General features: G+C 34.3%; 8 protein-coding genes and 2 long non-coding RNA genes across 12 annotated transcripts in view; 3 read left to right on the top strand and 7 right to left on the bottom strand.

Annotated features, from left to right (window-relative positions):
- The first annotated feature begins 7,476 nt into the window (after window positions 1–7,476).
- Window positions 7,477–8,626, top strand: LOC144560874 (protein GOS9-like). Its single transcript, XM_078310098.1, has 4 exons — window positions 7,477–7,671; window positions 7,912–8,130; window positions 8,481–8,519; window positions 8,612–8,626. Exons 1-4 carry the CDS (start codon window positions 7,477–7,479, stop codon window positions 8,624–8,626), a joined length of 468 nt encoding a protein of 155 aa, XP_078166224.1.
- On the top strand, window positions 8,612–10,589 carry LOC144560715 (uncharacterized). The gene is made up of 3 exons (XM_078309966.1): window positions 8,612–8,661; window positions 8,750–8,878; window positions 9,933–10,589. Exons 1-3 carry the CDS (start codon window positions 8,626–8,628, stop codon window positions 10,410–10,412), a joined length of 645 nt encoding a protein of 214 aa, XP_078166092.1. The 5' UTR covers window positions 8,612–8,625; the 3' UTR covers window positions 10,413–10,589.
- Window positions 10,590–16,143: 5,554 nt separating this feature from the next.
- On the bottom strand, window positions 16,144–17,844 carry LOC144560701 (uncharacterized). 2 transcript variants are annotated; one of them, XM_078309948.1, is made up of 2 exons: window positions 16,797–17,844; window positions 16,144–16,332 (listed from the first exon to the last, which is right to left on the bottom strand). In XM_078309948.1, exons 1-2 carry the CDS (start codon window positions 17,836–17,838, stop codon window positions 16,295–16,297), a joined length of 1,080 nt encoding a protein of 359 aa, XP_078166074.1. In that variant the 5' UTR covers window positions 17,839–17,844; the 3' UTR covers window positions 16,144–16,294. The 2 variants fall into 2 exon arrangements, with proteins under 2 accessions (XP_078166074.1, XP_078166075.1); XM_078309949.1 differs by having other exon boundaries at window positions 16,854–17,844.
- Window positions 17,845–24,194: 6,350 nt separating this feature from the next.
- LOC144560975 (uncharacterized) lies at window positions 24,195–27,044 on the top strand. 2 transcript variants are annotated; one of them, XR_013513528.1, is made up of 7 exons: window positions 24,195–24,402; window positions 25,200–25,233; window positions 25,374–25,441; window positions 25,743–25,893; window positions 26,080–26,233; window positions 26,437–26,534; window positions 26,845–27,044. It is a non-coding gene; the product is annotated as an uncharacterized LOC144560975 (long non-coding RNA). The 2 variants fall into 2 exon arrangements; XR_013513527.1 differs by having other exon boundaries at window positions 25,374–25,893.
- A 10,869-nt stretch (window positions 27,045–37,913) lies between these two features.
- LOC144560872 (E3 ubiquitin-protein ligase WAV3-like) lies at window positions 37,914–39,509 on the bottom strand. The gene is made up of 3 exons (XM_078310095.1): window positions 39,129–39,509; window positions 38,698–39,035; window positions 37,914–38,584 (listed from the first exon to the last, which is right to left on the bottom strand). Exons 1-3 carry the CDS (start codon window positions 39,507–39,509, stop codon window positions 38,053–38,055), a joined length of 1,251 nt encoding a protein of 416 aa, XP_078166221.1. The 3' UTR covers window positions 37,914–38,052.
- Window positions 39,510–40,658: 1,149 nt separating this feature from the next.
- On the bottom strand, window positions 40,659–108,642 carry LOC144561018 (uncharacterized). The gene is made up of 2 exons (XR_013513555.1): window positions 108,610–108,642; window positions 40,659–40,839 (listed from the first exon to the last, which is right to left on the bottom strand). It is a non-coding gene; the product is annotated as an uncharacterized LOC144561018 (long non-coding RNA).
- Window positions 86,122–89,439, bottom strand: LOC144560110 (uncharacterized). The gene is made up of 5 exons (XM_078309263.1): window positions 88,781–89,439; window positions 88,074–88,642; window positions 87,786–87,968; window positions 87,474–87,678; window positions 86,122–87,021 (listed from the first exon to the last, which is right to left on the bottom strand). The coding sequence occupies exons 1-5, from the start codon at window positions 89,328–89,330 to the stop codon at window positions 86,318–86,320; spliced, it is 2,211 nt and encodes a 736-aa protein (XP_078165389.1). The 5' UTR covers window positions 89,331–89,439; the 3' UTR covers window positions 86,122–86,317.
- On the bottom strand, window positions 98,010–102,513 carry LOC144560637 (uncharacterized). Its single transcript, XM_078309873.1, has 5 exons — window positions 101,914–102,513; window positions 99,680–100,251; window positions 99,389–99,571; window positions 99,104–99,308; window positions 98,010–98,699 (listed from the first exon to the last, which is right to left on the bottom strand). Exons 1-5 carry the CDS (start codon window positions 102,455–102,457, stop codon window positions 98,071–98,073), a joined length of 2,133 nt encoding a protein of 710 aa, XP_078165999.1. The 5' UTR covers window positions 102,458–102,513; the 3' UTR covers window positions 98,010–98,070.
- Window positions 105,863–107,828, bottom strand: LOC144560757 (E3 ubiquitin-protein ligase WAV3-like). Its single transcript, XM_078310004.1, has 4 exons — window positions 107,693–107,828; window positions 106,967–107,508; window positions 106,535–106,869; window positions 105,863–106,422 (listed from the first exon to the last, which is right to left on the bottom strand). The coding sequence occupies exons 1-4, from the start codon at window positions 107,730–107,732 to the stop codon at window positions 105,891–105,893; spliced, it is 1,449 nt and encodes a 482-aa protein (XP_078166130.1). The 5' UTR covers window positions 107,733–107,828; the 3' UTR covers window positions 105,863–105,890.
- A 28,696-nt stretch (window positions 108,643–137,338) lies between the features above and the next one.
- LOC144561022 (uncharacterized) overlaps window positions 137,339–144,179 on the bottom strand; it is a 7,177-nt gene continuing 336 nt past the window's right edge. The window contains exons 1-2 of the mRNA XM_078310242.1: window positions 142,924–144,179; window positions 137,339–137,563 (exon numbers count right to left, since the gene is read on the bottom strand). The exon at window positions 142,924–144,179 is cut by the window's right edge and continues 336 nt beyond it. Coding sequence (XP_078166368.1) covers window positions 137,523–137,563; window positions 142,924–144,179 — 1,297 coding nt within the window. The 3' untranslated portion in view covers window positions 137,339–137,522. The remainder of the gene's footprint in view (window positions 137,564–142,923) is intronic.

Here is a 144,179-nt window from a genome sequence, read left to right as displayed (position 1 = left end):
TTTGAATTAATGTAAACACGTTACTATCAGGGCTGGTAAAAATATTGACTTGAGCCAAGCAATATTGATTAGGACCTTTTTATAGATCGACCCACTTTTAATATCAAGTTCTTTATCTTTAAATGTTTAATTGGTACACTACAAATTAAGGATTGATAATTGTTAACATTTTATTTATATATATGTTTAATTATAAATAACTAAAATTTGACACATAAAAAATTTAGAATTGACCGCTTGAATTATGGCTGCACAAAAGTTTCGTAGTTCGTGATTCGATTCGAGTTTGATTCGAAAAAATTCATAAAAAATTCAATTTGAAATAGTTCGAAATTAATTCAAACCAAATTCAAACTGAACCTGGTTCATTCGAAATAGGTTCGCGAACTATTCTAATTCGAAATTCAAAGTAAGGTGAACCGTTGATTTCTGCTGATGACTTAAAAGTTAAAACCTAAGGTCGTCCACCCATAAGTTATAACTCGTAAGTCGTAATCCTCGCTCTCAGTTCTAAAATCCTAGGCGACTTTCACGTCTCGTTTTTGGCGATTACGATCACTCTTCATTGTCATAAAAAAGTTCGTAAAAGATTCAAAATTGATTTTGTAAAAAATTCGATTCAAAATTAATTTAAACCAAGCTTAGTTCGAAATTAATGCAAACCAAACTCAAACTGAAATAAGTTCGATTCGGTTCGATTCGTTTGCAGCCCTAATTGCTAGTGTTGGATTAGAGGAGACTTGGGGAAAAAAATGGGGTGCAACATGGACTCGCGTGTGTAACAGGAAACAAAAAATAAAATGTGCACTCGGCTTTTTTTTTATAATTTCCAACATAATCTAACCAAGCATAAAATTGCATGTTATCCGCCCAAGCCTGAGGTGACTTAGGGTCCCTTTTTTCTTTTTGTAGACAGACCTCGAATTAAAGAGCCCAAATCCCAGTTCCAGTAATCCTTTCCTTATGTTTCTTTGTAATTTCAAGAGCCGAAAGGTCCAAACCGATCAAAGACATTCTCAGCAGATTTCACACGAGATCCGGTCATGTACCAGTGTACCACTCCTTAGTGGCTTTGGGTTTAGTTATAAACCTAGCATGCCATTTGTATTTCTCAGAGAATGTAACAGAGATTTTCCTTTATATATATCCAATCAATTATTCAGCTTATAAACAAAAATTTACATTTTATAGAGCTGATTTGAAATTTAATTTATGCTCAGTTTGAGGGTTTTGGTCGAAACCCAAAAGTATCAACACACATTTACAAAACAACACTACCAAATATTCTAAATCAAGACCAGAGTTCAGGAAGCCACCCAATTTATCATGCTGAGATGTAAAAGTTTAGTTGACAGTGTATGAAAATCTTTATTGTTCTCGTATGTAACTTATAAATCCGTGTTTCTCAAATTTCTACCACTTCGGATTTGCCACAGATCTTAGAGAGTATCAACAAACAAATCCCAATTTCATAAATTTTACACGACAACTATAGGAACCAGTCAAACCAGCAAACACAAAAAATCAGATAAAAAACAATTTAATTATGATAACAGACACAGCCTCCAGAGCTAGGAAGGAATCAAGCAAGCTAGAAGACATTTAATATTTTTTAGTCAGCCATCAATGGCAATTTTTGCCTCCCTCTTTTAACCGCTCCTTTAATTTATTTTTTATTTTTTAATTTCCATTAGCATCAATGCATGATGAATTCGGACTCTCCAAGAAAATAATAGAAGCATCTTAATAAGACACGTGTGTATACCCACCAAATATGAATTTAAATTTAAATTTTTTTATGTTATTATTATATTATTCTTTTAAGAAGAAAGAAATGGATTGACCACCACATTATGAAATTAATATTATATTGATCTCAATGTGAATATAGTTAAGACAAATCAAAATTTCAACCTAATAAAATTGACTTGGACCAAGCAATATTTATCAATGAAATTAGATTTAGAAATAAGAGTCATTTTGACTCGTTGTAACTATATTTTTTTATCAATGAAATTGTTAGTTGTAACTATATGTAGAGAACATGATGTGAACCATATATTTGTTACATGTCAATTTGTTAAAGATGTATATGATTTTGGTTGGGGCATTGTCAAAATTATTTCATAAAATGAGAGACAATAAATGATATATAAATGATATAGTTCAAATTTAATATAATTTAGATACAAAACATAGAGCTGCTTTTCGAGTTATAGAAAGTCATGTGGTCCATTTGGAAACACAAAATGAAATTTGATTCAATAAAAATAAATAAATAATTCAACTAGAAATGAAACTTAGGTACTAATTGCTGCTTTCCTGATTATGCCCAAAGTATGTTCTATTTTCAATTTTAAACTATTATAGACTTAACCTAATTAAATTTAAAGAGTAAAGCTAGGGTGTGACATGCTCACCAAGAAAATTTGGTGAGCATAACTCCAAAAGTATATCGGATCAATGTCAAATGCCGAATCCAAACCGTTGAAATCCATGTACTTCATGAGTGATGCATCTACATGCAAAATTTTAAAAGTTTCGAGTTAATTTGCTACACGGTCAAGTGGTCAAAAAAATGAACATTTTATTATAAGTTATTTTATATATTCAATTTTTATTATTTCTTTGACCACTTGACCGTGTAGCAAATAAACTCGAAACTTTCAAAATTTTGCATGTTTATGCATCTGTTACGTTACGAAATTTTTACAATTAAATTCAAATGAATTAAAAGCAAGAATCAAGTTAATTGTGCTAACATCGGTGCTAATCGCAAATTTTAAACTATTATAGATTTAACCTAATTAAATTTAAAACTATGATTATAAGGTAAGATGTTCCTATCATCGGTGCTAATCGCAAATTTGCTATTGGATATGTAAGATGTTCATATCATCAATACGTACGAATAGGAAATTTTCTATTCGATAGATAAGATGTTAAATAGAGAAGACGAAACAGATGGAACCATATAAGAAAATCTACACAAATTATTCTCTAATTAATTATTGAGATTAAAATAAATAAGATAAGACAAACAAAACGTAATGGTCTCATATAGCAAGTGTATGGGAAAGTCACGGATTAGAAATTCATATAAGGATATTAAAATCAGGAAGACCTTTCTCTCAAAAAAATTTATTATGTAGAGTTGTTCTCGACCAATGAAGATTATTTTATCTTGATGCGGACCAATCATTTCTTAATATGTAAACCGAGAAATTTCTTCAAGGACAGATAAGAATTTTGAATTAATGACATTTACTTGGGCCAAGAATTTTTATAGACTTGGGCCAATCATTTCTTAATATGATAATGAATTCTTTTTTTTATTAATGTAAACACGTTACTGGCAGGGCAGGTAAAAATATTGACTTGAGCCAAGCAATATTGATTAGGACTTTTTTATAGATCGACCCACTTTTAATATAATTTAGATACAAAACATAGAGCTGCTTGCCTAGTTATAGTCAGTGCAGTCCTGTTGTCCAATTGAAAACACAAAATGAAATTTCATTCAATAAAAAAAAATAATAATTCAACTAATAATGAAACTTAGATACTAATTGCTGCCTTGCTGAATATGCCCAAAGTATGTTTTATTTTCACTTTTAAACAATTATAGACTTAACCTAATTAAATTTAAAACTGTGCTTATATGGTAAGATGTTCCTATCATCGGTGCTAATAGCAAATGTGCTATTGGATACGTAAGAGGTTCATATCATCAGTACGTACGAATATGAAATTTTCTATTCGATAGATAAGATGTTAATTAAAGACGACGAAACAGACGGAACCAGATAAGAAAATCTACACAAATTATTCTCTAATTAATTATTGAGATTAAAATAAATAAGATAAGACAAACAAAACGTAATGGTCTCATATAGCAAGTGTATGGGAAAGTCACGGATTAGAAATTCATATAAGGATATTAAAATCAGGACTTTTTTCTAGATCGACCCACTTTTAATATAATTTAGATACAAAACATAGAGATGCTTTCCTAGTTATAGTCAGTGCAGTCCTGTTGTCCATTTGAAATCACAAAATGAAATTTCATTCAATAAAAAAAAATAATAATAATTCAACTAGAAATGAAACTTAGATACTAATTGCTGCTTTCCTGAATATGCCCAAAGTATGTTTTATTTTCAATTTTAAACTATTACAGACTTAACCTAATTAAATTTAAAACTATGATTATAAGGTAAGATGTTCGTATCATCGGTGCTAATAGCAAATTTGCTATTGGATACGTAAGATGTTCATATCATCAGTACGTACGAATAGGAAATTCTCTATTCGATAGATATGATGTTAATTAGAGAAGACGAGACAGATGGAACCAGATAAGAAAATCTACACAAATTATTCTCTAATTAATTATTGAGATTAAAATAAATTAGATAAGACAAACAAAACGTAATGGTCTCATATAGCAAGTGTATGGGAAAGTCACGGATTAGAAATTCATATAAGGATATAAAAATCGGGAAGACCTTTCTCTCAAAAAAAATTATTATGTAGGGTTGTTATGGACCAATGAAGATTATTTTATCTTGATGCGGACCAATCATTTCTTAATATGTAAACCGAGAAATTTCTTCAAGGACAGATAAGAATTTTGAATTAATGACATTTACTTGGGCCAAGAATTTTTATAGACTTGGACCAATCTTTTCTTAATATGATAATGATTCTTTTTTTGAATTAATGTAAACACGTTACTGGCAGGGCATGTAAAAATATTGACTTGAGCCAAGCAATATTGATTAGGACTTTTTTATAGATCGAACCACTTTTAATATAATTTAGATACAAAACATAGAGCTGCTTTCCTAGTTATAGTCAGTGCAGTCCTGTTGTCCATTTGAAAACACAAAATGAAATTTCATTCCATAAAAAAAAAAAATAATAATTCAACTAGAAATGAAACTTAGATACTAATTGCTGCTTTCCTGAATATGCCGAAGTATGTTTTATTTTCAATTTTAAACTATTATAGATTTAACCTAATTAAATTTAAAACTATGATTATAAGGTAAGATGTTCCTATCATCGGTGCTAATAGCAAATTTGCTATTGGATATGTAAGATGTTCATATCATCAGTACGTACGAATAGGAAATTTTTTATTCGATAGATAAGATGTTAATTAGAGAAGACGAAACAGATGGAACCAGATAAGAAAATCTACACAAATTATTCTCTAATTAATTATCGAGATTAAAATAAATAAGATAAGACAAACAAAACGTAATGGTCTCATATAGCAAGTGTATGGGAACTAATTTCTGTCGTTGTGTGTCCTCAGAAATAGTGTTTTTTTACCCTCGCAGATATTGTTCCATTATTGTAGTCAATTCATACTTAATTTCTCCTGTCTTTGTCTTTCTGTTGACACAAATATTTCTTAATTGTTTCACAACTCCTAACTAGGCAATACAAAAAACAGACACGCTGAAGATGTTATCTTGACTAGATCAATTCTATGCTAATTATAACAGAATTTGCTAATCTTCTTAATGGCTAATTAACAACCTATTGCTTATAATATAATATTTGTTAAACAAACATTGTTGTAACGGTGAGATAACTGGGAGAAAACCTTGAGGAAGAACAATCATGTCATCGTCGGTGAAGCTCATCTTGACCTTATCAATTCTTCAATGTTATGCTAATTAAAACTGAATTTGCTAATCTTCTTAATGGTTAATGAGCATGCACATCCCGCATATATATATAGACATCCGTTGGGGTTATTTATTTTTAATATCTTAATTATACCTAACTTTTGCAGATTAATTCATGTTAGTAAAAGTATGAACAAAACTGTTTTACTTTTTGACTAATAGATTATAGACAAAATATATAACTATTTTAACTCACGCTAAATTTTTTATTTTCTTACTGTTTGTGATTTATTAGTTTATACATCTTTTTAATCAAATTAATTAGATGTTCAGAGACTGAACAATGACTTTGGCATTTTTTTTATACATACCAACCGGCCTGAGATAAAAGACATTAATTAATTGTACAACTTGATGATATACAAAACAAAAAACTTGACTCGATTAAATAAGTACTGGACAAGTTCTAATTTATTTTGACATCGAAATAAATTACAGAATCAACAATATGATAAGGTCTGCGGCTTTCTAGTTGTTGCAAAGGAGTCTTTTATTTTTGGAGAATAATTTGGCTTGCTCAGTCAAATCATCCATGTCTCTTGCATATTTCAAGAGTGAACTTTTCATAAACATGTCTATGTTTGATCCGAAGTACTTCACGGGAGAAATACTGAAGATTGCAGTAGTAATTACTCGATTATGAAGATAATTTCAATTGAACACAATTAGTACAACTATTTGAAACTTTTCGTATCAAGATCGGAAAGTTCAATAATAAATAAATGTAAAACATCAAATCGGAAAGTTCAATAATAAAAAGATATCGATATTCATCTTGAGAAGCAGCATAAGGAAACCAGTTTTATGACTTAATTACATAATAAATATATGTAATAATATTTTCTTGAAAATTTTCCTCCCCACCAAAGTATAATAGAAGGACCAAAGAATAGGTATAGGAAATTTATACATATCATATTTTATGTGAACATATATATAAGACATCTTATGAGTCATGTTAGCAACTCATTTTCGAATTCAACTGGAACAATGCAATTCAATATTATAATCTGTCTTTAATAGGACAACAATACTTTTTACAAGCCCAATGCATTAGACGGTGGCTTACTAATTTAGATAAGTTGTTTATGAATAAAAAAATGGCATCGTTTGATACAAAGACCATTGACGTTGGATCATTTTCATTACAACTATGTTGTCAGCCTAAATTTGTGTTAATAATATGATGTCCAACCTATAAAAAGCAAACATAAATCTAAATTTTAGGGGCTTACCTAACGCAAAAATAATTAGTGAAAGTGGAATATCAATTTGGGGTTTCCATTGCTTATGTTTGCAAATATATATTAGGGTGGACTTTGGCAGGTCAACCACTGAAATGCAACATTTTTCTTATTGTTGTCACATACCATAATATGGTCATTGATATAATATCATCCAACATCCTAAAAAATTTAATTAAATTTGCCCATGATATTTTGGATACTTGAAAATTGTAAGATTCAAATGGACAAATATGAAAAGTTGCAACATCTCAAGTATATAAATACTCATCGAGGAACCTCTAGCCCACACACCAAAGCAATCAACAAATGCAGCAATAATTCCATCCTCTCTAGTCTGATCAATTTTTTTTTCCATAAATGGTACCCTCTAACTTTTATTATATAGATGTCAAATGTTAATTTTCTGTAGAAAATTAGTGTTCAGAAATTTATTAGCAAGATTTTCCTATAATTTATTAACATCTTCTGAAATTATATGTGTGGGCGACTTTGTTGATTTAATGAAGGCGTCGACTCAATTTCTCACAATGAAGGTCGGACCATGTGGCGGGGATGGCGGGGAAATGAAAGATATGAATATCAATGGCGTGACTCGCATTCTTAAGGTCAACATTTACTATAATAAACACATTGAAGCTCTTACTATAACTTTTCTACGTGATTGCCTTCTGGAGAGTACGGAGCAGTGGGGCATACCGGAATGGGGAGGAAGTTCGACAGAGGTAACACTTTTTTCTATTCTATTATGATAGATTTCGACTTTGTGAGTGAAGAGTGGAAATTTTTATTTCTTGGTTAAACGATGGCCATATAGATCCATTATGAGAATAACAAACAAAAGAAGGAAAAGTGGAAAGCATAACAGGTTATCCTACTATTACCAGGACCGTTTTAGCAAATGTCGTTAAACTTGCCACCAAAAGAGGAGTTATGATATTTGTTTTTTGTTATTGGTCCTTCAGATTCTTCTTCAGGATTCTGAGTACATTACCTCTGTAAAAGGACATGTTGATATGTCCTACATCAGATCACTTAAATTTGAGACAAACTTGCGAAGTTTTGGACCATATGGAAGAGAAGATCAGGGAACTTTTTTTGAACTTCCTGCAATTACGGGTCAAATTATTGGTTTCCATGGACGGGCTGGAAAATATCTTAGCGCACTTGGAGTTTACGTCCAGGTGTGTAACACTATTATTGTTGATGAAAAAACTCTCCATTTTTTTATTTTCTGAAATGCATCTGTAATTAAGTTATGGACAATTAGATCATCGTAGCATTGTTCCTTTATAAGATGCAGATAAAAAGCTTACTTGCATCAGTCCATGGACTCTATTAAACAAAATATACCTACAAGTTTATAAACCAAACATTCTTCTTGGACCCAAAGATATATATATCATATTATGCTCCCTTTCCCCTCCCTCAAGTTTACTGTCACCTCGGATTATCTAATAGAAAATGTATTCAGTTGACCTCCGAGTATTATTGTCCATTTTGATATTATTCACTCCAATTTACTTCACTGCAGGATAGAGACGCAGGAAGGGTACTTGAAGATTACAAGCAGGTACCTTTTTCTCACCATACTATGGCGAATATATTTCTTATATTGTTTATTGAGAGATTGTCAATATTTGGTTTCCTCCCTTTTGGACACAGAGGCCAAATATTTAATGCAATTGGACATGCAAAAGATGCTTGAATCCAAAGTTCTCTTTGTGTATTATTTTTCATACTTGTTTAAATTTGTACTCAATCTTAATTAACCTTCATAAGTATTGGTTTATGTATTGATAGATTGTGTACCTTCAAATGGAAAATAAGTTACAAAAGACCAATTTCATGCAAACAGAGGCTGCGTATTTGACGCAATTGCAAGCATTAAGCTCTTCAAATGATGAGTTGCAAAAGAAGCTGGAATCCAAGGTACTTATTGGATAACAATTATGCTGTAAAAAGTTTTGAGGCGCACAATTTCAGACAACCGCAGTAGCAGAATTACCAGAACTTACACAATTAGCAATTAAAAAGCGCAATATTAAATGATAGCTCTTTGTTGACTTTCTTATTAATTTCTAGAAGTTGAGATTGATTGTTAATTTTCTAAATGAAAAATGCTTGGTCATTTTCTACTCTAAATGCAAAAATCATTAATCCTATGCAGGGGCAGATCCACGATTTTCGTAAAGTGCAGCAAGAAAATAGCGAATAGGGTTTAAATAGTAAATATGGTTCAAACCATTAGCTAATCGGGTATTAGATAAAACAGAATGCTTTAATTTCTAATTTTCAATGGTTTGACTTCTAATTTCCAATGCGCTAACTTCTAATCCTAATTGTTAATCGAAATTAAGGAAATTTATCATAATTTTAAATATAAATTTAACTTTAATTACAAATAATATTCCAGAAGGGGCCAAAGTTGGTCCGGACGTATCAATTTCTAAAAAAATTCAAAATCCACGGGGGGCAGTTGGCCTAAGCTGGTACTGTAATATTTTTTCTTTTCTTTTAACTGTTCACATATATTTAATAACTTTCAAGATCTTATCTGTAAAAATACTGATTTGTAATATTTTTTTAATAACTTTCAAGATCGAATCTGTAAATTTTCTATAATTTCTTTAAATGTTTAGTAATGATATAAGTTTTATAATATTTTGAACTTAGCTATGTGAACTATTTCCAACCATCATGGACTACTTTGTTCTATTATCTTGATCCTTGATGATGTAATGCAATTGGAACATGTTTCTAGTAATACATTATTTCAATATTTTTAAATATACAGTTTGTAACCATTTCATTCTTAATTTCAGACGCCATTCATATATACCATTTCTTTCTTAATATCAGCTACAACCTATGATTCTTACATCATTCATATATACCATCGGTTCCAGTTCATTTCCCCTCTGCCATGATTCATGTATACTATCGGTGTTTATTTTACGGACCCTTCATTTGTGTTTTCTATCAGTGCAGAGAAATCGACCATTTTGATTGGAAAGCACTCATTCCGGAGATGATAGCTAATATGATACAAGACGCAAAAGAAATGGCTGATAACCACCTGAAAATTGCTCAGGAGAAGCTTGTCGAAGCCCAGAGTGAATTGCAGATGCTGAGGGCCTCCGATGGCCTTCTCCTCATCTCTGCAATCACAAAAGAAGCAACAGCAGCCATTGAGGAGAAGGTGAGGACACAAATCAAGGCTTCCTTTGATGATTTCCAAATCACGAAAGAAAATTTGAAATCGATGAAATCACAAGAAATCAACAAAAACGACCTGGAGGATATTAAGGCTGCCATTAAAATGGTCCGATCCATTGAGGACCACTTGAAATGGTTGAAATCAGAAAAAATCAATGAAGATGATGAGAAAAAAATCCAGGATGCCATCATGTCTGCCAATCACGCTGTGCAGTCCATCGAAAACATCATCAACAATGGCATTTGATTACTTGGTCACCTTTAAATAATTTGCGCTTTTCTTAATTTTAATTACTGTTCTTTACGTTATACCATTGGTGGTGCCATTGGCAAATTGAGTTGTTTAGTGTTTTTTTTTTGTACGTATGATTGTTGTGTAATGCTTTTTTTTTTTGTTTACTTATTAAATTATGAGATTTATTTATGCAAGATCGTTTTATGCATTTGTGCATGCAAATGTTATTAACGTCTAACAGATCAAATTTTGCTGCTCAATTTAAATTTTATATTAAACCTTTAAAATATGATATTTTCTTATTGTATTTATATTACTTATTTATATTTTTTATCAATCAATCCAATCCAACCATTGAATTACAAAGTAGGTTTAATACATAGAAATGGATTCGATCTTGATTTAATCAAAGAAAGTATTTGAAATTAAGAATTGTACGGTGCAGCAAAAAAAATATATTAATAATTAAAAAATAAACGTTGGTACCCCTTCCCCACTCCTTGGTCTATAGGTCGCAAAAAAACAGGAATGCTACCTCTGTTCTCTCCCATTCTAATAACATTTTTTCTCGTTTGGTTTTGTTGGTTATTAAGTGTAGGCAAGCAATATATTATTTAACTAGCTGCTTTATTTATATGAGGAACGCTTAGAAACAGTATGTGAGTGTTGCCAAGTGCTAACCACTAATTCAATTCTTTATTTTCTCAAGTAGAGCGGAGCGTGAAGGATAGATGATCAATGAGCAATTTATTAATTATTGCCTAACTTAAATTTTTGTCATCTGCATTCCTTAATTAATGAGTGCATGATGCCTTATGACAGTGAATTAATGCAATTCATTTTTGTATACAGATCCGTCAAATTCATTTTCCTTATGACAGTGCTTCATTCCTGAATTAATACTTCAAATTTTATGATATCTCAAATCATACAATCTCTATATATCATTCAATTCATTCACTGTTGTGTGGCATGATGCTTTCATTACGTCGAGCATTTATATACTCTTTTCCTTTTGTTTTGCACAAAGGCCAGTAGTCGGTGATATAATTTTGCCACAAAACTTGAACAGGAGATGTAAGTTGATGTGCAGAGATATTGTTTAATACTTGCAAGCACTTGCCTGCTATCTTCCTAACAATGATGAGGGGCTGTGCAGTAACATACCCATTGACACCCAATAGATCTGAATCAATTCCTCCCTGCTGTCTTCCTAAATGTTTTTTATTATTTCTTATTATTTTGAATGTTTTTTATGTAGTACCCGATTAGTTAATAGGTTTGAACCCGATAAGCTATTTTAATCCGATTATTGCCCCTACATGACAAAAATTCTGCGTCCGCCCACGCGGTAGCAAATCCGTGTGTAAATTGCATTGTTAACCCTGTGTAATCGCATTTTCTGTAGTAGTGTAACTAAAAAAATGAAAAATATGAAAAAAATTGAAGAAGGGCGTTATAAATAATTTTTGTTCAATTAATAGAGGATGAAAATTAATTTAGGGGTAAGCTGTAAATTATTTATTGTTTCTATATAAACAATTCTGACAAAAAAATAAAAGACAAGTGATCTCCATTCTAAAGAACAAATCCACATGTCTTCATTTATTGTCTTACACCTCTAAGACTTTGTCCCCCCCTCTCAGCCTGCTAAACTTGGACCTTATCTTAATCTTGCGTGGCATGTCTACATCGTATTACACACAGATTTAATTTTTTGAACGAACATGCATGTTTCATTCAAATGTGTCTAGGCATTAATTGGCCACATGTTCTAGTAATTTCCAAAGTTAACCAACCAAAACTGAAATATAAGGCAGTGTAGACTTTAAGAAATCTTTTTAATAAAATATCATAGAATAATTTTCTAATTTCATGCTTGGTTGGTTAGTTTTATTCCTTGAAATTCGGTAAAACAAAAAATATTATATGAGGGATAAGGGCGGGTAACAAGACTGCTTCTCTATGAAGTAGTTGATTAAGTCATCCCATAAGCTATCGTGAGGACGGCATAAAATAACAAATTACTTTAAAAATAAACTGGTGAAGACCAATAAAAAAAAAACAAATAACAAGCTATGGTCCGCAGCTAATATAAGTTGTTGTGGTCAGTTGGATTAATTTGTATTAGCGCCAGCTTCTTATCCAGGACTGCATGCCAAGTTCTCCATGATCTTAGTTTGCAATAAGCCGTATACCAAATTATGATGCAGAGGGGCAGGGAGCCTTTGCGTTAATGAACAAGGCCACTGGAAAAGCTATCAAGCATGACTTCGGACATAACTATCTTGTATGCACCCACACACATCTTATACTAATTAAAGTCATAAAAACCTTCTCTATTCATTAAGTTTTTTTCATGATATAAACAATGTTAATACTATGTTTTTTAATCCTCCATTAATTAGTTGGTTGTTGTCACAAAAAACAGAACAGAATTTGAAATAACACCACACTCCCCAAACCGCCCTCCCTTATTTTATTTCTTTTCACTGATTATTTCTTACAAGAGATTAGACCATCCTTTATATCCCAACAGGATTGGCCTCCAAGTTTATTTTGTTTTAGTAATATATGCATACAAGGAGAGAATCTAATATTTTAGGAATGTAAATGTACAAGGAAATAAACTAAATATGCAGGCTTGCAATCTTCTCTGTTTAGGCGCATATCTATCTTGACCAAATCTTCTAGCTGGCGCCTTTACAGCTCATCTTTTCACACTCCTCCTCAAGTTGGTTGGTAGATGTCCACCATACCTAACTTGCCCAATGAGCTGTCGAAACTTCGGGTATCAACAGCTTTAGTCAGAACATCTGCTAATTGTTCCTCTGATCTGACATGAGGAAACCAAATGATCTTGTCTTCAAGATTGTGTTTTATGAAATGGCGATCCACCTCAACATGCTTGGTTCGATCGTGTTGCACCGGATTGTGAGATATGTCAATTGTTGCTTTGTTGTCACAAAATAGATCCATCTCCTCCTGTGGCGCATACCCAATTTCGGTCATAAGTTTCCTTAGCCATAATAGCTCGCACAATCCCTTAGACATGCCGCAAAATTCAGCTTCTGCACTGGAAAGAGCTACCACATTCTGTTTCTTGCTTCTCCATGTTACTAGATTGCCTCCAACAAATGTGAAGTAGCCAGCCATCAGTATCAGTATAGCCACATTCTATCACATTCTGTCACATTTCCTGCCCAGTCAGCATCAGTATAGCCACTGATCTTTAGGTGTCCATGTTTCTTGAACTGTATCCCTCTTCTCGGGGAACCCTTTAGATACCTGAGAATTCTATTTACTGCTTCCATATGTACTTCACTTGGTGAATGCATGAACTGACTTACCATACTTACTGCATAAGCAATGTCAGGTCTTGTTTGTGAGAGGTATATCAGCTTTCCCACCAATTTCTGGTATCTTTCCTTGTTGGTTGGAGTCTGGTCCGGATAACTTCCAAGTTTCAGATTTTGAACTGCAGGTGTGTCAGCTGGTTTGCAATCTAGCATTCCAACTTCTGTGAGCAGGTCTAGCACGTACTTTCTCTGGGACAAGACAATGTCCTGTTTGGATCGTGTAACCTCAATTCCTAAAAAATATTTCAACCCTCCGAGATTCTTCATTTCGAATTCTTTTGACAACCTTTCTTCTAGAGTTTGTATTTCCATTACATCGTCTCCTGTTATCACCATATCATCGACATAAATAATGAGTATAGTGACTTTACCTTGATTATGCTTGAGGAACAGGGTGTGGTCGGAGTCACTTTGCTGGTATCCATAGTTTTTCATGGCATTGCTAAATCTCCCAAACCACGCACGTGGAGACTGTTTCAGACCATACAGCGATCTCTTTAGTCGACACACCATTGGTTTATCATTCTTTACTTCATATCCTGGAGGAACATCCATATAAATCTCTTCTTCAAGATCGCCATGTAGAAACGCGTTCTTCACATCAAACTGATGGAGTGGCCAATCCAAGTTTGCTGCAAGTGAAAGTAAAACTCGCACAGTATTGAGTTTAGCAACAGGAGAAAAAGTTTCCTGAAAATCAATACCATAGGTTTGGGTATATCCTTTTGCAACCAGTCTGGCTTTGTATCTTTCTATTACCCCATTTACATCATATTTTAATGAAAAAATCCACTTACAGTCGACAGTTCTCTTTCCTTTTGGAAGTTCAACTAATTCCCACGTACCATTCTTCTCTAGAGCTTCCATTTCTTGCTTCATGGCATTTGTCCATTTTGGATCTTTTATTGCTTCATCTACTCGTTCAGGAACTTGTATGGCTGACAAATTCGCAGCAAATCCTTTTACTTGCCCGGAAAGATGGTCCAGGCTCACATAGTTACTTATTGGATATGAACACTTCCTCCTGTCCCATTCATCAGGTTTGAATCTATCTGGCTCCCTTCCCCTATTGTACCTGTGAGGTAGCTTATAAACAACATTAGTTGTATTTGAGTTCAGATTAGTTACCTCGTGGATATCCTCTGGAGCCGGGCTTTGTGGTTGAGAAGGGAGTTGTATCACATTTTCTTCATCTTCATCTGCAAGAACTTGAAATCTGTTTTCAGTGGCTATGTTAGGCTACTTCCTCCTTGAGTAAACCTTATCTGGGTTGAACCTGCGCTGGGTCTGAAATTCGGTTTGATATGTATTGGGATGAGAACATGGGCTCTGAGAGGAAGAGCCCGATTTGAGGTGGATAGGGCCCGAGTCATCAGGTTGCATACCCGAGCCGTGAGTTTGTTCAGCAGGCTGTTCAACGGGTCCGGCATATGGTTCAGTGGGCTGATTGGATGGACACGGTTTATTTCAATATCGGGGTTAACAGACACATCTCCTGGGTCGGGGTTAATACTGAACGGATTTATAATACCATTTTCCTCACAGTTCTCCTCCTGAAAATGGTGTTTGTTTTTTTGATAGAAGCCTTTCTCTTCAAGAAATGTAACATCCATTGTCACATATACCTTTCCTGTCATCGGGTTGTAACACCTGTAACCATTTTTTTGCAATCCATACCCCAAAAAAACACATTTTTCGGCACACGGATCTAGTTTGGTTCGTTGTGTTTTTAAAATGTGAACATATGCGATGCATCCAAAAATTCTTGGAGGTAAGGTTAAGGTTGAGGGGATTGGAAAGGAGGAAAGGTTTTGTAAAGGAGTTTGAAATTTTAATACCGTGGATGGCATTCTATTAATCAAATAGACTGCTGCCATAACTGCATCGTCCCAGAACTATTTAGGAACATTGTATTCGAGAATGAGAGCTCTTGCAGTTTCAAGTACATGTCGGTTTTTTCGCTCAGCCACTCCATTTTGTTGTGGAGTCCCGACGCAAGACGTCCCATGGATAATCCCCTCATTGTTAAAGAACACCTTTAGAGTCTGATTCACAAACTCTCCCCCATTATCACTTCTGACCATTTTTACTTTCTTACCAAATTGTGTGTATATCATTCTGTAGAAACATTGGAACACATCAATTACTTCATGCTTATTTTTGAGTAAGTAAAGCCAGGTCATGCGAGTGCAGTCGTCAATAAATAACACAAACCACTTATTTTGGGTTGTTGAGGTAATTGGTGCCGGACCCCAAACATCAGAGTGGACCAAGTCAAACGGACTACTACACTTGTTTAGACTTTTCGGGTAAGATACCCTATGGCTCTTTGCCTTGATACAAGTTTCACATTCAAATTTATGATTTTCACAATTCTCAAACAATTCAGGAAAAAGATTTTTCATATAACCAAATGATGGATGACCCAATCGTTTCTGCCAAATTAGCACTTTATTCTTACAATTTGAAAATAAACTAGAAGTACTAAGTGCTCTGCCCTCATTTATGTCTTCCAAGTGATACAACCCTCCTCTCTTAGAACCACACCCAATAATCTCCTTCGTGAGGATATCCTGAAAAAGACAAAATTTTGGGTACATTAGTACAGCGCAGCTACGTTCCTCACAGATTTGTCCGACAGATAACAATTTTGTAGTTAATGAGGGAACTAGGAGGGTGTTTGACAAGGTCATTGAAGGGGATATGTGCACGGTTCCAGCACCCGTTACTGGACTACTTTTACCATTTGCATTTATAATTTTTCATTTTCTAGGTTCTTTGTTATCTGTAATATCACTCTTACAGAAGGTCATGTGATCTGAAGCGCCAGTATCAATTATCCATGCATCTCTGGAGGATCTACTTGTGATAAAGGACGAACCTGTACTGACCAAGTTCTGACCTGGTCCAGATTTTTCGGAATTGGGCCCAGCCTGTATCATGGCAGCGGAAACCAAGTGACTAGCTCCAGTTCTACATTCGGTCCAGTTTTGAGAGTTAATTCCAGCCCATGTATCAGATTTATAGAAAAGATTACCTTCAATTGATGAGGCCTTCTCACGGTTTACTAAAGGAACCAATGAAACTTCGCTACCTGATGCGATGGTGGCTTTGCCTGCATCGTTGCCCTGCTGTTTCTTCTTCTTCGGGTCCTTCCACCAATCGGGATACCCATGTAACTTGAAACAGGTTTCTCTGGTATGCTTGATCCCCCCACAGTGTGTACATCCGCCAGGTGGAGGCCGGGGCTTAGTTTGCCCACTTCTCGCTGGTATCAGGTGTGCCTCGTTTTCCTTTACCACCATAGCCACGGGTGTGTTGTTCTCCACTTTTTCGAGATGATAATTCTGCCTCACATCCTCTTGTCTGATCCTGGCAAAAGCCTCCTCAATGGACGGAAATGGCTCCATACGGAGCACTTCAGCCCGTATACTATCCAGACGATCATCAAGACCGTCGAGAAAGTTATACACCCTTTCTTCCTGCACTAGAGAGTTATGTTTTTCGATATCTTTTGGACATTCCATAGGGTTGGGACGCCTAAAATCAATTTCTTGCCAGAAAAATTGTAGGTTATTGAAATATTCTTCAAGTGGTCTACCCGACTGTTTGAGTCGAGTTACTTTTCTCCTAAGGTTATATACTTGGGTTTTATCTTTTCCATCAAAATAGGCTACAACAACTGCTTTCCAAACATCTCTGGCACAAGGGAAACGAATAAAATTACCTATTAGTGCAGAATCCATAGACCCAATAAGCCAGGCTTTGACAGTTGAATCTTCTGCAAACCATTTTGCATAATTCTCATTAGTTGTAGGAGGAGCCGGTAGAGTGCCGTTGATGTATCCTAATTTCTCCTTGCCTGCAAGATGCATCTCAACTACCTGTGCCCATAAGCCATAATTATGCCCGGTTAGTTTCACCGAGATAGGTGGGGTTCGGTCATCAGTTGTCCCTGAGCGAGATGGTTGCTCCGTCTTGAGAGGCAATGGTTGTGAGAGAATCTGAGCAAGCCGCTCAAGTAAAGTGGTTGCTTCGGTTGAGTCGCTAGACTTTTGTGGTGGGTCAAGGGAAGCCATCGTGAGGCTCTGTAACATTATATAATTTTATGTACGTACGATCTAATTGAAAATTCTATTTTAAAAATATAAATGATTATGTAACGCCACGTAAATCAGAATACTAAATTAAGGTACAACATAAATAGCGTATAAATTTGTTCATCCTTATATGTCAATTTTCTTCTTTCATTTATCCAAATTAAACTTCCGTGACAAGAAACAAATGATTCGATATAGATCTATGAAATTATATAGTCCATATAAATATCATTGCCAAATCATAAAAATAAAATAAATAATAAAATAAAATAAATAATCCAGTTAGATATCGGCCAAGAGTTGCATTATGTTCAAAAGTTATGACTCTAATTAAATATAGATAACTTCCCCAAATTAACCGTCTCCCTGATCCAATTTGAGAACCTTTCGCTATATATATATATATATGATTAATTAAACCCTTGTGCATATCTCGGTATCCCTCTCCGCCAAATCAACCACAGAAAATTAAAAAGGTGAAGGAGGTTAGATGTTTGATTCTTTCTTTCTGTCGTAAATAATTTCGTTGTTCATGTATGCATTATCTTATGGTTCAATTAATTAATTAAACTGATTTATAGTTTGATAATTCTTTACTTTTATCTCTACCGATTTGCTTCTTTTTCTTTATAATTATTATATAAAATTCATACGGCATTGATTTGTTTGATAATAATTTGGAGAGTTATATAAGTTTTAACAATTATTTATTTTTTTGGGAAGTATTATATCATTAGATAAAAGTATCTTTGTTCTTTAATTTGTAACCGGTGGCAATTGTTAATGATTTTAATAGTTATGAGTTCCTAAGGTTTCATGATGTGTCAAATTGTAATTTTTCCGTTGAATGATAATTAATTATATTATATCTTTAGAAGTTGATGGTTTAGATTTTTCTGAAACCACACCGAGTTACATCAAACTTATAAAATTATTTTATTGGATTGTAATTTTTCACCGATAACCCTAGAAATTTATTCACCGATAACCCTAGAACTATTTTATTTATTTACAAAGAACTATAGTCTAAAAACTTATAAATAATATATACTTTTTATCTGGATAAATAAATTCCATTTTATGTATAATCTTAAATCAACTTTGATATATCTACATACGTTCTGGTCATAAACTCCATTATATACACTTTAATGTGTCATGAGAAATAAATTATGTTATATTTATATAGGTACAAACGTTTTGTCAGAACCAATTTTAATATATATGATCTTAGGGTAAAAATTATACGGTTTATACCTAATTGTATAATCGGACATATGTACTCAACTGACGGTTTAGTAACAGATAAATGAAAATAAAAGAAAATGTATAGATATTAATTTGAGAATCGTGTTACATGGTCTAGGTCTGAGTTATGAAGTAAAAAGTGACGAAGAAGCGGTAGCGAACCACACCACAATAGCAGGTACGGGTTTTCTGGACCTTGTCAAATTGTACTTACCGTTTTCTATGCATATTATTTATTTAATTGTTTGGAATTGTGCATCTTGAATCGAACAATCCCTTTGGCTTGTTTAGAATTACAATAGGATTATTTCATATCGATCATAAGACTTGTAAGTAGGGTGTGTTGAGCATGATATCGTGTAGTGTTAAATGACGAACGTAAAAGGTAATAGATATGTTAAAGGAAAGGGGCCAACATGTGTTGAATGCATGTTGGAATGTATACATTGGGTCTAGGTTCGACTAGACCCCTCGTCAACGTGGCGTTGGATGGATTTCCCGTCACGGGTCAAGACCTAGCGTAGGGTGGATTCCTGTCTAGTGAGACAGCCAATATCTAGCGTAGGGTGGATTCCCCGTCTAGTGAGAAGTCTTCCGTTGTTGGATGGATTTCCCAGCGGAGTGGTGGTCTTCCAGTGTTGGATGGATTTCCCACTGGATTGGCAAATAAATGGATTAACAGAAAACTTGAAAAATATTTAAAGAAGTGTACGTGTGTGTGTGTGTTTTAAATATTGCATAACATGTGAGGATATAATATTTATATTCTATTTGTAATAATAAGTAAATTTGACAAATTCCGGGACTGGAACTAAATCCCATATTGAGAGACTGTTCGATCTCTCACCCGTTCCACTTTTATGTGGGTTCCAGGAAATGATGAAGCCGACGAGGAGCACGAATAGGAGGGATGCGGATGAGGGGGTCAACAAGCAGATGGCTCAAGTATTTTTTTTATTTTCTTTTAGTTGAACTTTAAATTCTCTCTGTGAAAGTGGATACATTGACTAACATGGCAATTATCGGTTTGTTTGCCCTGTTTGTCTTGATCTCATGTTGAATTTATGTTATGTGCTTGAATTACTTGTAATATTACAATACTTTGTTGGACTTGTAAATATTACATGAGTATTTATTATTGATAATGTATGTGATGTGCACACGCCTTACGTATAAATACGTGGCGGGTTGTCTCGGGGTGTGACAGGCTCTGATACCATGTCACAAAAAACAGAACATAATTTGAAATAACACCACACTCCCCAAACCGCCCTCCCTTATTTTATTTCTTTTCACTGATTATTTCTTACAAGAGATTAGACCATCCTTTATATCCCAACAGGATTGGCCTCCAAGTTTCTTTTGTTTTAGTAATATATGCATACAAGGAGAGAATCTAATATTTTAGGAATGTAAATGTACAAGGAAATAAACTAAATATGCAGGCTTGCAATCTTCTCTGTTTAGGCGCATATCTATCTTGACCAAATCTTCTAGCTGGCGCCTTTACAGCTCATCTTTTCACAATTGTAATATTTATAGGTTAAGGATGCCCCACTCAACAGAAACTCTATGGATCCCTCACTCATGTGGACATAAAGTAAATACGTGAACAATTGCTTCCGACAAATAAGAATGCAAAATAAGATTTATATGGTCCTTAAAGTTTTGGATGAGGCTACAATGGAAGATATAAGATGTTGATTGCACACAATTAAAGGAGAATACACGAAAAACGAACGGTGTGATTTCGAGTCTCGTTCTAAGTTATCTTTTTCAGTTTGTTGTTCGTGGGTTGTTCAAGGTTTCAAACTTAGGCGCTGCTAAGTTCAATTTTCTATTGTTTGTATTTTTATCCTAGTAATATAGTTATTATATATCCAGATTTCTCATTACTGATTCCAGAGCTTGTAATTCAGTTATGATTGAAATAAATGGTCTGAATTATATTTTTTTTTGTGAAAATTAAACTTTTTCCAATCAATTTAGTCACTAATACTGAATTTTGTGTATGCGACTTTTCACATGAACAATAACTATTTAGACAATTATGCTTGGATGGGTGCTATATGCCAATTTATTTTAGTATACAAATTAAGAAGGGAATCATTGACTTTTTAAAATTTTGGTTTATTATCATGCGGAGCTTATTAGATTGGGGTCGTTCCGAGAAGGCCTACATGAAAACTTGCTGGTGCTGAGCTTTCAACGAATTAAATTGACAGTTTTCAAATGGTCATTTTTAATAATGCGTTGAAAAATATTTCAGGATTTAAGTATGTGTCGGCACATTAAGCTGAATATATAACAAACTATAGAATAAAAAGTTGCAAATTTATATAAGAGACCACATGATAATAAATCTTACAAATGTATGAACTGGCAACACAAAAAAGTAGTAGATCTCGAAACAAATGTAATTGGTTCAATCATTTTACTCCACAAAAGGGTTCAAATACATCACAATATAATAGGATATCATGATAGTTATGAGCAAATACAACATATTTTGACGTAATAATTAAATTATAGTATTTTTTGTCAGTCTTGATGAGATAATAGATATTACTATATCAACTGTCCGCTGGTCATCTCCTTTTTCTTTTTTTTCTTTTTTGTTTGAAAGCCTAGCAGCAGCTGCCAAGGCCAGTCGTCTTTTTTTTTTCCACCTAGTTTTTTAAAGAAGTGCCCCTAATTTCTCAGATCCAAACAATATAAAAGAGATTATATTGTAGTGTTTCATATATTGACCTAGCATTTTTAAAATTTGTCATGAAGTACACCTAATTTTTTTTCTAATCCAAACAGTAGATATACTGCATTATATTGTTACAGATTGATCTAGCTTGCCATGTTAGGTGTTGAAGAAAATGATAATCTTAAGAAAAACCTAACATTACAAGGAAAGAACTTATCACCTACTCGCGGGGGGGGAGGGAGAACCTCTTTTACCATACAACTAGATGTTGTCATATGTGAGGAATGGGTTCAGATCCTACACAAAATTAGCACTATTTCTTTCACTCATGCAATTGATAAAACAGCATGGAAATGGGAACCCTCTGGAATTTCTTTTAGTCAAGTCATTATACAAGTTCCTTAATTTTGGTGGGGTTAGAATTTCTCATACTTTATTGTGGGGGCAGGTGCCCACACACCATAAGATCAAGGTGTTTATGTGGTTAATCACCAAAAATAAAATCTTGACCAAAGTTACTCTTAGTCGAAAGGGCCGGCAGGGAAGTGTCAAATGTATATTTTTCCAAGGGGTAGAGACCACCAATTATTTATGTTTCCAATGTCTTTTCACTCAACAAATATGGTTCTCGATGGGATTAAGTCAACAACATTATAAGAATTGGGTTACTATTAAAGACAGTTACATTCTCTTGCTCTTTAGATAAATACTTACAGATGGGTTTCCTACTTGTGTTTAGTGCAGTTAGCTGGACACTTTCCAAACTACGAAATGAATTGTGTTTTCAACAAACCAATCACAAAACCTTTTGAACTATTATTCTAATGATCATTGCCTTGGTAAATTATTCGACAGGTATAATGTGTTGAAAATTAATTCAGAAATTGGTTCTAGAAAATTTGCAGAAATTAAGTTGGTTAGAGAGTAGTTTTCTGATGTGTAAAACTGCTATGAGTGTTGCAAGTTATTTTTCAGTATAGTTATTATTTTTAGCACATGTTATTAGTGGGTAGTTATTCTTAGTTATCTCTTGTACTTTAAATTCTGTAGAACTATGTAATTTTCTTAAGCGTATGAAATATATTGTGTTTCTATTCTGAAAAATACTGGCACTGCAGCACAGTTTTTATGTTTTCTCTATTTCTGATCTATTCCTCTGTCAAGTAGCAACAAACCTTGCATTCTTTTATTGTTGTTTGTACTCCCATAACCCAACATAATGATCATTACCAGTGTGGATGCTCAGAGAGTGCCTTACCAGCAACATGGAGAGGAGGTGGAATCATCTAGCAGCACTTCTTAGTTGGCTGTTTATTTAAATTAATTATTAGCTAGTTCCATTTGGTTTTGTAATAACTCAGTACTTTGATGATGTGATGTAAGGAAGTGATGATGAACTTCTATAGTTTGTTGAAAGATGATCCAAAATTAGCTTTTCACATTTAGAATTCTGTTGAGAGTTGGACTAAACTTAGCCCTTTATATTTGGAGTGCTATAATTAGTCATGGAGCGTGTAGGAGTTAGTGGGTTCTATAATTAGTTATGTAGGTTCTGTTTGTAGTAGAAGGATAGGTAGTGGGTACTAAATTTATAAGTTCCAGATTTAGATTAATGTTTAGCTATAAATTCAGATGTACTTTGTATCCAAAGTAAGGAAGTAATAGAAGGTAATTTCAGCAGCAAATTTCTTCTCTCTATTGTTGTATCCTTCAGAAATTTCCAACATAGTTTAGGTGTTGAACTCGGATATCAGTAACTGTGGTCAGTACACAGCTATTTGGTTGTATTTTAGACCCTGGTTTCTTAAATGAATTGGGTTAACAGTCTTTTCTCAAAATATATATATATATTCATAAGAAAAAAAGGAACGGAGGGCATGTAATCTTACTGTAACAAATGTTGACTTTCATGTTATTTTATTTTTTTTTTTTTTAAATTTCAGTCTCATGCACCTAATTTCGCGGATCCATAAAAAAATTATTAAAAGGGCAGGTGATCGTGTAAGATAATGAAACAGATAACTGCAAGCCGATCGTTTTTTTTTTTTTTTTTTTTGAAAGCCTAGAGCGGCTACCAATAAATAAATATATAATACTATATTGTTACAGACATTGACCTAGCGTGCCATGTTAGGTGTTGAAGAAAATGATAATCATACACTACAGCAAAATTATTCATCTGGGACCGGATTTTGGAACGAGTTCGATCGTCGGTCGCAGATAATCCCAAAAAAACAAAAAAAAAAAACAGCGGGGACGAATTTGGCCCATAGCCTTCTGAGACCGGCGCCCCAGCCTTTTGGGACCGATTTGGCCCGGTCCCAGAAGTGTCACCTGAAATACACGCCATGAAAATCCCTGAAATTGGCGCGTTTTGTTAGCCAAAAAAAAAGAAAAAGAAAAAAAGAAATCAGCACACACCACTGTGAAATCGACGCGAGCGATCGGGTCTCTCCTGCTGGCGATGATCGGCGATCGAGAAATTAGGAGAATTGAGAAGGGGATCTGGAGATCGAGATCGAGATCGAGAAGGGGCCTTCCTCCCCTCAGCGTCTCTCCGCTTCCTTTGGATCTCTGCGTCTCCATCTTCTGACTCAGTAAGTCTCCGCTTCCTTTTTATTTATCTGTTGATGCTTGTACGATACCCTCCAGTGGTATACTGGTGCTGCATACCAGTATTGATTTTTCAAACATTTCTCTAATTTCACCATCCAAATACTCCCCCAGATGATTTTGATATACAAATTAATTAATAAAAGCCACTGGAACCACCGGCCTTAAATTTGGGAGTGAAAACTGGAAATTTGTCTGGGATAAATGTGACTAATAATTGCCCCACCTGGTCACCAAAACCCCACACATTCTGTTCTACACTTGTGCCAGTACCTTACAATTCAATTCAATGCAATGCATCCCAATCTGTAAAGCATGATGATACCAGTGGTTTGGTATCTAGCCTTTTATATTCAATTTCCATTCGATTTCAATGGAAATTGGTGAGGAATGACCTCACTTTCATCTAAAAAAAAAACTGTTTATTTGCAATGTTAGGTAGTGGTCTCTTGTACGTGATTTGTATGTGAAAATTGTAGTTATGTTACTCTGCAAGTATCAGTTCCTGCTCTTGTTGCTCCAAAACCTTGTATTGCATTTCTGCCTTCCAATACAAACCTTTGCAAATAAGCATCTGATAAGTTTATGATGTGGTATAAGCCGTTTTTTTTTTCTTCTTCTTTTTGATGATGACAGATACCTATTGAAATCAAAGAGTTAAAAGGGATTAGATACCAGACATAGCATCTTTTCTGGTACAGGAATGTACCAGCATTCATCATTTCAAGTAATCTCTCTGAACTACTATTGATGTTTGAATTTTGAAACTTGATTGTTGTAGGAGGATGCAGAAGCGCAGGCACCTTTTTCTGGCAGTAAGTTCTATATCTTAATTCTACGACGCACTATCAGAAATCACTTTTAACAAAAGGAGATTTAAAAATCTCTACCTTTTTTTTTTTCCTTTGTGCTTATTTTCTCTCTCCCTTAGCCTATCTATCTAAATATATTGCAGGTGCTCCCATTGCAGTGACAACTTCACCCAAAAAAATCAGTATAGAACCTTTTCCTTACAAATATCATGTATAGAACCTTTTGCTTTTAACGAGTTCAATTATGGTAATATTATTTTATTTTTATTTTTTTGCAAATATCGAGTGTCAAATTCAACTATTCTACTAATGCTTTGTGTTATTACTGTGGATAAAGTTCATGACAGTACTAGACCTTAAATAGTTTGATTTAACTGTAGTTCAAGCCAATAACCGAACTAAATATCAAAGAAGCCCAAAAGAAAACTCTGACCTGTGCCCTTGCTCAGTACCAGAGAGATCCATTATTGATTTTGAATGTTTATTAATTGTTAATTCTATCAATCCTTCAGGGCATTCGTGATATGTGCTCTGACGATTCTGACAAGTTCTCTGGCTATACTTATATATTGGTTGAAGCAATCGACAGCTAGTCCAAAAGATCCTACACAGGATGAGAAACATGCAAGGTACAAGTACAGTGTCACCACCTCAAATTTCTTGGTTAGTAAATTTATATTTTTCTTATGGAACTTTCAAATTTGGATTTCATATCTGCATTTCAGTTCAATGATTAGGAGTTCTTACCATGAACGGCACTTTGGCTTGGCGCTAGGCATTATATCTGTTACCATACTTGAATTACTGCTATATATGTACTGATGCCTCTCTCTTGCTCTCTCTTTCTAGGTAGAGAATGAAATGTGCCATGTCACTAGCAGTTCTTACCAGAATATGGAAAACTGAAGGTGTTTCCGAAGATAACAAGTTAAGTACGACATTTGACGAAGCAAAGCTGTATCCAATTCTTGCACTTCTTTATATGGAGAAAAATTTATTACAGGTAGTGTTTACTGATGCCCGCTTCTGGTCCTGTACTGGTAGTATACTGGTGCAATTTTAACTGTTTCAAATTTTTTTTGTTGATCTGGTCTTAACCTTTCAATATACTTCAATTTCAGAACTGAAAGTTTATTCTTGATTACTATTTTTGTTTCAATTAAAAAAATCAGTGGGTATTTGATAATATATTTTGTTGCTTGTCAGTACTACATATTTTATGTGGAGGCTCCTGGGTACCAGATTCTGAAGAACCTTAACATCATAAGTACTGGCATCTTATAACGTATAATTCTCAAGAGAAAGTAAGCAACCACATTCTGACTTGGCTTAGTTTATATTCTGATTTTCTTATATCTAAAAGTTTCTAATCTGTCCAGTATAACCTGCCTAAATTTAAAGAGAAATATTTGGAAGCCATTGTCTTGAACAGACCAGCAATCAGGCTCTATCGATAGGGGTGTTATTTGGGTCAGTTCGGTTAAAACCAAATTAAAATAGTCAAATCTAAATTTTATTCGGTTTCAAAAATCTAACTAAACTAATCAAATATATTTTTGGGTATGTTTGAATCCAATAAGGGCATCCATAAAAAAATTAGTTATATTTTCACAGGGAGGTTCTACCTTGCACCCCGATACTCATGATTTTTGCAGGGATGATCTCGGAGATGACTTGTAGATATTTGATGTTTTAGAATATTATGTCGTACTTTTGATATTTTGTTTTTATGTCGTACTTGAGATATTTCATATTTGATGTTTATGTAGTACTTTAGATGTTTTATGTCGTACTTGAGATATTACATATTTGATGTTTATGTAGTATTTTAGATGTTTTATATCATACTTGAGATATTTCATATTTGATGTTATGTAGTACTTTATATATTTCATGTTTATGTTGTTTTGTGAATTGTTTGTGAATTACTTGATATTTGATGTTAAATTCTTGGTACGTACCAATTAAAACAAAAAAATATATGAGTTTTCGTCACTAGGACACGTTTCGTACCAATTAAGGCGAGAGAAAAATATATAAATATAATGGGTTTAATATTATATTTGTTTGTTACAGTTCTTACCAATTGGAAATAAAAAAAATAATACGCTTCTGCGACCCATATGGGAACCTTCTGTGACCACTCAGTGGTCTCTGATAAGCCCTTAGCCACGTCAGCATGTCACATCAGGGACGGATTTGGTTGGTCGCTGAAGGGGTCATCTGCGACCGGCGCCATACCCTTCAGAGACCGGTGACGTCAGCAGGGCAAGCATCAGTGACGGAGCAACTGCGACCGGGTCATCTGCAACCCATTTCAGTCATCTGGGACCGGCTCAGACCTTCTGGGACCGGCGCTTCACCCATCTGCGACCCATTTGGCCGGTCGCAGAAGGGTATTTCTGCTGTAGTGATAAGAAAAAAATTAATGGAGGGCATGTAATCTTACTGTAACAAATGTTGACGTTTCATGTTATTTAAAAAAACAAAAAAAATTCAGTCATGTATAGTTCACGCACCTAATTTCGCGGATACATTAAAGTCAATATAATGCAATAGTTCACGCACCTAATTTCACGCATGTGATCGTGTAAGATAATGCAATAAAAGTTTTCATAAAAAAAATTAACTGGTTTTGTCTGCTAACTGAAGTGCAATATAATTATTATCTTAAATTGACGCCCTTTTATTTTCTTAATGGTCACTATATGGATATCACAACAAGAATTTGGTTTAAATCCGTGGATAATAAATGCATATCACAACAAGGTAATTTCGTGGATATATTTATTACTGACATGATTATTCCCGTGAATACCGATGATAATATTCCATTATATCCACGCCTTTACTACAATTTTCTTATAGTGATATGTAGATTATTGAAAAGTAAAAAATTTAGTCTAGAACTACATTTTCATATGGAGATGATGTTGTACATTTTAGTTCGTAGGTTGATCATTTTATTTTCAATATAGTTAACATTTATATTTCCTTGTGGGGATGAGGAACATTGTAGATTTTTCTACCAAATAGGAACAAATTGAAATTATGTATTGCAATCTTCTCTTTTATATATAAAACAAACTTTTTGTTGTTTTTTTTTTCTGGGACTACTCTAGTAATTATCTTCATACATATGGTAATTATCGTTGGAATTCAAATATTTTTTAATGTTTATACTGTTATGTATGTGGGCCTGATTCTAGGAGTATGTGGGTCTGAGGTTACGAAGCACCGGAGAAAATTATTTTTGGAGAAGTCAATTGTCTGTGAATCCTTTGAACCAACGGCCCAGATTAGTCTAGTTACCCATGAAGATGTACGGCCCAGATTAGTCTCAATTTAGGGCTTTATCAGTGGATGTGTTTTTATATATATATATTAAATCTCTCTGTAATTTATTGTAACTGACTTTTGAAATTAGTGGAATTTGTTTTGGTGAGCGGCCGTGGGTTTTCTTCCCCTAGAGGGTGTCCCACGTAAAATCTGTGTGTTCTAATTTTGATTCTTTCTTAATTTCTTTCTTTTTGTGTTGTGTGATTGCTCTCTGGTACTCATCCTCTCAACAACTGGTATCAGAGCCAGGTTCTTTCTTGAGTGGGAGAAATGGCGGAAGAGGGGAAGTTACGAATTGAGAAGTTCGATGGCTCAAATTTCGGGTTCTGGAAGATGCAAGTTGAAGACTACCTATATCAGAAGGATCTTTATTTGCCTCTCAACGGCAAGGCTAGCAAACCAAATGATATGGATGACAAGACTTGGGACATACTGGATCGAAAGGCTCTGGGTGCGATCAGGCTTTCGTTGTCTCAGTCGGTAGCCTTTAACATCTCCAAGGAAAAGACCACACAAGATGTGATGAAAGCCCTAACGCGGATGTATGAGAAACCATCGGCGTCAAACAAGGTATTCTTGATGAAACGGTTGTTTAATATGAAGAAATCTGAAAATAAATCAATGCAAGAGCACTTTAGTGATTTCAATACCATCACGAGTCAGTTAGAATCCGTGGGTATTAACTTTGATAATGAAGTGTTGGCCCTTGTTATCCTGTCGAGTTTACCCGATAGTTGGGATAGTTTGGTTATGGCAGTTAGTAACTCTTTAGGGTCTAATCTTCTCAAGTTTGAGGATGTAGTAGGGGTTCTTCTTGATGAAGATACACGGAGAAAGAACAACTCGTCTGGTGATATTTCTGGTACAGCCCTGAATATTGAGGAACGGGGCAGATCCTCAAAGAGGGGTAACGGAAAAGGAAATGGACGGTCACAGTCTCGAAAAAGTCAGTCAAGGGGTACTCAGTTAACTTGCTGGAATTGCAAGAAGAAAGGTCATCTCAAGCGTGATTGCAGAGCACCGAAGAAAAGGGTGGATGAGAACGACAAAAGCAGTAGCTCGATGAATGTCTCTAATGAATCAGGTTCAGAAAATGAAGCATTGATTATGTGCTATGACAGCAAAGATGACTGTTTATGGATACTGGATTCTGGTGCATCGTTTCATGCTACTTCAAATAGGGAGTATTTCCTTAATTATGAGAAGGGGAATTTCGAAAAGGTGTATCTTGGTGATGATGAATCCTGTGACATAATTGGTAGAGGAGATGTGCAGATAAGCATGCCAGATAGGAAACAGTTGAGGTTGCAGCGTGTAAGACATGTGCCGAAACTTGCTAGAAATCTAATTTCTGTAAGCCAACTTGCTGATGATGTAGGGTTTGAAACAAAATTTACTAAAACATCCTGGAAGCTCATAAAAGGTGCTATGATAGTAGCACATGGGCAGAGAGATGGTAGTCTCTACAAGGTTCTTAATGAAAACTCCATAAACGTGGCCTCCTCCAAAGTCAGTGCAGAGGTATGGCATCAGCGTCTCGGGCATATGAGTGAAAAAGGAATGAAGGTAATGGTGTCAAAAGGGAAGTTAGACGGATTGTCACATGTAGATCTGTCTCTTTGTGAAGGCTGTGTGTTTGGAAAACAGAAGGTTGTTAGCTTTTCCAGAAGTGCCAGAACTCCTAAAGCTGGAAAGCTAGAACGGGTACACACGGATGTCTGGGGACCTTCGCAGGTATCTTCTCTTAATGGTTCTCAATATTATGTTACTTTCATTGATGATTCAACTAGAAAGCTCTGGGTTTACTTTATGAAAAACAAAACAAATCTGACGTGTTTGAAATTTTCAAAAAGTGGACAGGTCTAGTTGAGAATGAGACAGGTCTGAAGCTGAAATGCTTAAGATTAGATAATGGAGGCGAGTATTTCAGCAAGGAGTTTGATGAGTATTGTACCGTGAATGGCATTAGAAGAGAAAAAACAGTACCAAGGACACCACAGCAGAATGGCGTAGCTGAGCGCATGAACGGAACCATCACAGAAAACGCTAGAAGCATGTTGCTGAATGCTGGTTTACCTAAACATTTCTGGGCCGAAGCTGTGAATACTGCTACATATCTGATCAACAGAGGACCATCTACTGCGATGGATTGCAAATTGCCTGAGGAGGTTTGGACAGGAAAGGAGGTAAAACTTTCACATTTACGAATATTCGGTTGTATTTCCTATGTCCATGTCAGTGCTGAAAATAGATCAAAGTTAGATGCAAAATCCAAAATATGCACTCTGTTAGGATATGGAGGTGATAGCTTTGGTTATAGACTATGGGATCATGAGAGTAAAAAGATCATAAGGAGTAAAGATGTCATATTTAATGAGGATGTTTTGTATAAGGATAAGATCAAAGAGAAGAAGGAACCAGAAAAATCAGAATATTTTGAGCTTGATGATATTTCTTCAAATGGTCTCGGTCAGCGTGTTGTAGAACAGGTTGATGAACAGGTTGATGAACATGTTGATGAACATATTTCTGCTCTGCGGGGTGGTCTATATCGCATGCGGTAGTGACAGAAGGCCGTAGGCGAGGCCGTGTGCGGCAGTGACAGAAGGCCGTATATGGGTAAACATGAGTGCCATGAATATTGTATTGAGTTAATTAGAAGAAATTCATCCAAAACCCTAGAGGCTCCCTAAACTTGGTTTACAGCAATTAGCATCTCCACCTATATCCTTGCCAGAGTAAACTGTAAAATCAAACTACACCTATTATTTATTTATTTTAGTTAGTATTAACGCAACCCAAATAAACCCGAAGAACCTAGACTAGTATTATTGTTGTTATATTACTAAGATCTATCCCTGTGGATCAACACCCGACACTACTACACAGTAGGATTATGCGCTTGTAATCCGACAAAGTAGCATTAGGGTAACTAAGTATATATTTATATACACTAAAAGTTAGTAGTCTCATTTTGAGTCATCAGGACCGAAACTCGAAAGATAGAAGAATCCGTTCGAAGTCTAGGCACAATAATTTGACGTGTAACTATTGTAAGAAGAAGGGACACATTAAGGACGATTGTTTTAACCTTAAAAATAAACAAAAGGCGGATACTAAAGGTACTTTTCCGGAGGAGGCCAATGTGGCCGAGTGTGACACGGTTGATACTCTTTGTGTGGTAGATACAAATGTTTATGACAAGCATTGTTGGGTGATGGATACGGGTGCTTCGCAACACATGACTCCGAATAGATATTGATTTGAGACTTATGAGCCTACAGATGGTAAGGTTCTCATGGGGAACAATAACATGTGTAAGGTTGTCGGAATTGGTTCGGTGACGATTAAGTTCCATGATGGAAAGATCCGAGGCTTGATGGGTGTGAGACATATATCCGATTTGTCGAAGAATTTGATTTCTGTAGGGTCTTTTGAGGAAAAGGGGTCCAAGTTCCAAAGTGAAAGTGGAGTCCTTAGAGTTTATAAAGGGGTTCCCATAATAATGAAGGCGAAAACAATTGGAACTCTTTATTTCCTTCAAGGTTCCACGGTCACGAGCTTGGCTGCCATTGCGCGTTCAGGTACTATCTCGGATGCGGATGTCACAAAGTTGTGGCATATGGGATTGGGGCATATGAGCGAGCGAGGAATGACCATTTTGAGCAGGAGAGGCTTGTTGTGTGGCCAATGCACGGACAACTTGGAGCTTTGTGAGCATTGTGTATTTGGCAAGCATAAGAGGTTGAGATTCTCCACGGCCATTCATTCGACCAAGGAAACATTAGACTACATCCATTCAGATCTTTGGGGACTTTTTCGCGGGCCATCTAAAGATAAAGGTTCTCATTACATGCTTACTTTCATTGATATTTATTTCTTGAGAGAGAAAAGTGATGTGTTTCACGCCTTCAAAGAATGGAAGTCACTTTTGGAAAATCAAGGGGGAATGAAAGTCAAGAGGTTGAGAACCGATAATGGGTTAGAGTTTTGCAACCATGAGTTTGATAACTTCTGTAAGGCCAAAGGGATTGTTCGGCATAAGACGGTGGTTAACACTCCCTAACAAAATGGTGTTGTGGAAAGAATGAATAGGACATTACTTGAGAGGTCTAGGAGCATACTTTCAAATGCGGGCTTGGGTAAGGAGTTTTGGGAGGAAGCCATTAACACATCTTGCTATTTGGTGAATCGATCTCCTACCACTTTAATTGAGTTGAAGACTCCTGAAGAAGTGTGGTCGGGTAAGCCTGCCGATTATTCAAATTTGAGGGTGTTTGGTTGTCCCACTTATGCACATGTGAATAAAGGAAAGTTGGAGCCTGGATCAAAGAAGTGTGTTTTTGTTGGGTATCCCGAAAATGTGAAGGGCTATAAATTGTGGTGTCCGGAATCATCCAAGTTCCTTATCTCGAGAGATGTCATTTTCAATGAGTCGGCAATGTTGAAGACAAATGATGTTGCACCCGAGCTGACTATTAAGGGTAATGAGAAGCTTGAGAAGAAGGTAGAGTTTGAGAAGCCGGTCCAAGAAGGTAATAATGTGATCTCACATGATGATGCCAATTTGGAGGAAGGCCAAGAAAAGGCACAACCATATGCATTGGCAAGGGACCGGGCTAGAAGAGAAATTCGACCACCTACAAGGTATGGATACTTCGACTTTTCTTATTGTTTACCAATTGCAGAGGATGTGGAGTATTGTGAGCCATCTTCCTACAAGGAAGCCATTTCTTCTAAGGATGTGGCCAATTGGGTTGCCGCTATGAATGAAGAGTTACAATCCTTGCAACAAAATGAGACTTGGTCTCTTATGAAGCCTCCTAGTGGTAAGAGGATTGTGGGTTACAAATGGGTGTTTAAGAGGAAGATTGATTGCTCAAATCCTCCGGATTTTTGATACAAGGCAAGGCTTGTGGCTAAAGGGTATAGTTAAGTCCAAGGTGTGGACTTCAATGATGTGTTCTCTCCCGTAGTAAAGCAAATGGAGTTTTGCTCTCTTTGGTAGCAATGAAGGATTTGGAGTTGGAGCAAATGGATGTGAAAACCAACATCTTGCATGATAATTTGGAGGAGCAAATTTATATGAGTCCACCGGAGGGTTTCTAGGTTGCAAAAAAGAAGAACCGTGTGTCTTTTGAAGAAGTGCCTTTATCGCCTTAAGCAATCACCACGGCAATGGTACAAGAACTTTGACTCATTCATTGTGAGTATTAATTTCCATCGTTCCAACTATGATAGTTGTGTATTTCCAGAAGTTAGATGGTGAGGATTTCATTTACTTGTTGCTCTATGTGGATGATATGTTGATTGCATCCTCAAACTTGAAAAAAGTTAGGAGATTGAAAGAGTAACTAAGTTCGGCATTTGAGATGAAATATTTGGGGGCCGCCAAAAAGATTCTCGGGATGGAGATGACAAGGGATAGGTCCAAAAGAAAGTTATTTCTTTCACAAAATAATTTTGCCGAGAAAGTGCTACGCCGTTTTGTCATGGAGAAAGCAAAGGTTGTTTCAACACCTCTTGCGGCGCATTTCAAGCTTTCGGCTGCTTTAAGCCCAAAATCCGATGTTGAGAAGAAATATATGAAAAAGGTTCCATATTCGAGTGCAGTTGGGAGTGTTATATACTTGATGGTGTGTACTCAACCCAACATTGGTCAAGCCATTAGTGTGATAAGTACATATCTCTCTTGTCCGGGGAAAGGGCACTGGGAAGCAGTGAAGTGGATCTTTCGCTATTTGAGAGGTACTATTGATGCTCGTTTGGAGTTTGGTAATGGCAAGGTACTAACGGGTTTTGTGGATGCGAATTTTGCGGGTGATTTAGACAAGAGGCATTCTTTGACGGGTTATGTTTTTACCCTTGGAGATTGTGCAATTAGTTGGAAGTCTACACTTCAAGCAACCGTTGCACTCTCAAGTACCAAGCCTGAATACATGGCAATTACCGAGGCTATTAAGGAGGCTATTTGGCTCAAGGCATTTGTTGGTGAGATGTCTTTTTTGAAGGGTCCTATTACGGTGTATCATGAGAAGACGAAGCACATTGATATTCGATACCATTTTGTTCGAGATGTGATCTCGGAAGGCAAGGTTGCCGTGAAGAAGATCTCACAAAGCCTCTTCCAATTGCAAAGTTCAAGCTTTGTTCAAGTTTGGTGTCAGTTTGTTTCTAGCTAGTTTGAGCTAGTTTTGTTTCTAGCATGTTGCTAGTGTATCTTTATGTTTACCTTTGTTTAGGTTATGTTTACTTTATGCATTTGCTTTATGTTTTAGTTTGTTTTAGATGCAATTTGGTTCAAGGTAGAGATTGTTATGTTTTGACCCAAATTGCTATTCCGGCCCATTGGGCTTTATATCTTTAATATGTAGACTCTTTGCATGAGAGAGAATTAAGTCTAATACAATTCACTTTGAGTTGTCTCTTCCTCTCTTCCTCTCTTCCTCTTCTCAAACCCTACAAAAGTAACACTTTGTTTACTAATTTTTTTTGGCTAAATGGTCCCTAGCCAGTGAAATAATTTTGCGACATGACAATTGAAAAGGCCTGGACATAGCATAGACATGTATAAGTGTCATACCGGCATGTACACGTATTGTTTCATTGGATGTGGATAATGCTTCAAGAATGTTAAGAGAACAAAAGATGCACATTTGGTACTGTTCAAACATGTACACTTATTGTACATGGACTGAGATGATGTATAATACTTTTCATGTAAAGAGATTAAACTGCAATTCAGTGAAGTTAGTCAGATGAGTCGGACATCACATGGACATGTTGTGGCCTTTCAACATTTCTGAAACTGATGATAATTCATAATCCATGGTTGTATTGAAATAACAAACTGTCCCTCTCCGGAAGAAATTTTATCTCCTGTGCCTCGATTTGAGACTGTAATGTTATTGTTGGCGTTAGCAGTTCAATTGAAGAAACAAATCTACCAGTTTGATGTTAAATCAACTTTTCTCAATGGACAATTATTAGAAGAAGTGTATGTTGAGCAACCAGAAGGTTCCAGAAGGTTTTGAAGTGAAGGGCAGAGAACAATGGGTGTACAAGCTGGTAAAGGTGTTGTATGGGCTGAAATAGGCACCAAGAGCCTGGTATAGTATGATTGATGCTTACTTCTTAAATTCTAGATTTTAGAAAAGCAAAAGTGAACCTAATACGTACATCAAAAGGCATGGAAAAGGTGAGCTGTTAGTTGTATGCTTGTATGTTGATGATATGATTTAGATGGGCACTAATGAAAAGCTGCTGGAACAATTTAGAAGTAGCATGAAGCAGCAGTTTGAAATGCCAGATTTGGATTTGTTACACTACTTTCTCAGGTTAGAAGTAGAGCAGGAAAGAGGTAGCATCTTTGTGACACAAAGGAAATATGCTAGAGATTTAGTTAAGAAGTTTGGAATACATAACAGCAAGGCTGCATCAACACCCATAAATGTTAACGAGAAGCTAGTAAAAGATGATGATACGGGAGCTGCTGATGCATCATGGTTCAGAAGTTTAGTTAGTGGTTTAATTTATATGACTCACATAAGGCCTGACATCTCATATGCAGTAGGAGTAATATCTAGGCACATGCAGAATCCAACAAAACATCACTTGGGTGCAACAAAAAGAGTACTAAAGTACATTTCTGGCGCAACCGATTATGGGCTCTGGTATGGCAACTTGCATTCAACTTGATTGATTATAGTGACAGTGACTGGGCAAGATGTGTAGAAGACCGAAGAAGCAATTCTGGGTATGTTTTCTCATTCGGATTCAGTGCAATTTGTTGGAGTTCAAAGAAGCAACCAACTGTGGCTTTATAATCATCAGAAGTTGAGTACATAGCAGTAAACTCAGCAACATGCCAAGTAGTGTGGCTAATTAAGGAGGATTCTTGAAGACCTAGATCAGGTGCAGCAGTAGCCTACTCAGATTTTTTGCGACAATCAATCGGCCATAGCAATGACCAAGAAACCTGTCTTCCATGGAAGATCAAAACACATTGACAATCAAGTACATTTCATCAGAGATTTAGTGGCAGAAGAAGTGGTGGGGCATGGGTATATTAGTTATGAAAATCAAAAGGCTGATATTTCTGACCAAGGCATTAGGAGTAGGCAAGTTTGAGAATTTGTGGTTGTGTTGAGAATTAGCTCAATATTGGTTTAGATAGAAGTTTTCTGAGGTGTGAAACTGTTGTTAGTTTTGCAGTATGGTTTAGAAACTCAGCCGAGTCAACTCGATATCGGTTGAGTCTGATCCAAGTTTCACCCAAGTGTCATGCCCATGTGATTGTTTTTACCAAAACTCGGTTGAACAGTGTTTGACTCGGCCGAGTTATCTGATTTTAAGGCCAAATCAAACCCGAGTCAAACCGAGTCAAGCCCGAATCAGGCTGAGTCCTTCAGTTATTTTATGTTTTTTTCTTGTAGTTGTTGATCTATGATTTGAAATCACAAAAAAAATCAAATAATGCAAACATAATTTGAATTAGAAAAAAAATTAACACATACCTTGTCAAAATAATTTTGCACTAAATTTATGCTACCAATGTAATCTTATTTTGCTATGCATAAATTATAGCTAGCTTAGCAAAAAATGTGTGTTCTATTTGTAATGCTTATATTATATTATATAATTAGTGGATTATTTGAGTATAATATTTTATGTACATTGTTTTCTTACAAATCATTATTTTGACCAATTTTTTCCTAAATTTTGGTTACAAAACAAGTTTTTGCCAAAAAAATCCGAGATTTTGATCCGATTATTACGATTCTGATTCCATAGTCAAGTATCCGATTCGGATTCCAATTCTGAGTTTCAGAACCATGTGTTGCAGCATTCTTTTTAGTATGGTTATTATTTTTAGCACAAGTTCTGTAGTGGGTAATTATTATATTTAGAGAATTGTTGTACTTCAAATTCAAATTCTGCAGAAATATGTAATTTTTATTATTGCCATGGATACCCAGCCCGGAGTCGAATCGGAATAGACCAATTTTTAGAACTGTTGCACCCACGATATTAAGCAATTAAATGTACACAATTAAATCAAATTCAAGTAGCCAGTTATTAAGCAATTATATGTATAATTTTTTTTAACGTTTATTTCCTTAAAGAGCCGTGAACACATGTTAAACAAATTAACACCGGACTTTTCTTTTTGTCCGAAACTTAATAACCTATTTACGTAAGTATGGACGTGCTAAGTCGAGAACAAAGAAAAGGGGTTCAATATATAAGTAAATAAACAAGAAAATTAAGCATAATTAAATTAATTATGAATTTGCAAATAAGCAATAGATGGATACATTAGTAGAATATAAAAGTCTTCCTGATCTGTGCATCTCAAGCAAGAGATTAAACCCAAAACATCAACATGATCACAAAAACAATGGAAATAACAGAGGGAAACAAAAAAGGGGAAACAACAATGAACCGCTTGGTTGGCCAACGGCAATTTTCAAGTGTTCATTTTCATGGAGCTCGGTTGATAACCTGTTCTACGGCTTCGAGAGCTTTTATGAGATCATCCACATAGCGTTTTAATTTATCTTTATTATTCGACTCCTGGGCTTCCTTTAGTAATTGTTGCATAGCAGGAGTGGAGAATAGCTGAAATTGACTGATGTCTTCACCTCTTGCCGCTTGACGCTGTGTGGCAAGGGAAATCAGCAAGGAATTTGCGAAAGGACGGCCTTCCTTGTCATAGGTTTTTTTTGTTTCCATCAATCTTTTCAACTCGTTCAGCTCGTTGATCAGCGTGGCCTTCAACTGCTCTACATCCTGTTTCTCCAATGTTTCTAGACCCTCGGAAAGATTTTGCTGAGCACTTGCCAGATCATTTTTTTCAGCATTGTCTGTCGCTTGTTTGATCAGCTTAGCAATAAGCAGACGAACCTCTTCAGCTCTCACCTCTGGTGGTTCTAGTAGTTCTTCATCTGACAACCCTTGCAGGCGATTTACAGTAGCAAATGCAAGAGGTGCCTCTTCCCGTATTTCATTAAATCTGCATCCACAGAAGTATTACAATTATATTAATGACAATCATCAGAATGGTGACAGGTAATACATGTATACATAATTAATAATTTGCTCGCAAGAAACTGGGCTTTGATATACTTGTATGTGTAAGAGACTTTAATAACGTCTTGGCCACATTCCGCATCTACAGGAGGGATATCAATGTCGACCAAAACCGTGCGGACCTCTTCGATGTAGAGATCGCCAAATGTTATAGTTACAGAACCATCAGTAGGGTGCGTGGATTGCTTATAACTTCCGGCAGAAACCGGCGGCTTTATTTTTGACCTTTCTTGTTCGACTTTAACCGTCAGGTCCTGAGCGACCACACTAAGAAGCCCAGCCAAGCACTGGGAAAAGGCTAAGTTCAAGTTTTCCAGGCGAACTTCAGAGTATGTTCCTCCATTAGGGCTTTTTTTGGCGATATCCGTGAGCCGCTATTAAGAACATGAAGAAGTTAATCAGGATGCAGCAGAGACATATATTTGCTAGAAATTGTAAAAAAAAAGGGGTTATTTTGAAGCCTGTACCTTTGAATCCTGACCATCACCAAAACCAAAAGTGTGCACAGTCACGTTGCATATAACTTTTGAAGCATCACTGCTCTTATTTTCCTTACCATCTGTCATAAGTATGATGACGCCAACGCGTCCATCTCGAATTGTACGATCGTTGAGAACATTCAGGCCCCTAGTAAGGCCATCGGTGATGTTTGTGGACCCTTTAGCTTCCAAACCTTCGATCAGATTTGCGAGTTCAGTTTGAGATTTTTCAGTCATCTGGGTCAATTTGCATACCCTCGTTGCATTAGTGGAGTACTTGACAATTGACAAACGGTCCAAAGGGGTGAGTTTCTTCATCATAAATTGCATAGCAAGTTTCATTTTTCCTATCTTGTCATCGTTTTCCATGCTTTTACTAACATCTAACACCGCCACAAGGTCCAACCCTGCTCGACCTTCGCCTTTACCGGTGAGCTGCAGCAACACCTTTTGGTTGATAGCTTCGAATGGTGCATACTGGTTGTTTCGAATATCCAGCCGTACTCTTCCAGGCACGATGGGCTCTGGCCCTGCAGTGATAGCAATTAGCAAATTAACACAAAATGCATTTAGTGTAATACAATTTCAGTTATAGTATAATTACGTTATATGATCTTCAGCAAAAGATGGCTAATTGAGATTAATAAAGCTTAAAAATAAAAGATTTCATAAACAAACATTATTTCAACACATGAGACAAAACTGGGAGCAAACCTTTAGGAATAACAATCTCCTCATCATCGTTAAAACTCATCTTGACAGATCAATTCTATGCGAATTAAAACAGAATTTGCTAATCTTCTTAATGGCTAATTAGCAACCTATTGCTTCCAGAGAGGCAGAGACTCATCTCAAATATATATATATATAGACATGTGTTGGGAATTTATTATTATTATTAATATCTCAAGCATCGTTATGCAATTAATGTTAGTAAAAGTTTGGAAGAAATAGTTTTACTCTTTGACTAATATATATTATTTGGATAAAATTGTTTATATATCCTTGTAGTAAAATTAATTAGAAGTTCTGAGGCTGAACTTTCACATTTTTTATACATTAGGATATACACACGAACCGGATATTAAAAACACATTAATTAATTGTACAAGTTGATGATATACAAATAAAAAACCTCGATCCGCGCTCCCCGGTAGTTGCAAAGGAGTGCTTTATTATTGGAGAATAATTTGGGTTGCTCAATCAAATCACCCAGGTCTTTTATATATTTGAAGAGTGAATTTTTCATGAACAGGTCTTTGTTTGATCTGAAGAACTTTACTGGAGAAATACAGAAGATATCCAATATTAATATATTTTTGGTATTGCAGTACGAATTAGTCGATAATGAAGATAATTTCAATTTAACACAATTTTTACAACTTTTTTAAGCTTTTTGTATCAAGATATATATATGTAAAAAATGAAATCCCAAAGTTCAATAATAAAAAATATGGATATATATATGCATCTTGAGAAGCAGCACAAAGAAACTAGTTCTACCACTTAATTACATAATTTTTCTTTTTAAGGTTAGTGGCTTTAAATGCTAACTAACAATTTCATTGATAAAAAAAATGAACTTACAACGAGTCAAATGACTCTAAACCTAAATCTACTCTTTTATTCTCACAAAATTCTCCAAACTACTCTAAATAACTCTAATCTCACTTATATACACTCATAATTACCGTCTTACCTTTCCCTATCGCTCTCCAAACACTAAAAATATAAGTTCGCTGCACAGACATCAGTCGTCGCAACCTTTTTTCATAATTGATTTTAAATATATATATATATATATATATATATGAGGAGGGTTCCAATGCCTCATTTTTTTCATACCTCCTCATACCTCATATTTTATATTTTCGTTTTCAAAGTCTAAATTGTCGATCCGAACCGTTCAAAAAACAGTGATTTTCTACCCATCCTAAAAAATAGTAAAAAAATTTCAAAAATTATAAAATTGCATCCCTAACTATATTTTAGTATGGATATTATGTTGAACGGTTCGGATCGACAATTTAGACTTTGAATATGAAGAAAATGAAGATATAAAATATGAAGTATGATGAGGTATAAAAAAAAATGATGCATTGGAACCCTCCTCTATATATATATATATATATATATATATTGAATTTGTTATACTAATATTGCAAATTATAGAGTAATTAGCAAGGTTGTTTCGAAGTACGTAGCAAAATGCAAGGACGGGAAGTAATAACATTCTCTCTTATTGTTATTATTATTATTATTATTATTATTATTATTGACAATGAAATCATCATTTATTGGTTAAGTATCCATTGTCGAAATATAGCCCTCCTCTTGTACTGCACTATCTCTGTCATTCTCTCTTATTCCACCGAGGTTGCTGCAGTCGTATATATGTTTCTTCACCTCCTCTCATTTCCCTTTCCTTTGCTCCCTCCAAATTTAACGTTCTGGAGCAAATAACCAAGGTCCAATCACCTATTATTTATTATTTCAAAAATATGATACTATCATTTATTATGTCAATGCCAACTCATTTATTTGTAAGCTTTGAGCAAAATTCAGCAAGTGAGTCGGTATCCATCTCCATTATTAGAAGAAAAAAAAAAGGATTTTCAGGAAATTTTGTCGATTCAAAAAACAAATAAAGAAAATAAAAGAAAAAATATAATAAAAATTAGTTAGTGATGATTAGCCAAATAAAGTGTGATGTCTCAATCGCTATGTAGACAATGTCGTGACTTTAATGCAGTTAGACGTATGGCTGATAGATATGTGCTTAGTTTTAATACTAGACTTAGCAAGATGTTCAGTAAGTTCGTTAATAAACATAATTTCATCGAACATCAATTAGTCCACAGAAAATGTACTTGCTCCAATGGTGAGCAGTTTGCCTTACTACACATATTTTTTACTTCTAGTGACAAGGATGAAAGAGATCCTTATTGTACATTGATTTATCAATTTGTGGGTCTACTGTGCATAGTCATTTGTTTAGACTTGATCCTGTGTGGTTATTGCATGGGGAGTTCATTACACTAATTCATAAATGGTAGAATGAGATTCCATGTCATATCTTAGAAAATATATTAGGGGTTGGTTAAAAAATCATCATGGAGCTCAGAAAAAACTAAAGGGGAAAGCTCTAGTGATCCTTAAATCTTTGGAACACATCGAAGAGTTTAGGAACCTCTCTGTAGATAAACAGGAACAATTTAATGTGAATATAAAAATACTATATGATATATATTTAGAAGAAGAAATACATTTCAAAACTAGATCTAATCAAAAGTGGTTAGTAGTTGGGGATTTGAATACTAAATATTTTAATAAGATATACTGGGCATCCCTGGCATCAAATATTGGGCATTACTACGATCTAGTAAGCTAAAGATCCTTGGCATCAAATATGCACTCAAGATGAATATTACTAGGATTAACTATTGGGCATCCTTGGCATCAAATATGCACAATTAGATAAAGATTTATGGACTCAAGATGAATTAGTCACACCGACAGAAAAAATTTCTATTGGATAAATCATTAAATTGTAGCTTTTAGTATTTTCCTTAAGGTGCTGGCACATATACAAATCATGAAATCATTTTCAGTGCAATATTGAATGACCACATTGACCGATGAAGTCAAATGGACCACATTTTAAAACGTTCAATTTAATTCGCTCAAAGCTCAACCCCAGCATGTTCCCACGGAAGACTTCTTGGAACAACCCCAATCTACCAAGCTCCACATGCTTGATATGTGATTCTTTAAATTACCCATCTACTTATTTTGTATATTAAAATAATAAATTGGCCTATAATTAAATACCATCCAAAGAGAATCGTTCATTCTCCAGTTAGATCATTTTGTTTTGGTAGACGGGATTCATTTATTGTTTATGCACTTAATACTATAACAGAAAAAATAATTAAAATTTATCTACCTCTGGTATGTATCATATGAGTATCACATGAGTATCACATGACATTTAAACTTGCCTATTATCATATTCGTAGAAAGGGGAGGTAGCACAATTAGCTAAGAAAAAGCCTTAGAGTTGTTATACTCAAAGGTTGAGAGTTCGATTCCCCCTCACGACTTCGCAGCTTCTGCGAAGGTTTTAAAAAAAAAAAACCTATTATCATATTCGATGCATACATTATAAAGATTAGAAAAAGTATGCCAACAGGTCCAATTGGATAGCACAGCTAGAATCGAACCAAATCAAGCTTATCTTAGTTTGAGTTTGAGTTTGAATAAGATTCGAACCGAATTGGTTTGATTTGTTTCAGAGCGAACTAATTTTGAATTGAATTAATTGTGAACTACAAATTTTTTGAATCAAAATCAATCGAATTGCGAACTACAATTTTTTTTGACATCCCTAGTTATACCAGTAGTTTATGCATTAGTTTTCTTCATGTGGAACAATGCTTTAACATATACTTTCTAATGCGCTAACACATACATAATTTTTGATGCTCTAACTTATAATTCTAATTACCAATCAAAATAAAAAAAATGCTTTATCAAAACATAATGGTCACATATAGCAAGTGTATGGGGAAGTCGTGGATTAGAAATTCATATAAGGATATTAAAATCCTTTAATATCAGTTAGAATCGCATTCCGCCATTGGATTCCGATCCGATGCATATCGCCCCAATAGGAAATGTGTTTCCTTTTGCCATCTGGTCATACCCGATGGTGTTGCGCACGTTACTATCCGCTTATATTAACCAACTGATGGCGTTTCTTATATAACGGGCGTTGTAAACGGGGTCCGTTGCGCATTCAATGCCATTGCTTGCGTTTTTAAAGCGATAACAAAGGTTCTTAACACGGCGACTTTTGGATCTGTTTGCCGATGGCAAAAAGGTCACATACACCATCGTTTGTGTTTTTATTTGCATTGGCGTTTGTATCTTACCTTTGGCATCTGTTTTAATTACGCCCGTGCATCTCGGGTTCTGGGGTATTCATGTGTGAAGGCTACCTGAGTAACGCCAAAATTTTGTGAGGTTCTTTTACTTTCCTACTTTGATGTGTAGAATGTACAACCATTTATGTCATATCCCTGGTAAGTTATGACAGTGAATGAGGGACCTCTCGCCAGCCATCTCACACTTGAATCTACATGTCCTTGCTGGACTTTGACTCTTTTTTTTAACCAGCTTGCGAATGTGTTGTAAAGTTCATTCATAATCCATTGTTCCGGTCTCGAAGGGTATGACTCTTGTAGTACATCTGTGTGCTCGGCAAAGTATGAAGCAATGCACGTCATGTGTTGTAACACCTTAAAGTATGCCATTTTGTGCTCTTCCGGACCTATCTGGATTAAGCTGTGTCTGATTGTTCCTTTGCCGTGTAGTCTCCCCTCGTCCCATGCTATGGGTACCGCGATAGATGCTAAATCGGCCATGTAACCATTGCAAAACTCGAGGACCTCCTCATTCATGTAACCCTGTACAATGCTCCCTTTAGGCCGATACCGGTTTTTGACATTTTAAGAAACCCATGTATCTCTCAAATGCGTACATGTACCTCAAGAATGCCGGACCATATACCTTAATCTCGTGAACCAGGTGCACGATTAGGTGAACCATGATATCAAAAAATGAAGGTGGGAAAATCATCTCCAATTCACACAGAGTGACGACTACCTCTTTCTGCAGTGCTTCAAGTTCAATCACATCCGCAACTTTGCTAGAAATTGCATTGAAGAAATAATAGAGCTTGTAAATTGTGTGTCTCACGGGATCTGGGAGTATACTTCAGATCGAAACTAGTAGCAATTGTGTCAGCAGTACATGACAGTAATGCGACTTTATCCCTGACAATTTCATTTCATCCATCATCACAAGTTTTTTCACATTAGCAGAATATCCAGATGGAACATTGACACTGTGAAGGCATCGACAAAGCTATCTTTTCTCAGCTTTTGACAAGGTGTGCATTATTGGATCGAGGTAATAATACTTGCCATCGTTTACAAGTTTGGTATGTAAAGCTGGCCGTATGCCCATATCCTCCATGTCTCTGCGAGCTTTGATCCCATCTTTATTCTTACTGGAAATGCCGAGTAATGTCCCAACTAGACTTTGACATACATTCTTCTCAATGTACATGAGATCGAGGCAATGTCAAACATCTAAATCCTCCTAGTAGGGTAAATTCCAGAAGATTGATTTCTTTTTCCAGGTCACGGCAGCCTTATTGGCCGCTAACTTTCTTTTCTTACCTTTTCTGAAGTCATTCGGAATATCCTTTACCCTGTCATGCACTTACTTGCCGGATAGTGTACGAGGGGCTCTTCCCTTCTCTTCTTTTCTGTTAAAGGCTTCTTTATTCCTCCGATATGGGTGGTTACGCATAAGGAATCGACGATGACCCATATACATATTCTTATTCGAATGACTTAAATACAAATCATCCATCTCGTCTTCACAGATAGGGCACACTTTCCATCCTTTGAAACTAGACAAGTTGGCATACGTTGGGAAATCATTTATGGTGCAAAATAACATAGCCCATAATGTGAATCTCTCCTGCGTATATGCATCGAAAACCTCCACTCCGTCGACCCACAACTTCTTTAGGTTCTCGATCAATGGAGCAAGGTAAACATCTATGTCATTTCTGGGTTGCTTGGGACCAATAATTAGTAAGGACAACATGATGTACTTACCTTTAATGGTTAACCACAGAGGAAGATTATAAATACACAACAGACCCGGCCACGTGCTATGCTTACTGCTCATGTTACCGTGCGGATTCACACCATCTGAACTAAATTAAAACCTTACGTTTCTGATCTTATCACTAAACTCCCTGTGCTTCCTGTGAAAGTTACTCCACTGAATAGTATCTATGGGGTGTCGTAATTTTCTATCATTTTTTTGGCCTTCAGCATGCCAACATATTAATTTTGCATCATTTTTATTTGCGAACAAACGTCTCAGTCTCGGTAGCACGAGAAAGTAATGCAAGACTTTAACCGGAGGTCCTTTCTGATCTAAATCATCATCATAGTTACTCTCATCATTTGTCTCGGGTTTCCTATACCGGTCTGCACCTCATTTTCGATAGTTTGCCATATCTCTGTAATGGATTCAAAACAATACACAATCATTTAAGCATGCATGTATTTTTTGTACTTTCAGACTCAATGGACACAACATTCGTTTGGCTCTGTAACATAAATTTGGGAGCTTGTTTCCATCGGGAGGCATCTCTCCCATGAGTTCTAGCAATTCACTGAAAGTTTTATCACTCCAACCATTACTAGTCTTCAAATAATACAATCTCAAAATAGCTTGGAATTTTGTAAATCTAGTACAACCGGGATATAATTTTCATTCGTAATTATTTTTAAATTTAACTGAAAATCGTTCGTATTCTTTTTCTGTAAATTCCTACTCAACCTCAAGATAAATATCATCAAAGTCATCATTATTAAGGTCTGAATCATAATCATCACAGCCAAAGTCACTACCTATTCCACTACCAATTTCTCCATTACCAATATCATCACCAATTTCCCTATTTTCGCCATCACTATTAGTACAATTACTATCACCATTGCGCTAGTTTACTCAACGTCACCAACAATTTCTCCTTTCTTTGATCCCTCACCGTGCCATACCCAACGTGTGTAGTCACTTCTAAACCCAGTAAAAATCAAATGAGCCATAATATCAATAGGGTCATCCACCGTTTTAATATTATAACACTCATGATAGGGACAACAAATAGTTTTTGCTCCCATCTTTCCCCTAAGTCTCTGAGCACATTTTATAAATTCATCAACACCTTGCCTAAACTCAGGACTATTACGGTCTCGGTCATACATCCAAACTTTCCGCGAAACCCTTTCTGCCTCGGGATCCATATATATCTACAATTAATAATTTGGTCAAATTAATTACAGACAAAAAAACTAAATTAAGGACACAAATCAAAATAACAAAATAAAAGAAATATAAATAATATTTAACCTTGAGAGAATAATTACTGTGAAGGGTAGTGGTGCCTTAAATTCAAATGACTCAGAAATTAATGTGGCATGCGCGCTGATCATGGATGGTCAGATATATATATATATCGCCTTAAATTCACTTCTAGCTGGGAGCTAGAGCTAGATGGCTGGGAGAGAAAATTACCAAGGACTCGCCCTAAACACCATCGGTTAAACTGATGTACATACATTTCCTAGGTTCTAATTATTTACCACCACTACCACTAAAAAATATCTCCATCGGTCTAGTAAGGATATTAGTCAGTGTTAATAACTCAAAAGCCAACAGATCATGAAACAAACAGATGGTAAAAGTAATCCCCTCAGTGCCATCGTCCGTTTAGCCAAACCGATGTAGATGAGTCGCCAAGTAATAATGGTTCGTGAAATTCAACCGATGGCAAAGGAGGGGGGTAGGAGGGGGTCCATCATTGCCATCGGTTTGTTATCCAGAACAGACGGTAAAAAGTTCAACATAATTACAGCGCTACCACTCGTGATGAGCGCCATCTGTGCAGAAGCACATCCAATGGTTAAGGCGCAATGGGAAAAATATTTTTTGTAGTAGTGTATGTAGGGTTGTTATCAATCAATGAAGATTATTTTGTCTTGATGCGGATTAATCATTTCTTAATATGTAAACTGAGGAATTTCTCCAACGACAATTTTTTTTTTGAATTAATGACATTGACTTGGGCCAAGTAATTTTCTAGACTTGGGCCCATCATTTCTTAATATGACAATTCTTCAATCATTTTTTTTAACTAATGAAAACACGTTACTGTCAGGGCAGATAAAATTATTGACTTGGACCAAGGAATATTTATTAGGACCTTGCTATAGATCGACCCACTTTTAATATCAAGTTATTTATTTTTAAATATTTAATTAGTACACTACAAATTAAGGATTGATAATTGTGAACATTTTATTTATATATATGTTTAATTCTAAATATCTAAAATTTGACACATAAAAAATTTAGAATTGACCGCATGAATAGATTAAAAAGCTGATATTTAATAATTGACATTGAACTAATTTGAGGGGATACTCAAACTGTTGATTGCTAATAGGGCTGCACAAAAAATTCATAGTTCATAATTTGATTAGAGTTTGATTTGAAAAAATTCATAAAAAAATTGATTCAAAATAGTTCGAAATTAATTCAAATCCAATTTAAGCTGGACCTGGTTCGTTCGAAATAGGTTCGCGAATTATTCTAGTTCGAAATTCAAAGTAATGTGAACCATTGATTTCCGCTTATGACTTATGTTCGCTGAGTACTTAAAAGTTAAAACATAAGGCCGCCCAGCCATAAGTTGTAACTCGTAAGTCGTAATCCTCACTCTTAGTTCTAAAACCATAGACGACTTTCACCTCTCGCTTTCGGCGACTACGATCACTCTTCATTGTCATAAAAAAGTTCGTAAAAGATTTGAAATTGAGTTCGTCCAAAATTCCATTCAAAATTAATTCAATCCAAACTTAGTTCGAAATTAATTCAAGCCAAACTCCAAATGAAGTAAGTTCGAATCAGTTCAATTTGTTAAAGCCCTACTTGCAATGATGTCATCCAGCACAAAATGTAAAAAATATGAAGTTTTGCGGCCCCCTAGATAGTTATGGAAATATCAATATTTTTAAAAACGTGTATGGTCTCCTACATTTACTTTGAGTGGTCCCCAATATATATTAATGGTGCAGGAATGTTTGGTAGATTTGATTGTGGAGACAATTATTTACGTAAATATCGTTAATCTCATAGCTGTACATAATTATGTGCATAGGGATTTATACTTTATAAAAAAATTCAGTACTGGAGCCTTTGCGGTCCCTCCTGACAATTATAATAGTGACAATGCGTGAATAGTGCGCGGACAGGAATTGCTTGCGAACTACAAATTAATTTCAAATCGAATTAATTGCGAACTACAAATTTTTCGAATCGAAGTCTATTGAATTACAAACTACAATTTTTTTTAGAAATGAAACTTAGATACTAATTGCTGCTTTCCTGTTTTTGCCCAAAGTATGGTTTATTTTAAATTTTAAACTATTATAGAATTAACCAAATTAAATTTAAAACTATGATTATTAGGTAAGATGTTCCTATCATCGGTGCTAATAGCAAATTTGTCATTGGATCGGTAAGATGTTTATATCATCAGTACGTACCAAGAGGAAATTTTCTATTTGATAGGTAAGATGTTAATATTCATAGTACTAATTAATTAGAGAAGACGAAACAGATGGAACCAGATAAGAAAAACTACACAATTATTCTCTATTTCATTATTGAGATTAAAATAAATAAGATAAGACACACAAAACGTAATGGTCTCATATAGCCAGTGTATGGGGAAGTCACGGATTAGAAATTGATATAAGGATATTAAAATCAGAAAGACTTCCTCTAAAATAATTATTACATAGGGTTGTTATCAATCAATGGAGATTATTTTGTCATGATGCGGATTAATCATTTCTTAATATGTAAACCGAGAAATTTCTCCAACGACATAAATTTTTTGAATTAATGACATTGACTTGGGCCAAGCAATATTGATTAGGACCTTGCTATAGATCGACCCACTTTTAATATCAAGTTGTTTATCTTTAAATATTTAATTGGTACACTACAAGTTAAGGATTAATAATTGCTAACATTTTATTTATGTATTGGTTTTGGACACCTTGGTCATTCAAGTCATTTCTTAATATGACAATTCTCCAATCATTTTTTTGAATTAATGTAAACACGTTACTATCAGGGCATGTAAAATTATTGATTTGGGCCAAGCACTATTGATTAGCACCTTGCTATAGATCGACCCACTTTTAATATCAAGTTGTTTATCTTTAAATATTTAATTGGTACAGTACAAATTAAGGATTGATAATTGTTAATATTTTATTTATATATATGTTTAAGTATAAATAACTAAAATTTGACACATAAAAAAAATTGGAATTGACCGCTTGAATAGATTAAAAGCTGATATTTAATAATTGACATTAAACTAATTTGAGGGGATACTAATCAACCCGTTGATTGCTACTTGCCAGTGTCGGGTTAGCGGAGACTTGCGGAAAAAAATGGGTTGCAACATGGACTCGCATGTGTAACATGAAACAAAAAACCCAAAAGTATCAAACACATTTACATGACAACACTATCAAATCTTCTAAATCAAGACCGGAGTTCAGAAAGCCACCTAATTTATCATGCGGAGATGTAAAATTTCAGTTGACAGTCTATGAAAATCTTTATTATTCTCGTATGTAACTTATAAATCCGTGTTTCTAAACTTTCTACCATTTCGGATTTGCCACAGATCTTAGAGAGTATCAACGACAAATCCTAATTTCACAAATTTTACACGACAACTAGGAACCAGTCAAACCAGCAAACACAAAAAACCAGAAAAAAAAAACAATTTAATCATGATAACAGACACAGCCTCCAGAGCCAGCAAGGAACCAATCAAGCAAGCACACATTTAATATTTTTTAGTCAGCCATCAATGGCAATTTTGGCCTGCCTCTTTTAACCGCTCCCTTAATTTCTTTTTTTATTTTTTAATTTCCATTAGCATGAATGCATGATGAATTCGGACTCTCCAAGAAAATAATAGAAGCATCTCAAAAAGACACGGGTGCATACTCACTGAATAAGAATTTTAATTTAATTTTTTTTATCTTATTATTATATTATTCTTTTAAGAAGAAAGAAATGGATTGACCACCACATTATGAAATTAATATTATATTGATCTCAATGTGAATATAGTTAAGACAAATCAAAATTTCAACCTAATTATAAATTTGACTTGGACCAAGCAATTAATATTCACTACAAAAAATACCATTTTTTCGGCGCTTACAAACGCCGCTAAATACATTGAAAAACGCCACTAAAGACCTTTGTCGATGCTTGGACAAGTGCCAGGGATACTGCCGTCAGCAAAATCTTCTGCCGGCACTTCCAGATGCCATTAACGGCGTTTGGATGCCATTAACGGCGTTTGGGAAACGCCGCCCGAAATGGACTTTTCCCGGCACTTGGTTATTTTTACCGGCGTTTATAGGACCTTTATCGGCGCTTGGCAAATGCCGCCCAAAATAGACTTTTTTCCGGCGCTTGGCAAAGGCCGCTAAAAGTTTTGACATATAAAAAAAATTGTGTTTTCCCGGGGATTCTAAAATGCCTTCAAAAGTCACGAAAATATTAAATTTTTTTTTTTTTTGCCAAGAAATACCGTTAGGCTTTCATTTCACATATTCTATCATGGATGGTCGGATATATATATATATATATATATATATATAGAGAGAGAGAGAGTTAGGCTGGGGTGCTATGGATAGCATAGAGGCCTCTATGCTACGGCTCAATATTCAAGTTTTCAAAATCCAAACGGTCGATCCGAACCGTTCATCTTATTCTCCATATTAATATCTGCTTGGAGACCAAATTTTATATTTTTCTGAATTTTTTTACTATTTATTAATTATTTTACAAAATTGTTGATCCAACGGTGGCTGCACAAAACAGTAAAACCGTTGGATTAGCGATTTTCAAAGTGGCTTAATAAATAGTAAAAAAATTCAGAAAATTATAAAATTTGGTCTCCAAGCATATATTAATATGGAGAATAAGATGAACGGTTCGGATCGACCGTTTGGTTTTTGAAAACTCAAATATTGAGCCGTAGCATAGAGGCCACTATGCTATCCATAGCACCCCAGCCTAACTCTATATATATATATATATATATATATATATGAGTGAGTCTATGGTACTATGCATATTATGATTTGTTACCGTACTACGGCTCTATATTTGAGTTTTTAAATCCTAACAGTCGATCCGAACCATTCATCTTGTTCTCCATATTAATATGTGTTTGGAGACCAAGTTTTACATTTTTTGAAATTTTTTTACTATTTTTTTAGATTTATTGAAAATCACTGTTTTTGGATGGTCCAGAATTTTCAGATCAAGTGATTTTCTAAATATCTAAAAAAATAGTAAAAAATTTTCAAAAAATGTAAAATTTGGTCTCCAAACACATATTAATATGGAGAACAAGATGAACGGTTCGGATCGACCGTTAGGATTTGAAAATACAAATATAGAGCCGTAGCACGGTAACAACCCGTGATATGCATAGTACCATAGACTCACTCTATATATATATATATGAGGAGGGTTCAAATGCACCCAAATTTTTGTGCACCCAAATGCACCCTATCTTTTAAATATTTTTTCTCCGTTTTCAAAGTCCGAATAGTCAATCCGAACCGTTAGATGCGATCTATATATTAAGATGTGCTTGGAGACCAAATTTTACATTTTTTGAAATTATTTTACTATTTATTAAGCCATTTTGAAAATCCCTGATCCAATGGTCCAAAAAAATGTAAAATCAGCGATTTTCAAAGTGGCTTAATAAATAGTAAAAAAATTCAAAAAAATGTAAAATTTTGTCTCCAAGTACATTTTAATATATAGATCGCATCTAATGGTTCGGATTGACTATTCGGACTTTGAAGACGGAGAAAAAATATTTAAAAGATAGGGTGCATTTGGGTGCACAAAAATTTGGGTGCATTTGAACCCTCCTCTCTCTCTCTCTATATATATATATATATATATAGAGGTAGGCTAATGTTCGCTTACAAAAGTATGCTACAAAGTTTCAGGTACAGCTAGCTGTACCAGTTTAAACCTTGAATCTACTCTCGTCTAAGGTTGCAAGTGCACAACCCTATCCGTATAGTATAATAAGGTATCGATCCTCAGGGACGGTTTAATTCGATTCTAAATTCCTACAAATCCGAGTTAGGTACTAGAAGTGAAAAGTTTGGTTTGAATTCGTTTCAATTTCTCAATTCAATAACAAAAGATTGCAAAAGAAAATAAATGTTTGTTTCAGTCAAGTTTAAAAGGATGTTTCTAGGGTTTCAGATTTCATCCTCAGCTTTGCCTCTCTGGACCCTCACTCGACTCGCATCATCTCTGATGCGATCCTAGTGATGCGACCCGCATGGTCTCCCATGCGACTCGCATGGCCCTCGAGTGAATGCAGCATTGCACCTGTTTCTGAGTTATTCGATTGTGCAAAGTTCTACTGACCCTACCTACGATTCTTGAGCCTCAACTCTCGTTTATTAGCACCAGAAACCTAGTAAGGAATTGCAATTTCACCTTCTTAGATTCACAACTTTCAACTCTCGTTTATTCGTGTTCAATCTAAGTCAATTGATCGGTTTGCTAAAGGTATCCACTATCTCTCAATAAATGGAAATCTCACCTTTCGGTTCAATTGATCTATCTTTTCAGATTTCTAACCTACCTCATGTGCTTGATTAAATTGCAAGAAGGATCAAGTCAACAAATTAGAAGAGATGCAAGAAACATTCAACAATAGACAATCAAGATTCAAACAATCAAAATCAAGCAATGAAAGAATAATACTCAATCAATTGATCACAAGAACAACTCAAATTCAAATGCAATACATACAATCAAAGCTTTAGACTACATCAACCCTAGAAACAAGAAAAAGATCTACTCAAGCATCATCATAAAAGAAGAGAGAAGAGAAGAGATCATGATAGAACCCAATGTAGCAATCTAGCAAGGATCTTCCCTTCTTTCTTGATCACCACTCCAACTCTTGAGGTTTTGAATCTTCAAAATTCGGAACTCCCTCTCTGGTAGCAGGGGTGGCCTATTTATAGGCTTTTTAAAACGAGTGGTTCAATTCTGGGCCTTTATTGGGCCTTTGCTGCCTGCTCTAGAAACTCGCGATGCGACCAGCGTCAGGTCTGATGCTACCCGCATCGACTCTGATGCTACCCGCATCGACTCTGATGCTACCCGCATCGACTCTGATGCTACCCGCATCGAATCTGATGAGGGTCGCATCAAATGTGATGAGGGTCGCGTGCAGAGTCTCAGAATTCAGTAACTTCCCTGATTTCGCCCGTTTTCTGCAAAATAAGAATGAAATCACAGCAGTACCACATTCTATGGATATTCAATGTAAAATACGCGATTTGGTGGTTTAAAACGCAGATTTTGGTACTGGAATTGGTCGGAACAATAGATCAAATATGGAGATATCAGCTAATATACAATCGATTGTTCTTGAGGTCCCGTACAACCAAGTTATTTTTCAATTTTTAAAGTTCAAATGATCGATCCAAACCATTCATCTTGTTCTCCATATTAATATGTGCTTGGAGACCAAATTTTATATTTTTCTGAATTTTTTTACTATTTATTAAGCCACTTTGAAAATTGCTAATCCAACAGTGGCTTCTGATTTTACTGTTTTGTTAAGCCACCGTTGGATCAGTGGTTTTCGAAGTGGCTTAATAAATAGTAAAAAAATTCAGAAAAATGTAAAATTTTGTCTCCAAACACATATTAATATGGAGAACAAGATGAACGGTTTGGATCGATCATTTGGACTTTAAAAAAATCAGAAAATGACTTGGTTGTACGGGACCTCAAGAACAATCGATTGTATATTAGCCTATCTCTCTCTCTCTCTCTCTCTCTCTCTATATATATATATATATATATATATATATATATCGCCTTAAATTCATTTCCAGCTGGGAGAGAAAATTACTAAGGACTCGCCCTAAACATCATTGGTTAAACTAATGTACATACATGACCTAGGTTCTAATTATTTACCACCACTGCCACTAAAAAATATCTCCATCGGTCCAGTAAGGATATCAGTCAGTGTTGATAACCCAAAAGCTAACGGATCATGAAACAGACAAATGGTAAAAAGTAATCCCCTTAGTGCCATCGTCCGTTTAGCCAAACCGATGTAGATCAGTCGCCCAATACAAACGGTTCGTGAAATTCAACCGATGGCAAAGGAGGGGGGCAGGAGGGGGTCCATCAATGCCATTGGTTTGTTATCCAAAATAGAAGATAAAAAGTTCAACATAATTACAGCGCTACCACATCCGATAGTAAAGGGGTGGTGAAAAAAATATTTTTTGTAGTAGTGTACGCAGGGTTGTTATCAATCAATGAAGATTATTTTTATCTTGATGGGGATTAATCATTTCTTAATATGTAAACCTAGAAATTTCGATCTCCAACGACATACATTTTTGAATTAATGACATTGACTTGGGCCAAGCAATTTTCTAGACTTGGGCCCATCATTTCTTAATATGACATTTCTCCAATTACTTTTTTGAATTAATGTAAACACGCTACTATCAGGGCAGGTAAAATTATCGACTTGAGTGAAGCAATATTGATTAAAACCTTGCTATATATCGTCTCACTTTTAATATCAAGTTGTTTATCTTTAAATATTTAATTAGTACACTACAAATTAAGGATTGATAATTGTCAACATTTTATTTATATATATGTTTAATTATAAATAACTAAAATTTGACACATAAGAAATTTAGAATTGACCGCTTGAGTAGATTAAAAGCTGATATTTAATAATTGACATTAAACTAATTTGAGGGGATACTCAAACCGTTGATTGCTAGTAGTGCTGCACAAAAAATTCGTAGTTCGTGATTTGATTCGAGTTTGATTCGAAAAAATTCATAAAAATTTGATTCGAAATAGTTCGAAATTAATACAAACCAAATTCAAACTGGACCTGGTTCTTTCGAAATAGATTTGCGACTAATCTAGGTCGAAATTCAAAGTAAGGTGAATCGTTCATTTTCCCTAATGACTTATGGTCGCTGATGACATAAAAGTTAAAACATAAGGCTGCCTAGCATAAGTTATAACTCCTAAGTCGTAATCCTCGCTCTCAGTTCTAAAATTCCGGACGACTTTCACCTCTTGCTTTCACTACCACTACTAGAATTTACACTATTTCCATGCGGATTATATGTCATTTCCAATTGGAGGAAGGGTTGATGGAAATAATCTAGTGTTTTCAGACACACTTAATTATTTCCAACGGTAGTCCTATGGAAATTATAGTGCATGGAAATCTGTGCTTTCCGCTTTTGGAAATGCTTCCTATCCACCCTTGGAAAAAATATTGCATGATCCATGACCTGCCTAGCAGGTCATTTATTATATTTTATTGGAAGCTCATAGAAATAACTCTCCCCATGCCCTTGGAAATAAGTGGGAAGTTAATTGGGAGACATATTATTTCTATGAGCTAGCTACCCTTCGAAATGTTTTGTTATATCTTTTTATATTATTTTATAGTCAAGGTCCATAGAAATACTGGAGCACTTTGCTCTTGGAAATGTTTTGTTGATTCATTTTATAATATTTTATAGTTAGATTTATTATTTCCATGAGAGTACCGTTGGAAAATATTAGTTCATGGAGACAGAACCCTTTCTATTTATTTGAGATCTCCCTTTGTAGTAATAAAAATAAATCACAGCATACAACAAGCAGTATTTAATTGGGATATATAAAATTAAACACTACAAATTGAAAATATAAATTTTGGTATTTGAACTAAACCAATCTATTTAATTTAGATACAAAATATTTTTATAAATACAAGCAATACATAACATCTTCCTTTGAAAGACTTTTGTGTCCTCCTGCAATATATGTTTTTAAATACATGAGTGTTAGTAAATGAGTAAAATTAGTTACAATTAGTAAACAGTGATAATAATTAATAAACAGACTCTTGTGTTTGATCTACAACTTCAAAATAATTTAGGCATAATAATTAAGACTCTGTTGAAGCTAAAATTCATTATTAATTAAGAGGCCATTACCACGCAATTCTATTTGAGACCTTTGTGTGTTCTTCCCCATGAGCAAGTATAGGCTTAAGTGGCTTCTCCGCATATCAGTAACTGTTGTTAGCACCTCAAGCATGGTATAGTGTCTCAATAATTACATTGGGTTGAATTGATTCTAAATCATTGATTCGTAAGATGTATCAAAAACAATTAAAACAATTAAATTTATTACTTTGAGATCTCTCTATTTGAAACAATTTATGAGGATCAAGTAAAATGTTCCTCATAAATTAAAACAATTTTGCATAAAGGAGTTAGATTTGGAGAAAATTCATTTTACAAGGTCCTTCTAAATAATGTTAGGTAGTTCTCAGATTTTTCTCCCATTTTTAAGAAATTTATTAATATGGTTTATGTTCAATTTTGTAACAAACCCAGCAGTTCATGATTTTTCTGACAACTAGATTTGTTATTTTCATATCGGACAAACTACTACACCAATATTTTTTTTCCATGGAAATGTGTATGAAAACCCAATCTGCATGCATGATTTATTGTGGGATTTTTTAAAATACAGAAATCTGACTGGTAGAGTAATTCTAAAGTGAAAATTGAGGTACCAGCTTTCTACCTTGCAGCAAATAACAGAAAAAAGATTTTTAAAAATTGAGATTCAAAAATAGCTAGAAAATAGTAGAAAAATCCTAAAAATGCAAAGTTTAATATTCAAATACTTGAATTGGCATGATGTGTTTTATTAACACTGCAAACTGGCAAGGCCTAGTTCTGTCCCTAGCTATTTCAAATTTTCTGATTTGGCTTCAGGGGTATTTTGGAGCATGTTTGTACTAGCCATGCCTCACATCCATTTCCTTTGTTTTATTTCCTGGTCACCCATGGCTAATATGTAGTGTTGATGATTAGACACTGTTTGGACATGGGGCATGACTTGGTTCAGACATAAAGACTGTTTTAGGATTTGAACTTTCCATTTTCTTTACCAACAAAGTAATAAAATTAGAATTAAGGGCTAGTTATCCATGGAGATCAAGTTCTTGTCAACTCTTAGTGTAACTTTATACAATCTAGCCCTTGGTTCTATTTTCTACTAAACTCTTAGTGTTAACAACCGTTGGTAAAGGATTTTAAACTACCAATACGTTGGATTTTTTTATTTGATTGACTCATTGAGACCTCTTGTGTTTAGTAGAAAAGTGAAAAACAAGGCAGCTTGATTCATTGACGCCACCTGTTTAGTAACTTTCACAGGTTGCGGATCCTTCTTCGCTTCAACTTGTTCTTCTTCTATGGAATTAGCAACCAGGATAAATTAAAAGCAAAATACAGTTAATTTTTCAAGCATTAATTTCAAGCAGAAATCATTATGTCCCTAATTTCGGATCCTATTATTTCAAGCATTAATTTTTCACTTAATTGGTTAAGTGGGACTTAAAATCAATCATTTGGTTTTAAGCTGGCTTTGCTATCTTCCCACGTACTCAAATTTTACGTTCAAATATTACTGATTATTTGAACCATTTCACTACATTTATAACTATTTGCTGAATACAAATTAAATGATTTCCCAGAGGTCTTGTGGTCTTGTTTGCTTGCATCGGACATAAAAGCTCTTTAATATCAGTATCATATAATTATTAACTATACCAACCTAATTTCTAATTACCAATGCTTAACTCGGGTTGTAGTAGCATCAATCATTCAAATCATGGTTCTGAAAATCGGCCGATTCCGAGTTGACTCGGAATCGGCGGTGTCCGGGCCGAGTTTTACCCGATTCTCACGCCCGTGCGAGTTTTTCGGCAAAACTCGGATGAACAGTGACGGAATCGACCGATTTTCTGATTTTCCGGCCGAGTTACACCGATTCAAGCCGAGTTACACCAAGTTGAGCCGATTTCATTTCAAAAAATTCTGATTTTCAACTAACCTGGACTGTGCTCTGCCGTAGGAGGAGATGAGTCCCTGGCGGGACCGGCTGAGGAGATCGCTGAGAGGCATAGAAGCTGTGCCATTCGATTTGAGTGAAAGACGTAGAAGCTATGCCATTTGAGTGAAAGGCGACAGAAGAGAGAAAGGGGCTTCGCCCCTGTGTTTGCGCGGACGGGAGAGAAGGGAAGAGAGAAAGAAGAGGATCTGTGGGGGAGTCCACTGTCAGTGAGGGAGATAAACAAGAGCAATGGAGGGGATTTGAAATGGATCCGAAATTTCTATTCATTTGAGTTAAATCCCTTTTGTCATTCAATCCAAATCAAGTGACTAGATGATTTCAAGATTCGTGCTATCTGTGAACCAATGGTTCAAACAATTCAGAATTTATATGAACTCACATAATTTGTTTCATAATTCATTACGGTTGTAAAAATTTCAATCCAAATTCTTGTAAAAATTTACGATTAATTTGCACGAATAATTCACATTTCTATCTTTCAAATTTTAGAATTCAATTTATATATATTCATACATGATAATTAGAATAATTATATTCCCAATAATCTAACAAAACTTGTAAATAAATTTTTAGATTTCGAATTTTCTCATAATTCGGATAATTCAATATCAATTAGTATATATGTATATATACATGTAATTATCAACTCACATCTTTATAATTTCTAAATAAATAAAATTTGCAATTTATATATATAATTATTCGTACAAAACTTGTATATTTATTCTGCTAATTACAAACCTATTTATTTATTTCTTTACACGAATCATTTTATTTTAATTTCAAATTCTCATTTTATTTATATAATTTCATAAATTATTTATATCTCAAAATTTTCAATTTATATTTTAAATTAATAATATAAGTTCTAAACAATCATTGGATTAATTAGTAAAAAAATTATTTGAGTGAAAACTTTTAAATTTATCATGATTAATATTTATTTAAAATTTTGGGATATAACAATTTGAGTGTAATATTGTCTTAATTAACATAGTTTTTTTACAAATTATTTTTATCAATTTTTTCCTATTTTTTGGCTACAAAACAAGGGTTCTGCCAAAAAAACCCGAGTTAAAGATCCGATTCTTCCGATTCCGGCCGATTCATCCTATTCTGACTCGGCGGTCAAAAATCTGATTCCGATTCCGATTCCGAGTTTCAGAACCTTGATTCAAATGCTATAATTATTTGAACGAAACTTAGAATTAAGCTCACTGGATTGTAAATGTGTTTGGTGCTTAAAATACAGATCACTGTTCCTAATCAAAATAAGAGAAATGTCCAAAAATTAAGGAAACTAATACCGCATAGATTCAACCAATTCTACGTACCAGTGTTTTAGAGGGTTCTTGGTTTGCTTGAGAGTTTGTCCAATGGGTACAGTTTGCCCTTCGATTGAAACACGGAAAGTTTTAATTTGGTAGGTTAAAGTTAGTGGATAGAGGGTTGAGAGGATCTGCTTAGGGAGTTTTTGCGATTGGTAAGAGAGGGTTGAGAGGAGAGGAGATTGACGAGGAATTGAGAGGACGCCGCAAGAAATTTGGTTTTTTCTCGCTTACGAAGTGAGAGGAGGAAAGATTGACGAGGAGAGGGTTCAGGTGTTTTGTTATAGTTGAAACGCTGAACAGTGGAACATGATTGTCAGAGAAGGGAGAAAAGGCGCTGAAATGAATTCTTTGGAGGGTGGGACATGATTGTCAGAGACAGTGAAAAGGGTGCTGAAATGAAAAATTTGGAGGGAGAAATGAAAATAAACCAAAGTATGGCAGGGAAAGAAATTTGGAGTTCTCTTAAACTGAAAATCGGACCCAACTGTCACTGAATAGATCTACGTATAAAATATGACTAGGATTGCTAAATGGAGATGTCCATTGACAATCAGAATGGCACATTTTTAATCAAACGGTTCAGATTTACAAATGTTCATAGCCCTTCGATGTCTCGATATTCCATCAGCTAGATGGATAAGTATATGAACATGAAATCATATCAAACTTTGCTGCGAGAAAATAAATACAGTGCTCTTTAATTTCAATGGTTCGGATCTACCAACGAACAATGTCTTTGTGTGCGTCTTCATTAACTCACAAAGCAAGAGTTTATGTTATATGAAACATGTACTCTTGCTTTGTGAGTTAATGAAGATACACGTGTACATGTCGTTCACTAGTCGATCGGAACTGTTGAAATTAAAGAGAATTGCATATATATTTTTGTAGAAAATTTTGATGAAATTTTATTTTTATTTACCTATACATCAAGTCGACGGAATATTAAAACATCAAAGGGCTATCAATACTTCACATTGGATCGAAACTCAGACATAATAAATCTTCAGAATTTTATTGTTGGTTACATTCAATATTTCTCCTTGATCATTTTAAAACAAATTTAAAATAATTTCATTACAAATCGACCGTTGATTGCTCACCTGAAAATGAACGGTTCGCATGTATGTATTAAATATGAAGCGGCAAATAATAATAAAAGTCTATAAAATGGATAATTATAAGTATGATTTGGCCATAGAAGATGTAAATAATTTTATTTATTTATTTTTTAATTTTGTTTTCATAGTATTTGTTGTACATGCATCATCTAATTAGGAAATATCAAAATCTGAGCCGTCGGATAGATAATGAATGGTCCTGATGTCTTAATTTTAGATGCTGTGGGTAGAGAGTGCCTTTCTCCGAGGTAACATAATATTTCTGTTTAGATCATTTAGGAGCAAGGTCCTTTAATATTCGTGCGTGATGATGATTAGATGGCTGCTGTATAAACCCATAAATTATGTTACCTTAGAGTTTAGGAATTCTCTCAGTATATGCAATACAAACTTGTTCTATTTTTAATCTTTGGACCTCACGATATTTCTCCACTACTCTCCTCCATGTACTCTGTAAAAAACCGAGCTTGAGCGCCAAAACCCTAAATTTTTCACTTCCCTCCTTCAATTTCCTCTCAAAATTTCACTTATTCACTCTCCCACTTTTAGAAAATTTTGTTTCCTTCTCCAGCAAAGAACCCAAAACCCTCACTCCTAAATTGCCCCGCTCAACCTTGTCTTGCTTCCTTTCTTCTCCTCTCAAATCTGATCCTCCCAAACCTGCTCAAATCTCCCTCTCAGATCTGATCCGATCGTTCAGTGTCTTCGTAATCGAGGTTAGTACTGTTCTCTTCTGAACTATTTTTTTGGGGGTTTTATCGAGCTCTCTACTGGGAATGCCATCCTTAATATCCGAAAACAAACAGTGCTCCAAACTTGATCTTTACATCTAATAATCAAAAACTTAGATTGGGAATGCCAATTATCACTCAATTTGACTCAACTTTACATCTGATAATCAAAAACTTATTTTCTCTCTTTTAAATATTGTCCAATATGAAACCTAAACTCAGCCAAACAGAACCAAGGCAATAGATGGATTAGACAGACCCAATAACTATTTTATTTAGAATTGATTCTTTATATCAATTTGAAAGTGCTTTTCTTCAGGACCTGAATTCCTGACTATATTTTTATAATGATACTTCGCATGCCAAATCTTCATTCCAAATTCTTACTCTTGATCTTTCCCCCACCTAGCCGTTTATTGGAGCACTTCTAATTGTTCCTCAGTTATTCAATTATTAGTTTTCTTTTACTAGTTTGCTGTAATTGAGAAATGAAAATATTTAAATTCAATATTTTATATTTTTAGGGGGGAAAACCTCACCTCAGTTGTATGACAAGTCTCCCAAAAAATCATCTTAGCCAGATGACAACTACATGTGAATCTCTTCTGGATGAACTTCAGGTACAACTAACTTTGTTTGATTTCCTGCTGTGGCATGCAAGAAAATTTCCTTACTAAGTGGGTAAATCAAAGAAAAATTAGTTCAATCTGGTGCTCCATGGTAAAGAAACAATTGTCTAATGATGCTTAATTGCCAATTTGAGGGGAGTGTTTGATATCACTTCAAGTGCATGTGTGGTTCTGCAGCACTGTACGACATCCTCCCCTCTTTTCCCTTTGCAGTTTAGAGGACCAGTTTTGTTAATTTAGAAATCCTGGGTTAGTACATCTACAGGGTAGTTAACGTGTTACATGTAAATTAATTTGGGACATAAACCTTAACCTCATGCCAGAGCTTTATACCGCCCCGCCATAGCTCTATAGCGCTGGTAATTTTGGGACAAACTGCGAATGAGTTACAACTCAAAAGGCTGACCTATATCGGTAATTTCCAATTTCCATTTCAAAAATAAAATCCCTCATTTCCAAATTTATACTGATTTATTTGCATTTCCTATGCAGGTATGGAGCTGCAGTTTGAGTGGGACATGGCAACATCATTTGTTGCTGCAAGCCTGGTACATGGTGTATTCATGCTAGAGTGCGACCGACAACAAAACCAGTACCATCAGTATGTTCTGATATTAGTTTTTTATTTTATGTTAACACATGTTGTGCAGTCATGAATATATTATACTTGGAGGATAGTAACACAAAAAATATGCATCGATGACAGAATCAGCAGATGAGCCTAGTACGGATCAAGGATTTTTTTAAATCAAAATTACCTTATAGTTAAATTGTACAAACACTTCACATTGGATAGTATGTTAATTATAGACGTAATAAAGCTATTGGAGTCGAGCTTGCACATTGTTCAGACTATTTTTTAATATCTTATTTATTTTTAGTCAATTGACAAATTAGTTTTGCCGTGATTGCAACAAGTTTACTGTTCGTTAGTGCACTCAAGTTAATATATTTTCTTTCTTCTTCCTTTGGTAGCAAATCACAACCCTAATTGGGATTTCCTATAGCAAATCACAAGTTTACTGTTCGTTAGTGCACTCAAGTCAATGGCTCACCAATCCTCCATCTCATGGAGGAGCTTCACTTATGCAGATGGCTATCTCTCTGGTAATGAGTTATATAAGTCATGCTTTCAAATTTAACTTATGATGAAAACTCAAATATTATGACAACCAGCAACAAAGGTCAACATAGGTCAACCTAACTGAAATGAAAAGGGAGAAGTATCACCTAATTGATGTATCTCTAACACATCAACAAATGTCAACTAGCAGTTCAATCACAGTAGATGATTGTATGATGCAAAATCAAGTCAAATAATTTATTTTGAGAAAAAAACATTATTGTAATGCATAAAATGAAAAATTATATACTGGAGGGTGTATATGCATAAATGATCTTTATAACAATGTATATGCCTAAATTATTTACTTGAGGGTGTATATGCCTAAAGTGAACTACTGGTTATTTATTCTTGTTGCGTAAAGTGAAGAAATCTTTAATTGAGGGTGTATATGCATAAATTATTTACTTGAGTGTATATATGCCTAAAGCGAATTGCTGGTCAACCCAATGGCGTAAAGTGAAGAATTCTTTAGTTGAGGGTGTATATGCCTAAATTCTTTACATGTTGTTTCTTTGTGTTATACATAGGGTCTTGCTATTCCTATGCAACCAAACCTTGCAGGGGTTGTCCAAGCACTACTAAATCAAACTCAAGTAGGAAATGATGACAATATAAGGGGTGAAGACGAGTGATTTGGGCAGTCTACCTTCAACGCGAACCAGCGTTAGCTTCTAATGTGCAAAATTGCACATTTTTTTGTGACAAGTTCTAACATATGACAACCAATAGGGAAGCTTATTTTGTGAATTTTTGTTAACACAGTGGGTATATTTTGGGTACAGATATTACCAATGATGCAATTAGATAGTACTGTTGTTGTAATGGGGGGTTGCAAATTATGGGAGAATGCATGATGACTATACTATGTTCATGCTTTATATATATTAAATGCCATAATCTCTTTATGAATGTGCTTTCCATCTATTTATTGATGTTTTTATGTTTTTATGTTTATCTGGTTTGATAGTAAGTGTTAAATGCCATAATCTATTTATGAACGTGCTTCCCATCTATTTATTGATGTTTATATGTTTATCTGGTTTGATGGTAATGTTTATCTGGTTTGATGGTAAGTGGGGAATGTATGGGAGTACCGAATTGGTACATGGAGAGTTGTAGAATGAAGGCATACATATTGGTATAATGCCATTTAGCATTTCCATGGGTGTACCTTTGGAGCATTTCCATGCAAATAGTATCCCATGGAATAAATCTGGTGGGCCCCACAAATGCCTCCCTTGGAAATAAATTGGTGGGCCCCACGTTTGCTAGCCTTAAAAATAGTGGGGTGGGTCCCACGTACCCTGCCTTGAAAATACTGGGGTGGGACCCACACACGCTGCCCTTCGAAATAAATAGGTGGGCCCTTGTCCGCTGGCCTTGGAAATAGTCGGGTGGGGTCCACTTACGCTGCCTTGAAAATACTTATGTGGGTCCCACGTTCTCTACCATTGGAAAAACTCAAGATAGTGTCCAAGTTCAAAAGTATTTCGAAGCGCCCTTTTTCCAAGAGTAAGCGCATGGAAAAAGGAATAAATGAGTATTTACAACGGTGTCCTTGGAAATAACCACTATTACCAACGAGGGTTATTGCTACGGGAGTATTTCCAATGGTAGCGCATAGAAATGACGATTTCAGGGCTTATTCCAACGGTACGCCAATGGAAAAAGCCATTTCCTGCTCATGGTAATAATGTGAATTCTAGTAATGTATGATCACTCTTCATTGTCGTAAAAAAGGTCGTAAAAGATTCGAAATTGAGTTCATAAAAAATTCGATTCGAAATTAATTCAAACCAAACTCAAACTGAAGTAAGTTCGATTCGTTAGATTCTAGTAGTGTACGATCACTCTTCATTGCCCTACTTGTAAAGACGTCATCCAGCACAAAATGTAAAAAATATCAAGTTTTGCGACCCCCTAGATAGTTATGAAAATATCAATATTTTTAGAAACGTGTATGGTCTCCAACATTTACTTTGAGTGGTCCCCAACATATATTAATGGTGCAGGAACGTTTGGTAGATTTGATTGTGGAGCCAATTATTTACATAAATATCATTAATCTCATAGCTGTAAATACTTATGTGCATCGGTATAAATAATTATGTGCATAGGGATTTATACTTTATAAAAAAATTCAGTACTGGAGCCTTTGCGGTCCCTCCTGACAATTATGATAATGATGATAATGTGTGAATAGTGTGGGGACAGAAATTTTCACGTCTAAACAGTGTAGATATTTTGTATTATATTGTTACAGACAATGACCTAGTTTATCATGTTAGGTGTTCAACAAAATGATAATCATAATAAAAGAAGTAATGGACGGCATCGAATCTTATTGGAATAAACGTAAAACTGGCATGTTATTTTTTTTAATGATTTCTGTCTTGTTGTTGACGTAATTTGTCGGATAAAAAAACATTAAAAATAATTAGAAGGGCATGCAATTGCGTAAGATAATGAAACACTAGTACAGAAAACATGACTATACACGGTATATCATACACAGATACAAAAAGATCTCAGAATATATAATAGTGTGTAATGGGAAGAGGCGGTTGGGTGATAAAAAGCTCCCACATATGCACACGGTCTCTGAATTATATTTTAATTGAACTGTGTCCAGAAGTCAATACACGGTCATTTATTAAATAATCAGGTATATATGCTTTTGCTCCATTTTCAAACATTGAGCTTTAGTAAAAGCTGTGTATAGTTCATTCATGTCTCTAAATCAAAACCCTACTAGAAATTAATATCTTGTATGTCTTATTCACCTCTTCACACATTAAATGTAATGTGCCAATTTATTATATTATATATACAAATAAAGAAGGAATATTATAATCATTGGCTTGTTAAATTTTAAAGCATCACATCATGTGGAACTTGCCGGTGTTGAGCTTGTAAAGTCGAGGTAGCACCACAATAACACAACACGATACTGAGATGAGCAAGAGAGAGAGAGAGAGAAAGAGAAATAATAAAATACTAGAATTGTGGAAAACCAGACGGGTGGTGAAAAACCACAAACCCCGCTGGCCTAATATTGTTTATAGAGGAGAAATGAATTACAAGCTTAAGAAAGCTATTTTGTAAGTGATGATTACAAGAGCGAGTCTAGACTCCTTTATATAGCTTAGAATAACTTGGGGCAAAGAAACCTAATTAATGCAAATATCTATCACAAGATATTTTCTCTACCAAACATTCCTAAACCAAAGAAGAGTGGTAGCCCAGTAGTCTATCACCTTGCTTTGTGATCAAGTATCCTATCACATTACTTGGTGAATAAGTTGTCTTCACACCCAATAGAGCTTTCAACGAATTAAATTCAACGTCCTAAAATGCGATCCATTTGACTGTGTGGGCTAATGCTGTCATTCAATGCCTTATAAATGATTCCAGGATTTAAATGTGTGCCAGCTCATGAAAGGGAATAATGAACTGTAAAATAATACAATAGGAAGACCTAACAGTATATAATTAATTAATTATATAGGTGAAAGAGTAGGGCTGCAAAACGAATCGTACCGAATCGAGCTTACCTCTATTTGAGTTTGAGTTTGAATAAGATTAATTCGAACTAAATTGGTTGAATTTGTTTCAGAACGAACTAATTTTAAATTGAATTTGAGTTTGAATAAGATTAATTCAAACTACAAATTTTTCGAATCGAAGTCTATCGAATTACGAACTATAATTTTTTTTAGAAATGAAATTTAGATACTAATTGCTGCTTTCCTGTTTATGCCCAAAGTATGGTTTATTTTCAATTTTAAACTATTATAGACTTAACCTAATTAAATTTAAAACTATGATTATAAGGTAAATCTTCCTATCATCGGTGCTAATAGCAAATTTGCTATTGGCTAGGTAAGATATTCATATCATCAGTACGTACCAAAATTTTCTCATATAAGAAAACGAAATAGATGGAACCATATAAGAAAAACTACACAAATTATTCTCTAATCCATTATTGAGATTAAAATAAATAAGATAAGACAAACAAAATGTAATGGTCTCATATAAGAAGTGTATGGGGAAGTCACGGATTAGAAATTGATATAAGAATATTAAAATCAGGAAGACTTCATCTAAAATAATTATTACGTAGGGTTGTTATCAATCAATGGAGATTATTTTGTCTTGATGCGGATCAATTATTTCTTAATATGTAACCGAGAAATTTCTCCAACAACATAATTTTTTTGAATTAATGACAGACTTGGGCGAAGCAATTTTATAAACTTGGTCATTCAAGTCATTTCTTAATATGACAATTCTCCAATCAGGTTTTTGAATTAATGCAAACACGTTACTGTCAGGGCATGTAAAATTATTGACTTGGGCCAAGCAATATTGATTAGGACCTTGCTATAGATCGTCCCACTTTTAATATCAAGTTGTTTATCTTTAAATATTTAATTGATACACTACAAATTAAGGATTGATAATTGTTAACATTTTATTTATTTATTGGTTTTGAGCACCTTAGTCATTCAAGTCATTTTTTAATATGACAATTCTCCAATCATTTTTTTCAATTAATGTAAACACGTTACTGTTAGGGCATGTAAAATTATTGATTTGGGCCAAGCAATATTGATTAGGACCTTATTATAGATCAACCCACTTTTAATATCAAGTTGTTTATCTTTAAATATTTAATTAGTACACTACAAATTAAGAATTGATAATTGTTAATATTTTATTTATATATATGTTTAAGTATAAATAACTAAAATTTGACACATAAAAAATTTTGAATTGACCGCTTGAATAGATTAAAAGCTGATATTTAATAATTGACATTAAACTAATTTGAGGGGATACTGATCATCAACCCGTTGATTGCTACTTGCTAGTGTTGGGTTAGCGGAGACTTGCGGAAAAAAATGGGTTGCAACATGGACTCGCATGTGTAACATGAAACAAAAAACCCAAATTTACATGACAACACTATCAAATCTTCTAAATCAAGACCGGAGTTTAGAAAGCCACCCAATTTATCATGCGGACATGTAAAATTTCAGTTGATAGTGTATGAAAATCTTTATTATTCTCGTATGTAACTTATAAATCCGTGTTTCTAAAATTTCTACCATTTGGGATTTGCCACAGATCTTAGAGAGTATCAACGACAAATCTCAATTTCACAAATTTTACACGACAACTAGGAACCAGTCAACCAGCAAACACAAAAAAACCAGAAAAAAAAAAAAAAAAAAATTTAATCATGATAACAGACACAGCCTCCAGAGCCAGCAAGGAACCAAGCAAGCAAGCACACATTTAATATTTTTTAGTCAGCCATCAATGGCAATTTTGGCCTGCCTCTTTAATTTAACCGCTCCCTTAATTTCTTTTTTATTTTTTAATTTCCATTAGCATGAATGCATGATGAATTCAGACTCTCCAAGAAATAATAGAAGCATCTCAAAAAGACACGTGTGTATACCCACCGAATAAAAATTTAAATTAAATTTTTTTATGTTATTATTATATTATTCTTTTAAGAAGAAAGAAATGGATGGATCACCACATCATGAAATTAATATTATATTGATCTCAATGTGAATATAGTTAAGACAAATCAAAATTTCAACCTAATAAATTTGACTTAGGCCAAGCAATTAATATTCACTACAAGAAAACACCTTTTTTCTGGCGCTTACAAACGCCGCTAAATACACTGAAAAACGCCACTAAAGACCTTTGTCGGCGCTTAGGCAAGTGTCAGGAATACTGCCATCGACAAAAGCTTATGCCGGCGCTTCCAAATACCATTAATGGCGTTTGGCAAACACCGTCTGAAATGGACTTTTCCTGGCGCTTGGTTATTTTTACCAGCGTTTATAGGATCTTTATCGGCGCTTGACAAACGCTGTCCGAAATGGACTTTTTCCGATGCTTGGCAAATGCTGCTAAAAGTTTTGACATATAAAAAAAATTGTGTTTTCCCGAGGCTTCTAAAACGCCGCCAAAAGTCACGAATATATTATTATTTTTTTTTTTTGCCAACAATTGCCCTTTGGCTTCCATTTCACATATCCTATCATGGATGGTCGGATATATATATATATATATATATCGCCTTAAATTCGCTTCCAGCTGGGAGCTAGAGCTAGACGGCTGGGAGAGAAAATTACCAAGGACTCGCCCTAAACACCATCAATTAAACTGATGTACATACATGATCTAGGTTCTAATTATTTACCACCACTGCCACTAAAAAATATCTTCATCGGTCCAGTAAAGATACCAGTCAGTGTTGATAACCCAAAAGCCAGCAGATCAGGAAACAGACACATGGTAAAAATTAATCCCCTCAGTGCCATCGTCCGTTTAGACAAACTGATGTAGATGAGCCGCCCAGTACTAACGGTTCGTGAAATTCAATGGATCGAAAAGGAGGGGGTCCATCAACGCTATCGGTTTGTTATCCAAAACAGACGGTAAAAAGTTCAACATAATTATAGCGCTACCACTCGTGATGAGCGTCATCTGTGCGGAAGCACATCCGATGATAAAGGAGCGATGAAAAAAATATTTTTTTGTAGTAGTGTACGCAGGGTTGTTATTAATCAATGAAGATTATTTTGTCTTGATGGGGATGAATCATTTCTTAATATGTAAACCGAGAAATTTCTCCAACGACATAAATTTTTGAATTAATGACATTGACTTGGGCCAAGCAATTTTCTAGACTTGGGCCCATCATTTCTTAATATGACACGTTATTGTCAAGGCAGGTAAAATTATTGACTTGGAGCAAGCAATATTGATTAGGACTTGCTATAGATCGTCCCACTTTTAATATCAAGTTTTTTATCTTTAAATATATTTAATTAGTACACTACAAATTAAAAATTGATAATTGTTTACATTTTATTTATATATATGTTTAATTATAAATAACTAAAATTTGACACATAAAAAATTTAGAATTGACCGCTTGAATAGATTAAAAGCTGAAATTTAATAATTGACATTAAACTAATTTGAGGGGACACTGAACACAAAAAATTCGTAGTTCGTGATTTGATTCGAGTTTGATTCGAAAAAATTCATAAAATATTTGATTTAAAACCAAATTCAAACTGGACTTGGTTCATTCGAAATAGGTTCGCGAACTAATCTAGTTCGAAAATCAAAGTTAGGTGAACCGTTGATTTCCACTGATGACTTAAAAGTTAAAACATAAGGCCACCCAGTCATAAGTTATAACTTGTAAGTCGTAATCCTCGCTCTCAGTTCTAAAATCCTGGACGACTTTGACCTATCACTTTTGGCGACTACGATCACTCTTTATTGTCGTAAAAAAGTTCGTAAAAGATTCAAAATTGAGTTTGTAAAAAATTCGATTCGAAATTAATTCAAACCAAACTCAAACTGAAGTAAGTTCGATTCGGTTCGATTCGTTTGAAGCCCCCTACTTGCCATGACGTCATCCAGCACAAAATGTACAAAATATCAAGTTTTGCGACCCCCTAAGTAGTTATGGAAATATCAATATTTTTAGAAATGTGTATGGTCTCCTACATTTACTTTGAGTGGTCCCCGACATATATTAATGGTGCGGGAATATTTAGTAGATTTGATTGTGGAGACAATTATTTACGTAAATATTATTAATCTCATAGCTATAAATACTATGTGCATCGGTATAAATAATTATGTGCATAGGGATTTATACTTTATAAAAAAATTAAGTACTGAAGCCTTTGCGATCCCTCTTGACTATTATGATAGTGATAATGCGTGAATAGTGTGGGGACAGGAATTTTCACGTCTAAACAGTGTAGATATTTTGTATTATATTGTTACAGACAATGACCTAGTTTATCATGTTAGGTGTTCAACAAAATGATAATCATAATAAAAGAAGTAATGGACGGCATCTAATTTTACTTGAATAAACGTTGAACTGGCATGTCATTTTTTTTTACAATGATTTCTGTCTTGTTGTTGACCTAATTTGTCGGATAAAAAAAACATTAAAAATAATTAGAAGGGCATGTGATCGCGTAAGATAATAAAACACTAGTACATAAAACATGACTATCACTAGTGGAAAAACTGGAATCAGGATCGGCTTATCTGCATCAGCTATAGGAACCAACCGATACTAATACCTATCTGGATCGGTTTTATTAATAAAACCGATCCTAAAAATGGGTTTTTTGGTCAACCATTCCTAATTTATGCACTTTTAGGATCGGTTCTCTCTAAAAACCGATCCTGATAGTATCAGGATCGGTTCTAAGCTAAGAACCGATCCTAATTATCATATATTAGGATCGGTTCTAAGCAAATAACCGATCCTAATATATGATAATTAGGACCGGTTCTTCGCTTAGAACCGATCCTGATACTATCAGGATCGATTCTCTCTAAACAACCGATCCTAATGCTTATGTAGCGCTAGAGTTTATTTTCGTTTCGCGCCTCTGTACTTAGCCAAAATATTTGAGTCTCAACTCATCCCTCTGTCTCTCTCTCCCTCTCCTCTGTGTCTCTCTCTTTCTCTATCTCCATCTCTCCCTCTCCTCCGTGTTTCTCTCTCTCTGTCTCAGTCTCTCCCTCTCGCTTCACTCTCTCTGCTCAGTAAGTTTTACTATTAATTTTAGGTTTATTAACAAAGTGGATTTGCATTTGATTTAAGAGCTTTGATGTTAATTTTGTCTTCCATTTGTAAATTTTATTTTGAACGTTACCCTGTTGGTATTTTCTCAGGCTTGCAAATTGAAGTTAGGGGATTTCAGTGGTGCTCTATTAGATACTGATTTTGCAATTCGTGAGAGGGAGAGTCATGCTAAGGCTTATTTTCAGCAAGGACAGATTTTGAAATTTATTTGATAGTGTTTTTGGTGCCAAACTTATGGAATTTTTTCAAGGGTCGTACGAGAAATTCACTTTGATGATTTATTTTCCTTTTTTCTAGTGTTATCTTCTTGTAGGGATAAGCAGTGATGACTAATTCACTCTGCTCTTTAGCGATGCAAAACTTAATTTTTGTTGATAGAGAGTTCACATTTTGGTTATTTCTAAAGCTTCAGTTTAGGTAAACTTTGCATGAACATGAATTTTTTGTAATAATTTAAGATGTGTATGATATTTAATTTAGGATGTGTATATGATATTTGATTATTGCTTCTTACTGTGAAAAAAAAAATTTTGGATGCTGGCCAGCAAAATATATATGGAAGCTGGTCAAATAAATAAAAATATTTTTTTTAGCTTCAATAAAACATCAGGATCGGTTATTTTAAACAACTGATCCAGATTACTACTATTAGGTTCGGTTGTTTAAAATAACCGATCCTAATTCTAAAAAAAAAAAAAAAAACTTTTAGAATCGGTTGTTTAAAATAACCGATCCTAAAAGTTTTTTTTTTTTTTATTAGAATTAGGATAAGTTATTTTAAACAACCGATCCAGATTACTACTATTAGGGTCGGTTGTTTAAAATAACCGATGCTAAAATTTTTATTTTTTTGAATTATGATCGATTATATTAAATAACCGATTCTAATAGTTACTATTTGGATCAATTATTTAAACAACCGATCCTGATAGTTTCTATCTGGATCTGTTAAATAACCGATCCAGATTATTGTAGTATCAGTATCGCCTTCATCAGGATCGGTTGTATTCCGTTACTAATATATGTATATAACCGATCCAGATTATTGTAGTATCAGTATCGCCTTCATCAGGATCGGTTGTATTCCGTTACTAATATATGTATATAACCGATCCTGATTACATATTTTCCACTAGTGTATACACGACATATCATACAAAAAAATCTTAGAATATATAACAGTGTGTAATGGGAAGAGGCGTTTGGGTGATAAAAAGCTATATGTGCGCACGGTCTCTGAATGTTTTAATTGAACTGTGTCCAGAAAGTCAATACACGGTCATTTATTAAATAATCGGGTATATATGATTTTGCTCCATTTTCAAACATTGAGCTTTAGTAGAAGCTGTGGTTTTAATTGAACTGTGTCTAGAAGTCAATACACGGTCATTTATTAAATAATTGGGTATATATGCTTTTGCTCCATTTTCAAACATTGAGCTTTAGTAGAAGCTGTGTAGAGCTCATTCATGCCTCTCCATCAAAACCTCTGTTAGTAATTAATATTTTGTATGTCTCAATCACCTCTTCACACATTAAATGGTTTCTCAAATAGAAATTTTTTTGTAGGTGTGACTAATTCATCTTGAGTCCAGAAATCTTTATCTAATTGTGTATATTTGATGCCATGGATGCCCAATAGTTCATCCTAGTAATATAATGTGATTTTTATTACTATATGGATCTTTAGCAAACTAGATCGTAGTGATGCCCAATATTTGGTGCCAGGGATTAGGACTGGCAAAAAAGCTCGTGGCTCGTGGCCTGCTTGGTATTCGCCTGTGACTCGATCGATAACAGCTCGTTCGTTAGTGGATCGAGATAAAATTAACTCGCTCGCTACATACTCGAACTAGAATTAATGAGTTTGAGTTTGGCCTGGCTAGGTACAAGCCAACTCGGTCGTTAACGAGCTATTTAATATACATAGTTTAATTGGATCCGTTCACTTCAGATTGAGGATATTATGGTGTATGGATGTTATAGCCAATGTTATGGCAATTGCACTTTGGACTGTGTTTAAGTTGATTGGTAATATTGTATGGAATATGTGTGAATTAATTATAAACAATTAAGTTAATTTGTATGAATTTGTTTGATTTGGTATGCATTAATTTATTCTATGAATATGTTTCTATGAATTTAGGATTTTGATATATTTGTATGTATGAATTTAGCTGTAAAGTTAATTTATAGTAGTTAATTTGCTTAATTATAATTGAATTAAGAGTATTCCTCAGTAATTAGTTATATAAATATTATTTTGTTTTAGCCATAATTGATAATATGTGTTCTGAAAATTTAAGATATAGCAGGAAAGAAAATATACAAAATTATAAATATGCAAGCTAGTAACGAGCTAGCTCGGCTCGCTCGGACAAGCCACGAGTCGGTCTTGAGCAATAATTTTAACTCGGAACCTAAAATCCAAACTCGCTCGCTCAGCTTGATACACCAACAAGCCAAGTACGAGTGTGACCTAGCTCGCTCTTTAACAGCTCGTTGCCACCCCTACCAGGGATGCCTAGTATATCTTATGAAAATATTTAGTATTCAAATCCCCAACTACTAACCACTTTCATTTAGACCGTGTATACAGGGGTGTAATCGTACACGGTTAGCTAATCAGAAACTACGTACAAATATGGGTAGCTTTTAGACACAGTTCTCAACTAGGAGACACTGTTTTGTTGGAAATTTTACTAATCCGTGTGTGATGTTCCGTGTATGATTAGCGTTTTTGTATTACTAATCGTTATTATTAATTACTAGATTAAAGATTGGTTCTCAACCCAATTGATAGTTTTTGATGCATGTATAAAATCTAAGGAAAGTATACGTAAAATATAGGCATGATCTTAAATTTCTTTTTATTGTCTATATTATATAATTGATTGATTTTGACGCAACCCGCAGTTAATTGAATGATTACAAGGTGCAGTAACAAGGTACTACTAAGCCAGTGTAGTAGCAATTTATGTCTAAATTAATTAGAATAATATTGCTCCATATTCCAATTCGTTTCCCACCTGTCATCCTTCATAAATACCATCCGTGTTTGCTTAACCAATCCCTCATTTTTCATTACTATTAGTAAAGGGCCAAGACCCATTCCGATCAGAAAACACTCAAAGTTGAAAGAGTAATGGCCGAGGCTGATAACCACTTGAAAGTTGCTCACGATAACCTTATCAAAGCTCAGGCTTGGTTGGATAATCTCGGTGCAGGCCACAATCCAGTGCCAAAGACTCAAGTATTTGGTCTTACCGGTGTCTGGATCTGTCTCGCTCTTTTCATTAGCTTAATAGTGCTAGCTCAATTTCTCAGGTATGCATAGAAGACATTAGAAATATAAGGTTATTCTGAACTTGGATTTCATTTTATTTGGAGTTTAATTTAGACAAATGTAGATGGGAATCCGTATCCTCCCAGGTACCTGACTCAACACAATTGAAAAGGACGGCCTAGATTTAATTTCATCCGTTCTTACTCGGGATGACAGAGGGGACAGTATCATTTGAGCTTTGAGATTCGTGCCAAGTTAAAAAAAACTATTTTAGGCCATCCGATTCAATTGTACTCAATTCAGTAACCTGAGAGGATGTGAATTTGGATGTTTCAGACCACAATGAAAATTGTGGCCGGGAAATCCACGATTTAGTCTAATTTGTCAAGAATTTAAAGCATCTTTTCTACTTTGTCAACCATATATACTCTAATTACTATAATCGATTGTTTTAAAGGCGATACTTGCTAACGATTTAGATTTAGTCTGGAAGTGACCTCTCTATTACATCAAATAAATTAACATTTCATTTATTTTGTCCGCCTCTTAATTCCTTTAATTTTTGTTATGTCAATATTAACCATGCAATGGTATGGTGACATGGAGATAGAAATTAGGCGTATACAAAATCTTGAGAGTACGAGTAGGACAAATAATATAATTATTATTCTAAATAATATGAGCTAAGTGTTCAAAGATTTGCTCTTAATTAATTTCCACTATGATCATGCTGGTAGGAGAGGAAATTTCGATGTAGCTTCTGGTAGTCTCATCTCAAAATGCCAGCATAAGATGGATAACTGCCTTCGATCCGCTTATGCAAATCTGAGTAAACTTTCTTCAATCATTTGTAAAACCTCTGATGCAATGCATAAGTCAGATTCATTACCTGCTTTCCCATCATTCATCCAATTAATGTTTGTTTTTCATATCAATATTTTATTTGAGCACTAAAGAACTTGATCATATTTAGCCATGCTTTGTTGAACAACGAAGATTGTTTGTACTATAGCTAGAATACTGTATTGAATCTGTTTGTGTTTGCAATAACTGCAGAGTCAAGTCCAACACTCCTGACCAGTGCCAGATTCCTCCAGTGGAAAACTATTGCTTTATGCTCTATGGTTTGTAGTTTCACCCCTTTCCTGTTCAAGAACAATTTATGCATTTTCCCTCTGCTTTTGGCATAAGTGATGATTTTATATTGATTTTACTTTTTCATGACAATTAAATAGCCTCTCTGTTACTCTTTCCCATTGCATAAAAGTGGTAAGTTCAAACATAGGATCTTTTTTCAATTTTGGTAAGTTAAACCCGTTCAAGTATTGATGTTTAATTATATTATATTATTGTCCTTTTTGAGCAGCTTTTGGTTGTATCAGTATCCACTCTATATCTTATAATGGTAGCTTCAGTATTTGGTGTTACCGGTGTCTGGACCGGCCTCATTATTTTCATGAGCTTAATAGGGACAGCTGGATTACTCAGGTAATAGACTACTTGTATTTGACTATCTGAAATTATACTGAACATGTATTCTTTTACATGGGTTTAATCAGAATAAAATGATTGTGTCATCTATCTATCAGGCAGTTATGGCCCATGCCACAACAGCCACAACAGCCACAACAGCCCGTACCACAACAGCCACAACAGTCACAACAGCCACAACAGCCCGTACCACAACAGCCACAACAGCCACAACAGCCCGTGCCACAACAGCCCTCAAACGTATTCACCAAAGAGGAGATGACGACTGAAATCAAGAACTCCATTAAGAAATTACTATCCTCTAAAGAAAGTTTGAAATTGACGAAATTAGACAAAATCAACGAAAACGATGTGGAGGATATCAGTGATGCCATTAAAGCGGTCAGATCGATTGAAGAATACCTTACATTGTTGAAATCACAAAAAGATAATTATGGAGAGCATGAGAAGAAAATCCAGGATGCCCTCAAGCCTGCCATTGATGCTGCACAATCAATTGAAAAAATCATCAATAGTGGAATCTGATTCATTGGTCACCTTTAATTAATTTAGTTTTTGCTTAATTTTAATTACTGTTCTATAAGTTTGACCATTGGTTGTGCCATTGCTTAATTTGTTTTTGTTTACCTGATACAATTACATAATAATATTTATATATGCATGCTCGTTTGAGCGTTTGTGAATGGAAATGTTCTTTGCGCCTCACGGGTCAAGTTATGATGGTCAATACAAATTATATATTAAACTCTTAAAAAATATGATATTTTATTATTTATATTTATTTTACTATTTTTTGTATTTTTGATCGATCAATCCAATCCAAGCTGCTGCATAGACAAAGTAGGTTTAAGACAGAAATGGATTCGATCATGATTTATTTTTTTTTAACAAAAAGGCCATGTACCCTTATAAAATCTGCTTTTTGGGAGGAATTAAAACAAGTTAGATTAAGTTGGGCAGGAATATGCTTACTTAGTGGGGATTTTAATAGTATAAGAACGCGAGATGAAAAATTAGGACATAATTTTAATATAAGATTGAGTAGAAAATTCAATGATTTTATACATGACTCGCAACTTATAGAGCATAAACTGACTCAACGACGATTTACTTGGAATGATGGCACTCATTTTGCATTGTTAGATATGTTTTTTGGTTCAGTTGAATGGGATACTCAATATGAGTTTTGTTCTGTGCAAGATCTCTCTCAATTTAGATCTGATCATTGTCCCTTGCTTTTGAATACAAAACACAAACCTCCTACCCCAAAAGCACCCTTTCGGTTTGATAGCATCTGGTTAGATGATCCTGAATTCTGCCATCTTATGATTAAATGGTGGAATGAATTTCCTCTTTATGGTGAGATTGAGAAGAGTTGGCATAGAAAAATAAAATACATAACTCAAAAAATGGATGGTTGGGCTAAAAATAATGAGGGCCAGAAAAAGAAAATAAAATAAAAATTCCCTTGAACAGCTGAAACAGCTAGAACTTATCCAAGAGTTAAGAGACCTCTCAGATGAGGAATGCCTACAATGGCAACAATGCCAACTTACCCTTAATCACATCTATGAAGAGGAAGAAATTTATTGGAAAAACAGATCCAAACAAAGATGGTTAGAGGAGGGTGACCTCATTACTAGATATTTTCATAAAAGTTCTACTAGATATTTTTCATTCTATTTTTTCATTTGAAACATTTGTATTTGTCATTTTATATCTCAATGGAAGGGCTCTGCCTATTTTTCCAAAAAATCAACTCACCATTGAAGTCCTCCATCATAAGTAGAGAAACTATCAACCAGTAATAGCATAAGCAGTCGTACAAACCAACATAAATGTTCACACAGGCACCAAAAGCTAGCAATCTGTTTACTTAAAAACACTAACCAACTGAAATAACTATCTAAGCGACATCTCTGGGCTGTGGTAAGGATATAACTACTAAAAAATATTAATTTTGGACTTGTCGACAATTTTTTTAAAAAAAAAAAGGAATGAGCCCGTTTCATATATCTGAAACTGGTAAATTACAGAGACCCCATTGAACAAGCATAGTGCTTAATCCATGGTGTCTGACAAAATCGCGAATACATACCAAAATGCAGTAAAATAGTCTAGAAAAGTGGCATAAATGTTCAAACATAGCAAGGTGCACGCAGGCACAGTAACTTGTCTACAATTTGCAATAGAGTTTCATCCAAAACATCCGGCAACCAGTCTTTGGCAAGCTCCTGAATCTCTTCTGTCCCAGATCTTTCCAGTATGATACAAGAAACTATAATATTTCTGACAGAGTATACAATATTACTGTGAAAGCATAACTCATTCCAATGTTTTCAAATATTTCTGATATCCAAGCACTTTAATATGGAGAACATATTGTATACTTCCAATGGACTGTACACACACCAGTTAAAACTTTTTATGACATAATCTTTTTCACGATCACATTGCCTTTCAATTATTTCTTTGTGATTATTTTTTTTTGGATCCAAAAAATTAGGTGAACCACGTGTCACAGAAAAAAAAATTAACAAAAAACATGCCAGGTCAACGTTTGTTACAGTATGATCACATGCTCTCAATTACTTTTTGTGGTTATATATTATTATCATGTTGTTGAACACCTAACATGACAAGCTAGATCAAATATTCTGTAATTTGCAATATAATACAATATATAAATAGATGTACTCCATGACAAACAAAAAAATTGCTAGCTCAAATAGGTAAGACTATAATATAATCTTTTGAATATTGTACAGGGCCACTTCATGAAAAAATTAAGTGGAAAAAATGAAAGAAAAGGGACGTCGGACGGCAGTTGATTTCAAAAAATATGATACTATCATTTATTATGTCAATGCCAACTTTTTTTTTTTTTTTTGAGTTGGTATACATCTCCATTATTAAAAAGAAAATGATTTTGAGTCAATTTTGGCTATTTGAATCGTCAACGAATACAGAAAAATAATAAAAAATAGTTAGTGGTAATTAGCCAAATAAAGTGTGATGTCTCAATCGCAACGTAGACAATTGAATCTAGTTCGTTCAATATTTCCGAGCCCAACAATGGTTATGTGGTGACTTTAATGCTGTTAAACATAGGACTGATAGATCTGGTATTAGTTTTAAAACTAGGATGAAAGAGATGTTTACTAATTTCGTTAACAAACATAATCTCATAGAACATAAATTACTTAACTAACAATTTACTAGCTCCAATGGTGAGCATTTTGCCGTACTACAAAGATTTGTTACATCTATTGACTGGGATGAAAGAGATCCTTATTGGCCTTTGATTTATCAATTTCTGGGTCCACTGTGCATAGTCATTTGTTTAGATTTGATCCTGTTTGCATGGGGGGTTCATTACACTAATTCACAAAATGGTAGAATGAGATTCCTTTACATGGTAATAATTTTGGTTTTAGTGGGAATGCTAAATTTAAATATCTTACAAAAAATATTAGGGATTGGTTAAAAAGTCATTATATATGGAGCTTAAGGAAAAACTACGGAAAAAAGCTCTAGAGATCTTAAATATTTGGAACATATCCAAGAGTTTAGGAATCTCCCTGTACCTAAACTTGAACAATTTAATATGCCTAAAAATATAATATATGATATATATTTAGAAGAAGAAATATATTGGAAAACGAGATCTAAACAAAAGTGGTTAGTAGAAGGGGATTTGAGTATTAAATATTTTCATAAGACATATTGCGCATCCCTGGCATCAAATATTGGGCATTACTACAATCTAGTTTGCTAAAGATCAAGGTAATAATACAAATTACATTGTATCTTATTACAATCAGTTATTGGGCATATTTGGCATCAATATTTTTTAGGCATATTTTCTATTGGAGAAACCATTTAGTGAGAAGAGATTAGAATAGATCTACTTAATTAAATTGTACATTTTATTATTCGCCTTAATGTGCTGGCACATTTATAAATCATGAAATCATTTTCAACGAATTATTGAACGACCGCATTGACCGATGAAGTCAAATGGACCGCATTTTGAAACGTTCAATTTAATTCGTTGAAAGCTCAACCCCAGCATGTTCTCATGGAGGCCTTCTTGGAACAACCCCAATCTACCAAGCTCCACCTGCGTGATATGTGATGCTTTAAATTGCCCACCTACTTATTTTCCATATTAAAATAATAAATGGCCAATAAATACTATCCCAAGTCAATAATTTTACATGCCCTGACAGTAACGTGTTTGCATTAATTCAAAAAAATGATTGGAGAATTGTCATATTAAGAAATGATTGGCCCAAGTCTATAAAATTGCTTGACCCAAGTCAATGTCATTAATTCAAAAAAATTATGTTGTTGAAGAAATTTCTCGGTTTACATATTAAGAAATGATTGATCCGCATCAAGACAAAATAATCTTCATTGATTGATAACAACCCTACGTAATAATTATTTTAGAGGAAGTCTTCCTGATTTTAATATCCTTATATCAATTTCTAATCCGTGACTTCCCCATACACTTGTTATATGAGACCATTACATTTTGTTTGTCTTATCTTATTTATTTTAATTAATCTCAATAATGGATTAGAGAATAATTTGTGTAGTTTTTCTTATATGGTTCCTTTCGTCTTCTCTAATTAATTAGTACTATGAATATGAACATCTTACCTATCAAATAGAAAATTTCCTATTGGTACGTACTGATGATATGAACATCTTACCTATCCAATGGCAAATTTGCTATTAGCACCGATGATAGGAACATCTTACCTTATAATCATAGTTTTAAATTTAATTAGGTTAAGTCTATAATAGTTTAAAATTGAAAATAAACCATACTTTGGGCATAAACTGCAAAGCAGCAATTAGTATCTAAGTTTCATTTCTAAATAAAATTATAGTTCATAATTCGATAGATTTTGATTCAAAAAATTTGTAGTTCGCAATTAATTCGATTTGAAATTAGTTTGTTCTGAAACAAATTCAACCAATTCAGTTCGAATCTTATTCAAACTCAAACTCAAACTGAGGTAAGCTCGATTCGTTTTGCAGCCCTACTCTTTCACCTATATAATGAATTAATTATGTACTGTTAGGTCTGCCTATTGTAATATTTTACAGTTCATTATTCCCTTTCATGAGCTGGCACACATTTAAACTCAAACTCAAACTCAAACTGAGATAAGCTCGATTCGTTTTGCAGCCCTACTCTTTCAAGTTTCATCTATATAATTAATTAATTATGTACTGTTAGGTCTGCCTATTGTATTATTTTACAGTTCATTATTCCCTTTCATGAGTTGGCACACATGTTTAAATCATGGAATCATTTATAAGCCCACACAGTCAAATATCTGAATGCTGCATAACTTTTTAGATCAAGTGATTTTCTACCTTACTAAAAAAATAGTAAAAAATTCTAAAAAATGTAAAATTTGGTTTGCAAGTACAGAATCATATGGAGATCATGTTGAACGGTTCGGATCGACCGTTAGGATTTTGAAAACTCGAATATTGAGCCATTGCATAGAGGCGTTCTATGCAACCCATAGCACCGTAGCCTTACTCTTAATTAAATAATGTTTATGTGCGGGCAGTCTGGTGCAAAAATATGGTTGGTTTACTCAAAATATTTAAATAAAGTGTTTTATTTTTTTGTAAAGTTGTAAAACATGTTCGTTCTAAAAGTAAAATAGCAACTAAAGTGGCAAGACATGTTCGTTTTAATAAAAAATATTTACATAAAGGGTTCAAATATTTCTCCTGCCCCGGGCCCCAAAATCTTCAGGACCGGCCCTGGCCATGATTTCAATGTTCTATATATATGAAGTTTTGTTAATTGGTAATTTTTTTTGTTGAGAAGAATATTGAAATAAATTCTTTTGAAATGACAAATTTAAACCGTTTAACAATGTACTTTATGAGTAGTCTTTTTATATTTTGAACTTTTAAATTATTGGATTTGTATTGATTAGTAAAAAGTTAAATATAAAACAAATAACTATATATAAGTTAATTTAATGCAATTATTTTTATTATTTTGTATTATTATTTTGAATAATGTAAAAGATTTTAAATTATTGTAAGAGATTTGAAGAATACGAGAGAACAAAATTTTAAAAGAAAATTTTTAGAAAATATTATACTTTGTTTAATAAAAAAAATCACAAGAGTATCAGTAAATTGACCATAAACATAATAATACAAAAAAAAATCATATTTTGATATTTATTAAACCGTGGAATGAATTTTGATGAAATAAGAGAGGGAGGAACTACAAAAATAATACAAGGATTTGATATGAAAGTATTTTCTATACATATTTAACTAATATAATAAGCACTGTATGGAAATTGAATGGCAAATTTTAACAAGTTTGAATTGTTTTTACTAAACAGTTTCTTGAATCTACTTATTTCCAACAAGCTCTCATCTTATATTTAGACCCAAACTAAATTCAACACTATTAATTTGGAGGGCTAGCTAATATATAGTTGTAGGAAGCAGATCTTCAATGGGCCACGTTTTTAACAAACAACAACCATCCAACCAGCCCACTAAAGAATCGATAAAATAATGATCTTTCACAGTTAAATAAATTGGTTTTCCTTAATCGATATGATCAGTACAATATATCTACTACTTTAGACAAGCTCCGGTTGCCTTGGGAAGAGAGAGACATAGCCTCGTAATAAAGCAAACGTAAAAAAAAGTGACTAAAAAAAGATGTCCCCTCTTGAGAAAGCTAAAGCATGCGTGGAGTCTTTGAAGTTGCTTTACTCAGTGGAGTCTTGGTTACGGGTTCGTAGTTTTGTTATAGTGAAGAGAATGATAGTACAAATAATGAGTTAACTGAATCCTCATCGACTGTTGAGGTGAAGTTATCGAGATATGATACCATGTTACGGGAAATAAATCTGTTGTGTTGTGATTCTTTGAGAATCACAGGACCCTGCTATTCCAAATCTATTCTCAAAAACTATATATTATTTTCCATGCACAAATCTCAAAATAAATGAAGAGGTGGATTTGGAATAGCAGGGTTCTGTGATTCTCAAAGAATCACAACAAATTTATTTTCCATGTTATGACGATTGATATATACTTTGCTGGTTGCTGAGGATGTGCAACATTTTTGGACACTTCATTTGTTGAATCACCTTCTATCGTAGTTTGTGATGAAGTCGTCGAGTTATAATAAAAATTTATTTTCAATGGATAGACATTAATTGTATTTATGTTATACTAGAGAATTATTTGAAGACTTTGTAAGTCAGTCTTATTTTGCGATGTAATATTGTTAATATATGTTTGCTTTGAATAGCTACCGTAGCTGTTTTGTTTATAACTATTAACTTGTAACTTTGTAAATGTTGAATATTTTGCAAATTATGACAGTAAAAAAATATATATGGACATGGCTCCTCCTAACGCGGGATAAGTGTGAAGCACTTTGTACAAGGCTAGAATACCAGAAGCTATTACATATGTGCCAACTAACGCCTCATCGACAATTGCTTACTTTCTCCAAGCAAGAAGTTGTAGATGAAAACAGGATTTGAGTTTGAGATTTCTTCCCATTAACTTTCAAATCAGTTATAACATTTCGAAAAATAGAGCCATTATTATTCATGCATTTAATTTCGAAAAAATTAATATAATAAAAATTATTGGTCTTACGGTAACAAACATTATTATGTATAATATTGACAACACTAGTATGTCTCTCATAAATAAAAAGTGTCTGTACTTATACATAATTTTTAAATAAAAAGGAGGGGAATGAAATAGTGAAATTACCAATTTGTTTTTATTCCCTAAATTATGAATTTAAACAAGTTTATTTTTGTTTTTACTTTATTTCTTAAATCATAGATGTTACATCTTTATAAAAGCAATACTAGTAATAATACTACCAATAGTATTACTAGTAGGGTTGTGTGTATGAAAGGTTCGGTTCTATGCGTATTTGAAAGGTTCTCCGACTCTAAGGTCGGTTTATCGGGGACAATTCAGATTATCACAGGAGGTAATATAATTAAATCACTCGCACTAACCTAATTAATCACAATCCCCTATTACTCGCTAAGTAATAACTCTAAACCCTACTTATTACAAGTAATACATAAATTCCTAATTATAATTCAAGATGAGATCTAATTTATATCCTGCCAAGGGAGTCCAATGGATTCTAATCCTAGTCTTTGAACCGTTGCCAAGTCTTGTTAGTCGAAGTGCTCAGTACTTACTCGTTTATGTTTGCTACCATAAATGATGGCCTTACATCTATTGGTATATAGAGAATATTGACATATAGTAGACATAGCTATGTATGCAATGATATATTTCAATAATATTTAAAGAATAACGAAATCTCAAATAGACATAACTATCTATGGTTTGTATTACACACACTATTTAATATTCGAAATTTAATGTTAGATGAGTTCAATTTATTTTTTTATTTTGATACTTTAGATAAAAAAAATCGCCCTACTCTGACTTTTTATTTTAAGAGTGAGGTAGCAGGGTTGAATTGGCCGATTTGACTCGGAATCAGCCGATTTTTCGAACTATGGTAGCAGGGTTGCATGGTAGCTGGCCGATAGAATCGGTGGTCAAGGGAGAAATCACAAAAATGAATTGCAAAATTATTTCATTTCTTTTCAGATCTTGTAATTGCTCCGAAGCAAAAATATTTTCATCTCTGAAGAAAATAAAAATTATAATGCATTAATTATTCGACCTCTCTAATTTTAATATTTTTTTTATCCCGTTAATAAATGGGATCCTATATATATGCATGTTTGAATTGAAATTGATGTTATTCGTCCACAGAGAGAAAGAAGATGCACATAAGAGTTAACAATGAAAATTAGCATTCCGAAGAAACTTTGAATAATATTAAAGAGTACAAATAATGCATCCCAAGTGCAATTCAGAAACAAACAAAGCTTGGAAACAAAAGGAAATTATGGCCGAGTTATGTAGCCATGGAGCTACATTTATTGGAACAATGGAAATAGAAAAATACAGGAGTAAACATTGATGCATGTGTTGTAAGGAGCAGAAGAGCAATCAACAGCATCTTTTTCCAATGCATAGTTGACCAGTCATGTGCCAACTTTCTCCTCCACCAGGACGTAAATATGGGCATGCTGGTACATAATTAGGCCCCTTCAAGAGCCGTCCATTCCATTGTGCATTTGGATCCTCAGTTGAGAATTTTGTCCAATTAGGAGTCGAATTCTCGTATCTACTATGCGTAATGCGATGGAACTCAGTCAGATCCTTATTTTTGTTTATGTCATCTGGGTCGATATCAACAGAAAAGATTTCTCCGTAAGGCCTTACAGAGTGCTGTAAGAGAGGTAATGAAATCGGTTCAACCGACACAGCAGCGAGATCTGAAGTTACAACAATGCTTTTTCCATCTGGACTGAAGACCGGATGGTTCACATGCCCAGCAATATCATTTCCGCTCCTCAGCACTCTTACCACCGGATAATTTGGATCATTCGCATTCACTAGATAAACTGCGAAGTATCCTGGATCAAGATCGTTGTCGAATGGTGGTGCACCTTCGGGCTTATCGCGTGTTGACGAGAACACTATCCAGTTTCCATTTGGCGACCATTGGCAATGTGTGTCAGTCCAAGGCCCATTTGTTAGTCTTTTTGGCTTGCCCCCAGATTCCCCAACTTCTGCATTCTCCATTATATATAGATTCTTGTTTAAATTAGGTCCCCCCTCTCTTGTGGATCGGAAAACTAGCCTTTTTCCTAACAATTATGAACCAATTAAATCATATAAATATTAGAAACTATATATAAAAATTACGGGCTGTAATTTTGTCAATTTAAGAAAATAACCAATTAGATTGAGAGTTTGGTCAGGAAGTATGGAGCATTCGGATTTATGATAGAAAAATTGACAACTCCGAATGTTGGATCTTGGCTCTCTAAAAAACCTTAGATTGAAATTGATTATTGTGAGCTGGTGAGCAATATTTATTTTCTTAATTAAACATTTTCTACCTATAATTAGAAAACCAAGGTATCAGAATTGTGTTCACATATGAACTAAAACTTTTAGGCGAAACTGTTACCAAGTAATAGAATACTAAAAACTTAAATGGATAAGCAGATCACCAATTCACGAACTACATGTCATATTGGAAAGAAGAAAAGCACTTATGTTTTAGAATTACTTGGCAATCCAATTAATTACATACCTTGTGGATCGGTGGATGGGAAAGCATTATTGTAATTTCCCTTTGTGAGCTGTCGACGTTGCCCCCTACCACTTGATGCATTGGGTATTGCAACGATTTCCAATTTTTCTTTTTTAGTGAAAGCTGTTCCCATGCATAAATACAATATATCCAAGTTTGGATTTTGGTTCCAAACTGGCGAGAAGAAGTTGTTCGGGCCTTCACCCTACACCGACAAATTTAAACCATCGTAAGCAAATGAAAAATCAGGAATAAGACCAGATTTGAACATATATTTTCTAATCAATAGATATGATGTGAGTTTATATGCACCCTGTAGGCAATACGCAACCCTTCGCTGTCAGCTACCCACACATTCCTGAACTCATTATCGACGAACGCAAGTTTTTTGCCATCTGTGGAAAATGTTGGAAATGCACCAGATACCCTAAACAATCCTACATCTTTATGCGGTGACTGGATCTTGTCAAAATCTTTTCCTACAAGACTGTTGATCTGCACAGGTAGAAGATTAAAACTCTCAACTTCATTTATATATGCACGGGGAGAAAAAAAAAAAGACAAAGGAATTTCTTAAAAGTTCACGAATCAGTTTAGTACCTTGCAACTATTGAAGCTGCAACGATGGTAACCTATGCGATTTCCCTTATCTATAATAAAGGGATTGAAATGGTCAGCTTTAGGATTGATTTTTCGAGTGATTTGTATTGGTTTATCTAGCATATTTATATCAAAGATCTCAATATGCCGGTACTGATCTTCTGTGCGTTCATCTTTAAACTCTGATTTCAGACGCATAGTTGCCACAGCCACTTTGGTTTCATTGATGGCTGCAGGAGTTACAGCATGAAATTTATCTGGAGTGACAGCGATGGTTTTATTGGCATTTATATCATGTCGAAATACACGCCAAGCTATCGGTTTTTCTTTTTTGGCATCAGCATATTCCTTTCTGTGGAAGAATAAGACATTCTCACTTCCCCATGTTGGCCAGCCACCATTTACTATCACTCTCTTGCGTTCCCACCCCAAGTTTGACTCGTCTATATTCATCACATAAATGTCAGTCTCTAAATCCTCAATGGCACCATGCCAACCCTTTCCTGCAAATGAAGCTACTGCTATCCTCTTTCCAGATGGTGACACGGAGGGACTCAAATCAAATTCCCCTGTTGACATATATATGAATATGAAATTAATGAAGAGAAAATCTCATTTTTTTGCTATATGTGTCATCATATGTATATATATGTACAAACATGATTAAAAGTTAATAGATAAAATATATAGAAGGATGAAAAAAGTACCTTGTGGAGTGATGCGCGTAGTTTCCCCTGTTTTAAGATTGGTTTTATATACAACATTCCAGGGGCTCCGACGGAGTTTAACTGGCTCTTTGGTGGATACATAGATGAGGAAATGATCAATTGTGCAACTGCCCATCTGATAACCGCCGCCAAAGCAGCCACTGTCTTCTAGGCGAACACCATTGAATGAATCGGTGCCGTAGATATCGGCCAAACTGAAGATTTTGACTTTAGGCGGTTGTTCAGCGAGGCAGAGAGCTATGTGAAGTGTTTCGAGGTTATTGTCTCTTTCAGAAACAAAAATCAAGCCAGTGAGATGGCCTGAATCAACGTCAGCTTCTTTGGCTTCAGAAGCCAATTTCGGATGTTTGATAATCGTCTTAAGAGCTGCCGGTGGAATGACTTGGCAGTTGTAGTTGTATGACTGGCCATCAGTTAAGCTAAGCTCGTCTTCAAAGGATTTTGGTTCAACTGGACAAGAGAATATGTCCAGAGGCACCGGTGGTCTATAGGTCGCAAAAAATGCAATGCAACCTCTGTTCTCTCCCATTCTAACAATTGTTCTCTTTTTGTCTGTTTGGTAATGAAGTGTAAGCAAGCAATATATTCATTCACAAGCTGCTCTATTTATATAAGGCACATGGATGCAATTTGGTAATCAATGATGCCATATGACGGAATGTAATTTTATTATATTTAAATCCGTGTATTGTACCTCCAGATAATATATTCCGTTTAAATAACAAAAAGAAATTATCAGCAATAACTGACTCAATTTTTTTTTATCTAAAATCATCCAATCTCTATGATTCAATTCCTTCACTGTCTTGTGAGCCTGCATAATTTGTTTTTTTTTATGTATTGGTTTTGAGCCAGCATAATTTGTTTTTTTTTTTTTTTTATAGCTAAATGGTACGTAGCAAGTGAAATATATTTTCCACACAACACTTGAACAGGCCTGGACAAGCTTAGATCCATATATATGCCTTACCAACATTCACATGTATTGTACCGTTGGAAGTGCAATGATGTTGTCGAGTATGGCACAGACACAACAGAAGCTTGGCCAAACACGCTCAAAATTGAAAATTGAAAAACTCGAAAGTTGTAAGATATAATTTCAAGCTCAAAACTTATCTGTCATAATTATAATGGAATTATTATCCTAGTTTTGGGGTTCTTTTTCTTGATTAATTTTTTTTATTTTTTATTATTTTTTAACGACCTTTTTTATGGATGTAAAAAAAGGACTAAACACTTTTGCCCACGGCATGTTGGCATGTGTCGTGTTCATAAAAGATCTGCGTACTTTTTAACATGAATCTGTTAAAAAAATAATTGTTTTATCCACGATGGTAAAAATGAGTATTGTCAATGGTAGCCGATAGAAATTCTAGTGTTGGATTTATTACCAACCTAGTTGGATTCAATGCCAACATTGAGTATATATGTAATCTAATTATGGATTGTTACTGTCATATATGGTTATCAATTAAAGTGCTTAAATAAGGTAATAAACAATTAATATTTTCATTAGGATATGATTCATAAATGTGTAGAATAATTTAAGCAAAGATCAAATAATTGATGAACTGATTTAGAAATTTGCAATTAAAAAAAATATATTTTTAGAGGTCAGAAAACTGTCTTTATAGAGGGTTGTGCAGTCCGCACGGATATTGATGCAGTCATACAGTTTTTGATGCACTAGCACGATTTTTGATGCACAACATATTATATCTTTTTCAAATTGACAAATAACCATAAATGTTATCATATATAAGGATTTATCCCCAAGGTACAAGATAATAAAAAAAAAACACAGAAACTGAACATCCGTGCGGCTACTAACGTCCCTTAAGAAAAGGGCGATGCTATTTGAGAGCATAATTTACGATATTGAGCAGGTAAATGGGTTATTTTAAGATGCGGGGGACAAAAGAAACCCTGATTACAAATATAACTATTCTAACAATTACAACCCGGCCAATAGATGAATCACTCTAATTTTAGATGAAAAAATGACTTGAATGACCAAAGTGCCCAAAACCAATACATAAATAAAATGTTAACAATTATCAATCCTTAATTTGTAGTGTACCAAGTAAATATTTAAAGATAGACAACTTCATATTAAAAGTGGGTCGATCTATAGCAAGGTCCTAATTAATATTGCTTGGCCCAAGTCAATAATTTCGCCTGCCCTGACTGTAACGTGTTTACATTAATTCAAAAAAATGATTGGAGAATTGTCATATTAAAAAATGACTTGAATGACCAAGGTGATCAAAACCAATAAATAAATAAAATGTTAACAATTATCAATCCTTAATTTGTAGTGTATCAATTAAATATTTAAAGATAAACAACTTGATATTAAAAGTGGGACGATCTATAGCAAGGTCCTAATCAATATTGCTTGGCCCAAGTCAATAATTTTACATGCCCTGACAGTAACGTGTTTGCATTAATTCAAAAAACTGATTGGAGAATTGTCATATTAAGAAATGACTTGAATGACCAAGTCTATAAAATTGCTTCGCCCAAGTCTGTCATTAATTCAAAAAAATTATGTCGTTGGAGAAATTTATCGGTTTACATATTAAGAAATGATTGATCCGCATCAAGACAAAATAATCTCCATTGATTGATAACAACCCTACGTAATAATTATTTTAGATGAAGTCTTCCTGATTTTAATTTCTAATCCGTGACTTCCCCATACACTTGTTATATGAGACCATTACGTTTTGTTTGTCTTATCTTATTTATTTTAATCTCAATAATGGAATAGAGAATAATTTGTGTAGTTTTCTTATCTGGTTCCATCTGTTTCGTTTTCTCTAATTAATTAGTACTATGAATATGAACATCTTACCTATCAAATAGAAAATTTCCTATTGGTACGTACTGATGATATGAACATCTTATCTTATAATCATAGTTTTAAATTTAATTAGGTTAAGTCTATAATAGTTTCAAATTGAAAATAAACCATACTTTGGGCATAAACAGGAAAGCAGCAATTAGTATCTATGTTTAATTTCTAGTTGAATTTTTTTTTTTTTGTTGAATCAAATTTCATTTTGTGTTTTCAAATGGACCACATGACTGCACTGACTATAACTAGAAAAACAGCTCTATGTTTTGTTTGTAAATTATATTAAATTTGAACTATAACATCTATTGTCTCCCATTTTATGAAATAATTTTGGCAATGCCCCATCCAATATCATATACATTTTTAACAAATTTACATGTAACAAATATATGATTCACATCTTCATGTTCTCTACATATATGATTTTTTTTTTAAGGTTAGTGGCTTTAAATGCTAATTAACCATTTCATTGATAAAAAAATGTATTTACAACGAGTCAAATGACTCTAATTTCTAAATTTAATTTTATTGATAAATATTACTTGGCCAAAGTCAGTTTTATTAGGTTGAAATTTTAATTTGTCTTAACAATATTCACATTGAGATCAATATAATATTCATTTCATAATGTGGCCGGTGGGCAATCCATTTCTTTCTTCTTAAAAGAATAATATAATAATAACATAAAAATATATAAATATATAAATTTAAATTCTTATTCGGTGGGTATACACAAGTGTCTTATTGAGATGCTTCTATTATTTTCTCGGAGAGTCCGAATTCATCATGCTAATGGAAATTAAAAAATAAAAAAATTAAAAATTAGGGGAGCGGTTAAAAGAGGGAGGCAAAAATTGCTTGCTTGTTTGGTTCCTTGCTGACTAAAAAATATTAAATGTGTGCTTGCTTGCTTGGCTCTGGAGGCTGTCTGTTATCATGATATAAATTGTTTTTTTTGTTTTTTTTTTTCTGGTTTTATGTGTTTGCTGGTTTGACTGGTTCCTAGTTATCATGTAAAATTTGTGAAATTTGGATTTGTTGTTGATACTCTCTAAGATCTGTGGACCATACTGTTTCAAGCCATGATATGAAGACCATAAAAGTTCTCCTGAAATCTGGTCTTGAATTAGAAGATTTGGTAGTGCTTTTATGTTAATGGGTTTGATACATTCGGGTTTTGACCAAAAACCTAAAACTGAGCATAAATTACATTTCAAATCAGCTCTATAAAATGTGAATTTTTGTTTATAAGCTGAATAATTGGTTGGATATAAAGGAAAATCCTTTTAAATTTTCTCTGAATTACAAATGGCGTGCCGGTTTTATAATTAAACCCAAAACTACTTAGTAGTAGTACATGAATAGATCATGTATTATCCAAAATTGGCCATTTTAAGGTATTCAATCTAAAGCAGAGACCACACTGCCGATAATGTGCGAAATTTGCGCAGCTTTGATCTTTCATGCATTTTGAATTGAGCCATGTCATTGGTCTGTTTGGGCCTTCCGACTCTTGAAATTATAAGAAAATAATTGACAATATGAAATCCATACTTGGGCTTTTTTGGGCTTGTCCTTTTTGGGCATCAAATGACCCAAGACTTTGGTGGAGAATGTGAAATTTAATGCTTGGTCTAATTATGTTGCAAATTTTGTAAAAAGGCCGAGCTAGAGAAAAAATATTTGTATGTGAGCTATTAAACAATTAATTAAATTAATGGAAACGCCATTAATACAAAAAAATGGGAATTTCTGTTAAACAAATGTTGGATGGTTATACATTCTTACCGTTCACCAAATCACCTATTACAGCGTACCACCTACGTACGACAGGGATAGACAAAGTGGATGATAGCAAAATTGCACCGTTTTTTCTTAGTTATTTATTTATTTATTTCAGAAGTTCAATATGACAGGGATAGACAAAGAGTAAATAAAATAAAAATCTTTAACGGTATTTTTCCAATATTTCTAAACAATTAAACAAATATGCATTCAAAAATTGTATACATGCATGTGTCATCTTGTAATTAAGATGCTTTCCGATAAAATATTATTTCACGTACGTCATATGAAGTATTATATTATTTTCTAATTACTATATATCATACCATCAAATAAAATAAAGCCATAACTATGTAACATAATTTGAATTTATCTGTAAATTGATTTGAAATGCTTAAAGATCAGAGCGAATCTAGTGGTGACACCTAATTACATTCAACCAAAATTTGCTTCACAAGTTCTAACATCTACTATAGATATTGCTATGAAGTTTTCTTTATAGAAATTAAAATGCGCGCAGAAACTGTTGGGCATCAAATGCGGCATTAACTATATATGGTCGATCAATTTTGCTTTTATAAAATCAATATTTAAGATTTCATATCTGGAAAATTAACTGTTGTTGTGGTGCATGAGTACAGAATAAGAAACTTGATTGCTAAGATAAATACTACGAAATTTAGGAAAGGAAATTGGCAAGATAAAGTTTATTGCTTAATTGCCACTAAATCTCTTTATCAGTGCTAAAACGCTAACCTCTAAGGACCCCTAAATGTTATTTAAACTTTTGGATATAATAATAAAAAATTGCTTCTTTCTATGTGCATTTCATGGAAGGCCCCTTTTACATAGTGGTTATGATAGATAACAGGAAGAAGTCCTCTTTGCGAGTTGTTGAATTTTTAGAAGATTATAATCATTGACACTGGCTATTTTGATGTTTTTTACTATGATTTTCTAAACAAATTAAAAGAATTTGTCAAGTCTCAATCATATGGTATATTTCGAATCATTTATATATATGGTGAAACATATGCTAAATTATGTTATAAACATACTATATATGTGAATTATATAAATCATGCTTACATTTAATATTAGATTTTAAAATTACCCTTTAAATTTGAAGATGATTAAATCTACCAAGTGATTCCCTTTAATTTTGATTTAAATAATTTTGTGAAGTTTTAGTTTTTTTATTTAGAGTGTGTGCCAAAAAATAAGACATTTGATATATTTATTAAGTGATGTCGTAATTCTTTATAGCTTTGATTTGATATGTCAGTTGGATATTACAAGTCTAAAGATAACACAAATTAAGGACTTGACCTTAATTCAAAAATTTCCAAGCTCTAACAGCTTGTTGATCTTCTTCTCTTTATTTCTGGTACTAAAATAGTAGTTTAGAGCTACTAAAATATGTTCAAACCTCAAATTAGATCTCTGTCCATGCACAAAACACCCTAGACTGACCTCTAGTATGGTACCAAGTCCAAACTCAGCAGCCAAGCACTAAGAAAAGACCACTGATATAGTGGAATGCACTAAAAACATCAAATTTGACATCTGCTGATAAATCAGCAAGTCTGGACTGATACAGGGATCAAACTACAAAAGTGATTATACTAGCATGTAGAGAATTGAAAAATACACAAATTTAACACAAATTTCAATTTATTTGGATTTTTCTATAATTAGTTATGAATTTCCAAAATTCAGCTTTTGAAAAAACTTTAAACAGCCATAACTTTGGTTAGGAAAGTCAGATTTACGCGTACGACCACTTTTCGAAAAGGGAGGGATGATACGGATCCGAATATCGCCCAGGGGTCGACTCTGGGCATTTAAAATATTGGAATTTCGAAAAAACATCGTTTAGTGTCTCAAAAATTCAGTTTAAAATAAGCTTATTAGCAAATTATTGGCAAATTTAGTGTAATAATTTATCTAAACATAAATTATTGGCAAATTATTTTTTATCAATTTTTTCCTATTTTTTTTAGTGTAAAATAAGCTTATGGCCAAAATGTCCGATTTTCCTATCTGAATCAGCCGATACCGGCCGATAAACCGATTCCGTATCGGTATTGGCCAGGACAGATTCCGATCCCGATAGCGATATTTGTTACTTTGCTTACAATGGCACCATATCATGACGGATATCTATGGAGAAAATACGGGGAGAAAATGATTATTAACAGCAGATTTCGAAAGGTAATTAATTAATTTAATTAAGTAATTAACTATATGATTACAGCAAGACTATATGATTTCTAATAAAATCGGTGAGAAAATCCCACTTTTTCAAAAAAAAAAATGTCAATGGAAACATATGTTGTGGTTTAATGGTTCCATATCAATGAATTAGGAGTATAATTTCATAGCTGATTTAGATAAAGAGGGGGTTGAGCTGATTTTTGATATTTCACAAACTCCATCTTATATTTTTTTTTTCTGTATTTAAATTAAAATTCAATATTTTGTAGGGATGTCCTTGAAAATACTTCACTAGTGTAATTTTATTTACTTTATTCTTACTTCTAAAATACGATGCAGCTGGATATCATGTAATAAAATTCATACCATCTTAGATAGAAATATTTTATTGCTAAAATTGCATAAATATCTTTCTAGTTAGTACCATGGAATTGGCTGTTGTATTTGTGAATTGCAAATAAAGAATTCTATTATTGCCAATCATAGAAAGATTAGAACATGGATATAATATATAAAGATGAACTAGCTATCTCCCACTTCATTTCTCTCATTTATCCTCCGGTCAATAATTAAGAGGGGGAAAGGAGGCACAACTTCCAACACTTGCATCATTATAGGCTATTAAGTGGGGATAAATGTATTTTGATACGAAAAACATAAATAGACATGGCTATTATATACATGTTCTGTAGCCATGTTCATTTTATGCATTCAAACAAACAAAATAAATAAACTAACTGACAATGTAATAATTATTCTTGCTTTGTCTTTTCGTTTTACTCCTCATCTTGCCTAGCTTCATTATCTTCGTCACCTGGAATTCATGTAAATAAAGTGATATGCATGAGGGCTCGAACAAATTCCCTGTGCGAGTTTTTAGTTCCGGCCGGAATCTTCGTGATATTATCCTTAGATATCAAATGAGTTTTTCTCATCGAAGCATCTCTAGTTTCGTTATTTACAAAAAAACCTACATTTTTACTTTCCACTTTACATTTCTTTTTCATCTACTGACGATTACAATCCCAACAACAAACCTCAAGCAAATTTGGCTGGGATGTCGTCCTAATAGCGAAAACCTAAAGCATCTTAAAATTAAGTTCTTTCAAGGAAAAATTTGAGAACAATTAATAGAAATAAAACATAAGGTAGCTTGGCTAATATCAAAATGTTTACACCACAGCTCCCATGCAACCAAGTCGTTTTCAGGTTTTTAAAGACCAAATGATTGATTAAACCATTACATGTGATCTCTATATTAAAATGTGCTTGGAGACCCAATTTTACATTTTTTGGAAATTTTTTTACTATTTATTAAGCCACATTGAAAATCACTGATCCAATAGTGACTTAACCAAACAGTAAAACCAGAAGCCACCATTGGATCAGCGATTTTCAATGTGGCTTAATAAATAGTAAAACAATTTCCAAAAAATGTAAAATTGGGTCTCCGAGCACATTTTAATATAGAGATCACATCTAATGGTTTGAATCAATCATTTGGTCTTTAAAAATCTGAAAACGACTTGATTGCACGGGAGCTGTGGTGCAAACGTTTTGATATTAATATATAACATATGTAACAGATGTTTTTGTTTTTGTTTTCTTTTATTTGCGTGAGAATCAATCAAGCTAACTGGTTAGTTTTTAACGTTTCTATAATATTATATTAATGAATTATTTGAGTGTTCTTTTGTCGACTGATTTAATTTTTTACAAACTTTTTTCTATTATTTTAATACAAAACAATATTTTTAAAAAAAATGTGAATTTTCCGAATCGATATGTTCAATGCCTACTGATTCACCCGATTCCATGGTCAACCTACCAATTTCCCTTCTGATTCTGATTTTCGATACAATAGTTTTGATCAATTTTAGTCGATTTAAAAAATAAACAATCCTAAATTAGCCACTAGCCCTTTTGAAAAGGATTTTTGGGTTATGCTGGTACAAAATATCAAAGCCAAGTGCAGACAACAAAAGGTTAATTGGGACTAGACGTTCTGTACCAATATAGGTACCAAGTAAACATTAGAAATTGCTGCAAGATTGAATTGAAATAAGCTAGAAAACACATCATTGCATTTCTTATCGAAATGTCCCAGGGAAGAATATTTTTCACAAACCAGCAAAAAGTATATTCCAGTAGAAAAAAGGCCAAAAAATTGAGATCAACTGGGATCATGATATGCTTGCATTATATGAGATGTAGGAAAAGCTATTGAATCTTTCGGTTCCTGCTTTCATTACATGGGAAAACAAATAACACACAATTCAGAATTTAAAGCATTAAATTAATAGCAAAGCAAAAACTGGAAAAAAAAAAAAAAAAAATCCAGCCAGCAGCAAGAAACTTCTTTGGGCAATATTCAGGGAGTGATTCGTGATTTGCCATTATAGAATATTTACGGGCATACTGGTGCATTAGAATTATCTATCTGAATACTCCATTGTGTGTTTGGATTGTCAGTTGCAAACTTGGTCCATGTAGGAGTGCCATTCTCATATCTACTATGCGTGATGCGATGAAAGGTTTTCACATCCTTATTCTTATTTATGTCGTCAGGATCAATATCAACAACAAAGACATCTCCGTAAGGCCTCACAGAGTGCAAAAAAAGAGGTAACGAAATTGGGTCAGCAGACACTGCAGCTAGATCTGCAGTTACAGCAATGCTCTTCCCATCCGGACTAAACACCGGATGGTTCACATGCCCCGCAAGATTATACCCACTTTTAATCACTCTTACCACCACAGTTGGATCATTAGCATTCACTAGAAAAATTGAAAAGTATCCTGGATCGAGACCATTATCAGACTCTGGTGCATGTTCAGGCTTATCGCGGGTTGACGAGAATACGATCCAGTCATTGTTCGGAGACCATTGGCAATGTGTGTCAGTCCAAGGCCCATTTGTTAGTCTTTTTATCTTGCCCCCAAAGAACTCCCCATTTTCTGCATCCTCCATTATATATAGGTTTTTGTGTTTTTTATTTACCCAATCTCTTGTGGATCGAAAAACAAGTCTTTTTCCTATAACAATTATCAACCGTATGATATAAACATTAGATTCTATATATAGAGACAAAGGCATGAAGTTTGTGATCAATAAGAAACAATTATCAACCTTATGATATAAATATTTGATACTATATATAGAGACTATGGCCTCAAGTTTGTCAATCAGAAAAAAAATGCATAACTAAACATAGTGAACAATATTCTGGAAACGAAATGCTAAATTTACTTAAAAATTATATAATTAATGTGAAAAATTGTTTTTATGCAGGAAGTACTACTGGTACTGAGTCATCATCAATTTAAAATACATCGAACTACTTAAGTCCTCCATCAAATCCAAAACTTCATGTCATCGGGGGGATGAAGGAGGGCGTAGATTTCTTGTTTTAGAATTAGTTAGGAAACATGTTACTTACCCTCTGAATCCGTGGATGGAAAGGCATTATTGAAATTTCCCTTTGTGAGTTGTCTACGTTGCATAAGAGCATCGGACACATTGGGGATTGCGCAGATTTCCATTGGTTCATCAGCTTTGAAAGGTTCTCCCGTGCATACATATAATGTATCCTTTTCTGGATTTTGATTCCAAACTGGCGCGGAGATTTTGTACTTTTTGTCTGCCTACAAAAAAATAAAATTAAAGCCATTATCAGGTCAAATAACAGCAACCAAAAGTTATTCTTATCTGTATATATCTGTACCTTAAAGACAGGGTTCAACCCTTTGCTGTCGGCTAACCAAAGAGTTTTGAACTCATTATCAACATATGCTAGCTTGGAACCATCAGTGGAAATTGTTGGGAACACACCTGACACTCTAAACAGTCCTACATCTTTCACCGGAGATTGGAGCTTGTTGAAATGTTTCGTTATATCGCCTTTTTTCTGCAAAGGTCCAATTTCAAGTTTACAATTTAAATGTGATATATCTACCTGGGGGGAAGGGGGGGGTTTAAAAATAATGATATTCATTAAAAGTGCATGGTCTGGTACCTGGCAACGGCCAATATTGTTGCAACAATGGTAACCTATACGCTTGCCACCATCTATCACAAAGGGGTTGAAATGGTCACATGTCGGTCTGATATTTTTAGTAATCAGTTTAGATTGTCCTGCTGCAGTTGTATCAAAGATCTCAATATGCCGGTACTGTGTTTCTACGCGCTTATCAGTGAACTCTGATTTCATACGAATAGTTGCCACAGCCACTTCGGTTTCATTAATGGCTGCAGGAGTTACTGCATCAAATTCTTTTGGGGTCACAGGGATGGTTTCACCGGTGCTTATGTCAAATCGAAACACACGCCAAGCTGTCGGATCTTTGGGTTTGGAACCATAATATTCCTTTCTGTGGAAGAATAAGATATTCTCACTTCCCCATGTTGGCCATCCACCATTTACTATCAATCTCTGGCGCCCCAAACCCGAATGTGACTTATCTACGTTCATCACATAAATGTCAGTCTGTAGATCCTCAATCTCGCCATCCCACGCCTTGCCTTGAAATGAAGCCACCGCTATCTTCTTTCCAGATGGAGACACAGAGGGACTTAAATCGAATTTCCCTGTTGATGTATAAATGAAGATCAAAGGAAGCGAAAATCAAATTTAATTTGCTATATGTGTCATCATGCTAATGGTTCTGAAAATTAGAATCGGAAGTAGAATCGCTAGAATCAGAAGCATAATTGGAAATCGCTAAAAGATCAAAGGAAGTACATTATGAAACTGAAATTGGATGAATTAGTAGGAATCGGCTGAATCAAATTGGAAATTGGAATTTAAAAAAAGAAAAGAAATTGATTTGTATTAAAAAAAGAAAGTTGTACATAATTTATTTGTCTACACACAATAATCCATTATATATAATGAGGAGGGTTCAAATGCACTCAAATTTTTGTGCACCCAATGCACCCTATTCTTTTTCTCTGTTTTCAAAGTCCGAATAGTCAATCCGAACCGTTAGATGCAATCTATATATTAAGATGTGCTTGGAGACCAAATTTTACATTTTTTGGAATTTTTTTACTATTTATTAAGCCACTTTAAAAATCGCTGATTCAATGGTCCAGAAAATGCAAAATCAGCGATTTTCAAAGTGGCTTAATAAATAGTAAAAAATTTCAAAAATTATAAAATTTGGTCTCCAAGCACATCTTAATATATAGATCGTATCTAACGGTTCAGATTGACTATTCGGACTTTGAAAACGAAGAAAAATAATTTGAAAGATAGAGTGCATTTGAGTGCATTTGAACCCTCCTCATATATAATATAGTACAAAAATAAAAAAAATATATAACTAAACATGTCATGTTATGGATTCTTACTCATAGTAGCAAAACAAACAAATAATGGTTTGTTTTCGTGTAAAAGCATATAAAAAAATAAAGTAATAATTTATTCAAATATGTTAAAAAAGGTTCACTTATATATGTAATCCACTAGTATATTAAAATAAAAGCATACAAAACAGTATGACAGAAATAATTACAAATAGCATTAGAAAAACAGTCTGACAATAAAATATATTATATATTACAATAATTTATAATAATATACATTCTATTTTAAATTTCAAATTTAATTTAGAAAAAAGAAAAGCAAAGTCCACTAGATTATATTATTTTCTACATGGTGTGTTTTAATGGCCACTAATATGATAATTTGATCAGAAAGTTTTCTAATTGACCAGCCATGTTGGAAGCACCTAAACCACAGTAGTTTAAAGATAGACATACGTACAAATTTAAAAATTAATTTTATTCAATTTATCTAGAAACCATCAAACAGATTTCAAAGTGTTGGCCTAATAATATAGTGAAACAAGTCTACGAAACCATTTCCTTTCCGAAACAGTGCGTCTCTTCTTCCCCAAAACACCTGGGACGTTAATTTTCTCCCAAATTAAAAACCTAAGACATTCCCTAGGAAAAAAGTAAAAAAAAAAAAAAAAGAAGACCTAATAAATTCCTTCTACGATCTTCTCATTATTTAACAAAATAGTTGAATTTGATCAAAATAAGCTCCTAATTCAGTTGAACCAGCTGAGTCAAACTGATTCCACCGAAATTCGATGCTCAAATCACCCACATGTGTAAATTGGTTAAACAATGGATCCGGATTGATTCCGGTTGGACTCAGCCGAGTTAACTCAGACTGGACCGATTTTTAAAACCATCTTGATATGTTTATACAAAAATATATAGAAGGATTGGAAAAATAACCTGGTGGAGTGAGGCGCTCAGTTTCCCCTGTTCTAAGATTGGTTTTATGTACAACAGTCCAGGGGCAACGACGGGCTTGTACCGGCTCCTTGGTGGATACATAGATGAGGAAATGATCCATTGTGTGACTGTCAATCACATAACCGCCACCAATGCAGCCACTGTCTTCTAAGCGGACACCATGGAATGAATCGGTGCCGTAGACATCGGCCAAACTGAAGACTTTAGGTTGTTTGCCACGGAGGCAGAGAGATATGTGAAGTGTTTCTAAGTTGTTGTCTCTTTCAGAAACAAAAACAAACCCGGTGAGATGACCGGAATCGATGTCGGCTTCTGTGGCTTCAGAAGCCAATTTCGGACGACTGATAATTGTCTTAAGAGCTGCCGGTGGAATGACTTGGCAGTTGTAGTTGTATGATTTGCCATCGGTCAAGTTGAGCTCATCTTTCTCTAATGATGGTTTAACTGGAAAAGAGAATATGTCTAGAGGCACTGGTGGTCTATAGGTTGTAAAGAAGGCGATACTACCTCTGTTTTCTCCCATATTCTAATAATGGTTCTCTTTTTGTTTGTTTGGTAAGGAAGTGTAAGCAAGCAATATATTCATCCACTAGCTGCTTTATTTATATCAGGCACATGGATTCAGTATATGTGTGTTGCCAATAAGGCAGTTCGATCATAAAATTTGCGTGTGCCAAATCGCGTCGCGTAAGCCAGAGATCAGAGCGCATCCCAAATCGCGTCGCTACTTGTGAGCCACGTGTGCATCGCGTGGCTGAGCGCGTTTTTGTTTCTTCAGTGGACCGCGCAAGAACCGAAAGGCTGGGCACTGGGTTTTGCTTCCCTATCTGTACACCGCGCAAGGTTTAAATTTCTGAGCCGCATTTCTTATTCGGTACACCGCGATTTCCTCTGGCATTTTCTGTGTAGACCGCGCAAGGGAATACATGAGCCAATTTTTTTACTTAGCAATTTAGTCAACTTGACTTTGGGAGTATTTGAAAATTTCAATTATTGTTTAATTGGAATTTTGCAAATTTGGATTTGTGACGTTTCGGTAATTGGAGTAATTTTTTATAATTTGGGGAATTGATTAATTGGGTGTTTGAGAAATTAAATAGATATGTCGGCAAAGTAAAATATTGAGAAGTATTATAGGAAGACGAGTTTTGCATTATGGCAAGTGCGTATGGTGTCAATTTTGTCGAGCCAAGGCGTTAAGGATGTCATTTTTGGTCGAGGAAATTTGATTGATGCGTTGATGGATAGCAAATGAAGAAATATAGATGATAAGACACTCTCCATTATCCAATTATGTTTGAGCAATTCGACATTGCAAGTGGTCCTATCGGAGAAAAAAGGCTGACCAAGATCAGAACCTGTCTTCCATGGAAGATCAGAACACATTGACATTCAAGTACATTTCATCAGAGATTTAGTGGCAGAAGAAGCTCAATATTGATTTAGATATTGATGTTGAGAATTAGCTCAATATTGATTTAGATAGCAGTTTTCTAAGGTGTCAAACTGTTGTTAGTGTTGCAGTATGGTTTAGAAACTCAGCCGAGTCAACTCGGTATCGGTCGAGTTTGATCCGAGTTTCACCTGAGTCTCGCGCCCATGCAAATTTTTTATCAAAACTCGGTTGCACAATGTTTGACTCGGCCGAGTTATCCGATTTTAAAGCCGAATCAAACCCGAGTCAGACTGAGTCAAGCCCGAATCAGGCTGAGTCCTTCAATTATTTTATGTTTTTTTTTTTCTTGTAGTTGTTGATCTATGATTTGAAATCACACAAAAAAATCAAATAATTCAAAAACAATTTGAATTAGAAAAAAATTAACACATACCTTGTCAAAAGAATTTTGCACTAAATTTATGCTACCAACGTAATCTTATTTTGCTATGCATTAAATATAGCTACCTTGCATAGAATGCGTGTTCTATTTGTAATGCTTATATGATATTATATAATTAGTGGATTATTTGAGTATAGTCTTTTATTTACATTGTTTTCTTAAAAATCATTATTTTGACCAATTTTTTTTCTAAATTTTGGTTACAAAACAAGTTTCTTCCAAAAAAATTCGAGATTCTGATCCGATTCTGGCTGATTCTGATTCCATACTCAAGTATCCGATTCGGATTCTGATTTCGAGTTTCAGAACCATGTGTTGCAACATTCTTTCCAGTATGGTTACTATTTTTAGCACAAGTTATGTAGTGCCGATTTTTTTATAAATACCCAAAATAATTAACAAATTACGGAATCTATCCCCTTTTTGGTGAAAATTCGAAAACTAGCCAATCCGGTTAACCAATAACTGGATTGGGCCCTTCTTTCCGGTGGCCCAATTCTCGGGATAATGAAAATAGATCTGGTTATTGGTTAACCGGAAATGTGTTTTTTTTTAATTGAAACAATATCGGTTAATGGTCCACAGGTTTTGGCCTCTCTTTTTTTTTTTTTGAAAACATTTTTTTTTTCTATTAAAATATTAGAAATTTTGAATATATTTCTTTGAAAATAGATGGAATACAATATAATTTGATTTATTAGAAAGACTGCAACAAATAACCCGGATCAATATTTTTCAGGCCGGATTTTTCGCGGTTGTAATAAAAATTAATATATTTCTTTATGTGTTATTGGAAAAAAAAAATGCTTAGATTCTGAGTTATTGATCCCGGTTCAAAAGTCACTTATAGGTAATCTAGAAAATATTGTGATCTTTCTAGTACATTTAATTTATTAAAAGTTGTATATATTTTTGAAAAAAACAAAAACTTTAATTTATTTAATGGTTGTTATTCAAAAAGAATTCTAAAAATAGATACAACTTTTAATAAATTAAATGTACTAGAAAGATCACAATATTTTCTAGATTACCTATAAGTAACTTTTGAACCGGGATGAATAACTCAGAATCTAAGCATCTTTATTTTTTTCCAATAACACAAAGAAATATATTAATTTTTCTTACAGTCGCGAAAAATCCGGCCTAAAAAATATTGATCTGAGTTATTTGTTGCAGTCTTTCTAATAAATTAAATTATATTGTATTTCATCTATTTTCAAATAAATATATTCAACATTTCTAATATTTTTATACAAAAAATAAAAAATTTCTGTTTTAAAAAAAATATATGTTTTAAAAAAAAAAAACCGGTGCACCATTAACCGGCCGTATTGTTTCATTTAAAAAAAAGCACATTTCCGGTTAACCAATAACCGGATCCATTTTCATTATTCCGGGAATTCAGCCACCGGAAAGAATGGCCCAATCCGGTTATTCGTTAACCGGATTGGCTATCGAATTTTCACCAAAAAGGGGATAGATTCCGTAATTTGTTAATTATTTTGAGTATTTATAAAAATTTCGGTATGTAGTGGGTAGTTATTATATTTAGAGAATTGTTGTACTTCAAATTCAAATTCAAATTCTGCAGAAATATGTAATTTTTATTATTGCCATGGATACCCCGAGTCGAATCGGAATAAACCAATTTTCAGAACTATTGCACCCACGATATTAAGCAATTAAATGTACGCAATTAAATCAAATTCAAGTAGCCAGTTATTTAGCAATTATATGTATAATTTTTTTTAACGTTTATTTCGTTAAAAGAGCCGTGCACACATGTTAAACAAATTAACACCGGACTTTTCTTTTTGTCCGAAACTTAATAACCTATTTACGTAAGTATGGACGGATACATTAAGCATAAGTCGAGAACAAAGAAAAGGTGTTCAATATATAAGTAAATTAATCAACAAGAAAATTAAGCATAATTAAAGTAATTATCAACTTGCAAATAAGTAATAGATGGATACATTAGTAGAATATAAAAGAAGTCTTCCTGATCTGTGTATCTCAAGCAAGACATTAAACCCAAACCATCAACATGATCATAAAAACAATGGAAATAACAATGAACCGCTTGGTTGGCCAACGGCAATTTTGAAGTGTTCATTTTCATGGAGCTTGGTTGATAACCTGTTCAACGGCTTCGAGAGCTTTTATGAGATCATCCACATAGCGTTTTAATTTATCTTTATCATTCGACTCCTGGGCTTCCTTTAGTAATTGTTGCATAGCAGGAGTGGAGAATAGCTGAAATTGACTGATGTCTTCACCTCTTGCCGCTTGACGCTGTGTGGCAAGGGAAATCAGCAAGGAATTTGCGAAAGGACGGCCTTCCTTGTCATAGGTTTTTTTTGTTTCCATCAATCTTTTCAACTCGTTCAGCTCATTGCTCAGCGTGGCCTTCAACTGCTCTACATCCTGTTTCTCCAATGTTTCCAGACCCTCGGAAAGATTTTGCTGAGCACTTGCCAGATCATTTTTTTCAGCATTGTCTGTCGCTTCTTTGATCAGCTCAGCAATAAGCAGACGGACCTCTTCAGCTCTCACCTCCGGTGGTGCTAGTAGTTCTTCATCTGTAAACCCTTCCAGGCGGTTTACAGAAACAAATGAAGGAGGTGCCTCTTCCAGTTCTCCACCAAATCTGCATCCGCACAAGTATTACAATTAGATTAATGACAATCATCAGAATGGTGATAGGTTGTACATGTATACATATTTATAAATTGCTCTCAAGAAAATGAGTTTTGATATACTTGTATGAGAAAGAGACTGCAAGAACATCTGTGGCCCCTTCCATATCTGCACGAGGGATATCAATGTCGACTAAAACTGTACGAACCTCTTGGATGTAGAGATCACCAAATGTTATAGTTACAGAACCAGCAGTAGGGTTGGATTGCTTATAACTTCCGGCAGATACCGGCGGCTTTATTTTTGACCCTTCTTGTTCTACGGTCACTGTCAGCTCCTGAGCAACCACACTGAGAAGCCCAGCCAAGCACTGGGAAAAGGCTAAGTTCAAGTTTTCCAGGCGAACTTCTGAGTATGTTCCTCCATTAGGGCTATTTTTGGCGATATCCGTGAGCCGCTATTAAGAACATGCAGAAGTTAATCAGGATGCAGCAAAGACATATATTTGCTAGAAATTGTCAAAAAAAGGGGTTATTTTCAAATCTGAACTGTACCTTTGAATCCTGACCATCACCAAAACCAAATGTGTGCACAGTCACGTTGCATTTAACTTTTGAAGCATCACTGCTCTTATTTTCCTGACCATCTGTCATAAGCATGATGACGCCAACGCGTCCATCTCGAATTGTACGGCCGTTGAGAACATTCAGGCCCATAGTAAGGCCATCGGTGATGTTTGTGGACCCTGTAGCTTTCAAACCTTCGATCAGATTTGCGAGTTCCGTTTGAGATTTTTCAGTCATCTGGGTCAATTTGCATACCCTCGTTGCTTTAGTGGAGTACTTGACAATTGACAAACGATCCAAAGGGGTGAGTTTCTTCATCATAAATTGCAAAGCAAGTTTCATTTTTCCTATCTTATCATCCTCTCCCATGCTGCCACTAACATCTAAGACCGCCACAAGGTCCAACCCCGCTCGACCTTCGCCTTTACCGGTGAGCTGCAGCAACACCTTTTGGTTGATTCCTGCAATTGGTGCGTTCGTGTTGTTTCGAATATCCAGCTGTATTCTTCCAGGAACGATGGGTTTTGGCCCTGCAGTGATAGCAATTAGCAAATTAACACAAAATGCATTTAGTGTAATACAATTTCAGTTATAGTATAATTACGTTATATGATCTTCAGCAAAAGATGGCTAATTGAGATTAATAAAGCTTAAAAATAAAAGATTTCATAAACAAACATTATTGCAACACATGAGACAATACTGGGAGCAAACCTTTAGGAATGACAATCTCCTCATCATCGTTAAAACTCATCTTGACAGATCAATTCTCTGCTAATTAAAACAGAATTTGCTAATCTTCTTAATGGCTAATTAGCAACCTATTGCTTCCAGAGAGGCAGAGACTCATCTCAAATATACATATATATAGACATGTGTTGGGAATTTATTATTATTATTATTAATATCTCAAGCATACCTTATGCAATTAATGTTACTAAAAGTTTGGAAGAAATAGTTTTACTCTTTGACTAATATTATTTGGATATAAAATTGTTTATACATTAGGATATACACACGAACCGGAAATAAAAAAACATTAATTAATTGTACAAGTTGATGATATAGAAATCAAAAACCTCGATCCGCGGTCCCCGGTAGTTGCAAAGGAGTGCTTTATTATTGGAGAATAATTGGGCTGCTCAATCAAATCACCCAGGTCATTTATATATTTGAAGAGTGAATTTTTCATGAACAGGTTTTTGTTTGATCTGAAGAACTTTACTGGAGAAATACTGAAGATATCCAATATTAATATATTTTTGATATTGCAGTACGAATTAGTCGATAATGAAGATAATTTCAATTGAACACAATTATTACAACTTTTTTAAGCTTTTTGTATCAAGATATATGTAAAAAATCAAATCCCAAAGTTCAATAATAAAAAATATGGATATGGATATGCATCTTGAGAAGCACCACAAAGAAACTAGTTCTATCGCTTAATTACATAATATCTATTTTTTAAAGTTAGTGACTTTAAATGCCAACTAACAATTTCATTGATAAAAAAAATGAACTTATCAAATAACTCTAAACCTAAATTCACTCTTTATTCTCACAAAATTCTTCAAACTACTCTAAATAATTCGAATCTCACTTATATACACTCATAATTACTGTCTTACCTTTCCCTATCGCTCTCTACGACCGGATCTACTCATATGCACTCCGATCGAGATGACATAGAGTAATTAGCAAGCTTGTTTCGAAGTAATTTTGCAAGGACGGTAAGTAATAATATATTATTATTATTATTATTATTATTATTATTGACAATGAAATCATCACTTATTGGTTAAGTATCCATTGCCGAAATATAGCCCTCCTCTTGTACTGCACTATCTCTGTCATTCGATCTCTCTTATTCCACCGAGGTTGCTGCAGTCGTATGTTTCTTCACCTCCTCTCATTTCCCTTTCCTTTGCTCCCTCTCAAATTTAACGTTCTGGAGCAAATAACCAAGGTCAGATCACCTGTTATTTATTATTTCAAAATATGATACTATCATTTATTATGTCAATGCCAACTCATTTATTTGTAAGCTTTGAGCAAAATTCAGCATGTGAGTCGGTATCCATCTCCATTATTAAAAAAAAAAGAAGAAGGATTTTCAGGCAATTTTAATACTAGACTTAGCAAGATGTTCAGTAAGTTTGTTAATATTAATAAGCATAATCTCATCGAACATAAATTAGTCTACAGAAAATTTACTTGCTCCAATGGTGGGCAGTTTGCCTTACTACGCAGATTTTTTACTTCTAGTAACAAGGATGAAAGAGATCCTTATTGTACATTGATTTATCAATTTGTGGGTCTACTGTGCATAGTCATTTGTTTAGACTTGATCCTGTGTGGTTATTGCATGGGGAGTTCATTACACTAATTCGTAAATGGTAGAATAAGATTCCCTGAAATATCTTAGAAAATATATTAGGGGTTGGTTAAAAATTCATCATGGAGCTCAGAAAACACTAAAGGGGAAAGCACTAGAGATCCTTAAATATTTCGAACAAATCTAAGAGTTTAGGAACCCCTCTCTAGATAAATTAGAACGATTTAATTTGAATATAAAAATACTATATGATATATATTTAGAAGAGAAATATATTTCAAAACTAGATCTAATCAAAAGTGGTTAGTAGTTGGGGATTTGAATACTAAATATTTTCATAAGATATTAAGATATTGGGCATCCCTGCTGGCATCAAATATTGAACATTACTACGATCTAGTTTGCTAAAGATTCATATATAGTAAAAAAAAATCACATTATATATTACTAGGATGAACTATTGGGCATCCTTGGCATCAAATATGCACAATTAGATAAAGATTTCTGGACTCAAGATGAATTAGTCACATCTACAGAAAAATTTTCTATTGGAGAAACCATTAAATTGTACCTTTTATTATTCGCCTTAAGGTGCTGTCACATATACAAATTATGAAATCATTTTCACTGCATTATTGAATGACCGCATTGACCGATGAAGTCAAGTGGACCACATTTTAAAACGTTCAATTTAATTCGCTGAAAGCTCAACCCCAGCATGTTCCCATGGAAGACTTCTTGGAACAACCCCAATCTACCAAGCTCCACATGCATGACATGTGATGCTTTAAATTTCCCACCTACTTATTTTGTATATTAAAATAATAGATTGGTCAATAATTAAATACCATCCAAAGAGAATCGTTCTTTCTCCAGTTAGATCATTTGGTTTTGGTAGACGGGATTCATTTATTGTTTATGCACTTAATACTATAACAGAAAAAATAATTAAAATTTATCTACCTCTGGTATGTATCATATGAGTATCACATGACATTTAAAATTTATCTACCTCTAGTTATATTTCACATAGTTTAGTTTTGATAGAAATATATAGAAAATTAATTATATGTATGTATGCAGGCATGAATGCTTAATTGCTAGAAAGTTCTACTCTTTTGTTGTAAAACGCAAGAGGCCTAAAGTTCTATTCATTGGGTAGATTATTCATCTACAAGGAGAAATATTTTGGTTTAGCTAATTTAACTTAGCATAAATATGGCAATCTTTAACTTGAATATTCTTGATGAGCGACAAGAATTTATAGATGTCATGTGGTAGTATATTTTACAAAAGTCTGAGGTATTGCTACTAGTTGACTTGACTCAAATGCTTCAGTCGTTGAACAGTACAGTTAGTTGTTCAGTATAGTAGCAATTAATTTAATGAATGAATGAATGAATTCATCAATGTATTCAATTATCCTTATAGGAATAGTGGCCTCCTGTTTCCGGTCCCAGCGTTAATTAATCAATTTGTCTTTTTAGAAGACCATCTCAGTCAAGGTATGAATTGATAAATCTACAGTATAGAGCTAAGAAGAAATTAATTTCTAATTTAAATTTCGCATTGTGAAAAATTCGTACAAAATTTCAACTTGTACATTTCTTACTTCACAGATTTAATACTCCTTACAGTTTTCCTCCCGAAAGTATATTTATTGTAACAAACAAATCTAAAAACTCGTCAATAAAATGAGTAGGATAATTTATCCACTGTTAAAATCGCCATCGAAAAAAATCAGACAATCCATCTAATAGGTTCTACTATTTTTATATTATTTGTTTGAATAAAAAACTGTTGACATCATTTAGTAACAAATGGAGAAAAAATGAAATCTAATTTAAAGATGTTAACAAAAGGGACTAGTATTATTCTTCGGAAATAATGCAGCAATAAGGGGGCTTAATTTGAAGCTTTATCAAAATTCATATTTTCGAAATTTTCTTACTGTTCATACCAGGTAAACCCAGCAGGTATTATATTTTCTTGGTAACTCCCACCATGTAAGCAAAATCAGTTGGACGATAGAGCAATGAAAGAAAATAACAGAAAAAGAACAGAGAGAGAGAGACATTGTGCTCCGACGCTGAGGAATTTCTTCTAAAAATCATAAATAAAATAAAAAGATTTTATCAAATCAACTTGATTAATTTAATTTTTACAAAAATCATAATAACCGAGATGCTATTTCAGTCCGAAGTCTTTTTCTTTTTCCTCATACCAAATTGTTTTTTCGATCTGAGGTGTTTTCACAAGTTTTATTCAAACAACTACATTTTTTTTTTAAATCTGTGAAAACGGCTCAGGCCGAAATGACATCCCGATTCATTCAAATGTGTCTAGGCATTAGTTGGGGATTTGAATACTAAATATTTTCATAAGATATACTGGGTCACACCTACAGAAAAAATTTCTATTGGAGAAACCATTAAATTGTATCTTTTATTATTCGCCTTAAGGTGCTGGCACATATACAAATCATCAAATCATTTTCAATCCATTATTGACTGACCGCATTGACCGATGAAGTCAAGTGGACCCCATTTTAAAACGTTCAATTTAATTCGCTGAAAGCTCAACCCCAGCATGTTCCCATGGAAGACTTCTTGGAACAACCCCAATCTACCAAGCTCCACATGCATGACATGTGATGCTTTAAATTACCCACCAACTTATTTTGTATATTAAAACAATAAATTGGCCAATAATTAAATCCCATCCAAAGAGAATCGTTCTTTCTCCAGTTAGATCATTTTGTTTTGATAGATGGGATTCATTTATTGTTTATGCACTTGATACTGTAACAGAAAAAATAATAAAAATTTATGTACCTCTGGTATGTAGTATCACATGACATTTAAACTTACCTACATATTCGATGATACATTATAAATATTATAAAAAGTATGCCAACAGGTCCAATTGGACAGCACAGCTAGAATCGAACCGAATCGAGCTCATCTCAGTTGGAGTGTGAGTTTGAAGAAGATTAGAACCGAATTAGTTTAATTTGTTTGAGAACTAACTAATTTTGAATCAAATTAATTGCGAAGTACAAATTTTTTGAATTGAAGTCAATCGAAGTGCAAACTACAAATTTTTTTGGCAGCCCTAGTTATACCGGTAGTTTATGCATTAGTTTTCTAATAATGAAGTGCGAACTAACTAATTTGGATTCAAGCATGAATTTCTTTTACCTTTTATGAATTTACACTGATGGATTATGGGCCAACTCAAGATTCCGTAGTCAAATGAAAGTTATTCCATTGTTAATTTGTTACGCTGCTCAAACATTTTCCTATTATAAGTTACCATTATATTAATAATTTTCAGGTATGATATAAGTTTGGTTCCTTCATTATTAGAGATTCATGCTTGAATCCATTAGTTGCATTATTTGAGATTCGAACCTAAATAGTTTGTGAATCAATTTCGAACGAATTATGAGCAGTTTGAGTTTGATTTGAATAAGATTCGAACCAAACTGATTAGACCTGTTTTAGAATGAATTCTGAACTTTTTTAAATATAATTAATTCTGAACTTTTTTCGAATCGAACACTAATCCAATTATGAACTACGAATTTTTTGTGGAGCCCTATGAAAGAGTAACATGAGAGACACTATTATAAAAAAAATAGGTGACTATAAACTGTTAAAAATACTAGGACATAAGGTTCTTCATTGGTGTTGAAATGCATCGTGCATGAAAGTGTCAATAAATTTTACATAGTTAACAAAATGTGTCTTTATACTTACATGGTTACTATAAGAGAATCATGTCAGATCTCTAAAAAAAATGCTAAAACAAAAGGTTTACAAATGGAAATGATAACCGTGTATGATAGCAAGGGCAATATACATGATTTTTCGGAAGGAATCGTGTATGACTTACTGAAAATCTTTGACGGTTCTCCTGGTGGATTTAGGATTTTTGTCGTGGGGTCAAAAAAATAGTTCATTGGATTTAAACCCATTAACTAATTAAGTACTCGATAAAGAACAATGCTTTAACTTATACTTTCCAATGCTCTAACATATACATAATTTTTGATGCTCTAACTTATACTTCTAATTACTAATCATAATTCAAAAAACAATGCTTTAACTTATACTTGCAATGACGTCATCCAACGCAAAATGTAAAAAATATCAAGTTTTGCGATCCCCAGATAGTTATAGAAATCAATATTTTTACAAACATGTATGATCTCCGACATTTAATTTGAGTGGTCCCCAATATATATTAATGGTGCGGGAACATTTGGATGATTTGATTGTAGAGACAATTATTTACGTAAATATTATTCACCTCATAACTATAAATACTTTTATGCATCAGTATAAATATTTTTGTACATAAGGGATTAATACTTAATTAATGGAGGGCATGTAATTTTACTGTAACAAATGTTGAACTGGCATGTTTTTTTGAAAAAGAAAAAAAATTATGTCATGTAGTTGACCCACCGAATTTCGTGCGTAAATTGCATTCTTAACCGTGTGTAATCGCATTTTCTATAGTGTAACTAAAAAAATGAAAAATATGAAAAATATCAAAGAAGGGCGTTATAAATAATTTGTGTTCAATTACTAGAGGTTGAAAAAATCAAGTTGGCCGTATTTTATTGGACTGCCCTAGGGTCCTAATTAAAGCATGGGTTATAGCTAGTCTGAGGTGCCTTTCGCTTTAATCAGGGTCTGAAGCCGAAATTATTGTTAACTTCATTCCATAACTTTTGGAAATATGAGGGTCATATATTTATTGAAAAAGCACATATTAGACAAATTTAGGGGTAAATTGTAAATTATTTTATTGTTTCTATACAAAAAATTCTGTCAAAAAAATAAAAGAACAAATCCACATGTCTTCATTGATTGTCTTACACACCTATAAGACTTTGTCCCCACTCCCAGCCTGCTCAACTTTGTGGCATGTCTACATTGAATTACACATAGCTTTAATTTTTTGAACAAACATGTTTTATTCAAATAAGAAATATATTTCAAAACTAGATCTAATCAGAAGTGGTTAGTAGTTGGGGATTTGAATACTTAATATTTTCATAAGATATACTGGACATCCCTGGCATCAAATATTGGGCATTACTACGATCTATTTTGCTGAAGATCCATATATAGTAATAAAAATCACATTATATATTACTAGGATGAACTATTAGGCTTCCTTGGCATCAAATATGCAAAATTAGATAAAGATTTGTGGACTCAAGATGAATTAGTCACACCTACAGAAAAATTTTCTATTGGTGAAACCATTAAGTTGTACCTTTTATTATTCGCCTTTAGGTGCTGGCACATATACAAATTATGAAATCATTTTCAATACATTATTGAATCACTGCATTGACCGATGAAGTCAATGTGCCAATTTATTATATTATATATACAAATAAAGCAGGAATATTATAATCATTGACTTGTTAAATTTTAAAGCATCACATCATGTGGAACTTCCTGGTGTTGAGCTTTCAACGAATTAAATTGAACATCCTAAAATGCAGTCCATTTGACTGTGTGGGCTAATGCTGTCATTCAATGCCGAATTTTTTATTAATACCCTAAAAACAAATGAAATTAATGAAATTAATGAATATGCCCTTGATATTTTTTTAAAAAGAAATGCCCTAACCACCCAGTAGGGGAGCGGCCAGCTCTCAGCACCAAACTGCTCCCCAGTGAGGAGGTCAACTTCTTCTTCATCATCTTTTTTTTTTTTTTTTAGAAAATAATTAGAGAGCGAGAAAAGAAATAATTAGATTATTTGATTATTGTCAACATATACCATTTGCTTGAATAATCAAATGCACACAATAAATAGTAAATGCATTTAAAAATAATTATATGGGTAATTTTTGAATAATCTATTAGGCTTTTGAAAAAAACTAATACCGGTTGATATATGTCTACCATTGATAGAAAACTTAAACTGAATTTTTGAGGCACTAAATGAAGTTTTTTTGCAATTTTGATGCCGTCGGATGTCCGGGGTTTAGGGTTTAGTGTATAGGATTTAGTATTTTTTATTATTTTTTAGGTTATTAATAAAAAAATCAGCATTCAATACCTTATAAATGATTCCAGAATTTAAATGTGTGCCAGCACATGAAAGGGAATAATGAACTGTAAAATAATATAATAGGCAGATCTAACAGTACATAACTAATTAATTATATAGGTGAAAGAGTAGGGCTGCAAAACGAATCAAACCGAATCGGGATTACCTCAGTTTGAGTTTGAGTTTGAATAAGATTTGAACTGAATTGCTTGGATTTGTTTTAGAACAAACTAATTTCAAATCGAATTAATTGTGAACTACAAATTTTTTGAATCGAAGTCTAACGAATTAAGAACTACAATTTTTTTTGGCAGCCCTAGTTATACCAGTAGTTTATGCATTAGTTTTCTTCGTGCAAAGTAAAATTCACACGATTTGCTTTTACCTGCTTTCACAAATTTACACTGATAGATTATGGGCCAGCTCAAAATTATCTTACTTTTACGTTGCTGAATTGATTAAAATCACAGCATGGACCTATGTACCATGCCTTACATCAATTTAAGAGACTCTAACCGAAGCTTCCTTGACGGTGATGAAATCCTTACTCTAGAAGATTACAAATGTTGAACTTCTCAAGTTACATTTCAAGTGCAATCTATTTTGATTTCGCATATTATGCTCATATAAAATTATTGTTTGCTTTATTCTTACCTCATATATATATATATATTATTCTCAATTTAGGAACTGCACGCAACAGTTTTACCTCTAGAACATCCAACATTTGATTACTTGATGGGTCTCACTATTTCTAACTGTTCATTTTCAATTTTTAAAATAGAAATTAACTTGGATCCTAAAGAGTTCGTCAAAGTTGAAGAAGCCTACAATATTTCAACATGAAAAATGTGTCAGTTTGTTGTGTAAGTTCTATTCAGAAAGTACTAACTTCTCATCAAAAAATAATTAATTGTATGGTCAAGTAAAGATCTCCTTAGTTGTTAACTACTTACTGGTTGCAGGAATGTTATGTACCAAGAGTTGTTCCTAGGGATTTTCCTGCTGGTTGTGGCATCCTGGTGTTTGCAACATTTCTAAGAAGAAATCTCGAGATAATTGAGATCAAGTACTGACAATTTTTTGCTGTTAAGGATTTTGGTAAAAAAACTTACGTACACCGTACAAGAGAAGTGCAAAATTTTAGGAACTATGGAGTACAATCGTTAAATTGTTTTAATAGAATTTTAGAGAACACGCAAAAGCTCAGCATGTCTAGTTATAGGGAGTTGGATTGGAAAGTGGTAGAACGGTATTCATTCAAGTATGGCGGGTCTCATCTTTTGGGCCCTTGCATTAATATATAGTTATACTAAGTTTAAATGTTAGTTGTTACATAAAACCTTCTTTATATTGTACATATATTACTTGATTATGTTGAATATTGGCTGAGTTGGAATATTGGATGTATAATTGAATATGTATGTTGAATTTGAAATAGTGTTTTATGTTTGTTGAATGTTGAATGAATATGATTGATTGTTTTCTGTATTTTGTGATGTTAAATTTTTATTGAATTATGGATGTGTAAATAATAGCAATCCATGTACGGTGTCCAAAACAATACATGAATGCCATGTAGAAATCGTGTATATAGCCCTTCTTATTGCACACGGTTTCTTGGACCGTGTAGAAATAAACATTATGAGCACCTTTTTTAAAATTCTGACATGGTTGAATTTTAATCAGTGTATGGTAGTTCGATATAGACACAGTTCGGTAACCGTGTACAAATATTCCCTATTCATACATGACGCTCACTGACAAGGTCGTGTAACCATGTAACATTGGCTTTTCAGACCATGTGTGGTCGCATTTTCTGTACTAGTGTCCCTGGAGAAAACGATTCTCTTTGGATAGTATTTATTGGCCATTTATTATTTTAATATACAAAATAAGTTGGTGGGTAATTTAAAACATCACATATCACGCATGTGGAACTTGGTAGCTTGGGGTTGTTCCAAGAAGGCGCTCATGAGGACATGCTGGCGTTGAACTTTCAACGAATTAAATTGAACGTTTTAAAATATGGTCCATTTGAGTTCATCGGCCAATGCGGTCATTCTAATCTCTTCTCACTAAATGGTTTCTCCAATAGAAAATATGCCTAAAACTATTGATGCCAAAGATGCCCAATAAATGATAGTAACAAGATACAATGTAATTTCTATTATTATCTTGATCTTTGGCAAACTAGATTGCAGTAATGCCCAATATTTGATGCCAGGGATACGCAATATATCTTATGAAAATATTTAATACTCAAATCCCCTTCTACTAACTACTTTTGTTTAGATCTCGTTTTCCAATATATTTCTTCTTCTAAACATATATCAAATATTATATTTTTAGGCATATTAAATTGTTCAAGTTTAGGTACAGGGAGGTTCCTAAACTCTTGGATATGTTCAAAAGATTTAAGAATCTCTAGAGCTTTCTTCTGTAGTTTTTCCTTAAGCTCCATAATGGCTTTTTAACCAACCCCTAATATTTTTTGTAAGATATTTAAATTTAGCATTCCCACTAAAGGAATCTCATTCTACCATTTGTGAATTAGTGTAATGAACTCCCCATGCGAACAGGATCAAATCTAAACAAATGACTATGCACAGTGGACCCAGAAATTGATAAATCAAAGGCCAATAAGGATCTCCTTCATCCCAGACTACCAGTCAACAGATGTAACAAATCTGTGTAGTAAGGCAAAATAGCCACCATTGGAGAAGCCTAGTTTGTTAACAAAATTAATTTATGTTCTATGAGATTATGTTTGTTAACAAAATTAGTGAACATCTTGAGAAGCCTAGTTTTAAAACTAATACCAGATCTATCAGTCCTATGTTTAACTGCATTAAAGTCACCACATAGCCATTGTTGGGCTCGGAAATATTGAACGAACTAGATTCAATTGTCTACGTTGCGATCGAGATATCACACTTTATTTGGCTAATTACCACTAACTATTTTTTACTCTTTTTTTGTTATTTTTCTGTATTCGACGACCGAATAGCCAAAATTGACTCAAAATCATTTTCTTTTTAATAATGGAGATGTATACCAACTAAAAAAAAAGTATCATATTTTTTGAAATAATAAGTAATAGTATTTGTTCTCATTTCTTCATGTGATAATAGATATTTCATAAATCAACTGCCGTCCAGCGTCCCTTTTCTTTCAATTTTTCCACTTAATTTTTTCATGAAGTGGCCCTGTACAATATTCAAAAGATTATATTATAGTGTTACATATATTGACCTAGCAATTTTTTTGTTTGTCATGGAGTACATCTATTTATATATTGTAAATTACACAATATTTGATCTAGCTTGTCATGTTAGGTGTTCAACAACATGATAATAATATATACACTACTACAGAATAAGTGATTGTACACAGACATAAACAGAAGAGCTACACGGATTTCCTGCTGTGTGGAAAACGAGGATGTAAAAATCCCTGAATATTTACACACAGATATTTACCCGTGTGCGATTATCGAGAGCTACACGGATTATTACATAAACAACCGTGTACAAATGCTTGCCAGCGTCGCTCTCAAAATAACCGAGCTACACGGATTATTACATAAAATAGTTGTGTACGATTACTCTTTCTACACAGACATTTACCTAAATGTCCGTGTACGATTACTCTTTCTACACGGATATTTAGCTAAATGTCCGTGTAGCTCTCTTATTATCTTTTTTTATGTTTAAATGTCTTTCTACATGGACTTTAGTTAAATGTCCGTGTAGAATTGTCCTTTATTTTCCCCCTTTTTTTTTTTGGTGGCTAGCCTCCAATTTGGCTAGCCATTTAAAATTAGAATTCCAAATCAGAGAAACATTAAACAAAGGCCTTTTAAATTCAGAATTCCAAAACTATACAACAGTATAAATAATTTATGTACACTAAATTATACAAAATTATACAAATTCATATTGAGCATTACAAAATTTAAATTGAAACCACCTTGCCCACATACATCTGACATCGTCGATATGCTCCTTGGTGTAACACTTTTGCTTTGGTCCATACTACAATTATAATTTGCTATTAGTTAGTAACAAGAAAAGGTAGAAGATTACAATTCATGCAACATATATATATACAAAGCCTTTTGTACATGCAATCTCATGTGATAAAATATAACATATACTCCTCAGGATCCAATACAATGTTTGTATAAAAGTTATATTCTTACCACTTATAAAAGTTGGGCTCAAATTCCCAAAATGCTTGGTTATGATCTAGTTTGGATTGAAATTTCATACAAACTAAGGCGTATTAGATCCAACATATCAAAAAAGAGTATGCATGTGATCCATGACATGATGTCTCTTAGTTAAAGATCTCCAACATATTGCATCTCCAAATGACATCCATCAACATATATGTGCATACAATTATAAGAAAAAATTTTATTCAAAATTATAAGAAAATATTTACACATAAAATTAATTGAATCTGTATAGCTTTTATACGAACCACAGAAAATCAATTTCGTAAAAAAAAAATATTGCATATTATATGAATTTATGATTGCTTTGATATCAAATGGTAGTCTTAATAATTCATGACGTGTTTTGCAATTAAAAAATACAAGCAATCCAGAATCCGTATATCCAAAATAAAATAGCAAAATAATTTAAATTTTACAATTATGAAGTGCAAACATCTTTAGGCAGAAGCGTTAGTATTGATCTTCAACGGTTTTCCTCAGATCTGATGATGGAGACCTTAGGCGTTTTCTTTACTTCTCACTTTCAAAGATCTGAAATCCGACCTCCTTATGCGCAGAAGTCAGACCAACATTCAATACAGAGAGAAAGAATATTAATTGATCAAAATGGCGCTGGAAGGAGAATGTCTTTTATATAACCAAAACCCTAAAATAACATTTCTACACGGCTCTTTATTAAACGTTCGTGTAACTCTCTCAAGGCTTTCTACACTGCTATTTAAACATAAAACCGTGTACAATTTCTACATTTCGACACGGATCTTTATAGAAAGGTCCATGTAGCTCTATCATGCTTTTTACACTGTTATTTAAAAAAACATCCGTGTACAATTCCTACCTTTCTACACGATTCTTTAATAAATATTCATGTAGCTCTCTTAAGGCTTTCTACACAGTTATTTAAATAATAATCCGTGTACAATTCCTAATAAACGTCCGTGTAGCTCTCTCAAGACTTTCTACACTGATTTTTTAATAAATATCCGTGTAGTGATCCCATAGATATTTCGGGCTTCCAAATAATTATAATTTCTACACAGTTTTTATATAAAATTGACAAATCCGTGTACAATGTGCAGTGTACAATAACTATTTTTGTAGTAGTGATAACAACAAAAAATAAGTGAGAGCACGTTTTTTGCTAATTTTTTTCTGTGACATGTGGTGCACCGAATTTTTTGGATCGAAAAAAAACTAATCACAAAGAAGTAATTGAAAGGGAATGTGATCGTGAAAAAGATTATGTCATAAAAACTTTTAACTGGTGTGTTTCTGTGTGTGTACAGTACATTAGAAGTATACAATATGTTCTCCATATTAAAATGTGTTTAGATATCTGAAATATTTGAAAACATTGGAATGAGTTATGCTTTAACAGTAATATTGTATACTCTGTCAGAAATATTATAGTTTCCTGTGTCATACTGGAAAGGATCTGGGACAGAAGCGATTCAGGAGCTTTCTAAAGACTAGTTGCCGGATGATTTGGATGAAACTCTATTGCAATTTGCAAAGTCGACAAGTCCAAGATTAATATTTTTCTAGTAGTTATATCCTTACCTCAGCCCAGAGATGTCGCTTAGATAGTTATTTCAGTTGGTTAGTGTTTTTAAGTGAACAGATTGCTAACTTTTGATCCCTGTGTGCACATTTATGTTGGTTTGTACGACTGCTTATGCTATTACTGGTTGATAGTTTCTCTACTAATGATGGAGGACTTCAATGGTGAGTTGATCGATCAAAAATAGAAAAATAGTAAAATAAATATAAATAATAAAATATCATATTTTTTAAGAGTTTAATATATAATTTGTATTGACCATCATAACTTGACCCGTGAGGCGCAAACAACATTTCCATTCACAAACGCTCAAACGAGCATGCATATATAAATATTATTATGTAATTGTATCAGGTAAACTAAAATAAATAGCATTACCCAACATACACAACGTTACATTGAGACATACAAAAAAAAAAAAAAAGAACTCAAATTGCCAATGGCACAACCAATGGTCAAACTTGTAGAACAATAATTAAAATTAAGCAAAAACTAAATTAAGTAAAGGTGACCAACGAATCAGATGGCACTATTGATGATTTTTTCAATTGATTGCGCAGTGTCAATGGCAGGCTTGAGGGCATCCTGGATTTTCTTCTCATGCTCTCCATAATTATCTTTTTGTGATTTCAACAATGTAAGGTATTCTTCAATCGATCTGACCACTTTAATGGCATCCCTGATATCCTCCACTTCGTTTTCGTTGATTTTGTCTAATTTCGTCAATTTCAAACTTTCTTTAGAGGATAGTAATTTCTTAATGGAGTTCTTGATTTCAGTCGTCATGTCCTCTTTGGTGAATACGTTCGAGGGCTGTTGTGGCACGGGCTGTTCTGGTACAGGCTGTTCTGGCTGTTGGGGCTGTTTTGGTACGGGCTGTTGTGGCTGTTTTGGTACGGGCTGTTGTGGCTGTTGTGGCATGGGCCATAACTGCCTGATAGATAGATGACACAATCATTTTATTCTGATTAAACTCATGTAAAAGAATACATGTTCAGTATAATTTCAGATAGTCAAATACTAGTAGTCTATTACCTCAGTAATCCAGCTGTCCCTATTAAGCTCATGAAAATAATGAGTCCGGTCCAGACACCGGTAACACCAAATACTGGAGCTACCATTATATGATATAGAGCAGATACTGATACAACCAAAAGCTGCTCAAAAAGGACAATAATATAATATAATTAAACATCAATACTTGAACGGTTTAACTTACCAAAAATGAAAAAAGATCCTCTGTTTGATCTTACCACATTTATGCAATGGGAAAGAGTAACAGAGAGGCTATTTATTATAAAGTTCATAAGAGAAAAATTACTTAAATAACATAATTATCATGAAAAAGTAAAATCAATATAAAATCATCACTTATGCCAAAAGCAGAGGGAAAATGCATAAATTACTCTTGAACAGGAAAGGGGTGAAACTACAAACCATAGAGCATAAAGCAATAGTTTTCCACTGGTGGAATCTGGCACTGGTCAGGAGTGTTGGACTTGACTCTGCAGTTATTGCAAACACAAACAGATTCAATACAGTATTCTAGCTATAGTACAAACAATCTTCGTTCTTCAATAAAACATGGCTAAATATGATCAAGTTTTTTAGTGCTCAAATAAAATAATGATATGAAAAACAAACATTAATTGGATGAATGATGGGAAAGCAGATAATGAAGAAATTTTACTCAGATTTTCATAAGAGGGTCGAAGGCAGTTAACCATCTTATGCAGGCATTTTGACATGAGACCACCAGAAGCTACATCGAAATTTCTTCTCCTACCAGCATTATCATAGTAGAAATTAATTAAGAGCAAATCTTTGAACACTTAGCTGATATTATTTAGAATAATAATTATATTATTTGTCCTACTCGTACTCAAAAGTTTTTCATATACGCCTAATTTGTATCTCCAAGTCACCATACCATTGCAAAATTGGTTAATATTGACATAACAAAAAGTAAAGGAATTAAGAGGCGGACAAAATAAATGAAATGTTAATTTATTTGATGTAATAGAGAGGTCATTTGCTGACTAAATCTACATCGTTAGCAAGTATGGCATTTAAAACAATCGATTATAGTAATTAGAGTATATATGGCTAAGAAATTAGAAAAGATGCTTTAAATTCTTAACAAATTAGACTAAATCGTGGATTTCCCGGCCACAATTTTCATTGTGGCCTGAAATATCCGAATTCACATCCTCTCAAGTTACCGGACTGAGTACAATTGAATCGGATGGCCTAAAATAGTTTTTTTTTTTTTAACTTGGCACGAATCTCAAAGCTCAAATGATACTTCCCCTGTGTCATCCCGAGTAAGAACCGGATGAAATTAAATCTAGGCCATCCTTTTCAATTGTGTTGAGTCAGGTACCTGGGAGGATACGGATTCCCATCTACATTTGTCTAAATTAAACTCTAAATAAACTGAAATCCAAGTTAAGATTAATCTTATATTTCTAATGTCTTCTATGCATACCTGAGAAATTGAGCTAGCACTATTAAGTAAATGAAAAGAGCGAGACAGATACAGACACCGGTAAGACCAAATACTTGAGTCTTTGGCAGTGGTCTTGGCACCGGATTGTGGCCTGCACCGAGAATATCCAACCAAGCCTGAGCTTTGATAAGGTTATCGTGAGCAACTTTCAAGTGGTTATCCGCCGCGGCAATTGCATCTTTTATCATATCAGCCATAATCTCCGTCTTGAGTGTTTTCTGATCGGAATGGGTCTTGGCCCTTTACTGATAGCAAAGGAAAATGAGGGATTGGTTAAGCAAACACCGATGGTATTTATGAAGGATGACAGGTGGGAAACGAATTGGAATCTGGAGCAATATTGTTCTAATTAATTTAGACATGAAATATTGCTACTACACTGGCTACCAAATCGTCTGCAGGAAATTCCTGCCCTCAGAGTCACTGAAGAGTGGGCCCCTAATAAATAGTAACCAGTTAACTTTAACTCTTTAACAATAACCGGGCTCACCCTGCAGTGACTCTGGGGTCAGGAATTTCCTGCACCCCAGGGGACAGGAGATCTGATTTCCCTTATTAGTACCTTGTTTCGGAACCGAATCTCCTGCCCCCCGGGGTGCAGGAAATTCCTGCCCCAAAGTCACTGCGGGGTGGGACCAATTACTGTTAAAGGGTTTAATTACTGTTATTGTTTTTAAATTTGGGCCCACTCACAGTGACTTTGGGGGCAGGAAATTAGGGGACAGACGATTCGGTCCCCCTTGTTTCTGTTTATTTCTTGTTTTTTACTAAACCTCGTAATCATTCAATTAACTGCGGGTTGAGTCAAAATCAATCAGTAGTATAATATTGACAATAAAAAGAAATTTAAGATCAAGCCTATATTTTACGTATACTTTCCTTAGATTTTACACATGCATCAAAAACTATCAATTGGGTCGAGAACCAATCTTTAATCTAGTAATTAATAATAACGATTAGTAATACAAAAACGCTAATATTACATGGAACATCCCACACGGATTAGTAAAATTTCCATCAAAACAGTGTCTCCTAGTTGAGAACTGTGTCTGAAAACTATCCATATTTCTACACAGTTTCTTATTAGGATAACCGTGTACGATTACACTGGCTAAGATAACATCAGTGTCATTTAATCATATATAACATCAACTTCAAAATATATCGAATCTATTTCTAACAGTGAATTCAAACTGTTTGAACAGATCTACTTCATCAGTTGTGTGTTTAATTACATGCAAATTTATAAATATTCGAATTTATTTAGTATCGAGTCAAGTGGTCAAATTAGTCAGTTTTTAAGATTATTTTAATACATTCATTTTTCAACATTTTTACCGCTTGATTTGATACAAAAATAACTTGAAAATATAAAAAGTTTACATGTAAATGGATCACTCATAAAATAAATTATTTTGAATAGTTTGGATTAATCATTTGAAGTCTATTCAATCAATTTTGAAGTTAGTGTCATATGACACCAATGTTATACTAGCCGGACTCTTAGACGAGTATGGCTAGTATAACATCAGTGTCATTTAAGCATATATAACATCCACTTTAAAATTTATCGAATCGACTTCAAACAGTGAATCCAAACTGTTCGAACCAATCTACTTCATTAGTTGTGTGTTTACATGTAAACTTATAAATTTTCAAATTTATTTAGTATCAAGTCAAGCGGTCAAATGAGTCAGTTTTTAAGATAATTTTAATACATTCATTTTCAATATTTTTACCGCTTAATTTGATATTAAAATAACTCGAAAATATAAAAAATTTACATGTAAACACATCACTCATAAAATAAATTGGTTTGAACGATTTGGATTAATCGTTTGATAAGATATACTGGGCATCCGTGGCATCAAATATTGGGCATTACTACGAACTAGTTTGCTCAAGATTCATATAGTAATAAAAATCACATTATATATTACTAGGATGAACTATTGGGCATCCTTGGCATCAAATTTGCACAATTAGATAAAGATTTCTGGACTCAAGATAAATTAGTCACACCTACAGAAAAATTTTCTATTGGAGAAACCATTAAACTGTATCTTTTATTATTCGCCTTAAGGTGCTAGCACATATACAAATCATCAAATCATTTTCAATGCATTATTGAATGACCGCATTGACCGATGAAGTCAAGTGGACCACATTTTAAAACGTTCAATTTAATTCGCTGAAAGCTCATGCCCCAGCATGTCTCATGGAAGACTTCTTGGAACAACCCCAATCTACCAAGCTCCACATGCATGATATGTGATGCTTTAAATTACCCACCTACGTCTTATTTTGTATATTAAAATAATAAATTGGCCAATAATTAAATACCATCCAAAGAGAATCGTTCTTTCTCCAGTTAAATTACCCACCTAGTTGATAAAACGTGTCTTCATACTCTTTATATACACGGTTACTATAACAGAATCGTTTCAGATCTCTCAAAAAATGCTAAAACAGAAGGTTTACACAGGGAAAAGGATAACCATGTATGATAGCAAGGGCAATATACATGGTTTGTCGGAAGGAATCATGTATGATTTCTTATTCGTCATAGATCAAAAAAATAATTCATCGGGTTTAAATCCATTAACTAATTGAGTACTCGATAAAGAACAATGCTTTAACTTATACTTTGCAATGCTGTAACATATACATAATTTTTTATGCTCTAACTAATAATTCTAATTACCAATCATAATTCACAAAATAATGTTTTAACTTATACTTGCAATGACGTCATCCAACACAATATAAAAAATATCAGGTTTTGCGACCCCCAAAATAGTTATGGAAATATCAATATTTTTATAAATGTGTATGGTCTCCTACATTTAGTTTGAGTGGTTCCCAACAGATATTAATGGTGCGAGAACGTTTGAGAAATTTGATTGTGAAAACAATTATTTACGTAAATATTGTGCACCTCATAACTTTAAATACTTCTGTGCATAGAAATTAATACTTTATAAAAAAAATTAGGGTAATTATAATTTCCCCCACCCATCCATCCCCCATTTTATCTCCCAACTAACTTTCTATTTTAACTATAACTATAACTAACTTTCTATTTCTAACAACCTTTTATTTATTTCCTTTCTCCCTTTCTCTTCGACCTCCATTTTTCTCTTTCACCTCCATCTTCTTCTCCCACATTCTTCTCCCACTTCCGCCTCCGCCTCCCACCTCCCTCTCCCACCTCCGCCTCTCACCTCCACCTCCCTCTCTGCCTCCGTTTTTCCTTCGATAAGCTCCTCTCCCTCTCCCACCTCGAAATGGCAAATACAATAAGCTTCATCCCTCTTACACTTTCGCCTCGGTTTTTTTCCTCTACGCTGCTACTCCTGCTCCAGCGAACATTCTGCCAGAGATCATCCGTCACTCCATCCCAATCAAGCATGCCTCTGCCAGGAATGAATACTTCAACGTATATGAATGAATACTTCATTGTGTATAAATGAATACTTCAATGTGTATGAATGAATACTAGAGCACGTCTCTACCGAGTCAGATCCGTCACTGTCGATCGTATCAAAATAATTTTGTATATGTATATGCAATTAATTTCTTTCATGTTTATATTATCCTTCCTCAGAAGTAGCAAGTTTTGCAAAGAACAAAGCTTTATTAATGGTGAATTAGACCACTGCGTATTAAATAAATGACATAAAAAAAAATTTTGAAAAAAAAATAGAGATATATGAATGAATACTTGATGTCCTAGAATGAATACTTCAATGTGTATAAATGAATACTTAATATCTTAGGTATGAATACTTGCGTGACAAGATATTAATACTTGTGTAACGGACAACTCGAAAGTATGTTATCATGGATCCTTTTTGAAAGATAAAATTGTGTAGAAAACGTTCGTAATTTTAGATTTGCAAAATTCTTCATAGATCATCAGAAATGTTGGTTAGATTGAACGGAGAAAAAAACCCACCTCTAAAAACGTGTAAAAGATGGATGAGTGATCTGTCTAGTTTTTATATTTGCATTTACACGACGAGGATGAATACTTGTGCAACGGACAACTCGAAAGTATGTCATCATGGATCTCATTTGAAAGATAAAATTGTGTAGAAAACGTTCGTGGTTTTAGATTTGCAAAATTATTCACAGATCGTCATAAATATTGGTTAGATTGAACGGAGAAAAAAAACCACCTCTAAAAACGTGTAAAAGATGGATAAGTGATTTGTCCAGTTTTTATATTTGCACTTGCACGACGATGATGAATACTTTCTCAATAAGGATGAATACTTGTACAACGGACAACTCGAAAATATGTCATCATGGATCTTATTTTAAAGATAAAATTATGTCAAAAACATTCGTGGTTTTAGATTTACAAAATTTCTCACCGATTGTCAGAAATATTGATTAGATTAAACGAAGAAAAAAAATCTCACCTCTAAAAACGTGTCTAGTTTTTTTTTTTTAAATACTTGATATATTAGGTATGAATACTTGATGTGTTATAGATAAATACTTGATGCATTATAGATGAATACTAGCGCGCGCCAGTTGTAAAATCTTTCAAATATTATGTGGTCCCCAAATAGTAAGTGGTCCCCCTAAGTAGTTAGTAGTTATTGAAGAAGTTAATGATTGGGGGATGAAATGGGGGATTGTTAAGGGGGGATAACTAGATGCTCCCAAAAAATTAATGGAGGGCATGTAATCTTACTGTAACAAATGTTGACCTGGCATGTATTTTGAAAAAAGAAAAACTTATGACATGTAGTTGACCCACCGAATTTCGTGCGTAAATTGCATTGTTAACCATGTGTAATCGCATTTTCTGTTGTAGTGTTACTAAAAAATATTGAAAAATATGAAAAATGTGAAAGATGGGCGTTATAAATAATTTGTGTTCAATTACTAGAGGTTGAAAACATCAAGTTGGCCGTACTTTTATAGGATTGCTCTAGGGTCCTAATTAAAGCATGGTTTATAGCTAGTCTGAAGCCGAAATTAGGGTCTGAAGCCGAAATTATTGTAAACTTATTCTATAATTTTTGGAAATATGAGGGTCATATATTTATTGAAAAAACATATTAGGACAAATTTAGGGGTAAACTGTAAATTATTTTATTGTTTCTATACTAAAAATTCTGACAAAAAAATAAAAGAACAAATCCACATGTCCTCATTTATTGTCTTACACACCTCTCAGGCTTTGTCCCCACTACCAGCCCTAAATTTATTTCAAAACTAGATATAATCAAAAGTGGTTAGTAGTTGGAGATTTGAATACTAAATATTTTCATAAGATATACTGAACATCCCTAGCATCAAATATTGGACATTACTACGTACGATCTAGTTTGCTAAAGATCCATATAGTAATAAAAATCACATTATATATTACAAGGATGAACTATTGGGCATCCTTGGCATCAAATATGCACAAATAGATAAAGATTTCTGGACTCAAGATGAATTAGTCACACCCACAGAAAAATTTTCTATTGGAGAAACCATTAAGTTGTACCTTTTATTGTTCGCCTTAAGGTGCTGGCACATATACAAATCATGAAATCATTTTCAATGCATTATTGACTGACCGCATTGACCGATGAAGTCAACTGGACCACATTTTAAAACGTTCAATTTAATTCGCTGAAAGCTCAACCCCAGCATGTTCTCATGGAAGACTTCTTGGAACAACCCCAATCTACGGAGCTCCACATGCATGACATGTGATGCTTTAAATTACCCACCTACTTATTTTGTATATTGAAAAAATAAATTGGCCAATAATTAAATACCATCCAAAGAGAATCTTTCTTTCTCCAGTTGGATCATTTTGTGTTGGTAGACGGGATTCATCCAATGTTTATGCACTTAATACTATAACAGAAAAAATAATTAAAATTTATCTACCTCTGGTATGTATCATATGAGTACGTATCACATGACATTTAAACTTACCTATTATGATATTCGATGCATACATTATAAATATTAGAAAAAGTATGCCAATAGGTCCAATTGGACAGCACAGATAGAATTGAACCGAATCGAGCTTACCTCAGTTTGAGTTTGAGTTTGAGTTTGAAGAAGATTCGAACCGAATTAGTTTGATTTGTTTCAGAATGAACTAATTTCGAATCAACTTAATTGCGAACTACAAATTTTTCAAATCGAAGTTAATCGAATTATGAACTACAATTTTTTTTGGCAGCCCTAGTTATATCGGTAGTTTATGTATTAGTCTTTTTCGCATGAAACAAAATTTACATGGTTTGCTTTTACCTTTCACGAATTTACACTGATGGATTTTGGGCTAGCTCAAGATTCCCTTATCTTTTACGTTGTTGGATTGATTAAAATTACGGCATGGACCTAGTCAAACGAAACTAATTCCATTGTTAATTTATTACACTGCTGAAATATTTTCCTATTATAAGCAACCATTAAATTAATAATTTTGCGCTCTGATATAAGTTCAGTTCCTGTATTATTAAAGATTGATGGTTGAATCCATTAGTTGCATTATTTGAGATTCGAACCTAAATAGTTTGTGAATCAATTTCGAACAAATTAAACCCAATTTGAGTTTGATTTGAATATGATTCGAACCAAACTGATTTGACTTATTTCAGAATGAACTAATTTCGAATTGAATTAATTGCGAACTTTCTTTGAATCGAACACTAATCGAATCACGAATTACGAACTTTTAGTGTATCCTTATGAAAGAGTAACATGAGAGACAATATTATAAAAGAATAGGTGAATATAAAATCACGAATTACGAATTTTTTTCGAATCCAACACTAATCAAATCATGAACTACGAACTTCTTATGCAACCCAATGAAAGAGTAACCTGAGAGACACACTATTATAAAAAAATAGGTGACTATAAACTGTTAAAAATATTTAGGACATAAGGTTCTCCAACGGTGTTGAAGCGCATCGTGTATGAAAGTGTCGATAAATTTTACATAGTTGATAAAACTTGTATTCATACTCTTTATATACACAATTACTATAAGAGAATCATTTCAGACCTCTAAAAAATACTAAAACAGAAGGTTTACACATGGAAATGATAACCGTGTATGATAGCAAGGGCAATATACATGCTTTTTTGGAAGGAATCGTGTATGATTTCTAAAAGTCATTAACTAATTGAGTATTCGATAAAGAATGTTGCTTTAACTTGTAATTTGCAATGCTCTAACATATACATAATTTTTGATGGTCTAACTTATAATTCTAATTACCAATCTTAATTCAAGAAACAATGCTTTAACTTACACTTGCAATGATGTCATCTAGTGCAAAATATAAAAAATATCAAGTTTTGTGACCCCCCAGATAGTTATGGAAATATCAATATTTTTATAAATGTGTATGGTCTCCTACATTTAGTTTGAGTGGTTCCCAACAGATATTAATAGTGTGGGAATGTTTGAGAGATTTGATTGTGGAGACAATTATTTACATTTGGGAGATTTGATTGTTCACCTCATAGCTATAAATACTTTTGTGTATCAGTATAAATACTTTTGTGCATAGGAATTAATATTTTATAAAAAAAAAAGTAATGGAAGGCATGCAACCTTACTGTAACAAATGTTGACTTCGCATGTTTTTTGAAAAAGAAAAACTTCTGTCATGTAGTTGAGCCACCGAATTTCGTTTGTAAATTGCATTGTTAACCATGTGTAATCGCATTTTCTGTAGTAGTGTTACTAAAAAAATGAAAAATATGAAAAATATAAAAGAATGGCGTTATAAATCATTTGTGTTCAATTACTACAGGTTGAGAAAATCAAGTTGGCCGTATTTTTATAGACTGCTCTACGGTCGTAATCAGTGTTCTAAATATCTAGCTATAGCTACGCTATAGTTGTGCTATAGGTCTTTCGGACCCTAAAATCTATGGCACTATGGGCGATATATAGCTAACTAGTGCAATCGCTTATTTTTTTTAACCGTCCCGCTATACTGCTATAATCGCTATTTAAACAATTGGTCCTAATTAAAACATGGTTTATAGCTAGTCTGAGGTGCATTTCGCTTTAATCAGGGTCTGAAGCCGAAATTATTGTCAACTTCATTCTATAATTTTTGGAAATATGAGGGTCATATATTTATTGAAAAAAAATATTAGGACAAATTTAGGGGTAAACTGTAAATTATTTTATTGTTTCTATCCAAAAAATTATGACAAAAAAATAAAAGAACAAATCCACATGTCTTCATTTATTGTCTTACACACCTCTAAGACTATGTCCCCACTCGAAGCCTGCTCAACTTTGTGGCATGTCCACACTGAATTACACAGCTTTAATTTTTTGAACGAACATGTTTCATTCAAATGTGGTTGCTAGTTGGGAATTTGAATACTAAGTATTTTCATAAGATATACTGGGCAGCCCTGGCATTACTACGATCTATTTTGCTGAAGATCTATATAGTAATAAAAATCACATTATATATTACTAGGATGAACTATTCGGCATCCTTGGCATCAAATATGCACAATTAGATAAAGATTTCTGGACTCAAGATGAATTATAAGTCACACTTACTGAAAAATTTTCTATTGGAGAAACCATTAAATTCACTACTACAGAATTTCAAATCTGCACCGGTTTTTTTTTACATTTAAAACCGGTTTTCAAACCGGTGCTGATCGGGCCGGTGCTGATTCCACCTATTGATTAGCACCGGTTTAAAACCGGTGCTAAATGTAATGCAACAACACCGGTTTTTATGTAAAAACCGGTGCTAAATGTAATGAAACAACACCGGTTTTTACATAAAAACCGGTGCTAAATGTTATGAAACAACACCGGTTTTTACGTAAAAACCGGTGCTAAATGTTATAAGCTAAACCTGTTTCTTCATAAAAACCAGTGCTAATATTTTCTTATTGTTTGGAATTCGGTTTGACATTAGGCTAGCCTCCGAATTTGCTAGTCATAAATTAAATATTCACATGTACAAAATATAGAATAGACAAAACATTTTACAAATGAAACAACACATAATTTAAAAGTATCATCTTAATTAAATTTGATAGTTTCAACAAAACAAGCTAAGATAATATCATCTCTCACACTATCTTAACTAAAACAAACTAAGATAACTTCATAGTCAATTACAAACATTTTTCCACAAAGAAATTAGTCCATATTGCCTGAAATTGTTTAATATCTTCCATCGAATACGCCGACGAACTTAAGCACTGCATGAAATTATATTAAATTGTTAATTTAGATGTTGAATTTAAAGAGAACTGCATCAAATTAAATTTAACTAGTACCTTATTTTCATATCTCAGAATATTCACACATGCTTAATTTTAATTAACAGTGACAACCAAAGATATAAAAAGTGTAGTAACTATGTTATGAAATCAATATACATGTATTGGAAAACCATCGCAAAGTGTAGTAACTAGGGACAACATTAACTTCATCATATAGAAATCTATATACCTGTATTGCATCCTCTCCTTATTAGACTTGATCCTCTCTGCCGGCCCTGACCTTTTCGTAACTCACTAGAGTTTGATCCATCACTTCAGATTCCATCAATGGATTAATTCTCATTTGAATTTATTTTCTACATATTAAGAAAGATGTAACTTTACCTAACCTTGTTAAATAAGTAATAGAGAACAAATGCACAACTACCACATTTTTAGGGGTCCTTGCTGTAATCAATTGATGCATTGTTTCTCAATGTATTCTTAAGTCAAAATTAGATCCAACTATGGTATTAAAATAGTGCTTATCCGAATGAAATCTTATGTGTTAACATAATTTAACGAACTAGTTTCTTTTATTTTCCACACTGAGTCTCTTTGGGACATTTCATCAAGCAACTTGCGTGCACAGTCAGAGATTCTCAAATGGCACATTCACGTTCACAAATGCGGTACCAAAAAAAGTGTTAAGTGTCACCGCCATCTACCAAAGGCTAAAATTTATGGCCTAAATGCAAAGCACCTAAAGAAACTGATACAAAAGGGATGAGTACTTACCATGTATCTTCTTGAATTTCTGACAAGAAAGGGGTCGAGAACTTGTTTAGGCCGGCACCACGTGTTAAGTGTAGTCACAGAATGGTTGTGGTCCAAGCAACAATGTCTCTCTTGGGCGCTGGCTCGGATCGGGTCCCTCTACGGCCGGTGCAGCGGCTCCATCTTGGTGCGGGAAAGGAGTAGCAAGGGTTTAGCGGAGCAATTCAGAAAATTGCCTTGAGGGGCTCGGATCAGCCGGTGCAGCGAAGGAGTAGCAAGGGTTTAGTGGAGCAATTCAGAAAATTTTGAATGAGGGTGCGGGAAAACCCTTCGACGGACTTGGAGGAATTTCACAATTTTTTTGTTTTGGACGGACTTGGAAAACCCTTAGCGGAGCAATTCATATCACCTAAGGTGATAGATTATTTCTGTTTTTATCCGGTCCGTCTAAATAGAACCTGTACAAATATTAAAGAACCTGTGCGTTTTATGAAAAGACTGGATTGGCCCGAAATGCAATCGGACAGTCCAAATATAAAGCACAAATATTATGTTACCTCAGAAGATATGGATTAGAGTCAGATAGCGCTGGTTGAAACTTTTTTGAGATAGTTGTTCAAATTTGAAATTTTTTTGATAGCGGTTATTTAAAGAAAAGCGGTGTTGATACTTGAATTTTTTTGGAAATTGCAAGATTCGATCCATTTATTATTCATGAAAAATATGTTGTAATTTTCAGAAATAATATTGAAATTATCATAATAGTTAATATTAAAATTATGATTTTATTATTGTATAATTTAAAATATATGAAATGAGTACGTGTTCAAATTAAAAACAAATTGTAGTCACATACAAATAACTTAACAAATATAAAATAAATTGTAACATAAATTGTAAAATAAATTATAGTCACATACAACACCGGTTATTTGACAAAACCGGTGCTAAATGTTTAACATACAACACCGGTTAATAATAATAAACCGGTGCTAAATATTTAGCACCGGTTTTTAGAAACAAACCGGTGTTGTATGTTAGACATTTAGCACCGGTTGTACATTTAACCGGTGCTAAGATACATACAACACCGGTTTTGTCAAATCCGGTGTTGTTTGACCGGTGCAGATTTGAAATTCTGTAGTAGTGATTGTACCTTTTATTATTCCCCTTAAGGTGCTGGCACATATACAAATCATGAAATCATTTTCAATGCATTATTGAATGACCGCATTGACCGATGAAGTCAAGTGGACCACATTTTAAAACGTTCAATTTAATTCGCTGAAAACTCAACCCCAGCATGTTCTCATGGAGGCCTTCTTGGAACAACCCCAATCTACCAAGCTCCACATGCATGATATGTGAAGCTTTATATTACCCACCTACTTATTTTGTATATTAAAATAATAAATTCTTTCTCCAGTTAGATCATTTTGTGTTGGTAGACGGGATTCATTCATTATTTATGCACTTAATACTATAACCACTAGTGGAAAATATGGAATCAGGATCGATATATACGCATATCAGTATCGGAATACAACCAATCCTGATGAAGGCAATACTGATACTATCAGGATCGGTTTTGTATTTTTTAAAGAACCGATCCAAATAGTAACTATTAGGATCGGTTGTTTATTCTAACCGATCTTAATAGCAGTTATCTGGATCGGTTTTTCTTAACGAACCGATCCTAATAGTTATATTCTGCATCGGTTTTTTTCATATCCTCATTCTTAAAAAAAAAAAAAAAAAAAACCCCTTTTAGGATCGGTTTTTATTTAAAAACCGATCCTAAAAGTTTTTTTTATTTTTTTATTTTTTTTATTTATAATCATAATTCCAAAAAAAATAAAAATTTAGGATCGGTTTTTATTTAAAAACCGATCCTAAAAGGTTTTTTTTTTTTTTTCAGATCATAATTCCAAAAAAAAATTTTTAGGATCGGTTTTTAAATAAAAACTGATCCTAAAAGTTTTTTTTTTTTTTAGAATTAGGATCGGTTATTTTAAACAACCGATCCTAATAGTAGTAATCTGGATCGGTTGTTTAAAATAACCAATCCTGATGTTTTATTGAAGCTAAAAAAATATTTTTATTTATTTGACTAGCTTCCATATATATTTTGCTAGCCAGCACCCAAATTTTTTTTTTTTTTGCACAATAAGAAGTAATAATCAAATATCATATACACATCCTAAATTAATTATCATACACATCTTAAACTATTACAAAAAATTCATGTACTTCATACAAAGTTTTGTGAAGCATTACATATTATAACAAGAAATTTAAATCCAAAAAATAATTAATTAACAAACATACAAGTGACTAATTGGACTATTTCTTCAATTAACACACATTTATGCAATATACACATTTATGCAATTAATGTAAAGCACAACAATAAAAAAATCAATAATTACCTCTTTTGCAATCACATCACTAGAGATTAAAAAAGACCCTAAAAACAAAAACAAAGGTAACAATTAGATGGAAAAACATTTTCCAATAAAAAATACAAAAAAAATGTGTTTTAAAAGTATAATAATGAGAAAATTAGATAAAGCTAATACCATGATAGTTGATCGGCCGGATGATTAAGTAACTTGAGAGAGATGTCCTCAAGACTGTAAAACAATATACAAACACCATTAATTAATTTTTGAAACAATAAAAAAAATTAAAAACTGGCACAATTGAGTCGGAGGTGCGAGAGGCTCGGCTTTGAGAGGAAGAGATGGAGAGAAAGAGAGAGAGAGAGACACGGAGGAGAGGGAGAGACGGAGACAGAGAGAGAGAGACAAAGAGTACTGAGGATTTGAGAGGGAGATACGGAGACACAGAGACAGACGCTAAATTGAAAATGAGAGGCGCGAAATGAAAATAAGAAGAACCCTAAGCAGGTTATATAGGGAGTTATCATTAGGATCGGTTGTTTATAAAAAACCGATCCTAATAGTTTCAGGATCGGTTGTTTTTTATAAAAAACCGATCCTGATACTATATTTTTTTTCAAAGTTGGTTCTGCAAAAAAAAAAAAATAGTATTTTTTTTTTTTGCAGAACCAACAATTCCAAAAAAAAATAGTATCAGGATTGGTTTTTTATAAAAAACCGATCCTGATACTTTATATGAGAAAAATTACTGAGGTAAACCCCACTCATATTGATGGTCTATCAACCATCAAACGGCTACCATTTATTTTCTTTTCTGTTTGGTAATGGATGTACATGGATATATATTAAGAAAAATGTGAAAAATATAAAAATTATTTATTTGTGTTTGTATGGCCAAATCAACTCTACCATGATCAATTTTGTACAATTTTATTATTATTAATGGCATCAAATTGTTAAATGGAATGCAGACCGTTCATTTCTGCATGATCATCTAACGGTGGGTCTGTAATTAAATCACATGTAATAATTTTTGAAATGATCAAGATATAACATGGAACATTAATAACGTAAAAGTGCCGAAGGCCCGACAACTGTTGTCACACCCCGCGGCCCAACGAGGCGCGACAGGTGCTTCTGCCGTAGACATACGGTTGCCCGTATGCCTACAAGGCAATTACGATATAATAGGAAATAAAAACACAAACAAACAACCAAACAAACAACCAAACAAACAAATAACATAAATCCCAGCTGGTCAGGTAATATCATACAAACCCGTATCTCGATGGATACGCATCACAAAATGACATAGAGACTATATATATACACAATCAAAACATAACTATATACATAATCTCTAATGTCAAAATACCAGACAGTCTAAGCAGCGGTGAAACCAGGCCTACCGACCTCGTGCCTCTCTCGGATCTGCCGAACCGGAACCTGAAAAATTAACCCAAAAAGGGGATGAGAAATAAATTCTCAGTGCGATAAATTTGCCACATTTCGTTCCTGGACTTGCAATCACAGATTATATTCAAAAATAAAACACAAATAAAGCTCAGATCAGTTTATAATAATATATAAACATGAACGCATAAACCCGACATCAATTAGGCAAATGAAATCACAAATCAGGATTTGTCAAAATGGAATTCAATCACACAATATTTGGTTTAACTCGAGCTCAAAATATCTGGTAGTAACTACAGATGTTCCACCAAACTGCAACTCATTTCGTTCCCACTCATCTGTAGTTACAGGCTTAACCGTTTAAGTAAAAGTCTGGTTCCATTTCATATCCGAAAAATCCATTTAAATCCAATTGAACGTCCAAACGCATTACCCCCTGGGTAATGCCTCCGATACACAAGTCACCCATAACCAAAATCATAATACAGAGTCACTTACCCCTCGTCCCAACCGGTACTGGGAACTGCCGAGGGCCAGACGATCTAAAGCTTTAGAACACTGGGCATCAAAGTCCATGCATAGACTTTGACAAATCCGAATTCACCCCCTGGGTGACGTCGCCACGATGGGAGACATTAATACCATATCCACCAACCGATGGTGAAATAAATCACGGTGACTTTTAATTCCAAATTAGATCATTCAGATCAACACAAATAATAACCATACCAGCATGCAGATCAATCAGATAAAACAATTCAAGTTTCAATTAATTTGGGCAATGCAATGTATATGCAACACAATTCGATAATGCAATTTAATCAATAAACAACATGTCAATCGAAACACAGTTTAATTCTGAATATAAAATATCAAACAAGTCCAGAAACCCCGCACCTGATCGAGTCACGTATCCCTCGCCTATGAATCGGACGTCTTGAAGGATCCGGAAATCTCTTGCCTTACCAAGTTACCACCTATTTTACACGTTTAATTGATTTATTTTATCACCATTATAACCATTCCATGTTACAATTCTTTCTTAGCTTTAGAAAATATAATCATGCTTTACATGTAAAGTTATGTATTCATGTCATGCATTTAAAAGAAATACTTATGCATCCATATCATGCAAATGGGTCATTTAAATCAAACTCATGATTTAGCTAAGTTGCTTTGTACCATGTTGCATTTATAACAAGTGCATGGTTCATATAAAACGATGTATCATGCATGCAAGTATATCATGCAAAATTTGTGGTTCAACTAACCCTAATTCGATCGATATACAATTGGTATTCGGTTTAATCAACAGATCTCGTTTTCTTATATATGTCAAGTTTATACGGTTAACTAATCAACAGATCGACAAAATTCGCAATTTCTCGAATTCATTACAAAACCCTAATTCCAGAATTTCAAGGTTTTAATCCATTAAACAAGAATCGATAAATTCCACAAGTTATGATTTACTCCATTAAATCCTAATTTCAATTATCAAACCCTAATTCGAGTTTCAAACGAAAATTCGACAAATCGAGAAAATTAGGGTTTCAAGAAGGGTTAAGAGAGTTAGAGATATACCAAATTGAGAGTTTGAAAGGATCGATAACTTGGTTCTGATCTCGAATCTCCAGACAGTTCGATCGATCTCGCGGCAATTAAGTTTCCTTTCTCTCTTTCTTTTCTTTTCCTTGCGCACACAACCACACCCTCATGCATCCCCCGAAATGAAAAGGGTCTCGGAAGGGAAGGGAAAAAGGGGTTTTATTAAGTTTTGGTTCTTTTGCAATTAAGCCCCTCCAATTTGCTAATATTACATAGTTGATGAATTTTGCATATAAACCCTCTTATATATTTTTATTGAAATAAAATTGTTATAACGTGACATTTCTCTCCCCCTTAAAATAAAGTTCAGTCCTCTGAACTTGATTTCGTACCTGAATCGTCGAATAACTCTGGATATTTTTCTCGGATGCTCTCCTCGAGCTCCCACGTCGCTTCCTTATCGGAATGGCGTCCCCATTTTACCAACACGAGCCGGATCACTTTGCTTCGTAGCCGTTGCTCTTTTCGATCCAATATCCGCATCGGTTCCTCTTGATAGGTCAGATCGTCTTGCATGTGTAAATCAGAATGGTCAATACAATGTGACGGATCTCGCACATATCTGCGCAGCTGTGATACATGAAACACCGGATGAACCCGGTCCAGCGCTGGTGGTAGCGCAAGCTCGTATGCTACCGGCCCAACTCGTCGCAAAATCTGAAACGGCCCAATATAACGAGGACTTAGCTTACCCGAAACACCAAATCTGTGTACGCCTCTGACAGGCGAAACTCGAAGCCATACGTGATCACCTTCTTGGAATTCCAACGGTCTTCGATGAATATCCGCGTATTTCCTTTGTCTTTCTTGAGCCGACTTGAGCCGACTCAGAACCATTTTCGTTTTCTTAGCAATTTCTTCTAACATTTGCGGCCCTGTAGGCGGATATGTACCCGCTGGTCCCCACCACAGCGGAGTACGGCACTGCTGCCCTGTCAGCGCCTCTTGCGGTGACATACCAATACTGGAGTGATAACTGTTGTTATATGCGAACTCCACCAGATACAAGTGATCAACCCACGAACCTTGTAAACTTAGCGCGCAGGAGCGCAACATGTCTTCCAATGTTTGGATAGTGCGCTCGGATTGACCGTCAGTCTGAGGATGATGCGTTGTACTAAATCGCAGCTTAGTACCCATTGTCTCTTGAAAGCTCTCCCAGAAATGAGAAGTAAACCGAGGATCTCGGGCCGAAATAATATTGCGCGAGCAACCGTGGTATTTGAATTGATATTTCAAGAACAAGTCTGCTAATTCTTGCCCCGATGTCTCGACTCGAAGCGGAATGAAATGAGCTATTTTCGTCAGCCGGTCCACAATAACCCAAATAGTGTTATATCTACCAACGGTTCTCGGAAATCCGGATACAAAATCCATTGTAATCGACTCAAATTTCCTCGTAGGTATTTCCAGCGGTCTTAATAATCCTGCTTTTCTCCGTCGATCTGCTTTAACTTGCTGACATATCTGACATTTTTCAACGTACCTTTGCACTTCTCGCTTCATTTTCGGCCACCAGAAATATTTCTTCAAATCTTGGTACATTTTTACTTCCCCCGGGTGAATAGCGTAACCCGAATCGTGCGCCTCCGATAAAATCAGATCTTTCAGTTCAGATGTACTTGGTACACAAATGCGGTCGTGAAACCGCAGGATGTCATCTCCTTGAACTTTAAACGGGGAATCAGCATTTGACTCGTAGTGCAGTTTATATTTCTGACATCTTGGATCATTCTGTTGCGCTGCACGAATCTGTTCGTGTAATTCTGATCGAATCTCCACCGCTGCTAGCACAACCGACGCAATTGCAGTTGCGCTAATTCCAACCTCACTTCTATTACACTTAGATGCAACTTCCAACGCTAAATCACGTGATGCGCCAACATGAATTTCCAATCTGCGCATTTCCTCAAGAAGATGCGCTTCACTTGTAATTACCGACGCTAGGTTTACCTGACTCTTTCTGCTTAACGCATCTGCTACACTGTTCGCTTTTCCTGCGTGATACTGGATATCCAAATCGTAGTCTTTCATCAATTCCAACCACCTTCTTTGCCTCAAATTCAATTCTTTTTGCGTGAAGATGTATTTCAGACTTTGATGATCGGTAAATATACGGCATCTCACGCCATACAGATAATGCCGCCAAATTTTCAGCGCAAATATCACCGCCGCTAACTCCAAGTCATGAGTCGGGTAGTTTTGCTCGTGCGGTCGCAATTGCCGAGATGCATAGGCAATTACATGATCATCTTGCATCAATACGCAACCCAACCCTGATCGAGATGCATCGGTGTAAACCGTATACTCTTTATCAGCAGTCGGCATAGCAAGAATCGGCGCGGATACCAGCCGACTCTTTAATTCCTCAAAACTTTTATCTTGCGCGGTACCCCAATCGAATTTCACGCCTTTATGCAACAATTTTGTAAGTGGCGCAGTTAACCGCGAAAACCCGAGTACAAATCTCCTGTAGTACCCGGCTAACCCCAGAAAGCTGCGAATTTCAGTAACTGTCTCCGGCCTCTTCCATTCAGTAACAGCCCGAATCTTTTCGGGATCCACCGCTAACCCTTGTCCCGAAACAACATGCCCCAGAAAAGTAACTTCATTCAACCAAAACTCACATTTCGAAAACTTTGCGAATAACTGATGTTCGCGCAATCTTTGCAAAACAATTCTAAGATGTACCTCATGTTCTTCTCGGGAGCGCGAATACACCAATATATCATCAATGAAAACCACAACTGTCGAATCCAATAAATCGTGAAACACGCGGTGCATCAAATCCATGAACGCTGCCGGTGCGTTCGTCAGCCCAAACGGCATAACAAGGTATTCATAATGCCCGTACCTTGTACGGAATGCTGTTTTGTCCACGTCGCTCGACCGAATCCTCAACTGGTGATACCCTGTTCTCAGATCAATCTTTGAATATATCGAAGATCCCTGCAACTGATCAAACAGATCATCAATCCGAGGTAACGGATATTTATTTTTCACTGTTACCTTATTCAGCTCGCGGTAATCAATGCATAATCGCAATGTTCCATCTTTCTTCTTGACAAACAGCACTGGCGCGCCCCACGGCGACGTGCTGGGTCTGATAAATCCATTCTCCAACATGTCTTCCAACTGCGCCTTAAGTTCTTTCAGTTCTGCCGGTGCCATTCGATACGGTGCCTTTGAAATCGGTGTTGTGCCCGGTACCAGTTCGATACCGAACTCCACTTCTCGCTCAGGTGGTAACCCCACAATCTCTTCCGGAAATACATCCACAAATTCTGAAACCACCGGTATAGTGCTGATCTCTGGAACTGCCGCAGCCGCATAAACCACGGCCGCCAGATAAGCTGTACACCCTGTTTCTAATAAATGTCTCACTTCTACAGCAGAAACACACGGTGTTAGTTCCCCCATTTCTCTACATTTCAAAATACACGACATACCTCTTGAATTCGCAAAATGAATCCGTCGATGCGGACAGTCAATGGTTGCCGCGTGCCTCGTCAACCAATCCATTCCCAGCAATACATCATACCCCATAATATCCATAACCAACAAATCAGCCTCGAATTCCCTTCCGTCTACTTTAATATTTCGGTTTCGGCATATAGTAATTTCTCGATCAGTTGAACCAAATGGGGTTTGAACGTTTAAAACTTGGTTACTCGTCTCAATTGGCCAACTACACTTTTCTACGAACACCCTCGACACAACAGAATGACTGCACCCCGTATCAATCAAACAATACGCATCATGATCAGATATAGAGAGTATACCTGTCATGACATCGGTCTGGCCACCTCCCTGCGCAGTTGCAGCGTTGCGCGAAGTTCCAGCGATGTTAAGCGCATGCGCCGCCGCCCTGCCGTCGTTCCTGCCGGCGCTGCCGGCACTGCCAGCGCCGCTAACCCTGCCGATGCTACCAACGCTGCTAGCCCTGCTAGCGTTAGCCCCGCTAGCTTGAAATGCGCCACGTCCGCGCCACGTCGGCGCGCCGCGCCCAACGCTAGCCGACCCTCCCGCGCTACTAGCGCCTTGCATCCTCATAAGCGCATTCGGGCATTCCCTCGCCCAATGTCCCGCGCTACCACACACGAAACAAGTGCTAGTCTTGCGCCTACACTCAACCTCATCGTGCGCTTGGTTGCACGATCGGCACCATTGCGAAGGCATCACCGGTTTAAAACCCGGCATAGAGATCTGTCTGAATGGGGGTCTCCGCGCCATATTCGGCCGAGGGGGTCTAGCAACTGATGGTCCTCCCCTCGACTTCGACACTTGCCTGCTCTGATCTTCTCGCTGTTTCACATTTCTTTCAGCCACTTGCGTCTTTCTCCTCTTACCATGCATTTCAACCTGTTCAGCGTGATCCATCATTGCTTGTAACTCCGTCGCCATTGGAGTATCCACGATCATAGAAATATGCCCATCCAACCCATCCAAGTATTGCCTATTATATCTTTCCATATCATTTCTTATATCCGTAGCATAGCGCGACAAGGCCAGAAATTCACTATTGTATTCCACCACCGGACGCCCATCTTGCCTTAACTCCAAAAATTTTCTCCGCAGCGCTTCACGCTGTATATTGCTCAGAAACCTCCTATTAAACTGTTGTTCGAACCATTCCCAAAGAATCCTCGCTTCATCCCCGTCATAATTGCGTCGGGCCCCGTCCCACCAGAATCTAGCATCACTCTCCAACTGCTGCTCAACTAACTCCACTTTATCTTCCTCGGGGGCACGGCATAAATTCAGCTTTGCATTTATCTGCGCCAGCCATTCCTCAGCTACCGCATACCCGCCGGTTCCATCATAACGCGGCGGATTCAAGCGCAGAAATGCATCATATAACCTTCTGAAATCTTCGGGTGCCCCACCGTGAGCCACCGGTGCGGCATCCCGCATCTGTGCTTGACGACCTCTCTCATAGGCCGTAATTAACCGGTCATCCAAGTCCCGGTCTCTACCCGGCGCTCTACCAGCTCCTCCAGCGCCACCAGCCCCTCCAGCACCTCCAGCACCAGCTGGA

This window comes from Carex rostrata, chromosome 10 (genome assembly GCF_964058835.1).
Source record: "Carex rostrata chromosome 10, lpCarRost1.2, whole genome shotgun sequence".
In the NCBI taxonomy this organism is placed as follows: Eukaryota; Viridiplantae; Streptophyta; class Magnoliopsida; order Poales; family Cyperaceae; genus Carex; species Carex rostrata.
This window is presented reverse-complemented; position numbering and strand designations above follow the sequence as displayed.

What these genes read in the sequence shown, in the direction of transcription:
- LOC144560874 (XM_078310098.1), top strand. Translation starts at nt 7,477, where the DNA reads ATGAAGGTCGGACCATGTGGCGGGGATGGCGGGGAAATGAAAGATATG. An exon ending in GGGGAGGAAGTTCGACAGAG is followed by an intron (nt 7,672 to 7,911) that starts GTAACACTTTTT and finishes TTGGTCCTTCAG; the next exon opens with ATTCTTCTTCAGGATTCTGA. An exon ending in CACTTGGAGTTTACGTCCAG is followed by an intron (nt 8,131 to 8,480) that starts GTGTGTAACACT and finishes ACTTCACTGCAG; the next exon opens with GATAGAGACGCAGGAAGGGT.
- LOC144560715 (XM_078309966.1), top strand. Translation starts at nt 8,626, where the DNA reads ATGCAATTGGACATGCAAAAGATGCTTGAATCCAAA. An exon ending in AAAAGATGCTTGAATCCAAA is followed by an intron (nt 8,662 to 8,749) that starts GTTCTCTTTGTG and finishes ATGTATTGATAG; the next exon opens with ATTGTGTACCTTCAAATGGA. An exon ending in AAAAGAAGCTGGAATCCAAG is followed by an intron (nt 8,879 to 9,932) that starts GTACTTATTGGA and finishes GTTTTCTATCAG; the next exon opens with TGCAGAGAAATCGACCATTT.
- LOC144560701 (XM_078309948.1), bottom strand. Translation starts at nt 17,838, where the DNA reads ATGGCTTCCCTTGACCCACCACAAAAGTCTAGCGACTCAACCGAAGCA. An exon ending in GAAGGCCTCATCAATTGAAG is followed by an intron (nt 16,333 to 16,796) that starts GTAATCTTTTCT and finishes TGTCTTTTTCAG; the next exon opens with GATATCCTCACGAAGGAGAT.
- LOC144560872 (XM_078310095.1), bottom strand. Translation starts at nt 39,509, where the DNA reads ATGGAAAACGATGACAAGATAGGAAAAATGAAACTTGCTATGCAATTT. An exon ending in GTGATGGTCAGGATTCAAAG is followed by an intron (nt 39,036 to 39,128) that starts GTACAGGCTTCA and finishes TGTTCTTAATAG; the next exon opens with CGGCTCACGGATATCGCCAA. An exon ending in AAAGTCTCTTACACATACAA is followed by an intron (nt 38,585 to 38,697) that starts GTATATCAAAGC and finishes CTGTGGATGCAG; the next exon opens with ATTTAATGAAATACGGGAAG.
- LOC144560110 (XM_078309263.1), bottom strand. Translation starts at nt 89,330, where the DNA reads ATGGGAGAGAACAGAGGTTGCATTGCATTTTTTGCGACCTATAGACCA. An exon ending in TACGCGCATCACTCCACAAG is followed by an intron (nt 88,643 to 88,780) that starts GTACTTTTTTCA and finishes ATATGTCAACAG; the next exon opens with GGGAATTTGATTTGAGTCCC. An exon ending in GGTTGCGTATTGCCTACAGG is followed by an intron (nt 87,679 to 87,785) that starts GTGCATATAAAC and finishes TTGTCGGTGTAG; the next exon opens with GGTGAAGGCCCGAACAACTT.
- LOC144560637 (XM_078309873.1), bottom strand. Translation starts at nt 102,457, where the DNA reads ATGGGAGAAAACAGAGGTAGTATCGCCTTCTTTACAACCTATAGACCA. An exon ending in ACAATATTGGCCGTTGCCAG is followed by an intron (nt 99,572 to 99,679) that starts GTACCAGACCAT and finishes GGACCTTTGCAG; the next exon opens with AAAAAAGGCGATATAACGAA. An exon ending in GGTTGAACCCTGTCTTTAAG is followed by an intron (nt 99,309 to 99,388) that starts GTACAGATATAT and finishes ATTTTTTTGTAG; the next exon opens with GCAGACAAAAAGTACAAAAT.
- LOC144560757 (XM_078310004.1), bottom strand. Translation starts at nt 107,732, where the DNA reads ATGAGTTTTAACGATGATGAGGAGATTGTCATTCCTAAAG. An exon ending in GGAGATTGTCATTCCTAAAG is followed by an intron (nt 107,509 to 107,692) that starts GTTTGCTCCCAG and finishes CTATCACTGCAG; the next exon opens with GGCCAAAACCCATCGTTCCT. An exon ending in GTGATGGTCAGGATTCAAAG is followed by an intron (nt 106,870 to 106,966) that starts GTACAGTTCAGA and finishes TGTTCTTAATAG; the next exon opens with CGGCTCACGGATATCGCCAA.